The 119,137-nt window shown below is 38.6% G+C and overlaps 2 protein-coding genes and 1 pseudogene across 16 annotated transcripts in view; all 3 read right to left on the bottom strand.

The window, feature by feature from the left end:
- Positions 1-4,138, bottom strand: part of Sdhaf4 (succinate dehydrogenase complex assembly factor 4) — an 8,138-nt gene extending 4,000 nt beyond the window's left edge. The window contains exons 1-2 of the mRNA XM_057751665.1: positions 4,030-4,138; positions 1,986-2,135 (exon numbers count right to left, since the gene is read on the bottom strand). Coding sequence (XP_057607648.1) covers positions 1,986-2,135; positions 4,030-4,084 — 205 coding nt within the window. The 5' untranslated portion in view covers positions 4,085-4,138. The remainder of the gene's footprint in view (positions 1-1,985; positions 2,136-4,029) is intronic.
- Positions 4,139-11,017: 6,879 nt separating this feature from the next.
- Fam135a (family with sequence similarity 135 member A) lies at positions 11,018-86,697 on the bottom strand. Of its 15 annotated transcripts, none has more exons than XM_057794316.1 (23): positions 86,426-86,697; positions 84,930-85,018; positions 72,019-72,110; positions 70,775-70,890; positions 57,306-57,385; positions 49,869-50,008; positions 49,707-49,777; positions 48,077-48,250; positions 46,854-46,980; positions 46,018-46,171; positions 42,964-43,041; positions 39,845-39,894; positions 35,791-35,946; positions 30,542-30,615; positions 28,816-28,970; positions 26,237-28,010; positions 24,730-24,890; positions 22,386-22,477; positions 21,799-21,896; positions 20,317-20,468; positions 16,998-17,108; positions 14,477-14,590; positions 11,018-12,401 (listed from the first exon to the last, which is right to left on the bottom strand). In XM_057794316.1, the coding sequence occupies exons 4-23, from the start codon at positions 70,849-70,851 to the stop codon at positions 12,196-12,198; spliced, it is 4,044 nt and encodes a 1,347-aa protein (XP_057650299.1). In that variant the 5' UTR covers positions 70,852-70,890; positions 72,019-72,110; positions 84,930-85,018; positions 86,426-86,697; the 3' UTR covers positions 11,018-12,195. The 15 variants fall into 15 exon arrangements, with proteins under 15 accessions (XP_057650299.1, XP_057650293.1, XP_057650291.1 ...); XM_057794310.1 differs by having other exon boundaries at positions 26,237-28,598; XM_057794308.1 differs by having other exon boundaries at positions 26,237-28,598; positions 28,816-28,982.
- Positions 86,698-117,037: 30,340 nt separating this feature from the next.
- LOC130862060 (V-type proton ATPase subunit F-like) lies at positions 117,038-117,628 on the bottom strand (annotated as a pseudogene).
- Positions 117,629-119,137: the final 1,509 nt, after the last annotated feature.

Genomic DNA, 119,137 nt, shown 5'->3' on the forward strand with positions numbered 1-119,137 from the left:
CTTTAGCTGCTTCTGTCAGGGACTGTATCAATGCAATAAGAAAAAGCAACCCATACATCCCTTTCCCATGCTCCTGCCGGGAGTCCCAACAATCTCGCTGACTCAGCGATTTGACAGAACCATTCCTTTGGCCTACTGGTACCCTATCTGGGATGAACTGACCTTTTAAATGTCTCCCCATGAAAAGTCACCCAACACAATCAAAATAAGAACCGGCCTGGAGAACCAGAATTTGGTTCCTGGCGTTAATGCAGGAGACTCCCAGATGTTCTAACTCCAACTCCAGGGAATGCAGTAGTTCTGACTACATGCACAGACCCACACACAAAGAGACATACACATACATATATTCATAATTAAAGTCATACAATTAAAGAAGGAAGAAAAACAATGATAAATTATGTTTAATCTATTACACTCTGAAAGACAGGAAAAGTATTGGCTCAGGAGCCCAAGACCAAATTCTCAACACAAAGGAGATTTATTTGCCCCAGAGGGACAAAGGCTAGGGAATAAGAGACAAAGACAGGAGAGAGAGGACCAAGGAAAGGGCAAAGGGAAACAGGGAAAGAGGACAGGGGTATCTGTCCTGGCGGGAAAAGGTCTGCCTCTGGACAGAGAGGAGACAGACATGACACATAGGAAAACAGTCGTTTATAAAGGCACAAGGAAAACCCCGGTTTGGATGAGATGTGTAATTTTAACTGGCATGTTAATTAGGTGAGTCAAAGGGGTTTTGATCGCTGGAGTTCATACTTTGATATCTGGATCCTGGTAGTCAGCCTCAGGAGGAGGAAGTGGCCAAATAAGTGAATTTGGCCCTTGGGGGTTTGCTTCAGGAAGGTAATCCAATGGTTTTTAGCAAGACGGAGGGAATGGGGGAGAAGGGGAAGGCCTGCCAGAGCCGCATGTTGGAGTGGGCTAGCGTCCCTTCAGATGCCACTTTGTGCCCAGTGGACAGATGACAGGGAACAATGAAGGAAGGTTATTAGAGGTAAGAGAATGAGCGATGTCTTCTCTCTGGTATGGAGTCCTGTGTTCCACCATTTTCTAAGCCTGGCATCTCACTGCACCTTGATGCCTCGGCATTATCTGTACATCAATGATGAGCTACGGCAGTGGACTTTCTTAGCAGCAGAACGTTATCAACAAATGTAGGTTTGTTATTCGGATCACAGAAGATACTAGCTTCTTATATGTTTTACCTTTTGAATAATGAAGGTTTAGTAAAATCAAATCAATAAGATAAGACAATCAAACACCCCCCCCCATAACTAAATAAGTACTGAAACTTAGAAACCCTTTCTTTGAGACCATCTGTGTTGCTCAGGCTAGCCTCACATTCCTGATTCTCTGGTGTCAGTTTACAAAGTGCTGGTATTCCAGACACGTGCCAAGATTTCTAGTGTTAGAAACACCTTTTTGGTGAGGGTTGCACGTGTGTGTATACTCATGTGTATGCTTGTATGTGTGGTCTTGTGTGGGCGCATCCGTGCACTTTTGTGTGTGTGTGTGCATCCATGTACTTCTGTGTATGTGCATGCAGAGGTCAGAGACTGACTTCAGGTGTCTCCCTTGATTGCTCTCCACCTTATATATTGAAGTAAGGCCTCTCATTTGAGCCCAGAGACCGTCAATTCAGATAGTCTAGGGAGCTGACTCGCCCCAAGGACTCCTTGCGTCTTCTTGGTGCTGGAAATACACTGGGCTGTTATGGCTGTCAGCCCAAGAGTGCTGGAATCTAAGCTCTGGCTGACCCTCACACATGTCCGGCAAGTACTTATGCACTTGGCATCTCACCAACCTGAAACCTTTCAAGAAGTAAGCACCGCAACCACAGACAGTCCATACAGGATTTTAACTCACTGACATAGCCTTTAGAAGTGTTAACAGCAAGCAAGAGCCCATCTCGGTTCTTGCACTCATGTTCTAGGAGCTAGCATTTCTCTGCTGTGCTAAGCACAGCCAGCGGTGACTCCACTCACTCTTCAGCGGCTCCCTCTCCAGGTGCGAGTCCTCCGGAGCATCGAAACGACCCACTGGCAACTTTGACTTCTTAAGAGGCTGCTTCACAGGTTCAGGTTTTCCCTCTTGATAACTCACTGTCCTCAAAGAGTGATTCAGAAGGGAAGATCCTAACAGAGGAAAAAAAATTTTACTTAAAAAAAAAAAAAACTAATTTTGCCTACTTGTTTTTTGACCATTTATCATAGTTCAAAAAGGACAAATGGCACACAGTGAAAATTCTTTCCTCTATACCTCAGTTCTGCACAGCTATTTTCCTTCCATAGAGATAGGTAACCAGTGTTACAAGCTTGAAAGAGCTAGAAAGGAGACGGGGAAGTGTACGGAATAGCTTAGTAACGTGGGACTCATCTGGTTTGGAATATGCACAAATATGCACACTGTCTTCTAATAGTGCACTTGGCAGCCTAATTTCCTTACCATACATACTATGTACACACACACTCCTCTCCAAGAGATGCACCTAGCAACATAAGCCCCGCCCCAGCACCAGGATGCATGCAAAACCCTCTCTGAAGCATGGGATATTTCTCCTTCATCAACGAGTAAGGTAATCTGAGCCCTAAAGGTGATTTTTTTTTTTAAAAAAAAGAAAAAAAGGAAAATCTTCTATTTACCATCTTATGTCTATTTTGGCAAGCGTATGATTGAAGCCAGAAGCACAATAAGAAGGAACAACACAGAAAATGATTATACTACGTTGAAGTATGAGCAGTTGGAAAAAAAAAAAAACAATGGATACAAAATGCATCTAAATGCCGGGCGATGGTGGCGCACGCCTTTAATCCCAGCACTTGGGAGGCAGAGGCAGGCGGATCTCTGTGAGTTCGAGACCAGCCTGGTCTACAGAGCTAGTTCCAGGACAGGCTCCAAAGCCACAGAGAAACCCTGTCTCGAAATAAAAACCAAACCAAACCAAACCAAACAAAACAAAATGCATCTAAACATTTCAATGGGAAAATGGGTTCATTAATGTTCCCTTTGCTTTATACTTTACATTTGTACATGTCATGTGTGTATATATATATAATTTCTGGTATCAAACATGACATAATTATTTTAAAACAGTGGAATGCTGGATAAAACTAAAGAATTAAAGTTATCACCTAAGCGTTTGGAGCTAACCTTTCATTATAATATTCATTGTATAAATCAAGATTTTAACAACCACGCCGGGCGGTGGTGGCGCACGCCTTTAATCCCAGCACTCGGGAGGCAGAGGCAGGTGGATCTCTGGGAGTTCAAGGCCAGCCTGGTCTACAAGAGCTAGTTCCGGGACGGGCACCAAAGCTACAGAGAAACCCTGTCTCGAAAAAAACCAAAAAAAAAAAAAAAAAAAAAAAGATTTTAACAACCAACAGTATAAAGTATTTGAAGGGAAAAACTGGAAAGTTTAGTAATAAAAAAAATTCGGGCTACTTGTTAAGACAGCAGTGATTCTGTCTTCATTTTCCGTAATTTCTCAATGATGTCATCAATTAAACTTACATTCTGCATCTTCGGGATGCTAATTGAGGAAAATACCGAGAAATAAAGCAGCAGTTTTGAAAACGTTAGTTTCTACAGAGAGCACGCTGGTATCTCTTCTAACAGGTCTTGGATTCGTGTGCTTTTCGTTATATGTACTCATCTATCTGACTAGTTTGCGGAACATTTGGACCAGGCCGACCTTTAACTCAGGGATACTTCTGCCTTAATGCTGGACTAAAGGTATGCACCACCTGTCCGGCACAAATTATTCTTGATGTAAGCAAACAATAAATTAATGACACTCATCCCCGAAGTGACCTTCTTTTCCATATTATCCCAGCTGTATCCCAGTGCAAGGCGCTCCTCGCAAACCACCCGCAAAGCCTGGGTCCCTCCGCTAAGCACACCGGAAAGGCTCGAACCCTGAGGTCACAAGGCTTTGCGGCCGGGTCTCCGCGCCGGCGCATTTTCATGTCAGAAACCGGCTTCCCCCGAGGGTCTCCGAGTCTCGGGACCCCGGGCGGATCGCCTTACTTGTTGCTCTCCAGACGGAGGCCACCAGAGACCCCGAAAGGCCTGTCGAGACCATACTGCCTTCTCCCGCAGCGCCTGCGCACTCACAGCCAGGTGGGCGGGGCCACCGCGGAGCTCCACCGGGGACCCGCGCGGTCTGCGCAGGCGTCAGCGACAGCAGAATTGGGCGGAGCTTCGCTTTGTCCGCCCGACTGACCCGGCCGGTTCAGGCCTCCCGGTAATCCTGCATAGCCACGCCCCCAACCTCTATCGGACTCTGTCCCTGGCTGTTGCTCTTAGCCATTCCAAGGGACTCAAAAGACAAAACCGAAAGCCTGCACGGAAGTTACAGGTTCTAGAGTTCACACCACCCTAGTGTCTAGTGTGCTTGCCTATCTAGAGGAGGAAGTTCAAAGTACAACAAGGAGACGGAAACATGAATCAACTTAATCTGATTACGTATTTTAGACATGCATTAATAACATATATATAGACTCACTAGATACGAGTAATTTTTTAAGTTTCATCACATACCACATAGGTGTGCCAAAGTATTGCTCCAGAAATCTGTAGTTAAAATACATAAAGATTTAATTATATTGAACCTTCCCATATTTTGAAAACAAAATTTTAGTAAGTTCAGCATATTCAGTCATGTGATTATTGAGACTGTGCCGTGTCAGAGATCTTTTAAAAAATATTTAAAAATTTTGAGGGGTTGGAGAGATGGCTTCTGTTTCAGAGGACCTGCATTTAGTCCCAGCACCCACATGGCAACTCACAGGTTTGTAACTCCAGTTCCAGAGTGTCTGACACCCTCTTCTGTACTTTGTTGACTGTAGGCATGCACACGACATACATACATACATACATGCATACATAATACATACACACCAGCAAAACACTCATAAAAAAAACTTAAAAATTTTGACGTAAAAACCTATATAAATGACAAATAATGAAAAGCCCCCCCCCATTACTAGAAAACAAAACAAATCCATAGCTGTTTAGACGAATTACTTCACTAAATCCCTGTCTTGGAGTCAAAAGAGTTGACCATCAAGAAGACCCACCATATCAACTTTTCTTACCACAGCTGTGTTTGCTCTGTGGCTCCAATAATGCACCCGCAAAGGCATTAAGAACAAAGGCATATGTGTACCTTTAACTGTCTTTCCCCTCCCAGGCCTCATTGGCTAGCACCACTACTTAGCAATTCCAATGACTGACTTGACCTGTACTAGAGTATTAAACAGTCCGAAAGATGAAGGGAATCAATCCAGCTATCATGAAGAAGGTAGCAATTTGCTTTTAAATAATCATGATGTTTGGACCGTTTTCCCTGAATTGTGTTTCCTTTCATACATATCACTTCATTTGTGAAAGCTTTGTATGAGGACTTTAAACAGTGTCCCATACAACATTGCTTATCAAAAGAACTTTCTACCTGTGAATGTAAATCCAATATCTGAAGGACCCACCAATCCTATCAAGTATTCTGTCTTCCAGACTTTGGTCTTGTAGGATGATGGACAGTTCTACAGGTTTGGTTTTGGAGCCAGGTGATGAAATATTTTGGTATGCTGTCCCTAAAAGATATCATATACAGTTAACAGTCTTGAGTTCACTTGTGTTGACCGGAGTCCAGAGAGTAGAAGAGGGAGACCCCATTTACGTCTATATGCTGCCTATGTTTGGCTTCCCACTTGAGAAGACATTCTACTGTAAACTGTCACTGCCTATTATTTCCTAGCATACCAGTGTTGCGGAGTGTTGTCCACTAAGAGAGCAGGTGATTTCCTCAAGCATGAGAGAGTTACTCTACACAGCTGGGGCTGTTAGCTTTCCCTAGTTAGACTACCCTGAGATCCTAGCCACTCTCCCCCATGCCTCTTCCAGAAACCTGTAATTCTGCCCCAGCTACACAAGGTCTTGGAAAATGTTAAGAGAATACAAAAATAGAATGAGAACCAGACAGAAGTCCATTAATGTAGTTATGGGAACATTGTCATCCATGCTAGTGTGGGGCTTTTCGGGTATGTAGCTGTTTGGGGGTTACCCATGCTCCTGGCTCACCAGTCTTGACAGGAGAGACATCATTCCTTTGGTCTCTCATTGATGTGTATGTGATGCCTGACCAGAATTTGTATTTTTAAGTTTCTTATCAGGGAAGATGGCAAGAACACTGTACTATATTTCCTTTTCCACTGGCTCATACATGTTCACATGTCATTTTCTGTCTTTTCACCATAGTATTTGTGGTGTTTGAATGAGAATGCCCCTATAGGCTCCTATATGCAAATGTCTGGGGACAAGTTGGTTGATTGTTTTGGGAAGGATTAGGAGATTGTTGGAGGTTGTCATTGGGAGTGGTTTCAAAATTTGAGGTTTCAAAAGCCCAAGCCAGGCTCAGTGCCACTCTCTGCCTGTGGATCAGGCTGTAAAGAGAAATGCAAAATGTATAGACAGTTTGAGAAGCAAAAGGGTACTGGGGAATGTCCTGTTGGAGCCAAGCCCTGTGCTCAAGGGGACACAAGTTTAAAGGACTGAGTCAAAATGGAATGAAGGGCACACCTTTTTGTCTCAGGGCAAGATTCCACCCAGCTAAGTCTCCAACTGGTAAATAGTGTAAGCAAAGTTTAAGGAACAAAGAAAATCAACAATGTAAAGTTTATGCAAATATAATTCAAGGAGGTGCCAGGTTCCAGCACCAGAAAACAGATTTTGGCATCTAGGGCCACATGGTTCTGGCGTTAGTGTTCAGAAAGACACAGAAAAGAAGGATAAGGACTCTTCTTCCAGTTAATGAGGCCATGCTTGTGGCAGGGGAGTCCCGAATGGAGGCCTGGAGAGACCAGTCATTTCATGAAGCTGTGAAGGTGAAGCCTGGATTGTCCTGGAGACCCCAAGATGTTAGGAGATGCCAGAGCTGTGGGATACCTGTCAGGCAAAACTGTAGCATCAATCGGATAGAGTAGATATCGCAGTCAGCAAAGATGGAAGGAAGAGTCATCTAAGTCCTTTGCCATAGGACACAAAGATACAGGATCTGGAGTTTGTTCTGATGATGCTTCCTTATGTCTGTCCCCTTGCCTCCCTTGAAGGATATCAATGCATATTCTGTGCCACTGTGTGCTGGAGTATGGGATTTGCTTTTTGATTTTACATGGGGTTACAGTTGAGTCTCAAGAGACATGGACTTTGGAAAGAGTATTGCGACTCAAAGACCATGGGGACTTTTGAAGCTGGACTACAAACTATTGATGGCCAGGGGCCGGGATGTGGTGGTGTAGATATGAATGGCTCCCATAGGCTCATATATCTGAACATCTGGTCCCCAGCTGGTAGACTGTTTTGGAGAGGATTAAGAGGTGTCTTGTTGGACAGGTGTGTCAATGGGATGAGCTTTGAGGCTGCTAAAGCCCATGCTAGATTCAGTGCAACCCTGAGGCCTGTGGGTCAGGACGTAAAGATCCCAGCTACTCCTCCACCATGACTTTCTGCTTTCTGCCATCATGATCACGGACGAACTCTCTAAAACCGTAAAGTCCCCAGATAAACGCTTTCTTTCCTAAGTGTCATAGTATCTCTTCAAAGCAAAAGAACAGTAACCAAGACTATTATATATAAAGTGATGGTTAGGGTCCTAATTTTATGAGATCTGATTTGTTGTTTTAGACTGATCATCAAACAAAGAAGTAGATGAGAGATCCCAGGAGGAAGCACTTTAAATGCAAAATGGAGAAGAGGACAAAAGAAGGGCCACAAATCGGACATTAATTTTAGTGATATTGGGGTTGAACCCAGGGCTTCACACAAGCTTTTGAGATAGGAATTTGAGTACTTCAGGAAGGCCTGTCTGTCCTATCTCAGTCTCCCTGGCCAATAGGATTATAGGCATGTACAGTGTTTGGCTAATGTTTTTTAATTGATGCTATTATGAAACTTTTTATATGGTTGGTGAATCCTTGGTATTAATAGCCCCTTTTCAACTTTCTTAAATTATAAAAAACAATTCAATGTTATTTCAATGTAACCAACATGAAATTATTAAATACAGTTTTGTTACTAAGCCTTGCGGAACCATTAGCACCTAAACCTGTGTACAAGTCTTCATGCATTTCTTTGGAACAGTGGTTCTCAACCTGTAGGTTGTGACCCCCACAGGCAACATATCAGATAATTTACATTCTGATTCATAACAGTAGCAACACTACAGTTATGAAGTAACAAAATAATTTTCTGATTGCCGGTCCTACAACATGAAGAACTGTATTAAACAGTCACAGCATTAAGAAGGTTGAGAACCACTGCTCTAGAATTAAAAAATAATCTAACAGGATTTAGCATTAATATAAGGAAAATGGAAACTGGTATATAATATGCAGAATTCTTATCAAGCTAATTTCAAATAAGCAAGTCTTGGCATTCTCATTCTATCTATATGCACTGAATTATTTATTGATTTGCTGTCAAATACATTATTTGTGCTTGAACTTTTCAGTTTGAGCCCAGATTGGGCTAAGCCCTGATGGACAACTCTTCTTTTGGGGGCTGCTTCTTGGGCAAGCTCCCTGTCTACCGGGCACTGTGGTTCTCTTCTCATGACACCTAATCTTGCAGGTTAACATGAGATGGTGGGAGCGCTACAGATAGTCAAGATCTTTTAAGACTAGGCCCATAGGGAGAGATGGCTCAGCAATTAAGGGCACTACTGGCTGCTCTCCTAGAGAACCCACGTTTGATTCTCGGTCCACCCAAAAGTGATTTACAGCCATCTGTAACTCCAATTCCTGGGACTCACTCTCTTCTGGCTTGTGCAGGCAACCAAGTAGTATGCATGCAGGCAAAACACCAATACACATAAAATAATTTAAAAAAAAAAAACAGAAAGCTAGGCCAATAATTGGTACATTGTCATACTCACAGAATGTTGTTTGAAAAGTCAAGGTCTCACATATCCCAGGCTGGCTTCCACCTACTACTAGGGATGATCATCACCTTCTGATCCTGCTCTAGCTTTTAAAGACTGAGATCAAACTGGCACGTGCCACCACGCCCATGCTAGGCAAGCACATTACCCACTGAGCTACACCCCCAGTACCCTACTCACTTTTCCTATTCAGACTAGAACCTAAGACAACCTAGTTGTCCTGGGACAAGGTAGCCCCAAGACTTAGGAAACGGATTCTGGCTCTCCCTGAGAGCAGTTGGCAAGGCTCATTGGCAAGGTCACATTTACAAGGGAAAGATCAAAATTTGGGTTTTAGCCTGGTCATGGCGGTGCATGCCTTTAATCCCAGCACTTGGGAGCCCGACGCAGGTGGATCTCTATGAGTTTGAGGTCAGCCGGGTCACAAAGTAAGTTTTAGAACAGTCAGAATGTTACACAGAGAAACCCTGTCTCAAGATCTACCCCCGCACCACCGAAATAAAATTGTTTTGTGTTCAATCAGTATCATTCTGTCTTTTCTCAGAGATGAGGTTTAAATAACTGTTTTAAATCAAAGAATTTGTCCAAGGTACTCCAGCTAGAGAGACGACAGTTTATGCTAGGGCTCTGGACCAAGTTATGTTTTGAAAATTAAACATCTTCACTGGACCACACTACTCAGGAAGTCCCTATAAGTCTTCACAAAGCTAAAGTGATACTTTGCAAGAAAAGCAGGATTATTGTTAGAATTGCCCTTTCCTATTTTGAAAACTCAGAGGGTCAGGTACATCTGCTGTCCTTCATGACCTTAACATTGGCACAAAACCTGGCTGTGGTCACCTGGTACTCCCACCAGACTGAATCTAGAGGGCGGAGTTGAAAGCCAGTTCTAAAAGTCCCCCCCCCCCACACACACACAGCAAGTATACATATCTTCCTTCACTCTTCTCAGGGTCAGGGTTCAGATGGGAGTGTGGATCTCACTTCCCTTTGGCTTGTCATCCAATCCTGTTCTCTAGTCTTTTCTTCAATTCTTCGAGGGACCTGCTACTTTTTCAATGAATTTTTTTATTCTGTGTTAAGTTACTCATAACCATTCACTGTTTGCAACCAAGAACTATTCTGGCACACACTGATAAGATTCATTCTGCGAGTCAACTGTACCATGTCAGATAATCATGGTCCCGCTCTTTGGGAATATCACCTTATGGAGGTAAATGATACATGATAATTTTCCTGATAAATCAGAAATTAAACATTAGATTTTAAATCACCGAAATAATTACATTAAGATAGTTTTGAAATGATCAAAATCTAGTGAACTATGATCCTGAGAGTAAGTTTCCTTTAAATATGATTAATATGATTATAAATGAGGCCTTTGTCAAGGCAGAAGGCATTTAAACTTAAGAAGATCCATATTTCAAACTGAAAACCAACCTATACAAACATGAAAAATATATAGCAAAAATATGTGGCTGATAACGGATATATTTATATTTCCAGTTATAATAACTTTGGTATATGTAATGCTTAGTTCAACTCATAAAAACTTGAATAACTTTTAAAAAGTAAATAGTTATCAAATATGATCAATGAAATTCTTTTCAGTACTTGATGAATATGAAAGATTAGTATATCTACTTATTTTTATTATTTTTTTTTTTTATGTTTATTGGTGTGAGGGTCAGATGCCCTGGAACTGGAGTTACAGACAGTTGTGAGCTGCCATGTGGGTGCTGGGAATTGAACTCAGGTCCTCTGGAAGAACAGCCAGTGCTCTTAACTGCTGAGCCATCTCTCCAGCCCTAGTATATCTACTTATGAATGAAAGCATAGGCAGCCACTTATCACTTAATGGTGAGGACACATTCTAAGAAGGTATCAGGGTGTTGTGCAATATCAGGGCATGCTATGTAAACTGAGATGGTATTAGCCTATGACACATAGATGATGGATGGATATGCCACTGTATAACTCATCCTCTGTTCACAGAGTATTACACAGGCCACTGCTGCATCTCCAAGAATTCTAAGAGTAAGAAAAACATCACAAATGTTACTGCTATTCCTTCAGAAAGGCATTTTCTCATTTATTAACATCAGAGGCAATTTACATACTAAAAATAAACATGCACCAATTATACATAATAGAGACTTAACAAAAACCATTGCCCACTACAAGTGGTGAATGTAAACAGACCTTCCATCCACCTGTAGCACATTATTATTTTCACAAATAAAACAGGAGGGGGTAGTGAATTGAATGCTGTTCAGCACCGTTTGTAAAGTCAAAAGACTCAACATCTCCATATATCAAAAACATCTGCATCGGTATCACCAAACATGTAAAGTTAATCATCTCTCAATTTTAACTCTATTTACATGACTCTTAGCTTGATACATTTTAATAGTATTTAAAAATTATCTAAATTCATAAAAGTATTTCATAAATTTCAACATTTAATTATTACATAGAAGGAACTCTATGAAAAGGGTTAAAGAACTGCTGTGAGAAATTCAAGCAACATTACTAAAATTAACAAAATCCAACAAAATCAAGGCAGAGGGCATTCAGAAATCTTTATAAGCTCCTAATAAACAAGAAAAGTCCAAGAATAAAAGTCAGTATGAGAAATAATGTTGAAATGACCAGTAAGAATATATTTTAATAAGCATGACACGTTTAATAGCAACAATAATGACTTTATAGAAAACCTTTAAAACATTGGCATGTATGAACCACCTGGTTTGAGGAAATGTAAAGTTAATATTTTAGGATTAAAGAGGTTGATTTCAAAAATACATTTTAGCAGCCATTTTATTTCCAGTTAAAACAGAATAAAGTGTTAAAGTAAAATTTATTGTCCACTAAAAGCCCCAAATTAGAAAATTTAAAATCCTATACTATCCTAACAGCCTTTAACGTAATGTAGTCTGAATAACAATTGTGGAAGCCAATAATAAATGATCAGACATACATATGGGCTCAAAGTTTCACTGAAATACTTAATTAAGTAGCAAAACATATGAAAAATAGAAAAGTAAAAAGATAAAATTAAAAAAATATTGCACAGCCACATTACCTAGAAAGTAAAGTTGATGTTTAAAAGGCTCTACACATGGATGATATAAATTATCTTCCATATAAAAAGGTATAAATATGTCTTAGAACTTAACATCTACACACTATAATACATTATTTAAATCGTTGCTGAATGAGGTAATTGGTAAGTCTCTAATGATGCTTCTGTCCTACTGGAAATATTTGAGGGCAGCAACCAGGAAAAACTTCTCTAAAAATATTTCCGAATCGAGAACAGCTATGTGTGCAGCTCTCCCGATGAGCGAATCAGCCGTGTTGGGCAAGGCATTAATGACATTGTATCGAACCAAATTACAGCCTTTGCTTTGCAGAACTGGGCGAAGTAAGTTGTGGATCATTTCTGAATAGATTTGTCCTATAAAGTAGACAAAAAGGAAAATTATTTGCATATCTGAAAGTCTGTCAACTTCCCTCTAATTTATAAAATTTATATTATTTTCACATAAAGCAGAAAAGTATCATTTTCTTTTCTTCAGCTATTATTTTGAGATTATTTTATAGGAAATATTAGTAATCATAATACCTTACCTGGCCAGTTCAAATTTATTATATACTATATTTGTCCATTTTTAACTCAGAACAATGCATATAAAGCAGTTTTCTTTAACTTTAGTCACTAATAATTTGCTAAGCAAAGAAAATAGCTGATGACAAAATATTTTGATAAGGTAAAATAAAATACTTTATACTGTAGCAAGTACTTTAAAAATAATTGTATGGCAGATAACATTTCTACAATATTTTGACAAAGAACAGCAACTTCCTCTTGTCAGAACAATCTGAGTTGGCTTGAAGAGTGTGCTTTTGTGGTTAGCCAGCATTTTCAATGCTCTACCCCATACTTTTAAGTTTAAAGTGAGTCCTCCACTTTTCCTGCTCTCTATCTTATATTTTAATGTGAAGAAAGCATGGTGTTTTCTTTTTGAACCTGGCTTATTTCATTTAACATGGTGATCGCAGATTTATCCATTTCACACGGATGCCATTCATTTTTATAGCTGAATATGCGCCACATTTTCTTAATCTTGTTTTCAGAAAGGAAACTATGAGAGGCGAGAGGAGGTCAGACGGGAAGGGGAGGGAATGAGAATAACGGAATATGTGCTTCATAGAGAGAGAAGAGGGGAGAGGAAGGGTGGGAGAGGGCTCATGGGGCGTAGATAAGAATAAAGGCACAAAAATGACAGAATGAAACCCACTTCTTTGTATGCAAACCAGACAAAACCCCGAACCAGCTTTAATTCAAAGCTGGACTCCTATTCTCCCTTCCTTCTTTAGTTAATTCTTAGAATGGATTTAGCAGGTCATGTTAAGTAAAAAAGACAAAGACGAGATATATCACGTTTGTACATATATAAGTATACAAACTAGTATAAGGTACAAAATATTGCTCATAATGCTTCTATACTCCTTATAAGTAGCTAAAGTTCTCAGGAAAGCAGGCAATTTAAGCACAGTAGATCTCATGTTTCAGAAATAGAATTAGTACTGAGGAATGACAGGAAGGAAACCGTATATAGAAGAATAAAGCAAAGAAACAGGCATTTAAAAGAGGACTAATAACACATAAGTTAACAAAAGAAAAAGCACAAAGCAAAGAAACTACAATCAAATCTTTTCATAACCTTGCTTCCTCTTAGGTTTTACTGGGAGTCACACTGGTTTTCTGAGTCCCTGCTGGTTTTCACAGTATGTTTAAAAAGGAAGACTTTTAGCACAGAACTTCATGGTTAAAAGACTTTTATTTCATTTTGGCTATCCATCTGAATAGCTTTTGTATTTTTCCCTTATATAGGCTCAACTTATTCTGATGGCACAGTAAGGTGACAGGGAGTACCATGCTAGGCTCTGCCAATACACATGCAAATTAAAAGCCCTTACCTTAAGGAGCTGGTGTGCAACAAGAAAAGGTTCAAGTGTCTAAAAAGGAGCTAAGACAATGCTGGGAGGTAGAAGATCCGATGCTTACTTTAAGCCTGTATTTGTCAACAGTGACTTTGCATAACCCATGAAGTATCTTTGAGCTTTAGTAACTAAATGAGCAAACAAGACTGAGGTTGCCTAGCAGCTTCAACTACCTTTGATGCCACAAGCAGCAAAGGAACCAAGAGCACTCAGTGGTATTATACAGCGGCATCCTTGCTGCCATCTTCACCTAAGTGGTGACAGAAAAACATTAAGCACAAGCACTACCATAACAACCAAGCACAACAACAGAGGGGGATCCAAAGTTCACATTACTTTCTAGACAGCAGAGTGCAAAAACTTTAATTACACAAAAGACAGCAGAAGAGGAAAATATGCAAAACACGGGAGAAGACTAGCCTTAGATAAGAGGAGGAGAAGAAAGGGAAAGACATGACTTGGTGATAAATTTTGGGAAAACTTCACTCACACACACACTCACTGAAGTGTCTGTGCACTCATTACCTGACTGCTTGTCTTTTAAAGCTGTTTTACACATTTCAATGCGGGCAGAATGGTAAGGAACATAGCGATCCTGTAGCGATCCTACCAGCACAACGTTCTTGAAATAATGAAGCCCTAAAGGTAGAAAACAAAGAATTAGAATACAAAACTTAACCAGATGTACATTTACTAGTATCATAATAAATAAAATTAAATTTCCTCAGCAGTAGTATATTTATGACCTTTAAAATACATCATGATTCCGTCCTTCAGATTTCCAGCTGCTCTCAGAAAAGTCACTTCAGTGTATGCAACTGCTATGTTAAAGGGGAACCAATGCTCGTCTGCACTTAATGACAATGACTCTGGCACGGTGGCATGGGGAAACTGAGAATCTAAAGTCTATGATGGCCTTACCTTCCAGAAGGCAATATTTATGGATAATCTGAAGAAACAAAATCATATTCTTCCACAAAAAACCCAGACCACTCCATTTAAAATCATTTAAACATTTTTCTTAAGTTTTTCCTTTTAACACCTGTCTATCACCACTCATTATAGTCTGCTTATTTGACTTGGGGAAGAGAACACATGCTTTAGTTTTCTCTCTCTCTCTCTCTCTCTCTCTCTCTCTCTCTCTCTCTCTCTCTCTCTCTCTCTCCCTCCCTCCCTCCCTCCCTCCCTCCCTCCCTCCCTCCCTCCCTCTCTTCCTCCCTTTTTTTCTTTTGATTTTTTTGAGACAGGGTTTCTCTCTGTAGCCTTGGCTGTCCCTGAATTCAAAGAGATCTCTTTGCCTCTGCCTCCCAAGTGCTAGGATTAAAGAAGTGAGCCACTACTGCCAGCCGCTTTGATCTTCTTAGTGACAATAATAATGGGTACTGTGATCCAGTCACAATTTGTCACCCTCCCACACACTTTTTCTTTATAAAGAATGGGTTACTTTTGTGATTGAACTCAAAAAGTATTTAACTTCTTAACATCATCATATTCAACTTGCTATTTGGCTTATTAATAAATAAAAATTTATGTGATTATCAAACAAAATGATGGTAATATTGAGTATGCAGACATGGTGTTTTGTTCTATACTATTTCACAGTAAAATTTTGGTATTTTATGCTGAGTCAGAGTCTTAGGATAAGCTAATTGTGACGATGACTGTTGACTAAATAAATGCAAGACTTTGGAGACATCTCTTTTTCTCTTGGAACTCAAGGACCATGACTCTGAAAAGGTTAGGCCTACATAAAGACCAGCAACACTCTTTATAGATAATCGTGTTTACAAAAGTAAGGCCATTCTTCCCCTTTCCTCATGAAATGTTATCACATGTTTTGAGTGACAGGTTGAAAAAACAGAATAGTCAAGCTGTAATGTAAACAACCAACTATCTATAAGGGAATTAATCAACTGCACACATATATACACATATATTTCATAAAAACATTGAAAAAAAGAATTCCCTTCTTCATTGCCATATTTGATGAATCAAATTTGTTCCGCTTTTGGCATCATCAGATAGGAAAATACCCCGATGCCCAGGTCTGCAGACCAATATAGTCACTCCCTGGATAACCTATCTCCGTAGGTGGATGGGCATGCAGAGGGTGATGAACACTCATGTCCAGATCTCAGCCTTTTCTATTAATAATTTGCTCTTTTCCAACTTAAAAAAAGGGGGGGGATTTATTTGTATTTGCTGTGTGTAACTATTTCACCACATGCATATATGCTATAACACATTCATGCCTGGCTCCCCCAGGGGTCAGAAGAGAGTATCAGATTCCTTGGAGCCAGAGTTACAAATGTTTGTGAGCTGTCATGCTGGTGCTGGGAACTGAACCAGAGCAGCAAGTACCCTTAACCAGAGAAGCACCTCTCTCTCCAGTCCTAGCATGTTCATTTCCTACTCTGTAAGGGCAAGATATTTCATCAGTTTTAGATTTTTTGCTTTTATTTTTTTGTTTATTTTCTGAGATAAGGTTTCGCTATATAGCCCTGGCTGTCCTAGAACTACCTCTGTAGACTAGGCTGGCCTTGAACTCACAGAGATCCACCTGTTTCCTGCTTCTGTCTCTGAAGTGTTGGGATGTGCCACCACTGTCCGGCTCAGTTTTAGATCTGAATACTATGGACAACTCTAGGGTGTAAGTTTCTGGAGATTCCAGCACAACATAAAATTTTTCTTATCAAAATTAAGTTAGATTTGATTCTGACAATAAAAAATGGCTTCGCAAATTGATTTTTTTTTGGGGGGGCACATTTTTCATAAATTGAATGAGTGCTAGACCTGTAACTCCAACAGGTCTAGCACTTCCACTGACTAGTGTTCATGGTACTAGAAAGTACTCTGCACACTGCCGGAGAGAACGGTGATTATCAATATCTCCTGGTAAGAAATTAAAAACTAATCTAAGAACTTAGCATTAGATTCTGCTATTTCTTTCCCAAATTATAGCTGAATGATATATTTTCATCACCAGAAAGACCTGATAATCTGCTAGCTTATAAGTCTGACTTGTAAACTGTTGCTAAATACTTACCTGCTTTATTACTAAGCTTATATAAAAATGTTTGGCGAGGGTCTGAATGATCTCGGCATGTCAGTTGTAAAAGAGAGCCTGATTTCTTCCATTTCTGCATAAACCAGAGACCTAGAAAGTTGAATATGATATGTGAAAATATGAAAGAGTAATATATGCTAAAGTTATTAATGCTCATATCTACTCATTTAAAGATATCACATCATACATTAACATTTTGTTGGCTAATAAAAACTTATTTGCAAAGTACTTCTTCTACTCTCTGATATTTACAAGCACTTCTAAACATATTTGCAAGTACACATTAACCACAGCTTAATGGTGGCTCATTCTGCTAGTAACAAAATACAGAATAATATACAAAGAACAAACTTGGGGACATTATATCATTTGATAAGGAAGCAAAGGGAGGAAAGCCTCAACCACAGCAGATCCAATGCCTATGAACTGAGTTTTTAGTCTATTGGTAGTTACAGTGAAGGTATGGTAGGCTAATTAAAACAGCACTTGAAATGAACAACTTGTCAACATTTTCTAATAACAATTCAATTTTATTTAAATTCTGTAATTAATAGTACTTTATATTACAAATAAGACATAGTTATATATTTTGAAAGATATATCTTTATTTAATGTGTAAGAGTATTTCCCAGCATGAATGTATGTGTATCACATGTGTGCCTGGTACGTAAACCTAAGAAGGCATCAGATCCCTGACACTGGAGTGACAGTGAGTTGTGAACTGCCATGTTGGTGTTGCAAACAGAACTTAGGTCCTCCACAGGAGGAGCAACCCTTTCTCTTTAACTGCTAAGACATTCCTCCTGTCCCAGAACCCCATATTTAAAGGAATCTTCATCACAATACAAATTAAACAAAATCTTAATCACTTCAAGTTTGAGTTATTCACTTCTAAATTCTTTGTTTCCTGTTTTATACAAGGAACAGTGAAAAAAATGAAGGAAAAAAATCTTTGATTAAATTTGATTGACTGAGGAAGCTGGGACAAAGTAGAGAGAAGAAAGAAATCCAACATACCATATCCTGTTCATGTGGAGCTGTCCCTAGTGTTATTTAAGAATTTCTTTATCTCCCTTTCTCCTTCTTCTCCATGATAGTATCTTACTATGAAGGCCAGGCAGGCTATCCTCAAACTCATAATCTTCCTGCTTCAGCTTCTTAAGTGCCAGGATCACAGGCACAAACTACCTTGCTTGGCTTCATATTTATGCATTTATTTCAAAAAGATTTAATTTTTGTGTTTTGTGTATGTCAGGGTGTATGCATGTGTCTTAAAAACATATGCATATTTATATATATGAGTATAAGTGCCCACGAAGTCCAGGAAAGTGCATTAGATTCCCAGGAGCTGAAGTTAGAGGTGGCTGCGAGCTGCCAGATGCAAGAGCAGCTACATAGTATTAAATATTGAGTCACTTGTAGCCTTCCTCATAATTTCTTGTAAAACTATAAATAAAGAATTGGCTGTTCTTTGAAATTATTGGTTGGAAACGGGATACAAAAGAAACTGGAATGATTTATTAATGGAATGAGACACAGATTGGATTTTTAAAAATTTTAAATTTATTTTTGCAGTGGGAATCTGATTAAACTATCACATTAAAAACCAACAACAAAACAAAACAAAACTAAGGGAAGAATACCAACCAGTAGGCAAACTAAGGACCTGTTACATCTCAATAAAATGTTTATATGGGTTGGGCACTGTGGCACATAACCTTTAATCCTACTGCTAAAAATGCAGAGGCAGTCAACGTCTACTCAGTCTACACAGCAAGTTCTAGGCTAGACACAGCTACACAATGGTGTCTTGTTTCAAAGAAAACAAAAAATTTCTTTATCATTTATTTTAACATCTTTAGAAAATTCGGATTAATTTCTTACAAATAGTTTCCTCTTAAACATTATCAAACCAAAACCAACGAGTTAACAGTCTACAGAAAGTTATTTAATAACTATAATATATTAAACATATTTATCTTTTCAAGTAATAGAATGACTAGAACAATTAATTCATACGATAAAGAGGTAATGAAAACAGAGTTTAATGGAGAAAATTTCTGGAGCCTCTGACAAACACTGCCTTGACTAATTTCTGAAATAATTTTTTTGCTTGAGGTTTGAAGACTATTTTATTAGAATTTGAGAGAAAAATAACAGGGTAGGTAAGCTATAAATCTCAGCAGCTTCTTGAAAGAGAAGGGAGAAAGCTGTGTTTTTGGTGAGGATCTGTGACAGTTCTGATTGACAACTTGACACGCTATATAGCTGCCGGGAAAGGAGTATAAAGAAGGGACTGTCTAGAATAGGGTGTTATTTATTTAATTCTTTATTACATTTGTGTATCTGTGCATGCTGTGCTGTGTATGGGGGGATCAAAACACAGTTTGAGGGAGCAGGCTTTCTCTTCCTACCATGTAGCCCTCTGGTCTGCTCTTCTCTTGATTGGATCAACCTAGGTGGAAAAGACCACCCTGAACGTGGTCAGTGTCATTTGAGGAGCCAGGCCTTGGACTGAGTGAAAGGGAGGGAGCGGAGCACAGGCATGCTGCATGAACTGGCCACAAATATCACTGCCCAGCTGATCCCACCAGTGATGGACTACAGCCTGGAACTATGAGCCAATTATACCCTCCTTCCTTAAGCTGCTTCTGTCAGGGTATCTGATTGCAGCAATAGGAAATGGGACTAAGACAGATGCAAGAAAGCTGGCATACTCAGCAATGGAGGTCTGCATGCAGCTTGTACACGGGGAGGTGGACAGTGGCAAGACAGGAGTATCAGTGCAAGCGTACCTGGGGTTCTGACTGCAATCCAAAGATCGGGAATGGGAAAGAGGTGAAGTTACGCTTTTAAAATTTTTTTAAAAATGTACTTAATTTTATGAGTACAAACGCTTGCCTGCATGTAGTCATGTGTACCATATGCAGGCCTGTTGGAGTCTCGGGACCTGGGTGAGAAACCACGTGGTACTGAGAACCAACCCCGGGTCCTCTGCAAGAGCAAAGAGTGCCCTTAACTTGCTGAGCCATTTCTCCAGTCCCCAAGTTAAGCTTGAATTAGAACTCAGAAAAATGGCCAGGCTAGCACACAGGAAAGAGCTGTGAGCAAACATTGAAAACTTTTTTATTAACTTATTTAATATACACAACAAAGTAGACTAGGTTTATCTTCCATTTTATGAGACTTCAAGTGTGGGAAAATTGGCTCTAAAAATAAACAGCAAAAAATTCTAAAACTATATTTAAAATATCTGCCCATATCATATTTTTTTTATAGAGAACAAAAAGCTTTTTACCTGTATTAACGAGAGCACTGCTATTGTAGAGTGTGCCAAGGTGAGGCCCAGAAAGAGAGAGAAAAGTATGAAGTTTGCTGAGGTAATATTTAAACCTTGGCCTTGTAAGTACTGAACGGATTATTAAGTTGCCCAATGAATGTCCAATAAAGCTGTAAGAAAGAAACAGAAACAATGATTTCTCTCAATTTGTTTTAAAAGAGAGAAACAAACCAGTAACAACAACAACAAAACCCAGAAGAAACCTTCCAAACCTGATACACCAGAGATTATTTTGAAATACTAAGAATTTGGAATGTTCTGTAAAGACAGGTGGATTTCTAGGTGCTTGCCAGATAACCAGCCAGTCTGGTCTACTTGGTGATGACAAGAGAGCCCGTCTCAAAAACAAGGCAGACAGTGCCTGAGGACTGATACCTGCACCTGTCCTCTGGTTTCCTTGTGTGTGAATACACATGCATGCGTATCTGCATGTACATATACACCCCCAAAACACTTATGAAAAACTAATTTAAAAATGTTAACTAACACGTGCTATTTATATGTATCTGTGGGTTGAAATGTGGCAGTCCAAAACACACACACACACACACACACACACACACACACACACACACACATCATATCATCAGCAAATCAAGGTAACTAGCATTTGCATCTCTTCAAATATTTCAATCTGTTGGAAACTTGTGACTCTTGTAGCTACTGTATATGATTATATGATACTGGACTATTTAAGAAAGGCACAGATATAGTATCTGCTACCATAATCTATTTTCTGTTTATAAAGCTTATTCAGAACACTTTATATAATAAGACAATACAATCTGTCCTTAGTGGTGAATGCATGTATACATGCTTGTATGCATGTACATACAGGTACATATATATGTGTGCATACATATATAAAGACCAGAGACTGGCATCAACTATCTTCTTTAATTTTTCTCTACTTTATTTCTTGAGACAGGATCTCTCAGTGAACCCAGAACTCACAAACTGGCTAGGCCGACTGACAAGCAAGTTCCAGAGTTCACTTACTTGTCTCTGGTTCCCCAGTACCAGATTGACAGAAGTGCAACACCACACCTGGCTTTTACCTGGTGTCGGTAATTTCAACTTAGAACCTCATTCTTGCATAGCAAGCACTTTACCTTGAGCCAATCTGCCTGGCTCTAATATATTCCCCCTTCCCTTCCTTTAGTGTTATAGTCCCCCATATTTTATTAAAATAAATTATTTTGTGAGGATATATATGTATGCATGTGTGCCAGGTGTCCATGTGGATGTCAGTTCTCTCTTGGAACCATTGGGTCCTACAGCTTGAATACATGCTGCCCTACTTGGTTGCAGGCACTGCTACCAGCTGAGTCATCTCTCCAGCCCCAGTTTCTATACTTCAGATTAGGTGAACAGTACTACAGACTGTTTAGTTCTGTAAGTCACAGAAGTAGAAGAACAGACTGTGTAATAACATGTTACCTTATTTTTGAGACTGTTAAACTATATATCTGAATATACTGTATGATCTCATCCAAAAGGCGATCAGTCATGCAGTCAAAATCAGCAAAAGTATCATTCTAAATAAAAGGAAAACATTATATATTAAAACGTGGACCAAAACATAAAAAACAGAATATAATCATATTATATTTTATTTAGGTGTTATCAATATAGTTAAATTCATTTTTAGGGAAGTTAGTGACTGTAGCATTCACTTTATTAAAAAGAGCAGAGTTTCTAGGGAAAGGCACCTCAGTATCCTATAACAGAACTTGTTTCATTTAGTTATGCCTTAGGCCAGCAGTATTAAATTATTAAAGTAGGGCCTCTAAGAATAGCTTAATTAATAAAATTTTTGTATAGAAATGTGAACTCTGAATGTTTCTTACACAAAAGAGAACTTGTAAGTCAAAGGTATATCATTTGTACGTCCTCAACATATAAGTTGGTAGCAAACTTCACAAAAGTCAGAAAAGTATTTTCAAGACTACAGGCATTTTACAGCAAGCAAAATGTAGGAACTGGCACAAGAATATTTGCTGCCACTAAAAATACTGCCTATTTACCTGGTTTCTCTCAGACATAAGAAAATCAACTCTTCCCCCAGGCAGTCCAAGTTCAATGTATGTTTTTACTAGTCGGAGATCGGCACTGTTTCCTAGAAGATGGAAAATGATGTTTAAAGGATGAGGTAAGTAAAAGATGCCATGCACACTATCATGCATTTTTAGTTTTTGGAAACTGGAGTTCATGTCTTAATCCACTTGCTGATAAACAATACATTGTGTAAAAGAGTTCCCAGCCAATGTCTTTTCAAGTTTATTGAAGTTTACTTATCAAGTTTATTTCTTAAGATGTTTTGGCTCATTTATCTACCTAAGAACACACCACTTTAAGGACTAAGAGGATACAGCATCTGTAAATGACTGACCTACTCTTTGCCATTGCCCTAGCTGACCATGGAACAAATCTTGATGTAGTTTAGATTTAGTCTGTTGAATTTTCTCTAGTGGCTAGGATAATTTAGCAATTGTTAACTAAAAATACATTGTAAACATATTTTTAAGTCAGATATAAGACAACAAATAGGGGCTGGAGAGATGGCTCAGCGGTTAAGAGCACTGACTGCTCCTCCTGAGGACCCGGGTTCAAATCCCAGCGCCCACATGGCAGCTCACAACTGTCTGAAAATCCAGTTCCAGGGGATCTGACACCTTCACACCAATGCACATAAAATAAAGCTAAATAAACCATAAAAAAATTAAAAAAAAAATAAGACAACAAATAGGTATAAAATATAGAACATCTTTAAAAAACTAGTGGATTGTTCTGATTTCTTTGGTTTATCAGCAATATAGACATACTATTATCAAATGTTCAATTTTACTTTACTTTTTAAATATTTATCATTTAGATATTTCCTAATTAAAATATTGTACCTTTTTATTCCAAATTTTAAGGTTAATACCTCTTACTTTCATTATTAAGTATAAGTTTTATATGGCTTAAAAATATAATCAATTAATCATTTATGGGTTACAGAGTAGTTCTACTTAATAACTCATAATCATTGGTACATACTCATTCTCTAGAAATGGCTATTGCATCTCATCAATTATTCTTACTAATTTACTTTTGTAGTACATTTTAAAGAAATTTCTTTTTATTTATTTTTATATTCTGGAAATTTAAATTTTGTTATAATAATTCAACATATTGATGCTGCTAGAGTTTTATTTATTATGTTTAGGGGAGTGTTGGTATGTCACCAGATTTAGTACCACAGTTGAGGTAACCAAAGAATGGGCTGCATTCCATCTCTTTCCTATTGTTCTGAACCAACTGATGTGATGTACAGACAATCCGTATTTAAAGGAAATCTTCCAGGAGTTCAACTGTGAAAAAGGCTTCTTTAGGAGATAATCTTCCCCATCTCAATATTTGAGGATAGGGTGAAAAAGTTGGTATTGAATGTATTTTATTTCTTGAAAGGTCTTTTAAAAAAAGATCTCTGCTTAATATTTTTGTATCTCATAAAATAATTTGTTGTACAATTACAGTAATATACTGTGGGACAATGGTTTTACCCTGTAAAGATTTGTTTCTTGTATTTATTTAATAAAATACTGATTGGCCAGTAGCCAGGCAGGAGGTATATGTGGGGCAATGAGAAGAGGAGAATTCTGGGACGAGGAAAGGTCCCTTTGCAGTCATCACCCAGATGCAGAGGACACAAGATGTGACTGCCTTGCAGAAAAAGGTACCAAGCCACGTGGCTAACACAGACAAGAATTATGAGCTAATATAAGTTATAAGAGTTAATAAGACATCTGAACTAATAGGCCTGATTGTTTGTAATTAATGTAGACCTCTGTATGATTCTTTGGAACTTAATGGCTGCCAGAATGGGCGGGACAGAAACCTCTGTTATGCTGATCTAGAAACTGTTGGTTTTTTTCTAACAGTTTATCAACCCCAAAAGACAAAGCTCCTAAGTAGCCATGGCAGCCGTCACTGTCACAAAACTAAAGAATGAAGTTAGTGAGGTCTTAAATTAGTAAGGGTAACTATTTTTTTTTTCAGTCTGAAAGGTTAAGAAGGTAAAAAGAGGATAGAAAAACTATTAAAGGGACAGTGCTGAGGGTGTAGTTGATAAAATCATCCAGAATACAGAAAAATTAAAACATTTACGTGAGTGTCAGATTCATGGCAAATTTACTTAAAACCAACAACAAAAAGAAAATCTAATATTACATTTAGTAAAGTTAAGCATATTTTTGTTTCATAATGTAATATACATTAATCTTAGCAACTCACCATTTTTCAAGTTCAAAAGGTTACAGGTAACTAAATGTCCTATTAGGAAAAGTTATTGAGTTGCCATGGGGTGCATCAATGGCTGACACGTACCATCTAAACCATGGACACAGACTATGAGATGCACACCGTCTTCAGAACCATCCTCTTCTTCCACACTAAAGTAAGGCGCTGAGGGTGCCAGCAGAGGAACGTCACTGTACATGAACCCAGGCAGCTTAAGTTGCTTCAATTCTTCTTTTGCCTGAAGGAAGCTGAAGTGAAATATTACAGAAAATATTCACCACTAAAGATCAATCACTCTGTTTTAAGAAACACAAAGAGAACATAGTGAATTTAGAGAAGTGCAGAAAAAGTAAGTTCAGCAATATTTGTAAAAATTATGAAACCACATGGGGTCATCTAAATGACTTTATCAAAGGGCAACATTTTGCTACTCTTAATATATATTCTAATTAGAAAAAATGAACAATTTAAGCCTGAAGTCACTTTAAAATAGTCTGTTAACCTTGGACTGGCTATGAAAATGTCAGAAGTGGTTTACGCTTTATGTATAACTTAATACTGCATGCACAGAATAGCTAAAAGAAGTCCTGGAAAATGGCAATCTGCTATTTATCATGTAATCACATTTTTTCTTCTTTGCTCTCTTACAATTTAAAAGAAGTCATTCTGGAAAGCACAACAGTGAGTATGGTACTCAAGCAGGGTGGATTACTTCCTAAAAATACCAGTAAGGAGCAGCACCAAGAGAGGCACAAGGCTGTAACGGGCAGCATACAGTATCTGGCATGATAACAAACTGAGCTTGAAGACTAAACATCAGCACTGCTATTTAGCGTGACCCCCATCTGGCTGAGGAAAGTGGAAATGAAGGCGATGATGAAGAGTAGTCTGTGTAGTACACACTGGGTGAAGACACAGAGACTTTGCTTTCTCGTGCCTCAGAAAAAGGGAGAAGAACCCAAAAGATGGCAGCAACTTTAGTTTGTTCTTGAGACAGGGTCTCAACACCCTGTTACCACATTCTAGCTTTAAGTTTTATAGATCTCAAGTTTATACACGAACCAGAGTGATCTGTGAATTTTAAAAATCTACTGTACACAATGTTCCGACTTCTCAACTCACAGATCATGATTTGGTCTAGGCTGAAGTAGATTTTAGGGACCAGTGCAGACAGATCAATCTGCTACTGGAAACTACTGACTTAAGCAAGGCAACTAGGATTGGGTAGGTTTAAGAGTTTCTACAAATATGTCATTCATTTACTCAATATTACCCTATTTCTCACATGTACTCATAAAGCCTCTTTCCTGAGGTTACAGGGGAGAAATGATGCACTAACAAATACAGGGTTTTAAGCTTAGTGATTGCTTAAAATCACTTAGTGATTGCTTCTGACAGAAAGCTGCTCAAAGTGTCTAACCACACAACAGGCGATATGGAAGTGGTCTGCCCATACTGTACCCATTTCATCATCTTAACAATTAATAAAAAGGAGCATATTTTGTCAGAGGGAACAAAAAGATTCCATCTTTTGGCACTATATCTGATGTTCTAGATACACACTTAGCACACAATATTGAGTTTCATTACTTACGCATGTATTTGAGGTTTTGGTGAATTTTCATACCAGGAAGATGAAGAAGTGAAGTTGCAAGAAATGCTGCTTGGCTGCTTTGTAATGGCATCAAATTTACTTCTAGGAGGATATTTACCACCACAAGGAGACTCTCGTGGAGCAGATGGGAAAGACAAACAACCAGAAGTACGAACAGCAGGAACAGGTACAGCGGCCCTCAGATAGTCACTGCTTACTCTCTCGCACTGTGTGTGTCTCTCTTCTCGTAGCACATCTCCACTTGCATAGTGAACACTTACTGTTCCTGCAGCTGAGAAATCTGCTTCTTCATGATACCCATTTTGAATCATTTGTTGATCCTGCTCCTCTTCCTCCTCTTCTTCTTTGCCTTGTTCCTGCTGAAGATCATCTATTCCTTTTTCACAGGTTTCCTTCTGAGAGCTAACTGAGCTGTGGTAGCTAACAGCACACATGTCAGAAATATCAGGATTGCTCTGAGATCCAAAATAATTTTCCACAAGCCCTTGTTTTACCACATCAGTACTACTGGAAATAGAGTCATCTGGACTCAGATGAGGGTCATTTTCAGTAACAGGGGTTTCTGAGTGTATTTGCTTGTGATTTAACGGCTCACTACGCTTTTTTCCCACAGTCCTATCTTCACTAAGCTCCGCGTTAGTAGAAACAGAACCTGAAACAACACAAGGAGTACCTAAGCAAATCAGCTTTGAGCTTAGTGTTGTTGCTGTTTCTGCAGAGTTGTTATTAGATGTATCATGGCTCGGGGAGCCTTTAAGCATAGCATCCAAATTAAGCTTGGAGTCACAACTACCTTTCACATCACTGGCAGTATCTTCATCAGAGAAAACAAGTTCTAAAGGGTCTTTACTACTTGGATTTAAGGAATGCATTGCTAAAGTTTCACTGTCCAAATGCTCTGAAAATACAACACATTGCTGCTGCAAAAGAATACTTGACTTTTTATAATCATCACACTTTGGCAGATCCATCGTTTCTAGATTTAAAACTGTTTTACTATCACTTAGATGACACTCAGGCACAGCAGATTTCTTACAGTTATCATCAGGTGACAATTCATCATCAGAAGGTAGGGAGTTGATGGATGTCAAAGATGACTGTATTTCACTTAAAGCACTTGTGCTCTCAGTGCAGTGACTTCCTAGTGAAATTTTTACATTGTGATCAGGTTTCATCAAAAGCTGAGGAAATAATCTTTCATTATTATAAGGACCTGGCCCTTGGAGAGTTTCAAAGGGTATTTCTGGATTTGGATGTGTTGCAAAAGAACTTGGTTCACTTTCCACACCTGAGTCTGAAAATCTAGAGGAAGCATATGTGGCATTAGTGTCTGGTAACTTAATTGTGTCACCACTTACTACAACATGATATTCTTTTGTAGAAGGAGCAGGTAGATGACTTCTCAGTTTGGTTAATGATTCTTCAGTAGAGTGAGACTTCGTTTCCTGTAAAGCATCCTTTCCAAGGGTTATTTTTATAGACTTGGATTTACCATTAGATTCTGAGGACTCACAATTGTGTAGTAAATTATCCACAAATAGTTCATCTTCTCGAACCTCTGCCCAAGCTCCTATTTTAACAGTTATTTTCTCTCCACTGAAAGGCTCTTTACTGCTGGGCTTGACTTCAAGTGTTCTAACTCCTGAAGATGGAGTTGTTCGATAGTCACGGCAATCACCTGATGAACTTCTAAATGCCAGATTGTGCTCCACATGTGAGATATCACTATCGTCTTGGGAGATACCAAGATTACCTGAAATGGACAAATTTGCACAAAGATTTAGGCTGCCAGAGTTCAGAAGATCGAACTGGTCTGGTTGCATACTTTCAGTATCTGGAGACTTGTGTTCAGTTCTCTCTGTATTAGCTGGCAAAGAGCTAGCTTCCTTTTGACTTGTCTGTCTGATGTAGGTATTTGGGTCAAAATTATATCCACATATTGTGGGATCCAGACCTTCTTCCTGACTATGTGAAGGATTGCCTTCAAAGCATTTAGTGAGATCACTTGATGTTGTATTTTTCAAACATTTGTAGCTTACTAAAACCACAGAATCTTTAGAGTTCTGTTTTATTAACTTTTTTGTGTTTTCTGGTTTCATTGTTTTCATGAGCTTAGTGACCTTAACCTTGGATTTATTTGCTTCTTCATTCTTTCCTTTTAGAGATTTTGTTAGCTGCTTTTCACCTTCTGTATAGCAAATACTGGAGGCAACAGCAGGTCTGACCTTCAACTCTGGGCTAGAAAGTCCTGCTACAGAGCTCTCTTCAGTCTCATGTTTATCCATTCTACTGGCCTCTGTTATCTGAAGACTCTGCATTCCCATCCAGGGCGCATCTAAGTCTTTCATCCAAAGAAAAAAAGATTCCAGTTTACAACAAGTGTGAGAGTTCAAGGGATCGAGACTACTTTTTCTAACTACAAATTTCTAATTTCCTCAAAAGTAAATGAAACTAGAGGGGGAAATGATTTAATATTAGGGGATGGTTTTATGTATATCTGGAAAAATATGCTGAAATTGACATACATAGCTTATGTATTTTAGTTAGATTATACTTACCTTCAATAACTGAATCTAAATACCTATCTTCAAAGATTATAGGTAATGAATTGAGATCTCCATCTAATTCACTACATTCAATAGGTAGGGGTGGAAGAGAACTGCAGAAGGAAGTATTTTTGATAGCGGTGCACATCTGTAGATGACTCTGAGCACTGAAAAATATTCTTAAGTCAGATTGTAGTGAAAAAATAATTATACCCACCTCCACTTTAAAATCTACCCTGTTCTCTTCCCCCACCAGTCTTAACCCCTTTCCTCAAGATACAGTGTCCTTGGGAAAAGTTTCTTGGTCAGAGATTAAAAACTGGCAAAATGAAAATTATGCTTTACTACTAATAAATTATTGTCATAAAATTATAGTTTGCTGACAAGCTAATTCCTATCCTATTTTATGAACGTAGTATCAAAAGTTCAATGCTAATTACTAACTAATTACTTAATGAGAACACAGGGGAAAAGTGTGTTTCACAAGGCTGCTTTACCAATACATATTGATAAATACATTGAACATCTATTTAAAACAAGATACACAAAGCCTAATATAAAATAGTGATCAGGAAGATTTTCTAGGGCTTGGACATAAGGCTCGGCGGTTAAGAGCATTTAGTGCTCTGGTAAAAGGCCCTCTTTGATTCCCAGCACCCACACGGGGGCTTGCAAGTATGTAACTGTAACTAATGTGCTACAGTTCCAGGAGGTGTGACTCCTTTCTCTGATCTACAATAGGACCAGGCCTACACATGGTGAGCATACATACATTCAGACAAAACATTCAGACACACTAAAAAAAAAAAAAAAAAAAAAAAAAAAAAAAAAAAATCCAAAAGTTTTTAAAAGAAAAAATTTCCTAATAAAAATTTCAAAAGAATCAAAATAGTTAACTGCATTTACTTATCACTATCACCCAGTGTGAACAGCTAACACCAGCCCCATTTTTATACTTCAACTCTGACTACCTCTTATGCCCACAGTTATTGTTTATAAGTGTTTTTAGTAGGTAAAATATGTATGAACTGAAATATATCCTATATGATTTGACACAGAAATCCACAACAGAATAAATATTTCCATCTACTCACATATTTTAATTTCCCAGCTCTATCAACCCCAGGAGAACCACTGTTTGGACTTTCTTCACCCGAGTTTTGCTTCTTCAAAATTTCGTATATAAAAACTGATACAGTATTCACTTCTTTGTGTCTGTTTTATTTTCCTCAGGGAAATGACTTCAAGCAACCCTTTAAAGCCCGAAAACAAGACCTAACCACATCCAGTAGGAATGATGAAAGGCAAACAAAGTTTCGGAGGTTTTGTGCTGTTTTTAAGAGTTGCTCTGGAACTTGTTCTGTAGACCAGGCTGGCCTCAAACAGAAAGATCCATCTGCCTTTGGCTCTTGGGTGCTAGGATTAAAGGCGTGTGCCGCTACTGCCCAGCTATTTGGACATTTGAACTGTGTATCATTATGTGACGGAAGGCAGTGCCAATTACACAACATGAAGATGATGGCGTGTGAAGAGCAGAGCTACACAGTGCTATTTATCAAAGGGACAGTCAAGTCCATTATACCTTTCTTCAACAGAAAGGGACTTTCAAAAAAAATTTCTAAATTAAACCTTTTCTTCTGCCTTAAATACTATGAAGTTTGTCATTAATAATTCTGTGATAAGACATCTTATGTAAAAGAAAAAACAATTATCTGCATTTTGGATTTGTGCTACTTACTGAAGTTCTTGGTATGCAATGGCAGCTTCTCTTGGATGTTCAAAACAAAAGAATGCCTCCGAAAATCTGCGAACCTAAATAATTTCAAAAAGAAACATTGATAACAAGGTATGTTCCATTAGTCAATTTGGTATAGACGAGCAAGCAGGGATGCTGATTTCACTAGGCATTCAAAAACCATTCCCATGAGAATTACACTTCTTTCCTTCAGTGTTCCTAAATCACTATATTTCTATATGATATGGAATAAAGAAAAAACAGAACCGAGAAACTTAGATTTACATTCTGATCTCATTTTTCCTCCTTAAAGGTAGGGATAGTACTTGTACCATTTGCTTTGTCTACAGCATCCAGAATAGTGCCCAACACATGGGAAATGATGGAGGGAAATCCCGGGTGGCTAACTTCATCTACATTATTTGTCAGACATTCAAGTATATGACCATGAACTGAGTGATGTATTAGCATTGTGACTTTGGGCATTTGACTCTGAGTTTCAGGTGATGCACTTTCAAATTGCACTCAATACTTATGCAACGACATTGTGAAGAACATAGCACACATGCAACAGTAGCTTCTAGTATGGATAGATATAAACACATGCTTTTGTAACTGCTGTTCTAATAGTTACTGCATTCTGCCTTAGGAGGACTATACACAAATAATACCCCTTCCTAGGAACTGTTTTATTTTCCTTTTTAAGACAGGCTCTCACTGTTTAGCTCTGGTTGGCCTGGAACTTGCTATGTATACCGGGCTGACCTTTAACTCACCAAGATTCACCTGCCTCTGCCTCCCAAGTGCTAGGATTAAAGGTATGCACTATGATGCCAGAGGAAGTATGTTTTGAAGATACCCTTTAATATATTTTGTCATGCAATAGAAGTATGTACTTGATAAATATATATTGAATTTGCTGACTATTTTGCCAATATTTTTAATCATGAAAAGAAAGGCTTTGTTAGATAATGGATCATCATTAAGCCAAATAAGAGAGGGAAAAGAAATATGTTACACGTTCAAATCATATTATGTTGAGAGAGAGAAAGAGTGTGTGTGTGTGTGTGTGTGTACACTTATTTGTGCCACAGCACATGTGAGGAAGTCAGAGAACCATGCTGTGGTGTCTAACACAGACATGGAGAGAGACAGTGGGGAGGTCCTGCTGAGAAGAGTGTGCTGTGCCCTTTACTTTCAAATGTGCTCTAATCACCTATTTACCTCCTGTTTCTCTCAGCACTAAAGGAAGGATGAAGGAAAATATCTGCCTGTTTGTCTAGAGTTTGTTTTCCCTGGTGACTATAAAGTATAAGCATGTATTTTATTATATTGAGTACACAAAGAAAGAGGTTTTATTATAACATCCATACTGTATTTTCACAATATTCAGCCTTTTCCTTCCCCTCTCTTCCTTCTTTGCCTGCTCTTCAGAATACTCCTCTTTCATCTCTTGCAATCTTCCTTCTCTTTAGCTCCCACAGGATTTCCAGAGTCGGCGAGTGGCTCCCCTTCTCTCCTTCACCGTCCTGATTCCTATAGTAAGTAGTATTTCTTGCTAGTATCTTACTTAGGAGGCTCTGTGCTAAGGCCCTGATTTAAACCTTAAAAGGGCTATGGAGGAGATATCTTCATTTAGTCAGTGAGGAGGCTATGGGAAGAGGAACCAAGGAGACACAGGCAGTAAGTGATAAACCCATTTCAAGTACAGATTTGGGAAACTAAATCTTACACTCTAGTTCTTATCTTTTTGTCTTTCCACATCAAGATTCTGCAATTAGAAATCTTTCTATGCCTCTGTGTACTCATATGAGGTTCCTTTTTTCATTCTCTTACAATTACACACTGGGATGCTATGCCATGAATGAGTCCATTCATTGTACTGTGTCACCATAACTAATGCATGACTGCCACCTGATGGCAACACATAATATTAAAATTTGTTAGGTTTCCAAATTTAGGTGATACAAGAAATATATGTTACTACTTTGTTACAGTTGCTTACAAAAGTGAGTTTGTAAAAGTTCGTAATATACTCTAATTTAAAATTCATTTACTTGGCACTATCACAACAACTACTGAAATTTTAGCAAATAGAAAAAAGATGAACTTTCAATGGCTATCTAATATTAATGCTTTAAAGAGGTAAATATTCTTTCCTGGGCTTACTTGAATATGTGGTTCAAACTGTTAAGAGAATTTGTTCTAGTATTTTTACATGTGTTCATGTACAGCAGAGTCTGATGCTGAGTACAGGCTTTCTATCTGATAGATTATGGTTATATTACCCTGAAAAATGTATCACTTTACAAATGTTTATTTGAAAATATATTCTTTGCTCTTTGTGTTATAGGAGGATACAATAAAGCTTTATTACACAAAAACTGATTCACATTTAATATCAGATACAATTCTAGCTCATTTCTTGATATGATATGCATCTCTTCTAAAAGTAAATTAACAAAGAGAAAAACTTTTTCGGACATGTGACAGACATTTTATTTTATTATCTTACTTTATTAAGGCTTAGTAAGCCCTCCTGTTCTTCCTGGTACTTGGAACTGAACACATGTGAGGCCCCGCTACATCCCTCACTCACCATTTTTCTAGTTCTCTGGAGGTATATGAGTTATGGTATCACACATTTAAAGTACAATTTCATGAATTCTGACATGAAAGCATCACCATGCTAACAACATGAAAACACCCATCAAAAAGAACATGAAGATTTGCAGAAACAATTGCACATAAGAGCTGGCTTGCTTTGTTTATAATTTGGAGTCAGGGTGTTACTCTGTAGCCTTGGTACTCACAACGTGGTTCACAGCCAGCCTGACTCTGTCATCCCAGTGCTGGGATTATAAGCATAAACTATCAGGCCTAGCTATAACTACTTGATATAAAAAACCTACTGCAGGCATGGTGACACACGCCTTTAATCCCAGCACTTGAAAGGCAGAGGCAGGCGGATCTCTTTGAGTTTCAGGACAGAGAGAGCTACAAAGTAAGACACTGCCACAAAAAAACAAAATAAAAAAGAAAAGTACACCGTAAAAAAACAACACCTCTTCAAAAATCTCTGTAAGTAAGGTATAAAAAAGAAATAAAAAAATACAACTTGGGACCTTTCAATATCAGATCTAATATTCTAAGAATTTTAGTAGAATAGGGTGCCTACATATTCAGGTTGAGTATATTATCTAAACTTTGCAATAATGAACTATTTGAAAAGAAAGTTTTCAAAAGAAATATATGCAGTCAATAAACACTTGAAACAAGTGTTCAACACCCTTGTCACTAGGAGAATAAAAATGTCAACTGCTTTTCTATTCCATCACATTCCAGTCGGAACGGCTATATAAACAATGCCAACAGATACACTGACCTCTCTAGGAGGCACCCTCACGGAAGTCCTAATTTCCAAAGGGCACTGAGTAAAAGGCAGTTCAACAGTGTGAGCACCACACAAACTGGTTATATTTCTACTAAAATTCATCCCTGTTCAAAATCTTGGTGGTAAAAAATGTTAATGAAAATTGTCTGAAAGATACAGATTGCAATTATTGAGCTCTTCATTTTAAATTACTATACAAAGCTAAAGAAAATCATTAGTAAGGTGGATACTGTAATTATGCTATTTTATCCACTGCAAAATCTCATATTAGGGTTCTTCCTTAGAAATCCTTTAATAAAGATTAGTCGCTTCTCTAAATTAGTTTTCAATACGATAACCCTACTTATTGGAATATAATAATAAAACAGAAAACACATCAAAGAGAAGTAAAAATATGAAAAAATAGTCCATTAAAAATGCTAATAAAATGAAAGACTTTCTTAAAGACCATTCCCTAAAAAGATAAGGGCATAAAAATATTAGTAATAAATGGTGGAAAACACTACGGATCTGTCAGATATTTTTTAAAAATGAAGTATTCTGTTATGTGATAATAATATATTTAAAAGTGCAGGCAAAATAGAAAAACTCCTTAGAAAAATGTCATCAAACTGTTGAAAAAAAGAAATGATTTACAACATCCCTACTTACAGTGTGCCATTTTACTCTATTTACTAGGAAGGACAGAGCAAACTGAGAGTACTCTATGCAACCACTGGACAAAGAGACATAAGACAAATAGCACATAACAACTGGTAAAATTTAAACACGGGCCACATTGTGCTTTGACTGTAGCCCATGTGTTTGAACACATGGTCACTAGACGGCTGACACTCTTGGAAGGTTTATGGACCTTTTAGGATGTGAAGTCTTGCTGGAGGAACTATGTCACTCAGGGCAAGTCTTGAGGGTTTATAGTCTGCCCCCACCTCTCAGCTTTCAGACGGCTGATGCCACATGACTGACAGGCTGCACGTTCCCGACGCCATGCTTTCCAAGCCACGTGGGCTGTGGCCTCTCTGGAACCTTAAGACAAAGTAAACCCCTTCTTTCTTATGTGGCCTCTATCAGGGTAACTGATCACACCAACAAAAGATTTAATTAAGACAGGCCGGATACTACACATCATTATTATATCAGTATGAAAATTTCTAAGGTTGACTACTATAATGGATAAGTGTTCCTGATCTTGAGAAATGCATACTGAAGTATTAGGGATAAATGGTCCTCTTCAGAGAAATTGTTCTTTGCAATAGTTACAAACTCAGGAAGACTCTAGATGTCTATGAACAAAACAAATTGTATATATACTCAAATGGTACATAACACATGAGAAAATCAACAATTGGCAGATACTTAAAAAAGTAGCATATAAGAGGACACACACAGTACATGATCTAACTTACACAGAATTCAGTAACTAGTACACGCTATATGATGAAATAGTTTAACTTTCTGTATAAGGGCCACTGTAGGTCTATATTCAACTTGCAAAAATCCTAATATATATTCTGATGAGAGAGGTTAGGGAAATGAAAAACGAAAACAAAGATAAAAGAAGGAGAGACTATCAGAGATGCCTATTTGGTTAATTATTTCTAATTCCTGCTTTTGGGTTCTAGGCACTATCTCCTATCATATATATTCATATTTTATTTACCTTCAGATAGTTTTCTATTAGCAGAGTTGGCACTGAGATGTAATGCTGTCTTACTTTACTATCAGCTTTAGAATCAAACAACAACATAAGGATGTCTCTCTTCTACATTTATCTACATTATTAAGTAAGAATATTTTTACTTGTAAGAAAGTCCTACAGATATATAATATTCAATAAAAGGGCATTTCTTTAACTTACCCTCAAGGTATGGTGTTCCTGTGCTAATAGTACTCTTAATTCTTCATGCAGTGTTATGACTTCCAGAAACTGTCCCCATAAAGCCATGAGAAGTGAGCAAAGTTGTGCAAGGTTCATGTTGATCAGTTCTGCCAGTTCATCAGGGTTTTCTACTTTCTAGAACAACAAGGTCAACAGCTTTACTGCTCCCTGATGCCAGCATCAGACCTCTTGACAGCACTACTAAGAACATCAGCATGAAGGCCAGTGTGAACATGTGTGCTGAGGGAGAGACACCAGCTGAATAAAGCTTTTATATTTAACTGATGGGTACGGAGGCAATTTCAGCAAGCTAGCTAGGATATCATACATATAAAGTAAAACAATAAATTCTTTTTTTTTTTTTTTTTTTTTTTTGGTTTTTCGAGATAGGGTTTCTCTGTGGTTTTGGAGCCTGTCCTGAAACTAGCTCTTGTGGACCAGGCTGGTCTCGAACTCACAGAGATCCGCCTGCCTCTGCCTCCCAAGTGCTGGGAAAACAATAAAATCTTAAAGAGAAAACTAAGAATGTTCGTCATGAAAATGGAGGCTGATGAGCTGGAACAGATGGGGAGTAAAGGAGGTCCACCAGCAGCTAACTCTGACATAAATCACAAACAATGCACGCTGGGCCATGAAATCAAGACTCATCATCTGGACTCAGCAAAAGAGTGTCAACTCTACTGACGGGAAAAGAGAAAGCTGTGACAACACAATTAAAACCTCACATGTCCGATTCACAAAGAAGTGGATTTAAAAAGAGGGTTGGCAACATGTCTTGTTAATGCCTGATGCTGAGAGATGGTGGTGGAGTGGGGTGGGGTGGTGAAGGCAAATGGAGGTTCTCTTTAGTAAAAGGATCATGACACCTTTCATATGGAAGAAAAATATAAGAACAGATATATGAATAAAAGTCAGCCAAAAGAAAGAAATGGGAATAAAGAGATTTAAGCACTAAAAGACCAAAACCAAACCAAAAAAAACCAACCAAAAAAAAAAAAAAAACCCAAATCGAAAACAATATTCCCCTTTAGTTTCTGAAAGACTAAATTTTGTTCATATTGACTGCACATTCTTATAATTATTTTTAAATGGATACGGCCCTTTGGGTAACTATTTATAAAAACTATATATAAACCCCTTATTTATTTATTTATTTTATATCAACTAGTGTTTTGCCTACATGTTTATGTGTTCAGGGCTCATGGAGGTCAGAAGAGGCTGTTGGATCAATGTAAACTGCCATGAATGGTGCTGGGAACAGAACTTCCACTGCTCTGGAAAGGCAGCTAAAGTTATTAACTGTCCAGCCATCTCTTCAAATCTATGTTGGTGACTTTTTTTCTTTTTTTTTTCTCTTTCTTTCTCTCTCTCTCTCTCTCTCTCTCTCTCTCTCTCTCTCTCTCTCTCTTTCTTTCTTTCTTTCTTTCGAGTCAGGTTTCTTTGTAGCTTTGGAGCCTGTCCTGGAACTAGCTCTTGTAGACCAGGCTGGTGTTGAACTCACAGAGATCTGCCTGCCTCGCCTCCCGAGTGTTGGGATTAAAGGTGTGTGTCACCATCATCCATCTTATACTGGTGACTTTTAAAGAAAATGGTCATTTGAATTATAAAGAAAGCCTGTGAAAGCATAGAAAATTGCATCTTTGCATATCCTGCATACTTACAATTATTAAAGAGATCTTTCACAAAAAGAATCTAGTTTTCATTGAAACTTACATCGAGAAATACACTTCAAACCAAATGTGTACTTCCATTTGATTCATGCCTCTGATTTCTCTCATTAACACAGCTGGTGAACAGTGAATATACAATGAGGGTAAAATAATCAAGACAGTTTCCAGATCAAAAAAGAAAAATGTATCCAATTTAACTGTAAGAATGAACTAGAAAAGCGGCTTAAAACACAAGCTGACCTGCTGTAGTAAAAGAGTATCATTTTAAAGGACTGCCATGCAGGAGAGCCAACAAGAGTACAGAAATGAAGGGCAACAAGTATGATGATACTTGTAAAAGACTGGCACAAGGAAACCTTTGCATACTAACCAAAAATGTTAACAGATAAAAAAGTATTGTCACAAAACTATACGTTTTAAAAACCTGTCCAGAAATTCATTAAATAAAAATCACAGAAGAAAGTGTATATATTTGCAGCTAATTGTTCTTTACGTGCAAAACAATAAATTTTTCAAAGGATATGTTAGCTTTATATTGAGGTTAGATGCCTTTGCCCATCAAATCTGTGGTTCTACTGTGATCGCCCAATTTGCCTTTGCAGTTTTAAAAAAAAATAAGCAATTGAATTTTCTTAGACAAAATATTTAGAATACAAAATAGAATTAACATAGTAAAAATGACAATCTTACCAAAAGCAATCTATAGATTCAACGCGTGCCTATCAAAATCCCAGCAAAATTCTTCAAAGACCTCGAAAGAATGGTATTCAACTTCATATGGAAAAGCAAAAAACCCAGGATAGCCAAAACAATCCTGTATAGTAAAAGAACTTCTGGAGGCATCACAACCCCTGACTTCAAATTCTACTACAAAACTACAGTACTGAATGTTGCCTGGCATTGGCATAAGAACAGACAGGAGGACCAATGGAACCGAATAGAAGACCCGGATATCAATCCACATACCTATAAACACTTGATCTTTGATAAAGAAGCAAAAAAATATCAAATGGAAAAAAGAAAGCATATTTAACAAGTGGTGCAGGCATAACTGGGTATCAACATGTAGAAGAATGAAAATAGATCCATATCTATCACCATGCACAAAACTCAAGTCCAAATGGATCAAAGATCTCAACATAAAGCCAGCTACACTGAACCTTACAGAAGAGAAAGTTGGAAGTTCACTTGAACGCATTGGCACAGGGAACTACTTCCTAAATATAACCCCAACAGCACAGACACTGAGAGAAACAATTAATAAATGGGACCTCCTGAAACTGAAAAGCTTCTGTAAAGCAAAGGACACGGTCAACAAGACAAAACGACAGCCTACAGAATAAGAAAAGATCTTCACTAACTCCACATCAGACAGAGGGCTGATCTTCAAGATATACAAAGAACTCAAAAAACTGGTCATCAAAAGATCACATAATCCAATAAAAATGGAGTACAGACCTAAACAGAGAACTCTCAACAGAGGAATCTAAAATGGCTGAAAGACACTTAAGGAAATGTTCAACATCCTTAGTCATCAGAGAAATGCAAATCAAAACAACTCTGAGATTCCATCTTACACCTGTAAGAATGGCCAAGATCAAAAACACTGATGACAACCTATGCGGGAGAGGGTGTGGGGAAAAGGCTGAGAATGTAAGCTGGTGCAGCCCCTTTGGATGTCAGTGTGGCGATTTCTCAGAAAATTAGGAAACAACTTTCCTCAAGACCCAGTAATACCACTTTTGGGTATACAGCCAAAGGATGCTCAATTGTGCCACAAGGACATGTGCTCAACTATGTTCATAGCAACTGTGTTTAGTCATAGCCAGAACCTGGAAACAACTTAAATGCCCCTTGATAGAAGAATGGACAAGGAAAATGTGGTACATTTACACAATGGAGTACTACACAGCAGAAAAAATAACGACAGCTTGAATTTTGCAGGAAAATGGATGGAGCTAGAAAACATTATTTTGAGTGAGGTAATCCAGACCCAGAAAGATAATTATCACATGTACTCATTCATTGGCGGTTTTTAAACACAAAGCAAAGAAAACCAGCCTACAAATCACAATCCCAGAGAACTTAGTCAACAATGAGGACACTAAGAGAGACTTACACCGATCTAATCTACATGGGAAGTAGAAAGTAGAAAAGACAAGATCTCTTGAGTAAATTGGGAGCACGGGGACCTTGGGGGAGGGAAGAGGCAGGGAGGGAAACAGAAAAATGTAGAGTTCAATAAATATCAATAAAAAAGAAAAGAAAGCCAATAAAGTTCAGATTTATCCATCAAAAAAAAAAATAAGGAAAGAAAATAGAAATCACTCAAATAATGAGAATTAAAAAGAAATTTCAAGTACCTTAACTTCTTCACACAGTTCAGTAAGACGAGCTTCTACATCCATTTCCTCTGAAAGGGGTAAAAACTAATTAGAGGAAAGATTTCAGTGTTAGATCTGAAACTACCTTAATATTACATGAAGGACAAAATCTTCTGTAATAAAAAGTTAATCCCTGATTTAACAAGGTATTATGTATTGTTAAAAGTAATTTTTTGTTATATAATTCTGATTTACTTAGGTATGCTCTAAGCATCTAGTAAGAAATTTATAATTAAAATGGCAAGATCAACAGAAAAACACTGAAACAAATAACATAAAGATTAGTTATTTTTAAAGGAAGAGAATTACATCAAGGTCTTAAATATAAATTTTAAACTAGGAAAATGAGTATAACTAAAATGAGCTCATTAAAAAAGTCATTCTCACACAAATGCAAGGATGCATCCTATGACATGTTGCAACTGATTTCACAAAAAATTCACTGTCAGAAACATCAATATCTTCTAATGTTAAGTTAAAATAAAAATCCGACAGCAAATGCTGCATAAATTCCATATACTAAGTCTAATTTCACATTGTTCATCATCTTTTCCTATGATGTAAGAAAATCATTAAAACTGGATTTAGGATATACATCCCATTTCAGAAAATAAACTTTAAAATTGTGATACATTTTTCTAAGGTTTGTATCTAAGAGTCCAAATGCCTATTACAGCTAGTGAGCTACTTCATGAAGACATTCTTTGTGTGTAAGACAAAGGTCAGAGCTGGATGTTTTCCTGATTTGCCTGCCACATTATTCTGTGAGACAGATTCTCCCACTGAACCAGAACTCACTGTTTTAGCTAGTCTGGCCAGCCAGCAAACCCCAGAAATTCTTCAGTCCCTGCAGCCGCTGCTGGGGCTGCAGGTACAAGCAACTGCACCTGGATTTGACTTCAGTGCTGGGGATTCTAACTCAGGTTCTCACGCTTGTGCAACAGGCACTTACCCACTGGCTGATGGCCTCAGCCAAAAAATCTTAAAGAAGGAGTAAAAGCTAAATTTAACTGCTGAACCAATGGATAATGATTCCAAAACCACTTACAGATTTTTGTCTCACTTTACAAATAATAATTTTTCTTTTCAAATAATATATTATGATATAACAATAGAAATATAAAATTAATCCCACTATTTTATTCAAATTATCTTGAGGACATTTGTTTCACCTATTGTTCAAGGTTACAATCTAGAATATATCCTTCTATGATATACATATGAGTTTTCAACAGTATAATTCTACTTTAAGTTTTCTGATATTTGCATTGTTTTCTCAGCACTTTTCTGGGGAAATCTACTTGCTAGATTAAGCACTTTCAATAAATGCTAAATTGTCATTCTTTTATGTAGGTACCCCCCAAATTTTCCCTATTCTAGTCTTTGCCAAAATATTGGTCTTTTTTTTTTTTTTTTTTAGTGTTTTGCTGAGAGAAATAATGCAATAAACTTACTTGTAGTACATGTCTACATTACATTATTTTTGAAAGCAGTATTCAGAGCTTAGGTTACAAGGTGAAGAGGTATACTCAGGTAAGAGTTATGTTATTTACAACTAACTTTTGCAGATTTTATGGTTTTGTTGTTGTTGTTTTGAGACAGGGTTTCTCTGTTTAGCTCTAGCAGTCCTGGAACCTGTTTTGTAGATCATGCTAGCTCAAACTCAGAGATCTGCCTGCTTGCCTCTCCTCCTCAGTGCTGGGCGGCATATGCCACCACCATACAGTTTATGTTTTAGTTTTAAACCAAGCTTTTTCTCTAACAAATCAAAATCTACTCCCCTTTTAAGACAAGTCTTAATTATATTAAGCAGCATTTTATGAATGCAGAATGTTTACAAGCTAAGCAGACAGCTGGCAGTACACTAAAACTAGAAGCAGATTTTTAAAAAATATTTATTTATTATGTATACAATATTCTGTCTGTGTGTATGCCTGCAGGCCAGAAGAGGGCACCAGACCTCATTACAGATGGTAGTGAGCCACCATGTGGTTGCTGGGAATTGAACTCAGGACCTTTGGAAGAGCAGACGATGCTCTTAACCTCTGAGCCATCTCTCTAGCCCCTAGAAGCAGATTTTAATCACTCTAATGAAGGTTAAAGTATGCCACAAATGGTCACAATTTCATACTATGAATTTTTTTTAAATTTTACAATCACTTCATATGAGAATGAAACACTATGCATAACATTTCAACCTCAATTTTTTCTAGTGATAAATGAATTTTAAGAATAGTTTTAGTAAAAATTAAGCAGCTCAAATCTTTCTCAGCCAGTATTCATCTGAAATACTATGAAATACTAACTTCTTTGTTTCAGTTTGTTCGTTCATCTAACAACTGAGAACACAATTTTATTTCATTTGAAAATTTCAACAACTATCCACAATTTAAAAAAAAGTAACCATTATTCAAGGCCAAGTAAAAACTTACAGAAAGTTAGCAAACTAGTTACTACTGCTATGCAAGTACAAAAGTCTAAAATATAATATGGAGGCTGGTTGTGAGGGCGCATGCCTTTAATCCCAGCACTTGGGAAGTAGAGGCAGGCAGATCTGTGATTCGACCAAAAACTGTATATAAATAACATGAAAGTGTGCAAAGTCAGATAAATGGACCTCTTCATTTAAGTAACATTTAGATAATAGATATTTAGTATTATTTTTAAAAGTCTAGAATGATGAAAACATATGCAAATTAACTAAAACCATGAAACCAATCTGGGGTGTCCCTCTTCTTTATCCTTCCAAAGCATAAAACCAGCTTCAGCTTTTTAAGCACATTTCATTAAGGATTAGGCCTATCCAAAGTTGAAATTACTTAAAGAACACTAATAGTAATTATTGTTCAATCAGCAATTTTGTTGACATAGATGGTTTTTAAAAAGTGGTCATTATAAAAACTAGAATATGTGAAAGGTCAGAGAGATCGTCACACTATCACTTTTACTTCTAAATAAAAACTTCAACATTACAAATCAATTAAATTAACCCAATTTATGTGCAAACCTAACTGATTATGTATATGAACTCTTAAATAAAAATGCTGGGAATATACTACATTGTTTACAAAGTTTAATTAACCTATTTGTAAACATACCTACATGCGTGTCGTTCTGGGCTCTTGGCTGTGCTCTTCTGAGGAGGCGCTCATAGAGGACCTGCATGCTGGCCTTGGCTAGTTATAAGGGTTGCACACAGCACTAGTTACTACACTCCTTTTACAACAAAACTTATTTAAATTTTCCAACTTGTTAATAAGTGTTGATAGGGCAATTGGTTAATTAGCTTATTAGAATTACAAATGATGTACATTCAAGTGTAAATTATTTTTAGTATTTGAATTATGCTGCTCAATATTTCTTATTCCATTATTATTTTGATGTTTTAGTTTCATAAATTGAGAATTTTAGTGTTGGCAAGAGTCTCAGAGACCAGCTAGCTCAGTTTCCCACTTTCCCAAGTGCAGGTGTAAGGCTCAGACTCCAGAACTGACTCTTGTTTTTGAGCTTCCTTACAGTGGAGCTCTTTGAATCCAACCAATGTTTAATGATACATCCTCAAAACACAATGTACATCATTTATCTAGGAAAAAAGAAGAGGGCAAAAGAGCAGAAAAGAAGTCAAAGTATTATTTTAAAAGAGGGAAGAGTTTAGCTTTTTCATAGCATAGTGCTTAAAGATTTTAACTTTATGCTTATTTGAAACGTTAGGAAAATACTAAATGATAGAAAAAATACATATTCTCTAATCAGGAGCTACTTTATGTTCCCTTATTAAAACTAGTGATCACAATGATGTCTAATAAGTAGTACATTATATAACATGGAAATATATGAGTGTCCACAATTCAATTTTACTAGAACAAAAATATTGTTGATAATCTCAGAATGTGAAACATTTTAAAGAATTAATAGTATTTTTAGATATTCCTCTACAATAAAAAGAAAATATACATAGTAAGGTTTAAGGACACATAGTATTACTAATAAATATTTATTGAAGATGATTCCAGATTTTAAAAAAGTCCCTGGGAAACTATCATAAGCTGCTCTGATGGGCTATACATTTCAAGTAACACAATTAAAAAAATACAGTGCTATTTTACCAATTAATTCATTCAATAAATATATTCTCAGTAATTATATATAGTATACTAGTAATTTTTTCTTTCTTTTTTAAATTTTTCAAGACAACGCTTCTCTGTGTAGCCCTGGATATCCTGGAATTTGCTGTGCTGACCAGGCTGGCTTCAAACTCTTAGAGATTCACCTGCCTCTGCCTTCCAAATGCTGGGATTAAGGATGTGCACCACCATAGCTCAGTAATATACTAAGAATCTTATTCTCTAAGTTTTTTATTTCTAAATTTGAAGTGTGGGCTTACTTTAGAATTTTGTTTTCTAATATTTTAAAGTAAGTAATTGGGAATAATGGTCATACTCATTTAATAACTAACTCCTAAATTTAAATCAGGTTTTTTTTTTAAATGTGCAATTTTATAAACTATACCTATACAAAGTTATACAACTTAAGAAATTTGAGATTATAACACAATGAATTATTAAGCTAAAGTTTAATAAAATAAAAATAGTGCTAGCACTGTCTAATCTATTTGACAAGAAAAATGTTTTCGTTTCGTTACGTCAGACATTTTGCCAACAAACATGATTCCTGGTTTTTGAGAAATACTTTTTCCTCCCTTAAAATGTGACTCGTGTATTTTCTCTTGTGAAGACTATATGTTAAATCTACGTGAACACAGTATACTGTCAAACATCCTCACACTGATTCTTTAAGGGCCCAGGCCATCTATCAAAACCAAAAGACGCTGAGCATTGCTGTGTGAATTTCTCCTGTCCACCCTAGCAACAAGTTGGTTTGTTATCACTGTTGCTGGGAGGAGAGGGAGAGAATAGGGGACAGGGGGGTTATTTACGATGGAGTTCTGTCCTTTCATCTGTACCTAACACTGTGCCTGGCACAGCAGCTATGTCGAAGTCCAATGAAATTACCATTGCTAATGCAACTGTACACCTCTGGCTTTCGAGAGATCTTACCCTTAGTTTCTGACCTGCCATACACAACACTTATGTCCTTCCATCTCCTTACCTGGAGAATCCACATGGTGGGTGCTGGGAAGTGAACCTGGATTCTTAGGAGGAAAAGTCAGTGCTCTTAATCACTGAGCTGTCTCTCCAGCCCACCTTGCAATGTTTTATAACCTCAAACACACAACTTAAAAAAAAACAAAACAAAATCCGTCACCTAGTCTCAAATCCAAAACTATTTAAGGTAAGAGTTATCATTTTAGAGAATGTATTGGTATTGTTAAATACTTAAACCCTTAAGGTACAAAGAATTATAACAGGAATAGTGGCTAAATAAAATTTCAAAAATTCCTAACTTATTAAAATAATGATAAAACATCTCACTCTGCCAAGATAATTAAATGAGATTTTTTTATAAGCTAATATTTGAAAACTGAGATTTATAAGTTGACCATGAAGCCAGGCAGTGCTGGAGCACACCTTTAATCCCAGCATTTGGGAGGCAGAGGCAGGAGATTTCTGTGGACTTATGGTCAGCCTGGTCTACAGAGTGAGTTCTGGACAACCAGGGATACACAGAGAAGCCCTGGCTTGAAAAAGTAATAAACAAACAAGTGATAAATACTTCCCATGAAACTTCTGAGAAAAACTGAAGCTTGATTTAAGTAGTTTTAAAATGTTAAAATATTCAACAATGTTGTTTCTTAGAAAGAGAGCCCTGGAATAACTTACAGCCTCATGGACATGCACAAAAACAGTCTAAGCGCTGTACCTGCTTAGGCTCTTGAAGTATGGACTGCACTTGCCTTCCCAAGACTCTGCTTTCTAGCATACTCTTAAATTCAACTTTAAGAGGAACAGAATACTGACATGACATGTTATTTTAAAAATCTACTTAAAAGATTCACTTCAATCTTAGCACAAAAAGTTATTTCTTCACATTCTAAGAAAGTGTTCAACTTCACAAAGTGATTATCAAGGGTAGAAAAGATAGACTTGAGAGAGAAAAGTGAAGCACACAGGTCAGGAAAGCTGTGCAAAGCTGCTCCCTAGCGAGAGTAGTGGAGAGAGTGACTAGGAGAGGTCTGGCTACTTTTAACATACCCAGTTCTAGTTTCTGACAAGAGGGAATCTCTTCTGTTACCGTAATGAAGTAGCTGTGCAATCCCTTGAAGGCTAGCAGCAAAGTGGCACAGAGTGTATAATGAAAGTGATAGGCATGATGTAGGAAGGGTTCTGCAATGAGGAAGCTACAACCCTGGAAAGAACACATTTGGAAGACAAAATGTTAGTAAACAAAAATCTAATGTATCACACTTGATATACCCTGAAAAAAATTAAACCAACCAACCCATTGCCAGGTAGTTATTCTAAAACATGTAAGAAATTCATCAGTATTTTGATGCTAATCTAAGTGATTTAAATATAAAGCGTAACCATAGCAATTTCGTCATGGATTTGTATAACACACTGATGAAACTGACTTTTTGTTATGATGAGGTTCCTATGACAACTGTTCTGGAGACACGGCTTTCACACATTACATGTATCTCTCTTTCCTAAGAATGGCCATGACCATGCTGCTCTGAGCCTACTCTCAAGTCTGCCATTCTTCTTAAAAGGCTTCTTTGGATATTCCTAGCAGTTTTGCTAAAGGAACAATGGGTGACGATAACAGGTTTACAACAATCGGTCACTGTCAACGGCTGTCAAAGATCTCTTCACTAAACCTGGTAACGTTTTAAAATAAGAGGCTGATGTTCATAACACATAATTAAACTAACCAATTGGTTCTGATTCTACTTATCTTTAAGTTATTGAACTAAAATAATTCATCAAAGAAACTACATTCACTTACAGATAAAATACTAAAAAACATTTCTTTTAAAATAGGGGAAAAATAAAATATGAAACAGGTTATACACATATTCAATGCTTACATCTGGCGACAACTGTTTTGTGTAGTTAACACCAAAGACTACACTTTCCAGAGTAGGAATCGCTGAGTCTTTGTTTTGTGCTGGTGCATTTCTATTCAACCAAGTAGTCTTCACAGGGCGAGGAAAGCTGGAGGAACAGGAGGCATGCTATCACTGTCTGAACAATTATTTTCATGTAGGATATTCACAGAAGAAAAATTGCAAAAAGGGTTTCTGCAGCATTCTAAGTTCTACAGTATTCTTAAATTATCTTTTAATAATTAAAATCTATAAAAAAGTACAATGAATTTTAAGGACTCTAAGGCTAGATACTTGAGGTTATTTCTCTCTCTTTTTGAGAAACTAGGAACTGAAGCAAGGACCTTACAAATGCCAGGCAAGTGTTTAGTATGCCAGGCCCCACCAAATTCTGAGGGCAATTCTATAACTCACCTTCTTAGTTGATAAGTCAGATTATGTGTATGTTATCTGTCACACACACACACGCACTCACTGCTTAAGTGTCACCCATAACAGCTGTTACAATCAGATTTGTGTTAGAAATTGTAGCCAGTTCAGAAATCAAATCTATAGGGGTATTTTTAGATTTGAGAGTTCTGCCTACATCACTAAAAATTTTTATTTAATGAACTACAGAACATGATTATATGATGAAACATAATTTTTTTCTTCCCATGGAAGTAGTTAGAAAAAATATTACTCAATAAATGTGTTACCTAAAATATTACATATTATCTGAAGACTTATTTTCATTTTTTTAATTATGTGAAGCAGGTATGTGCACATGGGTGCAGCTACTCCCAGAGGTGACAGATTCCCCCCTGGAGCTGAAGTTACAGATTATATGACAGTTAATAAGTAGAAATAGAGGATCTAGGAAAGAGATAAAGAACACTAAGAATACATTCACATTCGCTTACACAGAACAAGTTAACAGTACAGCACACCACAAACTAAAATAAATTAAAAATTAAACCAGGTAGAGACTAAGCAAGGTTGCATGGTTATTTCTGTATTGTATTCTCTTACTTTGTCAATTAACTAAATTATAAAAATCACTCCATTTATTCCATACTTATGTAATAATGTTATTGATACTAATGGTCCCATGCTCTTGAGTTATAGTTACCGACATAAAATGAAAATGTATCAATAGTTACGTACTTAATATTCTTTATCAGTTCAGTTTGTCATTTGTTGGAGCATGTTTTCAATAGATTTACCTTATTAGTGGCTGGTGTAGTGCAACCAAAGATGCATGTACTGTAACGGACACAACGGAGAGGTGGAAATAATCAAACATGACATTCACATGATGATGCAGTCCTCTAGAGAGGCTATAGTGCAGCTTCAACGTTCGACTACTTATTAGTTGTAAGGCGTTTAGATCATCTGCCCTACAAAAAAAGCAGTACATTTTCAAGGAATTAGGGAGTATTTAGTAAATTTTTTTTGTTTTTTTTTTAAATATTTTTTTAAATTATTTATTTATTAAGTATACAGTATTCTGTCTGCGTGTATGCCTGCAGGCCAGAAGAGGGCACCAGACCTCATCACAGATGGTTGTGAGCCACCATGTGGTTGCTGGGAATTGAACTCAGGACCTTTGGAAGAGCAGACAGTGCTCTTAACCTCTGAGCCATCTCTCCAGCCCTTTAGTAAATTTTTTAAAGGCTTAATTATTTCAGTTTACAATGAGAGTGATTTACAAGCACCAGACTGATGAGGCGACCATATAAAAACAGCCAGAGTCTACTCACAGCTTTCTAACGGTGCATGACTGGGCTATGTTTTCACTAACATACCTATAAAAACAAGTTCTTTTTGATAGCTCAATAATTAATATCCATCTTAAATTTTACTTCAGGGAGAATTCTATTTCTTACAAGGTCAAATCTTACTACAATAAACCCCCCAAAGTATGTCAAATTATTTTTACTGCATGAAATTTCAAGTGTTGCTTAGAGACCCTGAACATTTATTAAATGCATAGTGAGATCTGGTCTCATAAACAAACCACTTTCTAGTCATTAAAAGCACATTTATTATAGTCTGTCACATTTACACACACAAAAAAACACTGAAAAAAAGTCATAAAAATTATATTCAGATCACCATTTAAAAATCCATGCACAGCATATAACTACCTATAGCTACTGAATTACCTACTAACTTCAGCTTCTACTCAAGGAATTTTTATGACTTGGTTTTAAAAAGTACAAAAAGGAGCAGCAGTAACTATATAAAAGTATTATCATGCCATGATAATAAAGAGGACACAGACTTTTGGCTGCTGTATATTATATAGTCAAGAAGTATTTGTTAGACTTGCTTAAAATGAAGGAAAAGCTCTCAGAAATACCATCCTTGTTTTAAATGAATAAAAGCACAATGTATGATTGTATGTCTAGGTGTGTAGGGAAGTTCAGGGTAACTGGTATCTCAGGAACTCTGAGGTTTAGAATTGAGGAATTAGAAGCACCCATCATGAGCGTCACCAGTCTTGACCATTTTGGGTATCAATGCAGACCCACCCAGAGAAGCTACAACTAATGCCAAGAAAAATTCATCCAAGACCAATAGAAGAGAAGTCAGCTAAGTGCCTATTACTATAGCAACTGTACTTTTAGAGTCTAGGGAAGAAATTCATAATTTTTCTTCTTGTTTGATTTCACTTTCTGGTGTATAGGCATGAAAGTGTGGTCCCAACCTTCTCAATAGACTTTATCAGAACAAATACAACCACTTTAAAACAGGCAAGAATGGAGAAAAGATTCCAAAAATGAAAATGGTGTCAAATAAAGCCACAAGTATCTAAAGATGTTTAGTTCTCTGAACAGCCAGCCTACTTACGAATAATCTCCATCTGTAAAATGTAGATCCAAGGATAACAGAAAATTTATTTCTTCAAGAGTTTCTTCAATCTAAAGAGAAATTTATAAGATGCCTAATATTTATAAATGTTACAAATATGAACTGAAGTCTGATAGTAAGTAGAAATGAAGAGATATTTACCTTTCTTTCATCCAACAACATTTTAACTTTGAAGATCATGACATCATTTAGAACAACTTCTTCGTTTTTATATAGGATCTGAAATGTTTTACTGCAAACCATAGCGTCATGAACTGAAGCTGGAAAGGCTAATGTCACACCTAAAACAGATGAGATATACAACTGAGAGGTAAAAGACAAACAGTCCAAGTAATCAAATGCCATGTTAAAGTACTATAATTTGCTATCACTCCACTGTCATTACCCACTTTATACAGAAGTGTTAAAACATTTCTGAAAACTTAAGTAATTTCTGATAAAAAAAAAACTGAGTAAAAAGTACACCATAATCATTATGAAATTCCTGTATAGACTTTTCGACTTTTCTCTACTTGAAAGGCAAGTGAGGAAATCATAGTTTACTGAACACTGTTAAACACAGAAAGGGGGCAACTTAGATTTCCACAGCTGACGTAAAAAGAAACAAGGCTGGCTTTTTGTCTTTGTCACTGGGGCAGAAGCCTCCAAATCTCTGCAATCTCAGATTTCTTTGCTAAGGTGACTCAGGATGGGGCTGCCACACAACAATGAAGACAAACATGGGATTAGAGAACTAGCTTTCGGTCACATGAAGTAAGGTTACTATCTAGGCAGGGAAAAAAACTGGAGATTCGAAATTATGTTGGGGGATAATTCAATCAATTCTGTATACCTAATAACATATCAATAAAAACTCTTGATATAGAACTTTGGGTGTGCTTCCCTGACTTGTAATACTGCAAATTCTCATCTACACAGGTTGGGCATGTAAGTGGTGGTAATATATCTTGATTTTATGGAAAGAAAACAATGAAGGCTTACATATAGAACTTTATATATTCAGTCCTACATATTTATCAAAAAATTTAAAGTTATTTATTGATTGATTTGCTTATTTACTTAGCATGTCTGTATTTTTACCCTTGTGTGTGTGCACGTGCCACAGTGTATGTGTGGCTGTCAGAGGACAACTTAAGGGAGCTGTTTCTCTCTTCCCATGATGTAGGTTCCAGGGTTACTAGATTTGATAGCAAGATCCTTTAACCACTGAGTCATCTTGCTGGCATACATTTCTTCTTTTGACTGGCTATGATAGGACACTTTTGTTAGAATAATAAAGCTATACTAAAAATGTACTTTAATTAAGTGGATTCTTCTAGTGAATTATCAGAATTAGCAAACAGTTGAGCTTAGCTTGTTAGAAGAAAAGGCTGTTGCTGGCCATTCAACTTATGACTGGTATTTGAAGGAGGGCTGTCTTCTTAACCTACGAAACCTCGCTTACTTCCAGAAATATTAATACATGAGAGAAACAGTGTGGAGTCCAGATGACTCACGATAGATTTCCATATGGGCAATGTGATAGCGAGAAAGAGTCGGCGGCAGCTTAGCACTCTACTTTGGTCAAAGGAGGGTGGGGACATTCTGAAATGACCTGTTGGCATAGAGTCTCTAGCAAGGTGAGAGGGACTGAGATGTTCATATTAGGAGAATACCTTGACATAAAGGGAAACCCAGCAGGACAAAGAATGCATTCAGGGACAAGAAGGCAGAGTAACAGTTTGGGACATGAGAAGGGGTGACCACAAGAGAAAATAAGCAATGGATTACTGGAACAAGATTCCTGCAAGAGAACTTATATGCACACCCTGACAAGTTCCTCACATTCATAGGTTGACAAAAGCAGTAATACTACATAAGAAATGATCACAGGCTGGCAAGATGGCTCAATGGGTCAAAGCTCTTGCCACACAAGTCTGACAACTTGAGTTCCATCCCTGGAGCCCAAGGTGGAAGGAGAGAATCAACTCCTGCAAGTTGTCCCTCTGGCCACCAAACACTTGCAAATAAAATACTTTTAAAAGTGGGTTTTAAACTGTATTTATAATTTTCTGTAAGTCTGAGATATTTCAGAATATACAATTAAAGAAAAACAAAGCTCAAAATTCCATTCTGAATGTTTTAGAGAAGAACCGAGATGGAGAAGAAATTTTCAATATAATCTAGATTCTATGCAAAGCCCTCAGATAATTCTGATTTTCTAGTGGGCTACTTCCTCTCCTATATGTTCCTCTGTACATGTGTATTTGTTGTGAATGTGTATGGGAGGAAGGATTGGGAGTGTATATGGATGCTACAGCTTGTTCTTAAGTGTCTTTCTCCCTCACTTCACACTTTAGTTTTTGGAGACAAGGTCTCTCACTGAACTCAGGGCTCACAAATTCAGTTACACTGGCTTGCCAGCGAGCTCCAGGAATTCTCTGGTCTTTCTCCCTTGTGCTAGGATTACAGGCTGCCATGCCCACCCTTATATATGAATGCTGGGATCCAAATGTTAGCCTTAATGCTCTCATGGTATGTACTTTACAAACTGAACCATCTCTCCAGCCCCTTCCTACACTTTGCACCATGACTGGGGCGTCCTTCTTCCTTACTGATGCTGTTAGGTACTGTCTTCCGTTAAAAACACCTTGTCTTTAGACCACTGTACGCCAGTGACCACCCCACTCACTCTTGTGTCACCAAAAACTTAATTTTTTTTTTTTGTTTTTGTTTTTCGAGACAGGGTTTCTCTGTAGCTTTGGAGCCTGTCCTGGAACTAGCTCTTGTAGACCAGGTTGGTCTCGAACTCACAGAGATCCGCCTGCCTCTGCCTCCCGAGTGCTGGGATTAAAGGCGTACGCCACTACCACCCGGCCAAGAACTTAATTTCTTAAAGATTTTGCTTCTTAATTCAAAATTATTCCCTCCAAAACTACCTTATATATTATTCCTCATGAATAATCAAACAGGTAAACCTTTGCACCCCCAACTTTCTAGGTGCTTTTCCTCTTTATGTGTTCCTGCCCACAGCCTTCCTTAGCTCCTCTTTCCTATGGTCATTTCCTAGAATTTTACATTACCTTTGACTGCAATTCTTCTGCAATATAGGTTTGAATCAACTTCCTGTTATAACTACACCTAGCTTCCCAGCTTACTTCCTCAAATAACAAGGTCTAACAATCCTTCGGGACATTTGAGTTATTGTATGACTCCTAGGCTTCTTCTGGTCTCAGCAATTACCTCCAATTTACCACATTTTAAGTTCTGTTTCATCATTATCACAGCCTTTTACATACACACACCCTATTAAGAGAATCCAGGAATGGTAACATGTGCCAAGAAACCCAGGGACTCTCAAAGCTGAAGAAAAAGGACGGACAATTCCAGTGTAGCTTGGTAACTGAATGAGACTGTCTCAAACCACAAAATCAACCAACCATCAAACATTCTATTTTAATACATACACATACATACATATGAATGTATGTGTATGTGTAGCTATATTATTCTTGCTTTAATATACTGGTTTGAATATCTCAATTTTGTTAAATCCGGCTCTTTGCTTAATCCATACTTATACCCACAAGCCATATGTGCCTGGGGAACAGTACACAACTATTTGGACTTGCTATGCTTTATATTCATGACCACTTATCTCAAGTCATGTTGACTTCTGAACCTGCTTGTTGCTCACATTTCTAGGTGACTACCTTACAGTTTATTTTTTCTCCTAGCCCTAGCCTTTAGTTTCTAATAATTTTAGTTCTTATTTCATGACATAATAACAACAATAATAACCTATCAGAGAATTTCTATATGCTCCACTACCATATCTACCTGCAGATGATCCTAGACAAACTTACTATTTCTCTACTTCCTTTTTTAGCAAACAGCTCAAGTTCTTGGCATTTAGTATATTTATTTAATTCATATCCTCCCCTTATTTTCTATTCAGTCTATTTTGTTATAGCCAGAATTTTAGATGGCCCACTGATTCTTACATCCTGATGTCCATATCCTTGTATAAATTCTTCCTACAAAGTTACCAGGATTAATGTTTGTGAATACAGCAAAAGTAATGGTATAATTTGTGTAAAGCAGAAGTAATGGACTTCAATTCATGAGAGTCTGAACCAAAGGCATGGAGCTAACTCCTGATACAAAGAAACTGTGAGAATGGGGTGTTTAAAACTAAGCTGGGAGCCGGGCGGTGGTGGCGCACACCTTTAATCCCAGCACTCGGGAGGCAGAGGCAGGCAGATCTCTGTGAGTTCGAGACCAGCCTGGTCTACAAGAGCTAGTTCCAGGACAGGCTCCAAAACCACAGAGAAACCCTGTCTCGAAAAACCAGAAAAAAAAAAAAAAAACCTAAGCTGCGTGGTAAATTTTTACACAGCAAAAATTAAATCACATTCTAGCTAGTCTCTGATCCATGAAACTGTGCATCAAGACTAATGAATTTTGCACTATTAAATTCAATGAAAAAATTCTCAAATCCCACTTACTTGTCAGCATCTGTCATAGTAACAATTTGTCTCAGTTTTGAACATTTTTAATTTGCCTTTCTGGACAACACACTCTTGTGTTCTCCTGAGAAATTATTCTACTCATAAGGGGGCTAACTATCTAATCTGCTATAGTTTTGCAGATTCTAGAAGACACAAGTGAAAAGATTTTATAATTCCCCACAGACAGTAGCTGTATATCACTTATCTCACTTTCTCAAGTTCCATGGAAGTGATGGGAAGACTAGCCAAATGAATATCACACATGCCATAAGTTTTTGGTTGCTTCGATCTTTATCAGCAGTTATATGTAAATCTGTCTAACCTCTGCATCAGCAGGAGACATTCTCATTAGACTAGACAGTAAAAAAGTTTATTCCATGCTTCAAACTAAGACTTAATAGCCTCCAAAGTTGCCAATGTGTATTTGTTTAAGTCTGTAATAGGTCTTCTAACTGTTTCTGCTCACAAGATGGACAGAAACACAAGGAAGTACACAAAAAAGAATTTTTAACAATGCAGAAGGTCATATATTAAGATTCTTCACAATTCTTGACATTAGAACTCTGACTAAACCAATAAGCTAGATCTCCAGGAAATTGGGAAGCCAGCTCATGGGCAAAGTGCTTGCTATGCCAGCATGAGGACTTGATTTGGATTCCCTTCCATGCACATAAAAACCAGGCATAGTGGTAGTCACCTATAAGACAGCTCTGGTGGGGGACAGGGTTAGGACAAGACCCAGAAGTTGCTGGTTAGTGAGCTTTTGGTTCAATGAGAGATGATACTTCAAAAAGAGAAAATGGTGGGGGAGAGAATGAGGAAGACCCAATGTCAATCCTTCTCCCACAGCAAGCACATAATAGCAACAAATACTATCAAGAATTCCTTAGCAGTCTAAAATGGATCTCAAAGGAGGATGTCCCACGTTCTTACCCTATCTAATTACTCTGTTCCCCTTCCTTCATCCAGCCATAATTAGAGAACTGAGACCTAGCAGAAATCTTTTAAGCACGTGAGCTAGAAATCAAACACTCTATTTGCATTGTTCTTAGAAAAAAAACGGGAAATACCAACCCTTTCCCAGTAGAGAGAACATCAGTTAAAGCTCTTCATAACTATCTTTTACTAGGTCTCAAAGCACCTCACAATGTGGGGTGGAAAGACATTTATCGCAAATGCAGAGTTGCTATATATTTTTTCTAAAAATTGGTTTTAAATTAGCATTTTAATCCTGTACACTTGTGGGTATGGTGTCGTAGCATGTAACTAGTGTTCAGTGGTAAAATCAAGGTGGTCAGCTTTGGTGGCCAGCACTTTATTCTCATGTTATTCTTTTTACACTATGACATCTGCAAAAGGTCTTAGAAATGGTTCAAAGCATGTATATAGTCAATGTATTGTTCTGAATCAGAAACAGCTTTTCAACATGCTAAATGCAAAGTCCTCCATGAGGTTAAGAATCACACAGTCCTTTAGTTTTGGATTGAGCACTGCTATCTTAAACATAATAAAAATTTCATGAATATATTTGAATAAATTACCATCTAACTTCTTAATTTAGTGACCTATTTTCTTGCTCAAGTGTCTATGGTGATCTTGCCTCCAGGAAATCTCAGAATGAGACTGACTGAGAGCTGTCTCCTCCCATCTTATATTCTTCTCTAGTGTTGGGATTAAGAGCATGTACCACTACACTCCTGGTTTCTAGTGTGGCTACTGGGATTAAAGGTGTGTGTTACTACTGCCTGGCCTGTAAGACTGGCCAGTGTGGCTGTTTTACTTCTCAAATTTTCAGGCAAGCTTTATTTACTAAGATGCAAATCAAATGCCACTATACACTGTTGTAATAAGAGTAGCGGGCTAAGTTCCTAGCACCCAGCCGCCCGCATGGCTGGCTTATGTCACGAAATAATTACACGGAAACTGTATTCTTTTCATCACTGCCTGGCCCATTAGTTTTAGCCTCTTATTGGCTAGCTCTTACATATTGATCTAACCCATTTCTAATATTCTGTGTAGTACCACGAGCTGGCTTACCAGGAAAGACCTTAACCTGCGTCTGTCTGGAGTGGGAGAATCATGGCGACTCCTGACTCAGCTTCTTTCTCCCAGCATTCTGTTCTGTTTACTCCACCCACCTAAGGGTTGGCCTATCAAATGGGCCTAGGCAGTTTCTTTATTAATTAACCAATGAAAGCAACAGATTAATACAAGACCCACCTCCATCAATACACAATAATACAATTCACTAAATTTAATACAAACTAGCATGTTAATATCTACAGTATGATAAAAAGATAACTAACAATTCTAATTTCCAGTAAATTTCTCTAAACATCAAAAGGACTGTATTGTGTTCAGCATAACTTGAGGCTTGGTATATTATTTTTATAATGCTTTGAAAACTACAATATCAGGTTTACATGGCAATTCTTTACAATTTTTTACTAATCATTTCACTTCCTAACATCATGGAATAAAAACACATAACACACTGAGTATTTCTTATCCAGAATGCTTGGAATTCAAAATGCTTAAGGTTTCTAACTCTTTCAGGTTGTAGAAAATTTCTGGATATAAATAACGTGCTAGGAATGAGACTCAAGTCTAAAGGCAAAAAATTTATATGTAGTTTATAAGTGAAGGATGGAGATAATTTAATATAGCATTTTTAGTGTATCTCTATAGCTGGGTATGGTGATATACAGTTAAAATACCAGTATTTGAGAAGCTGAGTCACTAGAATGCAAAATTCAAAAGCATATTGTAAAATTCCATTATATACAATAGCCCAGGAGTTTTAAATCAAGTATGTATGTACTTTCATTGTGTATCCTTTTAAACCACAACTTACACAACTAATACCACACATATCTATGTTTATCTTCATAAACATTTTCTTATGTGTTCATTTGTAAGAAACCAAATTAAGCTTGTTTTACTAATTTATTAAGAGGGAAATCAGAACAATCCTATCTGGTAATTCATGCTAACAGATGAAAAAAGTAAAAGTATTTACAAAATACTATCATTGACTAATATGTTACTTCAATTTCTTATTTTCAAATTTGAAATATTTTTTACTTACCTGTTGCATGTAACAAGCTGGCTTCTACTCTGTGGGGAATTCTCAGTGGGATTTTCATTGATGCACGAATTTGGTAAAAACTAAAATCAAAATAAATAAGAATATCATTTTAAAACAAATGTTCCTATCTCTACAGTTTGCATGTATTTAAAAAAAAATGGCCCAAATCTACCATATCTACCAGTTTCTACAGTTCAACAAGTTTCCCTATAACATTTTGCTATTTAATTACAAAATATTAGCATAGATTAAAACCAAGAGAAACTTAGCACATATAAAGATGAACAATAACCAAATCGAAGACCCAGATATCAATCCACACACCTACGAACACCTGATTTTTGACGAAAAAGCAAAAAATATAAAATAGAAAAGAGAAAGCATATTCAACAAATGGTGCTGGCACAACTTGATATTAACATGTAGAAGAATGAAAATATATCCATATCTATCGCCATGCACAAAACTCAAATCCAAATGGATCAAAGACCTCAACATAAAGCCAGACACACTGAACCTCACAGAAGAGAAAGTGGGAAGTACACTTGAACTCATTGGCAGAGGAGATCACTTCCTAAATATAACCCAGTAGCACAGACACTGAGAATAACAATTAATAAATGGGACCTCCTGAAACGGAAAAGCTTCTGTAAAGCAAAAGACACATCAACAAGACAAAATGACAGCCTACAGACTGGGAAAAGATCTTCACCAACCTCACATCAGACAGAGGGCTGATCTCCAAAATAAACAAAGAACTAGAGAAATTGATCATCAAAAGAACAAATATTCCAATAATAATAATAATAAAAATGGAGTACAGACCTAAATAGAGAACTATCAACAGAAGAATCTAAAATGGCTGAAAGACACTAAGGAACTGCTCAACATACTTAGCCAACAGAGAAATGCAAATCAAAACAACTCTGAGATTCCATCTTACACCTATAAGAATGGCCAAGATCAAAAACACTGTTGACAACTTATGCTGGAGAGGATGTGGGGTAAAGGGAACACTCCTCCATTGCTGGTGGGAGTGCAAACTGGTATAGGCTCTTTGGATATAAGTATGGGGATTTCTCAGAGAATTAGGAAGCAACCTTCCTCAAGTCCCAGCAATACAACTTTTGGGTATATATATACCCAAATGATGCTCAATTGTACCACAAGGACATGTGCTCAACTATGTTCATAGCAGCATTGTTTGTCATACTCAGAACCTGAAAACAACATAAATGCCACTCTACCGAAGAATGGACAAGGAAAATGTGGTACATTTACACAATGGAGTATTACACAGCAGAAAAAATGACATCTTGAAATTTGCAGGCAAATGGATGGATCTAGAAAACATCATATTGAGTAAGGTAACCCAGACCCAGAAAGTCAAATATCATATGTATTCACTCATAAGTGGCTTTTAGACATAAAGCAAAGTAAAACCAGTCTACAATACACAATCCTAGAGAACCTAGACAACAAAGAGGACCCTAACAGAGACATATATGGCTCTAAACTACATGGGACATAGAAAAAGACAAGATCTCCTGAGGAAATTGGGAGCATGGGGACCATGAGAGAGGGTAGAAAGGGAGGGGAAAGGAAGTGAAGGGAATGGAGAAAAATATATAGTTCTGTTGTAGGATGCTGCTCGTTCTTTTCCCGGCCTCCCAGACTCCTAAAATAATCATACAGAAACTGTATTAATTAAATCACTGCTTTACCTTCTTATTGGCTAGCTCTTACATCTTAATTTAACCCATTTCTATTAATCTGTGCATTGCCACATGGCTTGGCAAGGTGGGCAAGGTTCCAGTCAGCATCTGTCATGACTTTTCCTGACTCTGCCTTCTTTCTCCCAGCATTCAGTTCAGTTTTCCCTGTCTAGCTCTACTCTACCCTATCACAGGTCAAGGCAGATTCTTTATTCATTAACCAATAAAGGCAACACATATTCAGAAGGACTTCCCACACCATCTCTCCTTTTCTGTCTAAATAAAAAGGAAGGTTTTAACTTTAACATAGTAAAATTACATATAACAAAACAGGTATCATGCAAAAATTACAGTTACAACATTATATCTACTTTATCTTTAATCATAACTAAGGAAAACTATAACTATCCATTCTTCAACTCCATCAAAGACTCCAGAAGAATATAATATTACCTAAGTTAACAAGAAGTACATTGCAATATTATTGTGTTTTCTTTGAATTTTTTGACTGTGAAGGAGCTAAGTACAGAGAAACATTTCATTGTACGGGCTGCTAAGCTAAGCCAGAAAATATATTTTAAAGGTATCTTGATTTCAGAATTTGGCTCTAAGAATATGTTACTTTGGAAAAGAGGTTCTTCTTTTGTTTCCACAGAGGAAGAGATGTGCAATCCTTTCAGACTAATGTGGTTTGATGAACCAAGACCACCTGAAAGATCTCTGTGAAAGCCCCCGAAAATACTTCACCCATCAAACAGCAGGAAGCAGTTTGGAGAGACCTACACCCAAATTCTGTAAGTGATTGTTTATAAATGTTTGTTTACATTTAAAGGGGAATAAGCTATAGAGATTTGCATTGGTATGGATCTTGGCTTATTGATCCAAATTTAAGGTTAATTTTTCTATACTGTGTATATGTATTTCTGCTCTTGATTAGGGTATTGCGGTTGTCCAGATTATTTAAATATGTAATGTATAATTAAGAAATATAGGTTAATAGATAGTTATCTATAATAGTCAAACTTGTAGTCATGTTAGTTAGGTTTTCTAGATGTGCAGATGTATTTCTTTTTTTTTTTTAAATAATTATATTTTATTTTATAAGAAGAAATCTACTGTAGTCATGCATGAACTGAGAAGAAAAAAAAGAATTAAAATTCTGGTTCAACAAGGACTCTGTCAGCAGGACATTTCAGGGATGTGCATTTAGTACTCATTGTTAAAACAAACACTCACTATTAAAGACAACTCGGCACCTCAAGACCTTGAGAAAAGTGTCGATCTTATGAGTATCCCTTTTCAGGCAGCGGACCAGGCTATAAAAGGCAAAAGCTTGAGTGTCTTCATCAGCTGATTTTAAGTCTGACAGTCCGGACGCAGATGTATTTCAGATGGATAGGTATTCTTCAGATCTTTCAAAAACTACAGAATGTTTTAAGAAATTGGCACTTTTCATTACAATGAGACAGACACATCTACTTCAAGAGGAAGATAGGCATTGAACAGGCTCCTTATGGCGTTGTTTAGCCATTTGGGTAAGAAACTGCTCTTGCCTGAACTGCTGGATGCTATGTTGTATGAACTGGACATGCAGGACCCACAGAGAAAGGAGTGCTGAACTTGCCTAAAGGTGAGACGATCCTTCTGGATTTCTGCTTCATGAAAGAGTCTGCAAGACATTCTGTAGGACACAGAAGAAAGTGACTGACAAACTGCCAACATAGGCGGAACTGTCTTTCCTGCTTCATGGAAAAGTCTGCTGGATAATATCTATGGGCCTGTAAGCTGAAGATGGATGCTCCAACAATACAGAAGAACTTTGGGTGACTGTCCAGGCAGCAAGATGTCTCTGTGAATTCTAGAGTTTTGGAAATTGTTTACAATGTACTTCCTGTTTACTTGGGAATATATCCTTCTGGAGTCTTTAATAGAGTTGAAGAAGAGATAGTTATAGTTTTCCTTAGTTATGATAAAAGATAAAGTAGATATAAATGTTGTAACTGTAATTCTTGCTTGATACCTGTTTCGTTATATGTAATTTTACTATGTTAAAGTTAAAACCTTCCTTTTTATTTAGACAGAAAAGGGGAGATGATATGGGAAGTCCTTCTGAATATGTGTTGCTTTTATTGGTTAATGAATAAAGAATGTTTTGGCCAGTGGTTTAGCAGAAATAGAACTAGGTAAGAAAACTAAACTGAATCATGGGGAAAAAAAGGTAGAGTCAGAAAGCTGCCATAGAACCATCAGAGAAGAATGACGCAAGTTGCCAGCCGGAACCTTGCCAGCAGGCCAAGAGACTCATGGTAAAATATAAAATAATAGAAATGGATTACTTTAAAAGATAAGAGTGAGCTAGAAATATGCATAAACTATTGGCCAAACAGTATTGCAAATAATATAGTTTCTGAGGGATTATTTCAGGGCTGAGTAGCCAGGAACAAACAAGAGGGCTCCTATAACATAGCTCAACAAAAACAATAAAAAAAGAGAAAAAAATAGAAACTAAGGATGAACAACAGAAACAGAAACAAATATATACATGGTAGCTTCTACTTTACAGCAGTGAATGTGACAGTAACCTACAGGGTTAGAAATGCACCAAAGATAATAAAACTGGGGTGACAAGAGGGCCAGCAGATAAAGGAACTTGCTCCTACTCCTGATCTGATTGATGACTTAAGTTCAATGCTTACAACCTTCATGGCAGAAGAGAACTGACTCCCAAAGGCTGTCTTCTGACTTTCACATGCAAGTAAGTGTGCATTTGTACATGTGTACACACACACACATACACACACACACACAATAACAAATGTAAAAAAAACAAAGAAAATGTTCTTAATTGTGGCTTTGAGAAAGATATTAGATTAATTTTAAATAGATTTTCTTTCTTTCTTTCTTTCTTTTTTTTTTTTTTTTTTTTTTTTTTGGTTTTTCGAGACAGGGTTTCTCCGTAGCTTTTGGTTCCTGTCCTGGAACTAGCTCTTGTAGACCAGGCTGGCCTCGAACTCACAGAGATCTGCCTGCCTCTGCCTCCCGAGTGCTGGGATTAAAGGCGTGCACCACCATTGCCCGGCTCTTAAATAGATTTTCAAAATGGTCTTGACACACGTCTGAAATTCTAGTATGCAAGAATCAGAAGCTGGGGCAGAAAGATTATAACTTTGAAGCCAGCCTTCACTTTGAAAGGTCTTTTTCTCAGAAAAACAACAACAAAATTCCTCTTATTATAAACTAGAAGGTGCAATGCATACTACTGGGGGAGAAAAGAAATTACTAGCCTGACCAGTTTGAGCCCTCTAAGTTATAATGATGATGACTTGCACAAGATCAGCTAACTGGAATCTCAGCATAAACGGGGAGGCACACATGAAGTCCCACCTACAACTAAACAGTTATTGGTAACTAATGCTTGTTGGGAGAGGGAGAATATCAATTTTCACTGGGATGAAACCTGATAGGTTGTTTGTTTTCTAATGAAACAGAAGCAAACTTCAAATCACACAGCTAAGTTTTCTAGGAGCTTTTCAACCCCCCATGTGAAGAATATGGTTAAATATTAAGTGAAATATTGCAAGTTTTAAACATAAGTATGTAATACAAAAGCTTATTAAGACTAAACAAACACTAGGCGATATTTCATTTTAAACTTCTGAAGCAGTACTATTTATTAAGTGTCCAACTATAATCCTATATTTAACAATTTACACAAAGGTAGGCATTCAATATATGCTGGCTGGGAAAAAACTCATAAAGTCTAAATAAAATTCATAATTATTTATCACAGAATCACAAATATCAAAAGGAACAAGATTGGTAAGGCTATAGAACAAAAGGAACCTCTCTGTAAATGGTTGGTGGGCATACAAATTATCACAGCCATCAAGGAGAGCAATACAGTTCTTAATACTGTCACTAAGACAAAAAGGCAACCCACTGACTGGGAGAAGATCTTCTCCAACCCCGCAACAGACAAAGGTTTGATCTCCAAAATATATAGAGAACTCAAGAAAGTAGACCGTAAAGGGCTAATCAACCCAATTATAAAATGGGGCAATGAGCTGAACAGAGAATTCTCAACAGAAGAAGTTCGAATGGCCAAAAGACATTTAAGGTCATGCTCAACTTCCTTAGTGATCAGGGAAATGCAAATCAAGACAACTTTAAGATACCATCTTACACCTGTCAGAATGGCTAAAATAAAAAACACCAATGATAGCCTTTGCTGGAGAGGTTGTGGAGAAAGGGGTACACTCATCCATTGCTGGTGGGAATGCAAACTTGTGCAACCACTTTGGAAAACAGTGTGGCGGTTTCTCAGGAATTTCGGGATCCACTTACCCCTGGACCCAGCAATACCACTCTTGGGAATATACCCAAGAAATGCCCTATCATACAACAAAACTATATGCTCAACTATGTTCATAGCAGCATTATTTGTAATAGCCAGAACCTGGAAACAACCTAGATGCCCTTCAATGGAAGAATGGATGAAGAAAGTATGGAATATATACATATTAGAGTACTACTCAGCAGTAAAAAACAATGACTTCCTGAATTTTGCAGGCAAATGGACGGAAATAGAAAACACTATCCTGAGTGAGGTGAGCCAGACCCAAAAAGAGGAACATGGGATGTACTCACTCATATTTGGTTTCTAGCCATGAATAGGGGATGTTGAGCCTATTATGCGTGATCCTAGAGAAGCTAATTAAGAAGGTGAACCCAAAGAAAAACATTTAGGCGATGAAAGGAGACAGAGACAAAGACCCACATTGGAGCACCGGACTGAAATCTCAAGGTCCAAATCAAGAGCAGGAGACAGAGCACGAGCAAGGAACTCAGGACCGCGAGGGGTGCACCCACACACTGAGACAATGGGGATGTTCTATCAGGAACTCACCAAGGCCAGCTGGCCTGGGTCTGAAAAAGCATGGGATAAAACCGGACTTGCTGAACATAATGGACAATGAGGACTACTGAGAACTCAAGAACAATGGCAATGGGTTTTTGATCCTACTGCACGTACTGGCTTTGTGGGAGCCTAGGCAGTTTGGATGCTCACCTTACTAGACCTGGATGGAGGTGGGAGGTCCTTGGACTTCCCACAGGGCAGGGAACCCGGATTACTCTTAGGGATGATGAGGGAGGGGGACTTGATGGGGCAGGGGGAGGGAAATGGGAGGTGGTGGCGGGGAGAAGGCAGAAATCTTTAATAAATTAATTAATTAATTTAAAAAAAGGAGAGCAATACAGTAGTTACCCAAAAAAGCTACAAATAGTATGATCATATGATCAGCAATTGAAATTCCTATGTGCACTTACACACTGTAGTATTACTCACAACAATTAAGTAGGCAAGCTGTTTATCCATGGATGATATAAGAAAATGGAGTGCACACCATAAAATGAGCTCTAAAGGAAACTGTCATTTGCAGTAACACGAATGAATCTGAGAGGCAGTTTGCTTTGTTAATAATCCAGGCACAACAACTTCTACGTCAACTTAGTTATCTGTGAAATCTCAAAAAGCTGAACCTGTGAAAGTGGCATGTAGGATGCTAGTAGAAGACAGAGGTAGGAAGGGTGAGTGGTGGGGTGGGAGGCCTGGAGGGTGGAGTGTGTTGATCAAAGGATACAACGTTTCTGTTACAAAGGAAAATTAAGTCTCTGAGAGATTGTACAGTATGGTGACCACATTCAATAATACTGTATTACATATTTCAAAATTTCAAAAGAACTTTAACTATTTTTACCACATACTAAAAGATAAGCAGGTGAGGCAATAGCCAAGCTCACTAACTTAAATAGCTTCAAAATTTTCTATATCAAAACATAACATTATATCCTATAATAAACCATGACTATATATTTTTTCTAAATATGAAAACATCCCAGTTAGAATACATTAGGGAAAACCTATTGGATAATTCTAAAGGATAGGGCACTACCTAAACATTCTGCACCAATGAACGCAAGGGTTCAGTAATACGAATCTCCTTAATGGTGGGCCATGCACCCTGCTGTGACTACTCTTCCCTGTGCTTAGAAAAGGAACTATGGATGCAGTGAACCAACAGATAGGACTGGATCTGGCCCATGCCTACTTTTCCACCCTGTTTATGTATTCCCATAATTAGCACTATCACACACTGTCATAGTATTTTGCCTAGTATTATATAAAATGTTAGCTTAATTAGCAAATATGGATATCACTTTGTTTCATACTTAGATTTTTTTGGTATTAACTATAACTATCACCAGCAAAGCAGAGATCAATGTGAGAGAAAAAACACCAGAAAAAAAGAAAGAAAAGAAAATACTGTTAGAAAAGCCAATTCCAACTGTATACTATGATCACTGGTTCAGAACACAGTGATTAGATACTGTAAAAGAGAAAAATGAGACAATATCATTAAACATGCTAAGAAATCTATGAGTTCATTCTGCCATTGAATAAAAACTATAACTGAAAGAGACTAAGGCACAAAACCCTGAATATAATTAAATAAGAGAAACAAAACCTTATGCCTTTTCTATACAGGCTGCACTTCAGAGTAACCAAAAAGTTAAGGAAGCAATGTTTCTCTTTCTAGAATCCCAGGTAATAATGACAAAAGAAGTAAGAATTAGAATGCACTGTTTGGAAACGCCTAGTAAAATAATCACTCTGGGCAAAGACCTTCAAAGGACACTATCTATTAGGTTATAGAAAACTTTGTAAGAGTCAGCCAGGCTGATAGCACTGGAACGAATCTTGTTACAAAAAGAAGCAGCCAGACACTGTATGTTCTGTAATGTATCCAAAAAGGGCACAGCACCACTTGAGCATTATTCTTAAAAACTCAACTGGAATTTTAGCATTTTAATTAAGTCAATGATTACAGCCTTTAAAAAAAATCTAAGAGATAATCAAATGCAACATGTGAATGTAAATTTTAATAGAATAAGAATGCATTTCTATGATACACTTTTTTGGAACTCTTATAAACTTAACTGTATTAGGCCAAAAGTGTTTAAAACAAGGCAGTAGGTGGTAATGATGGCTCAGTGGGTGCAGGCTGCTTGCTATCAAGTCTGATGGTTTGAGATTGGTATCTGGAAAAGAAAGAACTGATTCCTTCCTGCAGGCTGTCCTCTGATCTCCACACATGTGCTGTGCCACATGAGTGCCCACATGCAGGCAGACAGACATACAGACAGACACACACAAAAGTACATATAGCATTAAAATTTTTAATTTCATTTACTCATCTATTTGTATATATGCATACAGGTATGTACATGCTACAGTGTGCCTCTGGCAAATTCTGTTAAGTGGTCTCTCTGAATGGTTTCTTTCTCTCTTTGGATCCTTGCCTACTCCATGACAAGATGTAGGATGAAAAACTAAAAGAAAGCTGTGTCTGCCATGCTGAGGTCACTCTGCATCAGCTAGTACTCACTCAACCTGTCAGCTGACTGGATGGATCAGTGAACCCAGCAAAGATTAGCCAAGCCAAACCAGCTTAGCAAAACTATTGGGCCACAGCTTTAGGAGTAGAAACACATGTTTGATGCAATGCTACTATAAGTTCTGTGCTTGTTTATAGCTGCAGTACCACAGTAATAAATAAAAAATATAGAAACCAATAACTAGGATTGTTACTTAATGAAAATTTAAAGCACAATAACTTCATGGACAATCTAAATTATAAGAGGCAGAACAATAAAGAAGAAACTACAGAAGATGAGAAAATGGTAACTCATAGTGTGAAATGATAAAATATGCTATCTATAATAACTAAAATGAAATGCCTTCAGAAACTTTTGGACATGAAAAAGCAATTGTGAACAGCTGCTACTAGCTGAGCCCTGTAGGACGGAACAGGAGAGGAAAGGCTGAAGAAAGAATCAGTCATGCTACATCAGGCTTTCAGAACTACAGAGGGATGAGGACTTGGAGTGGGGAAATAAAAAAATGTCTTTGCTTCTGGTCTCCTAAAATAAGATGAATCAAAGATTATATGAAGAATGTTGATAAACGTTTTTCTTAAAAATTAACCAAAAGGATTAAGGTAGGCTGTAAAGTAGGCATCCTTTGATTGACAAAATGCTTTTTAGGAAGTTTATAGACATGAGCTCACAGAACTCTGATCCCCAAGTGGTTTTTGAAACATGTTTCAAAAACAATTACAGGTATGGACTTTTAAAGTATGGACTAGTCAGCCCATGGCCATATCAGGCATACAGAATGCCCATAAAATATGAGTCCAAAAAGCTAGCAGCTAAGTTCTGTAACTTTCTAAACCAACAGACTGCAATGGAAGAAACAATATGCAAATTCAAGGGGCTTATAGCTTCTGTATATATATATATATATATATATATATATATATATATATAGACTTCTGTTGTGAGAACTAAATCAGGCTAACCTACTGATGAATGAAAACAGAGTGGAGCAGAGAAAAGCATAGCAGGTTATTTTCATCTTTTTAATAAGATGGTAAAAACAAGCTAAATCCTCTCAAAAACAAACTCTTTAAAGCTAGGACATCTCTTCCTGTACTTATGTAGTTATTGATCACCTGCCACCATGAGAACCGCCTAGCCCAAGACATGTGCTAAATTCTACAGAAAGATACTTAGTCATGAACCACTTCCCACCACTCCGCCACCCTGCTCCACCCCTCCCTTGTCCCTTGCCCAAGTTGTCATTAGGAAGCAGGTTGAACTTAGCAGGCAGGCTGAGCTTGAAGCAAATCTCCAAAGAAAAGATACAAAAGACTTCCTGCCCTCCATCTGCCAAAAGAAAGGACATAAGGACAAAGAACTCTATGTCCCTGAAAAAGTGGGGATCTTAAACCTACATTCCATAAAACCTAAGAGCTTCTCAAAAAAATGAGGGACCTTTAAGAATATTTAACCACTGTCCCCTAGGGCCTCAATAAAAAATGGACTCCTAACAGAGAATGAAGGAAACAGAAATCTGCAGCCCAGTGTCCTTCTCCTTAGGAAAAGGATCTTTTAGTCAAATTGTCTTACAATTGATCTACGTATCTTCTGAACTCTGTCTCATGTCTTTCTATAAATCGTTAGACTGCCATAGGAATAGTGCAATTAGTTTTTTTTTTTTTCCTCTTCTCTTCTTGTTTGGCTAGACTAGAAATAGATCCAGTTACTTTTACCAGGTTTTACTACCCTGTTTCTTCTGGAATATGGGGAACTGAGTCAGCAGGCTGTGGATGTGAGCTCTGGAGAGCACAGCATGCTGTACAGCCTTCAGAGTTACAGCTGAGAGCTACTGCAGATGCCTCGCTGTGCTAATCCCTTTTTGTCTTTGAAAAGTGTTTCCTGTGCCTGAAGCACTCATATAATTCAGGCTACCTAACAATTTTTCTTTGTGCCCCTTTCCCAAGTGCTAGAACTTATACATATGAACCACCATAGATAGTACACTGCAACCATAAATTTTGCTATGTGTGGTGGTTTGAATGAGGATGGCCTCCATAGGTCTGTATGCTTGAAATCTTAGTCCCCAGTTGGTGGAACTGTTTAGAAAGGGTTAGATGAGGGCTTGGTGGAAGAGGTATATCACTGGAGAGGGCTTTGAGGTTTCAAAAACTGGGACCAATTCCCAGAATGTGAATTCTCACTCTCTTTGCTGCCAACCTGAGGATCAAGATATTAAATGCTCAGCTGTTTCTGCTGCCATGCCTCTATTCCATCACCAGAGACTCTAATTCTCTGAAACTATAAGACCCATATTAAATGGTTTCTTTTATAAGTAGCCTTAGCAATGGTCTTACCACAGCAGTAGAAAAAATAACTAAGATGCCACATTAACACAGTACTTGTAGCAGTAGTAATAATAATTCTATTCTCACTTGAAAATGACTCACCCTAAGTCCATAGTACTAACTCATCTCCAGATACTATAGCTTTGCCTTTCCTTAGGACCTTCTCTCTAGAACTCTAGAAAACATCCAATTTCCTAAATACCCTTAAAGAAATGACATATTTCTTGGTGGTATATTGAAGGCGTAAGTCATAAACAATCCCACACCAGTTTGGAATTATGATTAATAGAATGGTTATTTATTTAAAGGGGAAAAAACTTACAGATCACCGTCCCAGACAACAGCCCTCTGTGCAATCAGGAAGGGAGTCTAGTCGCTGGAAGCAGAGCAAGAAGTAAGAGAGAGCGAGGAGGGAAGTGGCCGCTTTTTTAAAGAGAGAGAGACCACGCCCCAATGGGCTGGTATCTCAGCGGCTATTGGCTGGAGGAGCGGAAGGACCTCCCGCAACAGTATATACTCATAATAATCCCAGCACTTGGAAGACGTAGGAACAAGAATTGTCATGAGTTTAAGGCAGCCAGTGCTATGTAGCAAGATATAATTATAATAATAATAATGTTCATATTTCCAAGACTTAGCTTAAGTTGCTTTCCTATTAAAAGAATCTTTTACTTTATCCTTTGCCTATTTAAGTCTTACCTAAATTTTAGTCCTATCTCTCTGAGGTAAGACAGACAGATGAAAAAAGGGACACAAAGGGAGGAAGACGTCCCTAACCTTATGCTCTAGTTTGCTGCTGAAAAGTTAAGAAACTTCAGTATAAAGTCAAAATTGTCTACAGATAATGACTGTTTTTCTAAAGACTGTTCAAACAAGGATCTGCTAAACACAAATGGGCTGGAGACATGGTTCAGTGGTTAAGAGTGGATAGTACTCTTGCAGAGGACCCAAGTTCAGTTCCCAGCTGTCCTGTCAGGTGACCCACAACCAACTGTATCTTGAGCTCCAGGGGATCTGATGCCCTCTTCTGGCCTCTGTAGGCCATGAATATGCATACACACACGGAGGATTATTTAGGCTTAGGGTCTTTGTAACCTTGACGCTCACTATACTAGTACTTCTTTCTCGCTGCTAAACCTAAACAATGCACCTCAAATTAAGACAACAAAAAGTAAACCAGCTCATATAGTCTTCTTTTAATTTTTAACTTAAATTTTAACATGTGCTTAATCTTTAAAACTTATTGTCAATTACACACTTTACACATACCCCGGAGACAGAGAATCATACAGACAAGATCGTACTGGCACTGAATTGAGACTTTTCTTGAGAAGCTCACATCCATGTTTTGGGTATGAACTGTGATTTTCCTAAACAATTCTCTCTCTTTGTTCCTCTTAAATGCTGACTCTTGAGATCAGATCATCCTTTATCTTGGTAAGCTAACTGCTTTACCCTGGCTCACTGTGAAGTACTTTTCCTTAGAGCATCAAAGATATGGCTTTCTCTGAATGAAGATCGCTAAGTGGGGAAAGAAACGCCTCGGGCTGCACAACAGTGTTGGGCTGTGTTTTCCTATTGCTGCTAATATCATTGTAATGACTTTACTAATAGACAAATCCAGAAAAATGTCCTGATTTCTACACTTTCTTATACCTTCCAAAGCTTCATATGCATGCTTTGCATATCTGTTTAGCTGTTTCTTTGTAAATAAACTTTCCTCCATATATGCTTTTAAACAGTAAAAATGAGACAGGACATTTTCATTAAAGCACCCCCTCAATGATCAATATAAATTCATAAATACATATTGAATACATTCAGCATTATCACTAAATTCATGAGCATAATCCCCAAATATCTACTTAAATGAAATTACTTAAAGACTATAATAACCCGAATAGAGTTCATTTCTAAAACATATACTTAAATAAAATCTGTAATTAAATTCTTACTATAAAATGCATACCCTCTTTGGAATAAATCCACGTTGTAGAACTTGTTTAGCTCCACGGAGAATTCTACCATTGCTTGAACTTCAGTCATGTTTAATTTATACCCAGAGGACAAATCTGGCAACAGCACCTTAGTGAAAAGGGGGAGGGGTCATGAGAAGCACAACAGAAATGCCAATTTATAAGCCTAACTAAGCTTAATCCAACTAACCAGTACCAGAGTCCAAAGACTGCCAAAGAGCAGTACTATTTTTACCACTTAAGACTGGTTGATTACGAAGCTTTTCCAACATTTGTTTCCCTGATGACATCCATGTGATAATCTATGAATGGATTTTTTTGTTAAGAAAATACTGATTAAAGAGCAAAGTAATTTTTAATTTAAAAAAGAAATTTCCCCTTCATTATAAAAGCCTAAAAGCATTCATTTTCACATAAGTTAAAACAAAAGGTACACATGCGAGTGAAAATGAAAACACTCACAAAGCCACTGAGATATATACTCATGAGTGCATTACTACGACTTTTATAAAATTGGTGTCAGCGGCACGTATATTTTCTAATCTGCTCATTTCCTATAATTTTCTGATGAACATTTAAGCCAATAAGTGCATGAGTAACATTAATGTGACTATGACACCGTGAGTGTGTCCCAGTCTAAACAGCCATCTCGTGCTGGTGCTCCAGCGGCTTCCATGTTAACTATCAGAGAATGACAGACACCCTTACCAAGAGCACAGGCCTTCAAAAGCAATTTAGAGAAAAGAAGTGCTGGGGACAACTCTCCACTGATTCCTGGTGTCGCTGCACCTGCTCCCAGCAGAGACACTTCAGTCTTCCTCCAGGCTCTCTATTCTGGGACATTTGCATACAGTTCTAGACAGGGTCTCACTTTAGAAAACAGCCGATGTGAGACTATTCTACACAGTAAAGTCTTCCAAAGCAGAAAACAGGTAGGCCCACTGTCCACTATCAGCGTTTCCAGACCGTCTAGCTCAGGGTTCCTCTTATAATTTATTCCTGTGTAGCTGTCACCTGGCACACTAGCTCGAACGCTCTGACTACAAACCATTTTTCTCTCCGACTGGTGAGTCTAGTGTCTTCTCTCAACCTTACGGCACCATGGCAAGCAACTCATTAGCATGCAAGCATAGTAAAATCTCCAAGTTTCACAGCTCTTGAAAACGTACTTCCTTGAAATTCTGCAAATATTCTAACTTATAATGAATTACAAACAAAAGAAATACCATATGCTTACCTCTGCTGATCAAATCTTCATTTTACATTATTAAATAACCAATCTTGTATTTCCAGTTACTGATTCTTATTGTTAAAAATATATTGTTCCCCCTAGGAGGAAGAAGCAATAAAATCTCAAATAAAATTAGAGATACAAAATCTATTTTAAAGATACCTATATATCTTTATGTATTACTTAACATTCACAATTTACACACAGGACCTACATCCTCCTCAAGGCTTGGGAATATATTATAACTTCATCATTATTATGTGTTTCTATTAAGGATTCACATATATAGACTGCACAGTGAAATATGGAGTACTTTCTTAGTTCAGTGGTTCAGAAACACTTCTCAATGAATACCTAAAACACTGGAAGCTTATCAATAATTTTTAAGATGTAGCATTTCTCATTTATAGTAATAAAGTAGTGATTTTTGAAATTTCATGCATATGCATGCATGTATCTCATACTGACACGTATGCATAAACATAGTATCTAAAATAACGACAAAAGGTTGTTTGACTATGCTGTAGTTTTCCTTACATTTCAAATATTTAGATGAAAAGTCTGCCTTTAACATAATTGTATTCCAAAAACATTAAAATGATCATGTTCATTCTTCACTTTTTCTTTTGTCATGAGGGTGTAGCATGTGCCAAGTACTAAGGCTGCTACTTTAGTAATCTCATCAACAATAATAAAGATTAATATAGATCAAATCAATATATGTTTAGATAAGAGGCTCCCCATTTCAGAGAAATAAGTATAGGTCAGTTCTGAATCCCGATGGGATCAGTAATCACAAGAAAAGGTGTAAGCACATACAGTATAGTAGAAAGGTAACGATAAGGTTTTGAGATTTCAGGCCTGAGATGTTGCCTCCCTCAGATTTTCATCGGCTTTAAGGTACACAGCATCCATCTCACATAAACCAGTAGTAGCCCATTACATGGGCAAGAGATAAACTTAGATCTCTTCTAAGTTCCTTTCATTTTGGGATCTCTGCTACAATAATTGGGCTTTTCTTATATACAGAATTTAATATGAGAAGTAGGGTACAGCTATAATAGATCCCTAAAATATATGAATCAATAATTACCAGAGGTAGAGTACAGTTGCAACAAAATCCTAAGATACCTGGTTTTAGTTCAGTAATTACAGGCAACAAGGAAACATACTACTAAAATACTGATGAGCTCCCTTACATATAGCAAAAACAACTTGCAAAAATATCTACAATAACCTCCAAGACCAGGTGTCCAGAGCCCCAGAAAAGTAGCTGAACTACACTGGTTGTGTGTGGGTGGTTCTTTGCTGTTTACTTTGGCTGATTTGTGAGTCAAGATGGAAGGATATAAAGGGGCAGAAACTGGGGCCTTGCAGCCAAATATTCCAATATCCTAAAACAGGATGAGTACCTTTTTCAAAGGAATTCTAAAAATTGTTGATATAAAAAGTTAAGATTGGGTTAAAGGTGTTGCCGACAAGTGCCTGTTATTACTAATAGTTTAAAGACAATGGCCACTAAAATGAGAGACAAAGATGAAGGTAAAGATAAAAGTAAGGCTATTAAAATGAAGTAGGTATACAAAGAGAGAAAGGGCAAGCATATGAACCACATCCACAAAGGAAGTTTAGTGAATTGCTATCACAGAAAATAGAAGAGGAAAATATTACGAAAGTCCTTTTATGGTGTAGGAGGTCCTTCTGTCTTTGTGTTGCTTTCACTCCTTAATATAGAAACTGCATTGGGCCTGTCCATAGGGCAGAACTTAGGCAGGTGGGGAAAACTAAATGGCATTCTGGGAGAAAGGAGGCAGAGTCAGAGAGAGACACCATGGATCCACCAGAGACAGACACTGGAAATTTTACCTGGTAAGCCACTGCCACATGGCAATACACAGATTAATAGAAATGGGTTACATTAAGATGTAAGAATTAGTCAATAAGAAACTAGAGCTAATGGGCCAAGCAGTATTTTAATTAATATGGTTTCTGTGTGGTTATTTTGGGGCTAAGCTAGCCGGGTAGCTGGGACAAACAAGTGGACCCTCTCCTTGCAACACTTTTATTTTTTTTACAGAACGGTATTTGTCAAAGAAATAACGTACAAAAGCCTGTAACTAGGTATAGAATTTGCAATAGCAGGAAGCTATAAAAGGAAGGCTATGAAAACTGGGCATGAACTTTAATGTAGCTGTATGGAGGCTAACACAAGGAAGAACACAGACGGCAGCAATCAGAGGCCCCCTGACGCAGTGAGCGCAGGTGTTCTTCCACTGCAGGACAGAGCATCTTCATCATTCCAGTCCAGCACTGCTCTCGGTTACAAAGTCTTTCCTACTGTTTGTTCTCCCAAATGGGAGACTTTTTACTATTCTGTTTCTGATTTTATCATAAAATACTGGCACATGTAGGAGGGATGGGGTGGAGCAGCCTGGTGTTTTATTTCTAGGTAACCAGACTTGCAGATCTCTCAGTGACCTAGGATTAATGTAACACACACTGGGTTCATTTAGTTTTTTAGTTTTGTTTTGATTTAGGAAGGGATGTCACGTGTTTCTGACAGGTTACACATGGAACATCTGATGGCTAGAGTAGCAGACTGGTGCACTGCGTGCCACTTCTTTCCTCTTTTCCAAGCCAAATGGTTAGCCAGTCTGAGACTGAGAACAATCTCTTTTGATGCCAAATTATTCTGCCCATGGAATGTGGCCAACCTGACCCTACTCATGGGAAAAAAACTGAAGTGACGCATGTCACATCTGCCTTACTTGTTTAAAAGAAAAATCTTTGCTCTGAACTTCACTTTCTTCATTGTGTCTAGGATGGAACACATTTTTGATCACACAAATTAGGACTGGCAAAGAAGGAAAGGACTACGGCCTCCAGTGTCTGAGCTGCTCAGACCGCTCAGTTTTACAGTCACGAGTCCTCTGACAGTGAATGCACGTATCCATAGCTGGTCTATGCAGTCCTTTCCTAACTTCTCTGACCTCAACTCCTAGCAGGCTGCCCTCTCCAGCCATATGCAACTCCTTTCTACTCCTTAAGCATGCTAGATGGCCCCAAAGTCTTTGCATCCACTTTTCTCTGGAGCTCTCGTCCCTCCAGGTATGTACATAAGCCCCTTCTCTGGGGCTAGACTCAAAAACCAGCTTCTCAATTAGGCCTGCCCTGGCCACATCATCCTGCCACACCCTATTGGTTTCCTAAGCTCTTAAGTCTCTTTAAAATATTAAAGATTTTACTATAGTAAGCTTTTTCATTGGCTATCTGCTTGCAAACTAACAGAGACTTATTATTAATTATGAAAGTTTGGCATTTAGCTTAGACTTGTTTCACTAGCTCTTATAACTCAACCCATTGATATTGATCATTGTTTTTACTTCATAGTTGTTTTTTTTTAAACCTTCCTTTCATTCTGTATGCCCAATTCCCTCCATGTCTCTGGAGTAATTTGCACACCTAGATTCCTCCTCCTTTTCCTCTCTCCCTGGAAATCCCGCCTATCTCTCCTGCCTAGCTATTGGCCATTCAGCTCTTTATTAAACTAATCACAACAATAAATCTTCACACAGTTTACAAATAACCTACAACACTTTGCCTACTATCTTTTAAAAATAGGGTGTCGCTACATAGCCCAGGCAGGTCCTGAATTTCCAATCTGTCTACTTCTTCTAAATAACTTAATTGTAAGTAAATGGTACCAAATCCAGTCTTATTACTCTTATATCTAAAATATAAACTTCTATAAAAATGGGAAATTCTGGTTACTGTTTATTGAGCCATACCTATGGCCAGACACATGGAAGGTTCTCAAATTTAATTTAGGAAATATTTAAGATACTATTATTAAAGATTCCATGAACAGAAATGATCATTTTTCTCCTATCTAAAATAAACCAATTTGGAGAAAGGACTTATGATATGGATATATTGAAAACAGTCACTGATAAACAAGCGCCTTTATTGGTGCATATTCCCTCTACTCCAGTTCCTATATCCTGCTGTGCTCTTTGTTATGTTGCTGCTATCGCCTTTCCTTACATCCTTCCCTTTTTACTAAGCAACTTTAAAAAGAAACATATAAATGTACAAATATGCAGATGAGGCTTATAAATCACTGTGACTGTCACTGTTACCCTCTAAAGCACAGGCGGTTGTATTTTAATGAATTGCGAAGAGAAATAAAATTTTAAAAAGGTAAAGGGATAACAGGAAAAAGAAAAATTTAGGGCTCTCAGGGTCATTAAACATGTCTGTGATTCTCTTGTCACAAACTAGTCTTCTTCCACCTATGAAACGCTAAGCAAATGCTGCGTGGCTCCTTCAGTTCTTGCTGGCTCTCTGCAAGAGGAACCAAACATTTTCTGTGATCCTCAGTCCATCCTTGGTGGCAATTATTGGTGATATAAAATTTTCAAGAGGAGCCGGGCGGTGGTGGCGCACGCCTTTAATCCCAGCACTCGGGAGGCAGAGGCAGGCGGATCTCTGTGAGTTCGAGGCCAGCCTGGTCTACAAGAGCTAGTTCCAGGACAGGAACCAAAAGCTACGGAGAAACCCTGTCTCGAAAAATAAAAAAAAAAAAAAAAAAAATTTCAAGAGGAAGTGGGAAGCCGTTTTTTCCCCTCAAGGTAAAAATCTTACTTTTAAAAGTTGTCAAATTTAAAAATTTAAAAATAAGGACAAAAACTGTGCACTACAAGCCAAATTCAAAAAGTGCAAATTCATTCTATGGATCAACAAATCGATCTCTAATTTATACAGATTTTTATGACACTCACACACACACAAAAAAAAGTCCTGGTCTGTCCTGTCTCAAGAACTAAAGCAAGTGCTAGAAAAGCCTTCTTTCTTTTGCTACAGTTATGCTTAGGGCATTCTCCAATGCAAGGACCTTTCTGCAGCCTCCACAAGCCATGAGCATCACAGCCTCTTGAACAGTCCAGGGCTGACTCAAAGCCCATCAATTTAACCCTGGCCTCTGAAGCTATTAAAATCAGCTGACTTATCTGAGACTAAATGGTTTACTCTTCTAGCCCTGGCAAAACAGAATGCAGAACTCAATAATCTGGAGGCCAATCAAACGATCCGTTCTGCACAATTTCCTAAGTCACCAACAGATAATTCAGTTGAGCAAGCCACAAACCCTAATCCAGACAAGGAGATGACTCTAGTACTCAGTGAGAAATTTATGCCAAAAAGCCCTTATGGAGAAAAGAAAGAATTTTGCCACTCCTGCCTAGCAAATCTGATAAGCAGGGAGAAAAAAAATTACCTTGTAATACCTCAGAAAAATTAGTTCAAGAAAAAAAAAATTCAGTGATAATCTCAAAGTCATTTTTGTTCTTTCTAAAACACTCTGTCCAAAATGGAGAACACAACAAAGAGGTGTCTAGTATGACTGAAGAACTGATTTCTTAATTTAATTTTAATCTAACGTGAAGCCAAGTTAGATTTCCCTGCTGTGGTGGTTTGAATACAAATGGCCCCCATGGACTCATCTTTGAATGCTTGGCATATAGAGAGTGTCACTATTAGGAGGTGTGGCCTTGTTGGAGGAGGTATGTATTGTGGGGGCAGGCTTTAAGGTCTCACATGCTCAAGCTACACCCAGTGTGGGTCACAGTTCACTTCCTGTTGCCTTCAGATTAAGATGTAGAACTCTCAGCTCCTTCTTCAGCCCCATGTCTACCTGCTTGCTGCCATGCTTTTCACTGTGATGATAATGGACTAAACCTCTGAAACTGTAAGTCAGCCCCAGTTATATATTTTCCTTTATAATATTTGCCATAGTCATGGTCTCTCTTCACAGCAATAGAAACCTGAAGTAAGATACCTACTAAACATAGCTTTATTGTGCTGGTACTACTTTGAGCATTATATGTAGCGAATTAAAAATATCAGGGCCAGACATGACATTACACACTTTTAATCCTAGCACTCAGGAGGCAAAGGCAGGTGACCTCTGTCAGTTTGGGGCCAGCCTGGAATACATGGCAAGTTCCAGGCCAGTCAGGTTATTCAGTGAGTGCTATCTCTAAAAACAAAACAGAAAAGGCGGGGTAGATTAAAATACGCCGATATATATAATGAAACATGATTTTGTACTAAATCTTCAAAATTCATATACAAAATCATGTTTCATTTTTTATATTGACATGTATCTTAGTTAAGGTTTCTATGACCAAAAAAAGCAAGATTGGGAGGAAAAGATTTATTTTGTTTTGGTTTATACTTCCACATTACTGTTCATCATTGAAAGAAACTAGGACAGAAACTCAGAGACAGGGAAGACCTGGAACTGATGCAGATCCATGGAGGGTGCTGCTTACGAGCTTGCTCTCCATGGCTTACTCAGCCTGCTTTCTATAGAGCCCTGGACTACCAGCCCAGGGAGAGCCCATGTAGGCCCTTCCCTATCAATCACTAATTAAGAAATATCCTAGAGCCAGATCTTATGGAGGTATTTTCTCAGCTGAGGTTGCACCTTTCAGATAACTCTAGCTTGTGTCAAGTTGACATAGGACTATCCTCTAGAACATGTCTTTCAAAAATATTTAAAAACCTTTTATGTGTATGTATGGGTACATGTGTATAAGTGCCCTGCCAGATTCCCTAGTGGCTATGAGTTGCCTGACATGGGTCCTGGCAACCAAACTCGAGTCCTGTGCAAGAGTAGCAAGTATTGTTAACCACCAAGCCATGTCTTCAGAACTTCATTTACTGACATATCTCAAGGTAGTATTTTAGATACAATATCCTTCAGTTGGTAGCTGAAGAATATTATATTTTTAGATATAATATTCTGTATACAGTATCTGAAGGATAGTGTATCTAAAATGCATATTTTATATACAATATATAATATATAAATGCATATATATGTATTTTAGATACACTATCCTTCAGATACTTCAGAAACTGACACATCTCAAGGCAGTATTTTAGATAGAATACCCAAAATTATTTGCACCTGTTTCCCCATTTTTCAGCATTTTTATGCATTTAACATGCAGGGGCACACAATGTCCGCATGCATGAGGAAGTCAAAAGTACATCTTGCAGGAATAGATTCTTTCCTTCTACTGTGTGGGGTCCATATCATCAGACTGGGAACAAGTACCTTGATCTACTGAGACAGTTCACCAGCCCCTCAAAACTAATTTCATCAGTGTTTAAAATGTGTGGTCACTAGAAAATTGTAAATCTCATGCACTCACAAACTTCTACTGTAAACCAGTCTATTCATACTAAGCTGTTTTGTTAACTGGCTAGTGTGTATACACTAATAGACCCAGAAGTAGTTCTAAATACATAGTACTGCCATGCACAGCTTTTAAGAGCTACCAAGACACCAACTTCCCATCAGGGCAGATGAGACAGCTATTAGTACCAAATAACTGCCAAGGGATAGACTTTAAGAAACTGCAAGAAATGCTCCTACATCACCCACACTAATCCTAAAACACTTCCTCAACTTAGAAGTCATTAGTGTTTTAGAACACTATGGATGGGGAAGCACCTGAAATTGAGAGGCAAAGCTCAGAAGTTCCTTAAGATGAACTGGACACCACAGAAATTAATTGCTCTCACAGAAATCAAGAAGCAGCCTTAACTCTTCAGCTATGGGATCACAGACACCTGTGGGATATTCTGTTTACTAAGGCAGATGGAAAAGGAGCTGAACAAATTAGAAATGCCATACTTGTCAGTCCAAGGAATATAAGGGCCACCCTTCCAGCAATGGTGGAGGCAACAGCTAGTTTCTGAATTCTGCCTGTAATTTAGGGTCTATAAGATAAATGGAATCAGAACCTATAATAATGACAGTCCAGACAATACCCAAATGATACCAACTACAGAAAATAAAATGTTCCCTGAAAGGCTCCTTGTTAGCATTTAATATATCATTTTCTCATAAGACATGAAATACTTTTTCCTTTAGTACTGTGAACAAGTTCATTTTTTCCAGATAAATACTATCTAACATAGTTTAGCTTGCACTTAAGGAGCCATACAGCTCACATTATGACAGACATGGAAACTGATCTCAAATGAAGGAACAGCAGATTCCCTCACAACAGGAAGACTATCTAAGATGCAAAGTTAAATTTAAGTACGCTAATTAGAAATATGATAGAGAAATGTTCTAATGAGGTTAAAATGGGGTTACCTCAATGCATCTAATAGCAATGAATATAAAGTCCGTGTCAGTTTCCTTGGGTTTCTCTAAAGAAATAATTAGGAGGCCTTAAATAGAAGGAACCTAGAAGTCTTGAGAAAGCTGTTTTCTTGTGAGTAACATAAGTTCTTCTAACAATCCTGATTGTAGCCCACAACTAGCAGGAAGCTGGGGCTCCCGATGAAAGGAATGCTTAGCTTTCCCAAGTTTCAGTCTAAATTTAGAACTCTAAATTTACATAGCTACTTTGAGTTAATCGTGACCAAGTCATAAACCACAGTTTTTGAATCAGGTCTGCTATCGTCTGTAAATTCTGGTCCTGTGATTAAGTGTTCACTGACTGGCTGATTCTAAAAATCTGAGCAAATCTTATTCTTAGGTTTATATTCTTTTCTGGTTGGCTGAGGCCATGACACCCTATCCATCTTTGCAAGCTTCTTGCAGAAGCCTACCACGCTTAGTACTGGATCATACCCTGCCTTATATGGCCCAGCCAACCTGGCATGCAGCACCCTCTAAAGATCACTACCACTCAGATAACTTGTAACCTTTTGTTTTACTCAGAATCACTTGTACATGTACATATATACTCAGCAGTAAAGCCAGCCACTCATTTAAAAGGGTGACTTGCAGCAAAACTGAACTCATGAGTGTTGTTACAGTAAAGAGGACACATTAAGTAAGGAAAATCATATATCTAGACATTTTTGCTGGCATTCCTCACTTATCAAAAGTGAACTCTGAACTTAGTATTTTACCAGCCATTTGCACACTGCGTGAATACAGAAAATTTAAAACTACAGAACTAGATTCTCTTCTTTGGGGAGGGGAGAGGACAGACCTTCCAGAGGAAAGGAAAGAATAGCTTGAGAGACATGTTTCTGAACAGCTTTATTCTCCACTGATGATATCAAATATAGACCAAACAGCAAAGTAAAATAAAAGCAAATACAGGCACTTACAACTTGGCACAGCAACTCCTGCACTGGTAGCTTTAATTATGCTATTTGATTTATTTCTCCTAGAAGTCTAGAAATTAAGGTTCAGAATGTTTGCTTCAAAGTCACATAGAAAAGAAACTATTTCAAAGTCACTTAGAAAGGAAATAACGAAAAAAGACAAAGAATTAAAACGTGTTCAACCCACTGCCTATATTTGTACTTACAATACTCTAAAGTCCATACTAGCACTGCTGTAAAAAATAGTTAATGATCATGAAGCCATAGATGAATGTGTCCACTAGAGGAAAAATTAGAACACAACACTAATGGGAAAAAATTACCTTACTGAATTAACTATATTCAGTTTCCCATGCAATCAAAAGTATTTCCAATGAGATTCTAAAGTTCTCACACCCACAGCCACACAAACTAAAGTATACTTTGAAGAGATCATCTATTCTCGTTTCTTTAAAGTTTGTCTCTAAACAGCTGACTACTAGAAAGGAAATGCATTATTACCAATATTAGAACTGACATTAATTAGGAACTCTTTAAGATAAACAACAATGGGCTGGAGAGATGGCTCAGAGGTTAAGAGCACTGACTGCTGTTCCAGAGGTCCTGAGTTCAATTCCCAGCAACCACACGGTGGCTCACAACCATCTGTAGTGAGATCTGGTGCCCTCTTCTGGCCTGCAGGCATACATGCAAAACAGCATATTGTATACATAATAAATAAATATTTAAAAAAAATAACAAAAAGAACACTGGTGATATTAGAAAACTATGTCAACGACATAAAAAGGGCAGCAAATTTTAAGAAGGACAATAGGAAGCATTAGTTATTCTGAGAGTTTTTCTATGTTTCCTTCTGTAATGAAACGGGTGAACAAAGAACTTTTCCTGTGGCAATGGACAAACCCTACCTCCATTATTATTTAGACAAAAGGGATATTCAATTTATTAAAAGCAGTTCATATAAACTTTTAAAGGATGCATTAGTGTAAACACAATTCTCCCAGCACCATAGGCTAGAATGCCTTTGAATATGCCACGCTATTATAAACCTTTAAGACTTCAGACGAGTCAACAAAACAAAAGCCTAGTGAAGCACCATGATCATGTGATGTCTAGTTCAAGGGTATGTTCAACAGTGCTTGAAATATTTCTTTGGTTACTTCAAGAGAAAACAAGACTCAGAGTAAAAAGAATCAAAACTTTCTAAAAAAATATTGTAGGAAACAAAGTTTTCTTGACACCTTACGCTTCCTCAGAGTTGTTATTCTACTAGCAACTTTGATACCAGACCTGAATTCCAATTCAGATTTAAATCTGTTTTATCAAATGGAAAAATTGTATAATCTCTAGCTGGAAAATTAATGTTTAAAAGATAATATACACAAAGCACTAAACATGGTATTTGGCGCATGATGATCAATAAAAGCTGATCTTGTGACTTTTATCATAATTTTTAAATATTCTATTCAGGGAAGTATCTATTCAAAATAATACAGATCAAGTAAAACTAGTTATAATTATATTTTTCAAGAAAATATCTTCATATATAGGACTGGGGATTTTAAATGGAGAATGATTAGCTCCAACTAAAATTCAATGAATCTATTTGCAAAGGCTGGGAGAAAAGTCTATCAAAGATTTTAATTAGATTCTCAATTTACTGATTTCACTCCTAACATTTCCCTGGCTCACCTATATGAGGACTATTTCAAAACTCCTCTACAAGCATTACATTACTATGTGATGGGAAAGTCGTTATGAATTTTACATAAAGGAGCTGGAGAAAACCCGTATTCTAGCCTTGTTTACCTGAATAGGGGCCTACTTTTAAGTCTTAAAACTGAGTAAGGATAGAGCAGTCTGAAAATCCGGAGCTCTCAATTGCAAAAGACAGAAGTGACGGTTGGTACAGGCTTCCATGGAAGTGATAGCTGGGGGTACACAGGCTTCCGTTGTCCCACACTGAGATGATAATCCCTGATGGTGTTACTTAATGCCTGAGGGGGGAGCAGCATTTCCAAGTCTAACTTACTGGCAACTTGAACACCAAGTGACAGTCACCACTGTTCTAAAAACAATTATGAATGCTGCATTTGCATTTTATGGGGCAACCTCAAGGGATTCAATAAAGGAATACCAATTCTAGGTCAGACTAAATTAATTGTAGCTAAATGCAGCAACAGAAATGTTCTAGATGCCTACTGAGAACCCACTACGTTTGGTCAGACCCAGATTTCTATATTCACAAGATACTTTAGAAATAATTTCTGTATTACGACTGTTCTAACAAAACTCCTTAAAAGGAAATATACACTCTAATTTTCTCAGAATGGTTTCTTGGTTGAGAGATAATTCACAAAGTTGGCTTCATAATAACAAGAACTATGTAAAAAGTATTCTAAGTAGGAGATATCCTTTAATAGCACAGTATACCTGGCACCTTTATATATCTATTAAAGAGGCCAATTTTTATGTTTAGCATATATAACTTGATAACTAAACATGTAGGTACTTGTTTAAAACTTCCAATCTTTAAAATATGCAACCACTGTGGCGGTGCCTCGCTAAATTCCTGAAAACATGCGTGCCTATGACATGTGCATGCTACTTTTCTGAAAGCCTCTGGATCCAGTAAGAATGCTCTCGATATCACAACTCTGCATCTGGTTCCTATTCATTCCTCAGCCTTCTTCCTGACACTCAGGACAAGCTAACCCCACTCATTTTAAATATCCATGCTTTATCTCCACTCACTCTCTGAAATAAACACATGCATGAATCACACAGTTCTCTAAGTAGTGTTTTCCTCAATATCTCAATTCAAAGCAAAGGAAATCCTTGCCTTTTATATCTCCTAAACAATCTCTAGCAACCCAGAAGTCTCCAGGGACTATAGTTTACAGAAATTAAAGTGAACATAAAAGACAATAGCAAAAAACTAGAGAGTTACTAAAGATAGAATTCTTGTAGTTCCTTTGAGTACCAACTCCTAGCAAATAAAGCATTTATCTGCTTTAGATACTGAGTGATTCAATGTCTGCTCATTGTGTCTGAACATTAACTAATCTAAGCCGGTCCATAGTTCACTAGTATTCTACTAGATATTACATAGAAATCTGAAAAAAATTTAAACTATTTAGCTTGATCTTCAGAGATCTAAGTAGATCTAAGTTACTAATAGAAAATTAAACAAACATAAATGACGTATTTACACGGAAATTTCTGTTTGTGATGGCCCCAAGCATGTTTAAATGACGAGGGCTGACTACAGATAGATTACTGGGTTGCCAGCAGTATCACTGCACTCTACAGGTGGAGACACTGAGGTTAGAAGTTAAGTGGTTTCTACAAACTACTACTGAGTTATACTATGGGTTCAAATCTCTTGACATTTAGACCTGTGCCAGCTGTATAACAGAAACCCCTTATTTAATTGCAAAGAAAATAAAAGTACTTCACTACAATGAGAATGTGCAGATGGTGACTTTCTAATGGATAATTCCCTACAGATAAAAAGATCTGCTTTTCGAGGAAAACAAGCTTCTTTGAGAAACAGCAATGATTTTATTTGCATTGGAAAAGCATTTAAAATGTTAAATGTAGGACAAATTCGTCATCATACACGTGGAATGCTAGCTTTTCTAAGAGAAATGTGGCTTAATACCACCAGATCCTTCTGCTTTCTATGAGTAAGCCACTTTGAACAAGGAGCAAAACTATTTTTTTGCCTTGGTATTTCCCTTCTTAAAATAGAAATAGAAAAATTTAATTCCTACCTGGCACAGGTAGCATAAGAAAGAATTTATTGTTTGTGGGCTGCTTTGAGATTCCAGATTGAAATACATAATCCGGTTGGTCTTCAACCCTAGAATAAAGGCAAACTTTACTGAAAATAATTGCCTCGGCAGATGCCTCCAGAATACGACACTACACCACTATCAAAAGAAACAGAAGTTTTACTTCAATTAGATATGGCTCGAAATGAAGAGAAGAAAGACTCCCAATTTTTTTTTATTAAATTCTTTTGCCCAATTCAAAAGATTAATACTTCTATTCTCCTTTGTTCCTCCTCAGTGAGAAGATACCCTATCCCTGTTAGCAGAGACCGCAGACATATATTAAAGAGAACAGACTCAAAATGATGCAACCAAGCGTGATAGTGAGTGAAAACACCAAGTCAATAAATTTGATATAGTAAGTTTTGGTTAAATTTCTTTTCAGATTTGTTCCTGGACAACTAGAGTTACTGGAGCATGAACCTTTGCCAAATCTTAACTCTTTATAAATGGCCAGACTGTTTCTCATAAAATAAACTGGTATACATCTCTTAAAGATTCAATAACATGTACTGCCATTCTTCAGACGATATTTTCAGGAGAAGAAAGATGAAATCGACTTCTCAGGAAGTAGCACTAGGGATACTGAGTGTATCTCCAGATTAGGTCGAAAGCAGAAGAGACAAGGGCGTGTTACAACTCTTTAGGGATGTAATAAAAAGTAAAATGGACTGAATAAAGAGGCTCCATCCATACAAACAAGAAAAAGTTTTATGATGAGAAACCAAAAACCACCCAAGACGAGAGAATAAAAATCGGTTCAGCATGGAGGTTTTGGGGGCCACTGGACAGAAAGCAATGAAGCAGGGTAGCCAAAGAGGTAAGAGTGAGGGAGGGCCTCTGAAGGCAAGGTGGAACACAGAGAGAACACTAGCGCAAAAAAGATGCTTAGGCACAACAACAAAACAAGCAAAAAGCCCCCCACAACCCCACCCTCCCACAAGCTAATAACTAATAAAAGAGCTAGGATGAAGTACCAAAGAAGGAAAACAGTGTCAACACTCAGAAAACTGGTCAGCGATGGCTGAGAGGTATCGACTGGGGATGCACAGTCCAGGGGAGCAAATCGCGCAAAGCAGGACCGACAACAAGGGACCACTGGGGCCAAAGGGCACGCAGGGGCGGCGGGGGGCGGGGAGCGGACGAGGGTCGCAGGGCCAGGCGGCGAAGACTGAGCGGGACGAAGGCGCGCTGGACAGCGGGCGCGAGGTGCGGGAAGGGCCGACTGGGAGCACCCGGCTGCGTGCCGCGCCCCTCGCGTCCCCGCCGACCTTCAGCGGGCCCAGGACCGGGCTCCGACAGCCGGCCACCGCCGGCTGAGGCCAGGGCAGCGAAGTCGGACCAGACGACGAGGCCGCTTCCTGTCCGGCCCCGGGGCAGAGGGACCCGAACCGGGTCGCGGGGTCGGAAGTCGCGCGGGGCAGTGCGGGGCTCACCTCTCAAGCCGCGCGGCCTCGGCTCGCGCCTGTGCGGTGGAGGAGTTCTGCGTCCGGCTGGAAGGCGTCCTTCCCCAGGTCAGCACCATCCCGCCCGGGGCCCACTCACATCGCCATCGCAGCCACCGCAACCACCGCAAGCCTGGAAGTCGGTTCGTCACGGGCGCTCGGCTCCCGGCCCAGCGCCGCCGGCGAGCATGCGCAGTCGCCTCAGTCCCGAGGGAGCGCGGCCAGCGAACGATACCTGCGTTCAACAGGTCCCGGCCCGCGGCCCCGCCCCTGGCGCTCTCCCCTCCCCCTCGCGCTACGCCCCGCCCTCTCAGGATCTAGGCCCCGCCCCCTTTGGGCTCCACGTCCCTCCCCTTTGGAGCCGCAGCCGCTGTGGCCGCGCCGGCGCCAACCGAGATTTCAAGATTTGGTCTCCTTTCCTGGCTCGCGCTCCCGAGTTCCCGCGAGAACGGGAGGCTTGCGTCAATAAAAAGCGCGAGCCCGGTTGAAGTGGGAGTTTGAGGGACAGTGTGGAGAGCTGGTCAAGACTTACAGGAGACCAAAGAGGCCAGAAAGATCAATTAAGACTTTGGAGATTGCTCTTGGAGTCATTCTTAACCCTTCCCTTCTTCTCTCCTTGCAGCCTAGGCTGAGCCGGCCCCTGCGCCTCTGTTAGGGCAATAGGCAAGGAAGCTACTGAGGTCCGTGCTGCCCCTTCGGGGCTCCTATGTGGTTGTGGGGATGCTGATCCATTAGCTTCTTGATTGATGGCATCCAAATAGAAGCTTTCAGATCTTAAACTCCATTAACAGAAGCTCATGTGAAATAGTCCCTCATGGATTAACCTCATCCTCCCTTTCCCACTGTCCCAGCAGAACACTGTGCAGCGCGCTACAGCTTCTGTGTGTGACGAAAGCAGGGTTGCAGCAAAAGTCCTCAACAGCTTTTGATAAAAATGAATGGGGATAGTGGCAATGGTTATGTATAATGGGAGTGGGAGTGATGCCACTGATCTAAAAATGGTTAAAAATGGCAAGTTTTGTGTATATTTTGCTACAACAATAATGAAACCTTTCTGTTCACTTGGCGATAGTGATGTTGCCTTGTACTTTAGGCCCTTTGAAATCAGCTGTTAAATATGATTTACCCCTTGGCTTTCCTTAATTTTTGAACAGATTTTAAACAGGATTGAAATGCCTCAGTTGCCCTATGATACCCAGTCTGTTAACATTTGCATAAATGACTTCTATAGACAGAGTCGTAGATACTAAGGTGGGTGCCCACAGCACGCAAAGGTAAGTGAGTGTATTTCTGTAACAACTATGAGACTGAAACCGAGGAAAGCGAAGTTTAAGACTTCCGTTATCGGTACAACAGCTACAAGTCCAAAGAGTAAATCTATCACTTCATCATGTTGTGGTGTTATTTCATGACTTGATGGCCATGGTCTTGTGAAAAAAGCATGACATAAAAGTAAGCATGCCAATTCTCCAGTTAAAAAGAAAGCGACTGACAATGTCTTGTAGCTCTCACGTGTAATCATTCTGTTTGACAGGCTGAGGCCAACCTGGGCTGCAAAGTGCTACCCTGTTTCAATAAGTGAATAAATGAATTTCCTCCTCCTCCTCCTCCTCCTCCTCCTCCTCCTCCTCCTCCTCCTCCTCCTCCTCCTCCTCCTCCTCCTCCTCCTCCTCCTTCTTCTTCTTTTGAAGCTGATAATGTTACTTGCATTTGATTGTTGAATGGAGATAGGTGAGGTAATAGAAGGCTTTACTACTTGATCTAAGTGAATGTATTAAAGGAGAAGATTGGAATCTATGAAAAAGAAATGCAGGTTTATAATGCATGTGCCATAGTCTTCAATATATTACGAAGGAAACCCTGATTCTGCATAACTGATTAAACTGTAAAGTAGTTTTTACTATACAGTGCGAAAAGGTGCAAACAGTTACTTCTGGGTCGCAAGTCAGGTTATTTGGGTTTTCAAATGACGAAGCATTTGCTTGGCTCAGAACCTGTCAGACAGCAGGTATTGCTCCCAGCACCACACCTCTGAATCACCCCTGAAAAGTGTAATTATCTAGCATCAAGTGACAGCAATGCGGGGCTTCATGAATTGTGCTCGGCTTTCTATGCCTAATGCTTACCTTGTTTTTTAATAATGTGATATTTATGCTAATTATCCCTAGCTTTATGATAGCAAACACATCAGGGCAGCTATCTCATTCTCCTAATAACTCATGCCTCGCCTCAAGATCTTTTAGCCAGTTCCAGCTGCACATCTCTGGGTCCCGTCAGACTGCTTTTCTCAGCTAGCCTGATTCATCTTCTCGTTCACTGTAGCTCAGACCGAGCTCTAACCACTTCCCTTTTCCCTTTGTGTAGAGATCTGCCGCTCACAACCTTGTAGTTTCTGGCAGTATGGCAGATTCGCTTACCAAGCCTGGAACCTCCCAGTCATATTGGATACCTTTCTGTGTCTCCCGTCTATTGCATTTCTATATCCTATTTCAGTTTCCAAAACTTCTGTATTTCAAAATGGTTTTCAACTCCAAGGGAAAGTCTGACTTGGAAAAAAAGGAAAATCACTTCTAGTGAGACCAGAGAAAGTGCTTTAAAGCATAGTATTAATGGAAATGAAGGAGATTTATCAGCTTTAAGTTATTTATTGCATGACAAGATTTTTTGATAAGACTGTCTAAAATAATCAGTCATGCAATCAATATTTAAAGTTATTCTTTAAACATTAATTTACTATGAATTAAAGTCTGCATAAAAGAAAAACTTACTGCATCAAATAAAACGTTTTTATGTATATCGCTTCTATTTGCTTAACATTGAAATCAGTGTTCTTGCCTTTTTCAGTTATAGAAAATTTTAAAGCTGTGTACTTATTTTGAGTTCATGAATTCATGACCTAATTTAAAATTTTAAATGTCTTCTGAAGAGTTGTACTTTATACAATTTGTACAACTTTCTGGTCTGTAAGCTGAGTGTCACCACAGGCTACTTCATGGGTGTGTTGGAAAACCTATTTTTTTTTTTTTTTGGTTTTTCGAGACAGGGTTTCTCTGTGGCTTTGGAGCCTGTCCTGGAACTAGCTCTTGTAGACCAGGCTGGTCTCGAACTCACAGAGATTCACCTGCCTCTGCCTCCCAAGTGCTGGGATTAAAGGCGTGCGCCACCACCGCCCGGCTGGAAAACCTATTCTTACAAAGATCTTTTTACAAAAGAAAAGGTCCATGCTTTTGAATAGTTCTGTCCCTAAATAGATCATTGAATTTCTAGGCAATATCTGTAATTAATACTGGACAGCCTTTAAAAATGCCTACAACTCTAAACTCCAATGTCCACACAGAATGCAAAAGTAAACATTTAAAAATTCTTTTCAGCCGGGCGGTGGTGGCGCACGCCTTTAATCCCAGCACTCGGGAGGCAGAGGCAGGTGGATCTCTGTGAGTTCGAGGCCAGCCTGGTCTACAAAGGGAGTTCCAGGACAGGCTCCAAAGCCACAGAGAAACCCTGTCTCGAAAAAACAAACAAACAAATAAACAAACAAACAAACAAACAAATAAATAAATAAATAAATAAAATAAAAATTCTTTTCAATAGGAAGGTTCTTCTTTACAGTTCTAGGTTTGCATCGGAACCATCACTATAAACACAGTAGTCAGAAAAGCTACAACAATAAAATGACATTTTTCTACTCCAACTATCATTAGGCTTAATTTCCTTTATGGTCAACTACAAATTTGTTTATCCTTTTGTTTCCTATTTTTGAAATTATTATTAGTTGCTGTATTTATCTAGGGTGCAGAGAAAGAAAAATATACAGTATCCTGAAAAATGAGACTCTAGTTCTTGAATTTTTTTCAGCCAGATACTAAGCAGGCCCCACTCTGCTTAGCTTCCAGAACAAATGAGGTTGGTCAAGTTCAGTATGGCATGACTGTTGACTAAAAGTTCTTGAAAAGTTACTTAAATAACTTATGTAATTAAAAAAAATTCAATTTAAACTTACCTAGGTTAGTAGCAAATTGTCATAGGTGACTCTGTTTATAAGAACACCTTGAACAAACTCGCTGTATGCTTGCTTCTTCAGGTTAAGGGAAAATAGTCTTGGTGACGGATCTTCTTTTTGGTACCATCATCAGAGAATATAAGACTACTTAGCAATGTGTGTGTGTGTGTGTGTGCTATAACATTCCCCTTTAATCCCAGAGTCAGATGCAGGCAGACCTTTGTGAGTTTAGGGCCAGTCTGGTCTATATAGAGGATTCCAGATCAACCAGGAGTACATAGAGACTTTACTTTACATAGAAAATTTGCAGGTGCCTTATAACCAATGTTTGTTCATTTTCCTTTTACTAAGTAAACCCTGGAGTTCTAACGTACCATAGTGACTACAAGTAATAATAATTTATATGCTTGAACTTTGGTGACATTGCATCTTCAGTATTTTCATCACATACAGATGATTTGTGAAATGTTGGTTAACTTAGCTGTAATCATTTCACTATATGTTAGAATATCACTTTGTATACCTTTAATATGTATGTGACATTTATATGTCAATTATACCCAAATAAAATAAATTGCTTTTTTTCTTGCTTTTATCCTCCTTCCTCACTGTGCCCTTTCCTTTCTTTTCCTTGTATTTACCATCTACTGGTATCAGGTTTATACCAACATTGTTAAATAAATTTGGAAGTACTTTTTAGTTATATCACATATTATTTAAGATAATTATTTTTTTTACCAATATAACCTTAATCTTTTTTTATTTTCTCATGCTACCCACCTCTTAGTTTTTCTTCTTATATCTGAATATATCTGTTAGTTAAGACATAAAGCATATGTTCATAAAGAACATAGTCAAAGAGCATAGAGATTATGGCAAAATGTTCTACATAAGTAATAATCTGTATTTTAATGAATATATTTCTACATAAAAATCTCACATTTATATATGTATATATGCATAACCCATCCAATATAGCTGGAGGTTTCTCTCCCACCTGCCAGTTCCCAAATAAACATTCAGAGGCTTATATTAATTATAAAAGTTGGGCTGATGGCTCAGGCTTATTACTAGCTAGATATTACAACTTAAACCATTTCTATTATTTTATATTTTACCACGAGGCTTGTGTGCTTGTTACCTCATCTTACTTCCCTAGGGCTGCTGGCATCTCAGACTCCACCTTCTTTTTCCCTGTATCTTTGCTTGAATTTCCCACCTGGCTCTATTCTGCCTGACTATTGGCCAAATCAACTTATTTATTAACCAATGTTAATAAGACATATTCACAGCACACAGAAGGGCATCCCACATCAATCCAACCCATCTTGGTCCAATCTGAAAACATTAGTTGTGCTTTTTATGGCTTTGAGCAACATCACTCACTGCTTTGCCACTGAATCTTAATACTGCTTAGATTATAAATTTTAGGTATGTTTTGGTGGAATTCTCTATTTCTCACTATTTTGAAACTTTTGTATTGTTTTGTTTCAAGAATGGTAAACAACTATGCCAAAACAAGCTTTGACATCTGTATATGTTTTTTATATGTACAGCCACATCAGTCATAGCTTGCTGTGTGAGGTACATGCTAGTAGTATTAAATTTATTTTTAAAACAATACTACAGGAGGCGGGAGAGATGGCTCAGGGGTTAAGAGCATTTGTTGCTCTTGGAGAGGAGGGGCTTCAGTTCCCAGCACCTACATGGGTTCCCAGCACCACAACCATCCATCGTCCCATCTGCAGGGGATCTACCTCTTCTGGCCTCTAAGGGCACCAAGCATGTGCTTGACCACATACATGCATGCAGGCAAATACCCATACCAACAAAGTTAATAAGTCTTAAGAGCATTACTGTATATGCAATATACGTATCCGCAGTTTCTTCCGGGAAAATGTACTGTAATTTAATAGTTCTTCAGAGCAAATGACTCCATCTGAGTTTGATTCACCTGTGCAGCTCTGGGAAAATCATAATCTTTTAAAGCTCGACTGTAAAATGATGGAATATTGGAAATGTTGTGAGCATCATCATGCACAAAAGCACACAAATTGTCTTTGGCTTAGCACTTATCACATGGAAAGAATTCAATAGGAAAGTAACTATCATTTGGTTTTAGGCGGATTTTTTTTTCTAAAATAAATTTCCTATGTCTTAACCTTTGGAAATTTATCTGTGTTTGTGTTTTTACAAATTAGCAGGGTTATTTTACCTCGTAAGTACATGGGACTCTGTTATGTTTACTCCTGTTTAAAAAGAAAAAAATCGGGGGTGGGAGGTGAGGGAAGGCTACCCAACATGCTGTCTCTCCCCAGCCTTCGATTCTTCTCTCTATGCATGTTTGGTAGGAGAAGAGTGATGGAAATTCTGTCACTTGGCATCCTTGCAACACCAGCTGCCAGAAAGAAAACAAGCCAGTGAGTCAAGCCGTTTTGACAGAGAGGCACATGGTCACGACTTCGACACCAGCAGAGGCAGAGCAGCTCATTTTTCAATCCTGTTTCATTACAAACTGTCACTTTGGCTTTCTCACTCTATACTCTCGAAGTCAGAAGGCAGCTTTGTGCTTGATAGCAAGCCTTCACAGCTTCATTTTGATCAAGGCAGGCAAACATGACCTTTTATAACAAACGGCAATGCCAGACAAAAGAGAAACACAAAACACAATTGTGTGTAAAGCAAACAATGCACCTTTCTGGGTATTGGACACTTGGCCTTTGAAGTATTGGAAACCTGAAGAAACTCTGGGTGTTGGGCATTCAGCCTTTGAAGTATTGGAAACCTAAAAACAGATTTTTCAGGACATTCCGCCTTTAGCTGCAGCACCCAGGGCAGATTACTGGTTGCTAAAATATGAATATAAAAACACCTGACTCACCAAATTATTTCCTAGAATAGTTAGCTGGGTGGAGGCTCAGCAAGTTAATAACTAAACCCAACCCTCAAGTCTGTTGGCAAAGGGCATATTTAAGCTTAATGATGCTGTATCCACCCAGCAAGATAAATGAGCCTTTGAGATCCTACTCTGTCGAGTGGGGAGAGGAAAATGACTCACGAGCCACCTGGGACATAGAATGAGTGGCCTGCACTGGAGACACTTTGAAAGGTGAGTCGGTGTGCTAAACCTGTCTTCCAGAGAGGGCTCTGAGGAAAGCCTGAGGCGAATGATGATTCAAGAGATGAGACTGTCAAAAATTGTGCAAGAGAATCACGGAATTGAGCAAGTTAACCTTTCTTTTCTTCGTCTTTTTTTTTTTTCTTGTTTTTTTGGGACAGGGTTTCTCTGTGTTGCTTTGGAGCCTGTCCTGGAACTAGCTCTTGTAGACCAGAGATCTGCCTGCCTCTGCCTCCTGGGTGCTGGGACTAAAGGTGTGCACGACCACCACCCAGCCTCCAAGTTAACCTTTCTATTATGAATATGCAAACCAAGTGTTATGCTGGCTTAGAAAAAGAAAAACTAGTCAAACAGGTCCACAGCCCTTAAAGGTTTCTGTCTGAATGTTATTATGTTAAGTCACCTAACGCATGTGAAGTGTCAGCCTCAACGTCTGGCCGGCGCACAGCTCACACATTTCTCCCTGTCTCTTATCTGTGCCTATTGTCTTGCCCATTCTTCAGCACTCTAAGATGGTATTTTGATAGAATTTCACACAAGTTTATAGTTCTGAGAGATCCTTGTGTCACATCTAACTCCCTGTGTTGGTTTTTACTATCAATAATTAACAAGCATGACAGCAAGTTTAGCCATCTGTATCAAATTTCTGCCATATGGTTCAGAGTTATTTGAGGCATAGAGCACTTTAGAGTAAATAGTCTTAATTCATTTTGACATAGTCACTATAATTTTGCTAGAGCAACAACCTATCTGTATATAGCCGGAATACAAGTTTTTAAGATATTACTGGTAATTCTAATATTAAAGTACGAGTGAGTCAAGTATCAAAAATATCAAAAGTGGTATTTTAAACTTGGAGCAAAAGTTGGGCATGGTGGCATATGCCTGTAATCTCACCTAGTACTTGTAGCAGAAGCATCAGGAATTCAAAGTCATCTTTGGTTACATGGTAAGTTTGAGTCTAGTGTGGGATACATGACATTCTATCTCAAAAGAAAAAAAAAATAGGCAGACTCTCCCTGGTCCTATTACTGAGAAAAAAAAAAGATATATTGATATTAGTAAACTGAAATGTTTTTTGTAATAAATGGTTCCCCAGTACAGAAGAAATAAGACCATAAATATTATCAAAAATAATTCTTTCTGAATCAGGGTAGCGTGTACTCTAATGCATGACATATGTATAACAAACGATCTATCTAGCATATTTGGGTGTCACTTTTCCAGCTCCATGTTTACTCAAGCTAATCATGAAATCATCCAGAACTTCACTAGACTCAGTTGTGCGAGATAACCAAACATCCCATCAGCTGCATTTGCTCCCGAACCCCTCACTTCGTTTTTACCGAAGTAAAGATTTTCATTTCTAGAATAAGCTAGAATCTTGTAGGTCAAAATAAGGTTAAAACCTCTGAGGTTTTATAAGACTGAGTGTGCATACCATTCTGATAGGCTACATTCTTAAACTTCTGAGCATCAAGTTTCCTATTTCACACACCACTGTGCTGTCCCTCTCCCCTGACAAACGCCCCTTTGGGCAAGTTTAATTACAACAGATAGAACCCAGTAGTCGGGCCAGTCCAGTTACAGACAGGCTGTAACTCGTAAGGAGAAGTTCTGTTGTGTTAGACAGATTGTTCGCCAGCTGGGGTGCACGTCTGCCTCTTTGGTTGGTTTCCCTATGCATGCCCGCAGTAGGTCACTGTCACGAAGGACCTCCAGAAGTTGTGACTGACCCAGGATCTTTATAAGAAAGAGATGCAGCGCACCCAGCAACATATAGGGTATAGGATAATGTAAGGTGAAGGGATGCTTCCAATAGAGAGGAAAAGGATAGTTCAAGAATTCAAAGGCTTAGGAACTGTATTCTGCAGGCCCTGTGTGTGGGTGCGTGTGTGAATGTCTACACAGGAAGGAACTGCATTGTGAAATAACCCCAGAAGCTGCCGTCATTCTGTGAAAGACAACAGCTCAAAAAAAAAAAAAAAAAACTACGTTAAATAATTTCATAACAGGAAGCAACACAATGGAAACTAGAGAATTATGATGTGGAAAAATTCTAAGAACTTAGAACAAAAGAGGCTAAAAATTTATTAAAAGCATATGTAACTGAAATTAAGAATAAATAAAAAGAGAGTTTTAGGCATTATGGTAATAAAAGAATCAACCATTTGCCAGATTTTCAAGAGGCTATAGATTTATAGAATTCTCATCTGTGTATTTTTTGAGAAGATTTTCTTTTTTATTGATTTTTATTGAGTTCTACATTTTTCTCTGTTCCTCTCCCTGCCTCTCCCCTCCCCTTCAACCCGCTCCCAAGGTCCCCATGCTCCCAATTTACTCAGGAGATCTTGTCTTTTTCTACTACCCATGTAGATTAGATCTATGTATGTCTCTCTTAGGAATGCCCCTGGACCGAGGAATGGATAAGGAAAATATGATACATTTACACAAAATGTGATACATTTATACAATGGAGTACTACACAGCAGAAAAAAAATGACATCTTGAATTTTGCAGGAAAATGGATGGAGCTAGAAATCATCATTTTGAGTGAGATACCCAGACCCAGAAAGACAATTATCACATGTACTCACTCCTAAGTTTTTAAACAGAAAGCAAAGAAAACCAATCCGCAAATCTCATCTACATATTTTTATATTGCAACTTTTTTCTTTTTTGTTTTTTTGCTTGTTTGTTTTGTTTTGAGACATGATCTCTCTATGAAACCTTGGCTGTCTTGGAATTCACTATTTAGACCAGGCTGGCCTCAGATTCTTAGAAATCCATCGGCCTCTGCCTCCTGAGTGCTAGGATTAAAGGCATGCACCACCCCACGCCAAGCTGTATTGAAACTTTCTGAAAGTCAAATAATAGCAGGAAAGAGCTGGAAATTTTGACGGAACAGGTTTAAAACACTGAAGGAGTGCAGTGGAATTTACTACAGGATAAAGGATGTGTGTGCCGTGCTTTACCTTGGTCACATTAGAAAAAGGCTTTACTACTATCTAGAAGTAGAAATGCCATGTCCATGATGAGATGGCAGAGAGCTATTGATTTATTGTGGTGTAATATCCAGTAAGAACACTTCTGAAAATCATCTGAACTCATGTCCAAACAGGTGAATACAGGAAGAGGCTACTGAATTCAGAACTTATCACACCATCTGAGCCATCATGGACAGTGTAAAGGAATAAGATTCTTTGCCATGGTGTCTAATTTATTATAACAATTTCCCATGACCTGTGTGGACTGCATTTCCCCTTTTACCTTTAGGCACAAAATACCTCTGTTGTCTTATAAGCTCTTCCCTCCCTCCCTCCGTTCCTCCCTCCCTCCCTCCCTTCCTCCCTCCTTCCCTCCCTTCCTCCCTCCCTCTCTCCCTTCCTCTCTTCCTCCCTCTCTTCCTCCCTCCCTTCCTCCCTCCCTCCCTCCCTTCCATCCTTTATCCCTCCCTCTCTCCCTCTCTCCCTCCCTTCCATCCTTTATCCCTCCGTCTCTCCCTCCCTCCCTTCCTTCCATCCTTTATCTCTCCCTCTCTTCCTTCCATCCTTTATCCCTCCCTCTCTCCCTCCCTCCCTCTCTTTCTTCTTTCCTCTCCTCCTTTCTTTCTTCCTTCTTCTTTTCTCCCTCTCTCTTTTTCTCTCTTTCTTCCTTTCCCCTCCCTTCCTTCATTTTTCCTTTCTCTTTTCTCTTTCTTTTGTCTGTTTTTCTTTTCAGCAGTTGAAAGAAAGGTATTTACTGAGGCTAGGAAACACTCATATGCAGCAGCTGCACAGAGAAAAAGACCCTCTGCAAAGCAGAGCTGGGGATCTGGAAGACAAGGACTCCAGTTTTCTCATGAGGACTGGGGTTTTTCAGTCTCTGAGTTTTCCTCCCCTGCTTTAGAGTTAGTCTGTTAGAAGACAGATAAGATGGTTGATTAGCCCAGAACTGTTGAGTAACATGCTCAGATCAGGTCTTTGATTAGCAGGGGCCCAGTTGGTGGGAGACAAGTCCATAAGGCCTTCCTTTCAAGCTGCCAGTTTTTTTTTCTCAAGTCAGGAGGTTGAGGAAGACGCCAACCATCTTGGAAATTAGCCCCCCTTTTGACCTACGCATGGGCATGGCCTCTCTCCCTATCTTTCTGCCTACCAGGGAGTGTTAGATTATTAGAGAGGCAACTGAAGAGAGATAGAAAGAGAGGCTCAGTCTGACCTTAGGTGGGACCATGTCTGTTTGTGATGATGGGCATCTTGTCACCCATTCGTGTTGATGGCCAAAATGCCTACAAAGGAAGATGGGATACTGCCTCTTATAGGGATGGAAATAGGTGGTAAATGATGTCCTTAGTTCCTTAGTTATAGGGAAGCTGGGTCTGTCTAACCTGGTCTCTCACTTCTCCCCTTTCTGGGCTCACCGTAACAGCTGTTAGGGTACTTGGGAATGACAACTGCTCTTATCTGCTTCAGGCTGACAATGGTCGGTGACGAAGGTGCAGCAGTCAGAGTTCCTCAAATGAGGGTCTCCCTAAGTGGCCATACTTAGTCGATGGTAATGATCCGGATCTTAAGACAACCATTTGGTGATGGTGTGTATCTTTAGAGTTTGTCATATGAGTGGGGTGGCATCACATAAAACTTGAGATGTTTAGTAATCCTATAATCCCTGCTGTAGATATAGCTAGAAAAAAATAGTTGGGGAAAGTTGTTGTCCTTATTAGAGGAAGAGAATGAGCAAGAAAATCAAAAACCTTGTGCATGTTTTGTCATAGGTATCAATGAGATTGATGATTTTTACCGTTGCCTACCATAAGATGTACACCACAGAGGATATACCATTTGTCTGGTGCAAGAGTTCAAGGATCCTTTTATCCATCAGTTTAAGTTGAGAAGTCGGCCATTGAAAAATTTTTTTTTCCTGTAACCTCACGGGAACATTACAAGACAAGGTTGATGAGGAACGTTCCTCAACATCATGGTTATCGTTTGTTTTGATATTTGTTGAAGTCACAACTACACATCAGCATCTGTAAGTCTGTCAACACAGTTTCTGGCATCCTTGTTGAACCAGGAAAGCATGATGGTTAGGACACATAATAGAGAATCAGTAGTGGGAAAGAGTGTCCAAATAGCATCTCATATAGTTAAGTATAACATCTGAGGACTTTAAAGAGACGCACATATTGGTCATTTTAGTCCTGGTTATACATTCCTTCTCAGTATTTAACTTGGTCAAGGCTAGCTGACTATCTGTTCCTGAGGGCTTACGTGTGCTTGGGAAGGACCTCTGGCTCATCTAGTTCCTTTAGCCAGTTAATCCACCTGTGTGTGGATAAGTCAAAGGCCATGCTTGACCACTGCTTTGTTTGGAAGTGTGAATGTGTTCTTCCTCTGTGCTGGCCCTCCTCTTTGTGGACTGGAAACTAGTTAGAGTCAAACCAGTGTCATCTCCACGGCCTCCCTGAGCAAGAGAACAGGTGACTTTTCACAGCTGCAGGACTTTTAGAGACATTGTCCCACCACTTCCTGGGACTAGATGACCTTGGATGATAAGGGGGGGAAGGCATTTTCCCTATTCACTCCTCTGTCCACAGCAGTTTAGGCCTCCAAATACAGTGACTGAACACTCAGAGGGTCAGTATCAGCACTTTATTATTTTTAATTAACCTGTTTAGGTGACGCTTAAGCAGAAATTAAGCACTTTTAAAAGAAACCTTGATTAGACACATGAAGCCTACTAGAAACTGTTAGCTAGACTCTGTGGGTCCACCCTGAGGTATGCTAGACAAGGGGATTTTAGGGGACTGTCTCTCTCATTACAGAGCACCCCTAAGTGTAGAATGGCATTATAATTAAAGGGTTCTCCTGAGGGCCACTTTTTATTATATCCTAGGGGATATAATAAATATTTAGACCATGTATAGATTGTGAAAAAGACTGACTGCTATCATTTATGATGGGGGAACCTGAGACCCATCCCACAAGGGGGGTGGTGACCTGAGGCCATGCAGGTCCCCTGGCTGGTGGAAGACAAATACAGCATGCAGAGAGAAATTGGGTATAGAGTTTATTTGGTGGGTATTTAGAACAGGGTAAAGAGTAAGGAGTTATGGAGGTGGGGAGAAGGGGAGAGAGAAGAGTGGGATTAGAAGAGAAGAAAGAGGAAGAGAAGGATGGGAGTGAGGCAGAATCTGCCTCTTCAGAAGTGGGAGAGAGAGAGAGAGAGAGAGAGAGAGAGAGAGAGAGAGAGAGAGAGAGAGAGACAGAATGCACAGACTAGAGAGGAGGCAGGAGATCCACTTGCTGGGGGAGGGGAGATTAAGAGTGGGCAGAGCTTGTCTCTTAAAGGAACAAGGTACCCAAGTGACAGGCCAGGCCAGCAGATTTACACTGACTCCCTTCCTAAGCACCTAAGGGTCTAACCTGCTCCCATTATCTAGGTGGCAAATTGGTAGAGAACTTGAAGGATTGGTGGAGGGTTCTGTCCCCATCTGTCAAGTGAAAACAAGGATAGGAGAGACCAGTAGAGGTTCTATTAATCCCAAAGATGGGAGGAGAAAGACCACCGACCCAGATCATCATGGTCAAATTAATTAAAGCAACCAGTTAATTAAAACAAGCTTTTTTTTATTCATGTACATGGGCTGCCTCCCACTAAGGTGGGGTTTGAGAGGTCAGCATTGGATGTGAAGACAAAGCTTTTAGGGTTGGGGGTTTCCAAATGAGGGACTTGGCAGGCAAAATTGGCAGGGTTATAGGAGCGGAACATAAGCATAACAAGTTAATCCTACATGTGCTCCTGAAACATAGACGACATGGTGGCAAGGTAGTCATAGGTGGTCGTATGAAACAAAGGTAGGGTTCAAGTTGGCTATCAACAACTTTTTGAAACAAAAATAAGCGTACCATTCCTGGAACAGGCAGTACAGAATCATTTGTATTTAAGGTTACAGGTAGGTGACATTGCCCATGTTTGGTTGAAAGTGTCACCCCAGCCCCTGGCACCCTAATATCCAAGGAGTCTGGAATGTTTGGGTGGAACTTTCCATCCCAGGCCCCTCCCCTGGGAGTTGCCTCAGTCCAGACTCCATCTCTGAGAAAGCTTGCCAAAGGATGGCCCCTCCCCAGGGTGCCTTGAGACCACTCCCACAGGCTATTTAAACTGTTTCCCAGAGACCGAGGTGGCCTTTGCCTCTCATGATTTCCTTCCTGTCTCCATCCCTGGGGGGCCTGGAAACTGGAAGGCCACCCAGGAGTGCTGGCATCCATTAAACCTGGCTTTTTCTAATTTGGCTTGATTTGGATCATTGTGTTGGGGGAGAGATTGTTGGGCCATAAAAAAAAAAAACCAAAACTTTTCAGCCCAATCTTTGAGAAACAAAAATTGATTCATAAACAGGGATGAGCCTAATTTGTCTTTACTATAAGATGGCTTTTATTCCTAAGATGCAGGCAGGCTGGTTCTTCAGTTCTTCTAAGCCTTCTTGAGTCTCTCCCTCCAGCATCAGGAGAGGGTGACTCCTAGCCAGTTAAAAGGTGGTTAGAGTGACTAGCCTGTTTCCCAGTGTGTCGTTTGGCCGGCTCAGAAGTGAGGAAAGAACCACAGAGCTAAACAACCCCACGTGGAAGTTTATTAGGAAGTTAGGGGTTAGAGGGGGCTAGAGAAGGAAATGAAGGGCTGAACAGGTGGGCGGAGCTTACTTAAAGGGAACCATTGCTGCATACTTACAGAGCCATACACAGCCACACAATGATCTTGCAATAGGTGATGGGGCCCCTGGGCTGTTAGGTATCTGCTGAATGCCCCTGGGCTGCAGGCTAAGTGTGTGTGTGTGTGTGTGTGTGTGTGTGTGTTGGGGGGGGTGATGGAGGGGTGGTGGGAGGTGCGGGATGGGGGAGTGGAGGGGTGGGGTCAGTAGAATGCTGGAATCCTAACACAGTTTGGGCCTGGTTCTAGCTTACCACACCTGCAGCTTCCGTCCTTATCAGTTTTCACTTCTACCCTAGGTGTCATTGTTAGGAGGAAGACACCAGCTCCCTTCAAACTTCCCCTGCAGGAGGCACTGAGGTAAGAGCGTGTTACTTGAACCTTCCCTGTTAGGACTGATCAAGGTTAGGGATGACGTGGACTCACAGATAGAGCCTTTTGTTCCATTTCTGGTATCTACATAGTGGCCTGGATATTTTGTAGTACAGATGTAAGCAACCTCTAGGATAAAAGAGGAAGTAGTTTCTATGACTCCAGTAGGTAGGCCCCAATTAGCAAAATAAAGAAACGGGAATGAATTTCATAGTGTCAGTTTAAATTAGCTGTAATCAGTTTGCCTCTCTCAGATAGCTTCTAGTGAGGGAGAGAGAAGAATCTTTTTTTTTTTTTTTTTTGGTTTTTCGAGACAGGGTTTCTCTGTAGCTTTGGAGCCTGTCCTGGAACTCCCTTTGTAGACCAGGCTGGCCTCGAACTCACAGAGATCCGCCTGCCTCTGCCTCCCGAGTGCTGGGATTAAAGGCGTGCGCCACCACCGCCCGGCGAGAGAGAAGAATCTTAAGCATCTAATTTTAATTTAAAACAGTTGTTGGCCTAAGTCTTACTGAAGAGACAGACAAGGAGATATAGGAGCTCTGAAAAGTTCAAATATACCAGCAACATTTGCCTCCAGGTAGAGGGTAATGTTCTAAATTTCCCTAAAGATATTGCCCCTTTAGGTCCCTTCATCAGAGTTCACCCTAACCACTGAGGTAACATAACCAGGCCGTAGGTTAACAGTGCAGTTTTAGTGCTTATTTACAGATCTCTAGTTACCAAACATTTCCACTGGCCTTTTAGGGTGCACAACCATGAGAATTAGGAGGTCTGAGTGGATCCTTGTTTGAGAGAAGAGAATAAAATATTCAGTCCCATTCCAGGATGAGGGAAAGGTGCCTGCCGTTTATGGGACACACTTTCCTGTCCTGATTTCTTACCTTGAAGAGTTGGTGATCCTCAAAAGAAATTCCAAGTTGAGGTCCTCAAAAATTACTATGTTTGGAAGAAATCTGGAGATAATACAATCTAGGTGTCTGGGATGGGTTCATTTTCTCTGCCAGTTATAGAATTAAAAGGCAGGAGAAATCTGAAGCCAACAGGGAGTGGTGCAGAAATCTGAATCACAACAGATAGAATCCACAGTTGAAGAGGGCACTTACTGGGGGCGAGGAAACACACACACATGAAACAGACTCAGAAAAAAACGACTCAGGCAGTGGAAAAAAATCCCCATGAACTCTTTACTAAGTGACATTTAACTTTTTTTTTTTTAAAGTTTTTACAGTCTTTTTTTTTTTTTTTTTGAAGAAGAAGATTATCAAAGGAAGAAGCAGGTAGAAAAGATTTTAAGATGAGCTGCCCAAAACGAACTTTCTCTATTCACTAGCTCTGTCTGGCAGGAGGCCTGCTGGTAGCCACTAGTTCCTACCACTCTCCCATGGGCTGTGAGAAAGCCCCATGGCAGGCAGCGTTTTGAAGGTTTCTGATTTAGTGATAGGTAATTTTGAATCCCTGATAGTGGGTTTCTCTGCCGACACAATAAGCCAGAATAAACAGAATTAGAAGTCCAGGTTTAATGAGCCAAGCACTCTCCGTGACTCTCCAGTTAGTCAGAAGTGAGGCAGGGTAGGGAAGAAGAGAAATCACATCCCAGGAGCTCAAATACTCTGTAGGCCTGGTCTTGCGCTTTGGCAGAAGGGCCTGGACTTTTGGGGATTTTTGGGGGGGCGGCGCAGGGTTTGGAGAGGGGAGAGTGGGGCTGAGGCAGAGCTTCTAACCGAATTTAAGATTTGTTTATTTTTAAGAGTTTATCACCCCAAATTTTATTTATAGATTTTACCTTACTAATTTAATGCTCATTCTTACTTTCTTTTTCATCCCCACTTACTTTGCTGCTCCAATTTCATTGTCTTTGCCCCCATCCACATTTATTAACTAATTATTGAAACTTTTTTTTTTTTTTAAATGTGTTGCGCTGGACATTGGATCAGGGGCCTTATGATGCCAGGCAAGCACTCAACAACTGAGACAAACCCTTCCATTTTCAAGGGAGTGTTACTCTTAAGCCTCCGATGTTTTATGAATAGCTGTCCAAATATCTAAAAGACTGTGTTTTTTAAAATGATCCCTGTAGAGATTAGTTATTTATACTCTTCAGCGAAGTGTGTATTGTCAAGGTTGAAGAGAACCATATTTCCTTGTATAAAGTGCTCCCAGGAAGACGTCGACTGCCCTTTATGTTAGGAGTGACACATGTAAGCGCTTTAGGCCACAGTCCTGTACAAGAGAAAGCCTTGCAGGCTTCTGTACTATGTGTAGAAAGCTCAGGTGTTTGACTGGTGTTTCTTGGATTCAGCCTGATACTTTAGATAGCTTGTTATGTAACTGGTTATCTAATCTTTCAGAGTAGCCGAAAGAAAGGTTGTTAAAACAATGACCTTTCGACCTTGCTTTCTTTTTCCAATAACAAACTTACAGGTTAATCAGCATATCCAAGGCTTCCTTCTCATTAATTGTTTTTAAATTCTAGGAAATGTCACTCAGTGGGTGCTGGGTGAGATTTTATTTTAGGATTGAACTCTTTCTTTTCCTCCTACTGATACTTGTCTTATTAAAGATATTTTTTGAGCGTGTCTTACCTGCAAGCTGTATTTACATTTTCCCACATTTTGCTCTCCTCCCTCCCTAATTCTCTCTTAAAATTATGGTCTTGTCTTTGGCCATTGTCACATGTGTGTGTGTGTGTGTGTGTTGTGTGTATGTGTGTATTCATCCTGATATATATATATATATATATATATATATATATATATATATATATATCCTGCTGTGTTCATTTGGTTGCCATTATGTGTGTATTTAGAGCTGGTTGGGACTGGGTAATTTGTAGGACATTTATCCCTAGAGGAGACTGATTGTTCTTCTCTCAGCAACTATTAATTGGATAGCTCTAGGGTAGAACCTTGGAAGATTTCTGTCATCTACAGCGGCCTGTCTACTGGTGCTGTGATTGTGTGGGTCTTACGTAAGCATCATATTTTTGAGATTTCATAGGTGCAGATTGCCTGTCATAGAAGACGCTATTTTTTTTGGCGATGTCCTGGTCTTTTGGCTCCATCAGTATTTCTGCTCCCTCTTAATCAATGGTCTCTGAGCTGTAGAGGTAGAAGTTGTGTTGAAGAGGTATTGGAGTTGTGCAGACCATAGTCGGTGGTTCTCTGCAGTTGGACCAGCTGTGGTCTCTACTACAAAAGGGAGCTGCAGGGATTGAAAGCTACACTTATCTGTGGATATAGGGATAATTATTTAGAATGCAGCTAGAAATTATACTGTTTTAGGAAAATGGGGATAATAGGTATTCATGTAGATCTGTGATATTAGCCAGGTTAGTAGTTAGCTAATTAGTAGTTAGTTAGGCTTATAACATTGGGAATGAATTCCGTCCCACGGAGTGGCCCTTCATCCAATTGGACAGCTATTGGTGACCCCTAAGATATGAATGCCACTATTGCATCCTTAGGGATACACCATGCTATTCATTGTTGTGATTTACAGCTGAGTGGTACCATCCCTGGACTGGTGGTCCTCAGTTCTGTAACAAAGCAGGCTGAGCAAGCCATGGGAAGCAAGTCAGTAAGCATCACCCCCACATGGCCTCTGCAACAGCTCTTGCATCCAGGATTCTGCTCTGTTTGAGTTCCTGTCCTGACTTCCTTCAGTGATGAAGTGAACCGTGGAAGGATAAGCTGAACAAACCCGTTCCTCTCCAACTTGCTTTTTGGTTATGACCTGTCATCACAGCAATAGAAACTCTAACCAAGTCCTCATTCTGTTTCATGGTTCTACAAATCTGTTTTTGTAGCAGTTTTATGCTGTTTTTATGAATGTGATTCTGTAAAATACCTTGAAATCGGGTATGGTGGTACCTCCAGTATTGCTTATTTTGCTTAGGATTCTTATGGCTATACCATCAGTTAGGTTCCTTTGCTGCTTTCCCATTTATTGATTTGTTGATTGATTGATTGATTGATTGATGAGACAGGATCTTTCTCTGAACCTAGAGCTCAGCAATTGTAAAGAGGTTGGATGACCAGCAAACTCCAGAGATTGCCCCTCCTCACCTCCTCTCTCTTCCAGTGCTACATGACTGGCAAATGCCACCAAAAAAGGCTATACAGACTTTTCTCTGCTTCCACATGAACTTTAAGACTATGTTTTTGTGAAGAATGGTGTTAGAATTTTGATGAGAATTGTTGAATCTGCATATTGCTTTCGGTGGCTGCATTAGTCAGGGTTCTGTAGAGGTACAGAATCAGTTGAATATATGTATTCACAGACATGCACACAAGACATAAAGGAAAGGATTTGTGAAATTAACTTATGCAATATAGTTGAAATAGTTTAACAACACCTGTCTCATGTCTGTGAAGAAAAGAAAAATCTATGAGTTGCTCAGTCCAGAAGGCTGGAGAGAAGGATCAGCAGTTAGGAGTAGTATTCTTTCAGAGGACTTGGGTTCAATTCCTAGCACCCATGTGAAGTTCACAATTGCCTATAACTCCATCTCCAGGGGATCAGACACCGTCATACAAACATACATAAAGGCAAAACACCATCAGTGCTCATGAATGAAATAAATTATACTAAAAAAATAAAAGATTGACGGTGGTGACAAGCGCCTTTATTCCCAGCACTTGGGAGGCAAAGGCAGGTGGATCTCTGTGAGTACAAGGCCAGCCTGGTCTACAAAGTGAGTTCCAGCACAGTAAGGACCATTAAACCCTGTCTCAAAATACCAAAATTAAAAAACAAACCCTTTAGGTTTATGATTGTTCTGTAACTTTAGTGTTGTTACACATACATACCCATCATTCAAGACAGCTTCTCTTGGTGTCCATGTAACACTAATCAGTTCCAATAATGAATGATAAACCATAATTGTTTCCATGTTTAGTATCTTGGTTAACATTTCAATTTGGTTTCTAGGTTAAACACAAATAATCAAAGATTGAGACATATTCTCCCCATGACAAAAAAGGCAATCTGTACCTCGGTGAAAATCAGAAGCTCACTTCTCTTTCCCTTTAGGAAGTGTGTTATTTCTCTATTTGTGGCTAGGAAACTATAGAAACTGTATCTGAAAACATTGCTGGAACAAGAAAACTTAACTCTTTTCAGACTGATGATTTGACACGACCAGTGCTGAACCTGTCAACCTTCTGGAACTAGGTTGATGGTATATTTAGTGTTGAATGGATCTTGGCAACGTCTGATCAAATGTTTCCCAATTAGACTTCACCACAGCCTTGGGGTGTGAGTCCTCTGAGCCAGGACATGGGTAAATATTTACAAAGACCTGATGCACAGCTGCACTCTTGTTAGTTTACTAGGCCTTGTGGGGAGACCACGCTCATGTCTAAAATAGGGATGCCTGATAATAATATCTTTGGATTTAATATACTATATTTACCTTTTAAAACATTTTAAGGATTTATTTTTTTAAATTATGTGTTTGTGTATGCATTTGTGTGTGGATTTGTGCACATTATTCCTGTGCCCACAGAGGCCCAAAATGTCAGATTCTCTGGAGATGGAACTATAGACAGTTGTGAGCTCCCTGGTGTGCGTGTTTGATCCAGTTCAGATCTGTGGAGGAGCAGTATGTGTGGTTAACCACTGAGCGATCTCTAGAGCTCTTAATACATGTAAAATCTTCCAAACATAACCTTCGCGCAGCCCCAGAGGCACAATGTGACCAACACCCTAGTGGGAGCTGCATTCCCAAGAAAAGCAGTTTATTAATTCCTCCCCTCCCCCACCTCAGTTCTCTTCTTGCTATCTCCTCCTCCTCTGACTTCCTCCATCTTTTCTTCTTCTTAATCCAGTGTTGGGGATTGTACCTAAGACTTTGCCAATGCTGGACAGATGTACAGCCACTGAACTGATCCTCAGCCCTTACTTATTTATTTTAATCCATCAGGGTCAAGAGTGTAAACACAGAACAGAGAGAATGCACCAGTTCTACCCAACTGTCAGCATTTAGCTGTGTGGATTGGGCAAGCCATTCATTTATCCTCTCCGAGACTAAGTTCTATGGCGTGTACATAAGGTACTAATTGGTAATTTTCAACCTGAAGTTCAAAGACCATCCTAACTTCTTATTTTAAGTGTAGATCCCTGAGCCTTGTTGAACCCACCAAACCTTGGGACTTGCATGTTTATTAAACTCTCATGCATGAAAACCATGAGGCAGGTGATGGCTTAAGTCCTCTTTGAGTGAAAAATGATGAGATAGAATTGGAATCTTGAGAACTTAAAATATATTTTCTTTCACAGCTTTGTATCTTATTTTAGAGTTCTATGGTTATATGAATAAAAGTAAATGTATGGACATTCCAATACAAGATACTAAATATACATCAGTTACCCTTGTTAGGAGTAAGCTGTAACATAGATCTAAGGTGCCAGTTATCAACATAGCTTGAGATTATTCAGTGTGCAGGCACAGAATTAAAAATATTGTCCCAGTGAAACTGTACCTACATCATTAAACCTTTTAATACAGGAAAATAGTAAAAAAAAAAAAAAAAACCAGGCAAGCTTTTCCCCGGGACCCAGCATCGTTAGTGTGCTAACAGCTGGCAGATAGTATGGGGAGTGCTACACAGTCTTATTAGGAAAACTAAGTAGTTGTTGTTCATGCTCTCAAAACAACTTTATCACACAGCTCATTTAATTATAAAGTACGCTAAATATAACACCCAACAGATTGGAGACGGCCTGCTGCCTGGTTGTTTTTACTTTGATTCCGCATTCCTTCTATGTCTTCTGAACTCTTTTGTGACTAGTAAGAGGGTGAACGTAACTCCCTATAATGTTAAGCACCTTCTTAGGAAAATTACTCTTCTCTCTTTTTTTTAATTTTTTTTTTCTCTTTTAAGTCATTATAGAAAGTCATGAGTAACATGGTGTTTTCGGACGTATGTGACACAACACTTGGTTTTCATTCTCCCCCTGCTGCAGTTCTTACCTTTCTTTCTTCAAATAGCCCCCTCTGCTGTCTTCATGCCACCTGTATCCCATTCTTTCTGGCTTCGGGATGTAATACAAGCATCTCACCATTGCAATCAGAGAATGAACTAACTTCAGCAGAACCCCCCATCCCAAACATCTCTCACAACCATGCTCAAGTGATTGATTGGTTTCTCCTCTGTTCACGTGAGATGATCATGTGGATCTCTGACTTCGATCATGTGTTTCTGCGGTGGTTTGAATGAGAACAGCTCTCACAGGCTCATACGTGTGGATACTTGGCTCTCAGTTGGTAGAACTGCGTGGGAAGGATTAGGAAGTGTGGCCTTGTTGGAGGAGGTGTGTCTGTCATTGGGGGTGGGCTTTGAGTTTTCAAAAGACACCTGTCATCTCCAGTGTGCCTCTTACTTGTGAATCAACATGTGAGCTCCCAGCTGCTCCCATCATCAAGGCTTTGCTCTGCCATCTTGGACACTAACCCTCTGAAACTGTAAAGTTTCTTTTATAAGTTGCCTAAATGCCAGGTGCAATAGTGCACACCTTTAATCCTAGCACTCAGGAGGCAGAAACAGACAAATCTCTGAGTGTGAGGCCAGCCTGGTCTACGGATTGAGTTCCAGGACAGCCAAGGCTACACATAGAAACCCTGACTCAAAAAACAAATAAACAAGCAAAAGTTGCTTTGACCATCATGTTTTGTTACAGAAATAGAGACGTAACTAAGACAATGGTTCATAGTGATATTTCTTTGTGTTTTAATAAATAAATTTTGCCTGAAGATCAGAGAGTAAAAGAGCTGCCTGCACTGGTCGGCCTTACAGACCAGGTAGTGGTGACACACACCTAAAAATCCCAGTAGCCACACTAGTTGTCACAGAAACCAGGCAGTGCTTGCTTTTTATCCCAGTGGTGCAAGCCTTTAATCCCAGCTCTAGAAAGGAATATAAAATGTGAGGAGACAGCTTTCAGTCAGTCTCATTTTGAGATTCCTGGAGGCAGGATCACCATTTCAGACTGAGGTAGAGGTAAGAGCCAGTGGCTGGTTGCTTTGCTTCTCTGACCTTAAGGTTGAACCCCAACATTTATCTCTGCATTTTTCTTAATCGTGCTACAATGATTCATTTCTTCTGCCTTTCCTCTGAATTCTTTAGCTAATGAACTACCTTTTCCCCCTCTTAAGACAAAGCCATTTTATGAGAATTCTGGTTAACGAGGATTGATTCGCATCAATTAGACTTAGCATCACTGTAAATGTAATTGACCCAGTGTGTTAATACACAGTGAAAGCTTTAGCCATTGAGCAGATTTAAAGTTTGTGATTGTCAGCGTGGTGACTAATTCTTAACAGCAAAATTTCCAGGGGAAGATAATCATATGCAAATTATTGGTTGAACAAAGAGATTAAGTTAGTTGCTCTCAATGGTGGTTGCCACCAACATAAAAGCCTGATGTATACTTCGGCACTGTTGAGTAAATGAATCTACTTTTCCTTTACCTTTTTCATGAGGACAGATATATTTAAAAGTAACATCAGAACATATATTTCTATTTTTATTAGGAGGAAATCTACTTTGTAGACATTAGTGTATGTGTTCCAGATAAAAAGAATTAATAGGGCATAAATTGGTTCCTGTATGTTTGTACTTGTCAACTGCCACAATCACACGAGCTGTTCAAAAGACTTTTAAATACTCCTACAGATTTTTTTTTATTTAAAAGAACTTTCAAATGCATCCCACCAACAACTATTGGAAATTTAAAACAACAATTACAATTAATTTGAATGTGATTCAAGAGTCAGAATTTATTGTCTATTCTATTATTTTCAGTCTAAGTTTCTAATAATTTACATTTCCTTTTCAAATCATTGTTTTTCTTCAATAGCACTTTTATTTGAGCAAGTATCCATTGAGTCTTAAACTCTGCTGTTGCAGCTTAGCAGAGGCCAAGGTCATGTGTTCAGTTCACATACAGTTCAATTAGCTCCACTTGCCTAGGGCCTGCAGCACCACTTCAAACTGTCTCCGGCCATTGTGCAAATGGATGTTATTGGACCCCTGAGGCATAGTCTGAAAGAATGGATGGATGTGTGCACATCTGTAGTTATTAATGGAAAATCAATCAGAAGTCCATTCACTCTATGTGCAGTCACTCAGGAATGTATACAAAGCGCACTGGAAACAGAGTGCTCGTGTTTTAAATTCACGTCTTTAATTATTTATTTGTGTTTTATCTTTAAAGACAGAAGAAATGAGAATTATGTGGGAAACTTCCCTTTTCATCTTTCCTTATAGGTAATCTGGAGATTTTTCTAGTAATTCATGTGTTTCTCAGAAGGATTGACCTTTTGTTTTATCACCACAAGGGTGCCACAAATCTTGCCTCTGATTCTCTGCTTGTTCTACTTGACAGATAACCACATCCTCTCATTTGGTGCTGGCTGTGTCTCAGACATGATGACAAAGGCCAGATTTGACTGTATTGGGCATCTTGTCACCAAGGGTGCTTTTAGCTCTGGCAAAGTTGACTTGTCAAAATCAATGACACTTTTTTTTTTTAATTTCAGCTACGTTGTCTATGTGTTCCAGTGTGATTCAATTCAAGGACATTTCGATGACACTGTGAAGGCTGGGAATGGGAATTTTGTTGTGAAAGGAAAGTCCGATTCCATCTTCCAGGAGCAAGGTCCCACCGGGATCAAGTAGGGTAATGCTGGAGCTGTCCACACTGAGGGGTCCATGGGGAAATCAAGGGATCACTTGAAGCCACAAGAGTCATCTTTGCTCCTTCTGCCTCCACATTTTTGAAGTGTGAAAGAAATGTAATAACTCCTTCCAGATCATCTGTAATGTCTTTAGTAACCCTAACCACATAGCTCTTCTAGCCAAGGTCGCTCACGGTGACAAAGTAGGCACTGTAGAGGGATTCATGACCTCAATATATGATATCATTGTCACCCTGAAGACTGTGGATAGGCTGCTCTTGGAAAATGTAGCACAGTAGCTAATATGTTACTAAAAAATTATCTGTGTCTCTATTGTTGTTACTAAGGCTGGTGGGCCAGACCATTCTTGAGCTGCATGGGAAACTCAGTGACTTGGCTTTTTGTGTATCCATCTTTAGTGCATCAGTGTTTGCTGTCTTGCTACGTGGGAGAAAGGTGCTAAACATCATGACCTCAAGAGGTAGTGAGGCAGGCTTTGGAGGGGTACTAAAGAACGTCTTGGATGTCACTGATGACCGGGCAGCCGGTCCTGTGACTTTGAGAATAGAATCCCCACTTTCACGTTTAGTGCCAGAACTTGAATCGTCCCCAATGACCACTTTACAAACTTTTATTTCCTGATATGACAGTGAGTTCGGGTCCTTCATAGCCCACATGGCCTCCCGAGAATAAGACCACCTTGGACTGGTGCCCCCCACAAGAACACAAGAAGAGAGGCTCTCATGCTGGAGGGTTTCTTGTTCCAGGCCAATCTCCCAACATACCGAGATTCTCCGCTTCGGTTTCTGTCTCAGACTCTGTAGAGAGGAGGAAGGGTTTGAGTTCTGGCATGACCAGTACCATCAGAAAATTCTGTTGCCCTCAGCATGTACCCTATCCCCCCTCCCCACTAGACGACATTTCACTGGGTTTCTGTAGGGCGCATGGAAACAAATGTAATCTTATCTCGTACTTTTAGAACATTTTAGATTAGGTCATGATTTGGAAAGTTTTTTGAGAGACTTGGCACATAAACAAATGACTTTCTCATTATTCTGTTTTTTCACCCTTATCTTACCTTTAAAAATATTCAAAAGTGTGATTAGTGTTCAGAAAGATGGTTGGGAAAGTTTTTGGCCTGGCGATGGGAATTTCAGTTAGTGAGGTATATATAGTTCAGGGTTAGGGTTAGACAGAACTGGAGGTAAGGTTAGGGATAGGGCTGGAGTGGAGTAATTAAGAAATGACAAGATGGAAAATATTTGAAAGATTTATTTCTTAAAATTGTGTGTATGTCTTTGTGTGTGAACACATATATGACTCTCTCTCTCTCTCTCTCTCTCTCTCTCTCTCTCTCTCTCTCTCTCTCTGTGTGTGTCCATCCGTCCGTGTCCATGAGTGCAATGTCTGTGGAGGTCAGAAGAAGACACATCCTGGGAGCTAGAATTGCAGGTGGTTGTGAGCCATCTGATGAGGGTCCTGGGACCCAGGTAATAGGAAATGAACTTGAGTCTTCTGGAAGAGCAGCATTTGCTTTTAGCCATGGATCCATCTCTTTAACCTAAAACAGCCTTTTGTTTTAGGCCACCTGTCATTTTGTTGTTCCATGCTTGTTCACAGGTAGTTTGTTTCATTTGAGGCACCCCAGAACTTAAGTCCTTACACAAGAATCCGTATCAATATATTTGTCAGTTTCCTCCCTCTGTAGCTTTCAGACAGAGACATCCTTTCAGGATTTATTAAATTGGAGGGAAAGTTTAGAGTTCTTTTTTTTTTTCTGAGAAATTGAGCTTCAAAGAAATCTACAACTGTCTACTGCAGTGTTCCTACGTGACATCACTTAGGCAACTCTTATGAACTGCTGATATCAGGAGCTTGCAAAAGCATTATGTCGGAACTTGGTAGTATGAATTTGCAAGCCTTAAGCCATTCCATCCATACTTCGTAAGCTGGCTAACTGTATCCTTGTTTTTTATACATTGTTGTACTTTCCAGTTTTTATTAATAGTTTTCTAAATAATTAAGAAGTATATTTAATTAAGTCTTTCTCTACTTCTGTGTTTATTACTGTATATGATAGACTGGGTAATTTATCCCATAGTTCTAGAGGCTGGGAAGTCCCAGAGTATGGCATTGGGTGAGGGTCTCTTTTTCTTGCATCATAACGTGGTATTACATGATGGTACAGGGCAGGGAAGAGAGAAAAAACTGGATCTTATAACAAAGCCACTCCCAGGATAGCTCATTAAGCCATGAATACCTTAGCCCCTTCCTGAGGGATTTGCCTTGATGATGTAATCACTTCCCAAAGGTCTGAGCTCTCAAATATCATTGACTTTGATAATTAAGTTTTTAATGCATGACTTGAGGAATACTTTCAAACAATAGCAGTCGTGTAACTTATTCATGAATATACTCTTGCCATTAAAAAAAAATCAGCCATTTTAAATAAAGCCCGAGTTTTCTCTGATCACCTGCATCCTCTAGCAGGTTTTCTGGAAGCAAACAGTTTCTGGTAACATGTACTTTTACAGCCCTTTATTTGTGTGTACATATGGTTGTACGTATGTGTCATACGCACATAACTATAGAATGTGGGAATAGGCTGTTTAACATGTATAGTAGTCCTTTTATTTATATTTTAGCAATTTTCTCACTCAGAATATCTATTAGTTGAATTCTGCCCCATTTGGTTAAATTTATCTGTGGACTTGGTCACACTCCAGATTTCTTTTCTTTAGCAGGGCCTGACTCAGTTCTGGTCATAGCCCCTCTCGTCTCCTTTTTGTTTTGAACCCACAGTATGACACGATGCGTTAACACACTTAGAACTCCCGTTTTCTTTAGTTGATGAACATATTCTAATCTCAATTAAGAAACTGGTGGCAAGTCAAATAAAATTGGCCACGGAGATTGTCTTTTCTTATGATTTTCATCCTCACTTTGATGAATATCTTAGAGTTCCAAGTGTCTAAGCTTATTTTTTAAGTATAAGTTGTAATATTTTTACCTTCTTTCCTTTTATTGTTTTTTTTTTATTTTAAAAAGATGTATTTGCTATTTCTACTTATGTATATTCCTAGCCCTTTTAGCTACTGAGACATCTACCCAGGACCTTTCTTAAAGTTACAGAGGACTGAAAAAAAAATAGAGAAAAATGGAAGATTTTGGATTCAGTGCTAGTTTCTTTTATATGACACTCAAAGAAAAAGTGACAAAACAAAGAATGGCAAACTAGAATTTCAAAGATTTATTTTAATTTTACACACCCCCCCCCCACACATACACTTGAGTCTCACTATATAGCCTCAGCTTGTTTAGAGCTTGCTATGTAGACCTCACTGGCCTTGACCTCAGATTTACCTGCTTTTGCCTCTGAGTGCTGGAATGAGGACACATACCACTATACCTGGCTAATTAATATATTTGTGTGTGTGTGTGTGTACTTGTGTTAATGTGTCTGCATGTGTGTGCCTGGGTATATGCACCTGTGCACCTGTGGAGGCCAGAAAAGGGTGTCAGATCCATCGGAGCTGGAGTCACAGGCTTTAGCACCACACCCGGCTTGTTATGTGGATGCCGGGAGCGGAACTCTTGTCCTCATGATTGCACAGCAAGCGCTCTTAGCTTCCCACCCAGTCACCTTTCCTGTCCCCAGAAACAAAACAAAATACTCTTTCGGTGTCTGTCGACAGAGTATGCCACTATGAAGTGAAAAGATAGCCGGGCATCTTTATAGTCAGGCACATGGCTTTATTCCCAGCACTTGGGAGGCCGAGGCAGGTGGAACTGAGTTCCTGGCCAGCTTGGTCTGAAAGCGAGTTCCAAGACAACCAGGGCTACATAGAGAAATCCTGTCTTGAAAAACAAAGACAACCAACAAACCAGAGGAAGTGAAAAAGATATGCTATGGAACAAGAAAGACATTTGCAAATTATGTACTGGTTAGAGACATATAAAACTATATAGAGGACTTCGTACTAAAAAGACAATGCAACAGTAAGTTAGCAAAGACTTCAAATAGGCATTTGTTCATAGAAAACAGACAGTCCATATGAAAAGATGATTAGCATCATCAGGTGTTGTTAGGGATATGCAGATTAAAGGCGTAGTGTCACATTGTCATGCACCAGTCATCAACAGGTATGGATGAGGAGAAACTTGTTATTAGCTGGTTTTGTTGTGCAAACATCACAGTGTGTTTATATAAACATAGATAGTAGGGCCAGCTGCCCCACATGGCTTCTTGATGCAATCGAGAGACTCAGGAAATGAGACTGGCATGGGCTGCTGCTATTATTATACAGCACATTGTTTGTTTTTCAGTGACTTAAATAGAAGGCATACACTCTGCACTAATACAGAAAGCAGAGCATACTGAACACATAAACCAGTGATGTTTATGTTTTCATTTCAGTGGTGCTTGTTTTTATTATCAGGTATCATGAACTGTGCGTGATCATATATGCCACAGTTTTACAGGACGGGCCAGTGCAGTGGGTTCCTGCAGGCATCTGTGTAATGCATTGCCCCAAGCTGTTACAATGGCTAAAGCACTACTGGAGGACAAAGGATTTTCAGTTTCATTATGATTTTATGGCGCCACCAACACATGGGGTGAATACTGTTAGCCTAAATGCCGCTCTGCAGTGTATGGCTCCGTTTCACACCTTGTAGGTTGATCCTAAGAAACAGACACATGTTGAATGCAGCAGAACACTTAATCCTAGCACTCAGGAGGTAGATGCTGGTTGACCTGTGTGTCCGAGGCCATCTTGGTCTACAGAGTGAGTTCCAGGACAACTAGCACTACTCAGTGAGATCCTTTCTCAAAACAAACAAATGAACAACCATGCAATCGTAACTCTCCCTCCGAAATACCAGAAACAGACAAATCATACTCCACCCCAGAAAACTACTGTTGGCAAGCAGAAAGTAAAAGGTTTGTACACCTCTGGTGGGACCGTGGCATGGTGGCAGGCCTATGAAGACCTGTTTGGTAGTTCCTTAAAACTTCAGTATAGAATGATGAAGAATCCATGGATTCTACTCATAGGCATATGTTCTAAAACTGGGAACAGAGATAACTGAATGCTAATGCTCATGACAGCATTATTCACGATAGCAAAAAAGGTGGAAACAAGCTAAATGCCCACCAACTGATGAATGCATAGAGAAGTCACTATAGAATGTTCTCAGCTGTGAAGAGTAGTGAGGTCATCACATGCAACAGAGACAAACCTTGAAGACATGCTAAGCGAATGAAGCCAGTCACAAAAGACCACACATTGTATGATTTCACTTATGTGAGAGTTCTATAAGAGAAAAACCCACAGATGTACAGTTGGTAAATGGTTGACACAAGGCTGTGCGTGCGGGGATAGGCATGAAAGCAATTTTAAGGAGATTAAAATGTGGTCACGGTCTTACAACCTGCTCTATGTATGAAAGCTTTGAATTGTGCAGTTTCAGTGGTTGAATAATAGATGTTTTTTCTTTCAATAAAACTGATACTATGATGGCAGTGAAAATTAGCATGGTGATTTATAATTAGCTAACTCAATTGAAAGGCATTTTAATTGTTTAATTGTCCACATGTTTTCTTTTTTCTGGAGAGAAGAATATTCCTTTAATATCAAATAAGGACACTGTGCAACAGCCTAGGGAAGAGGTGACTGCAGAGGGCAGATGGCTGAGCATTCTTTCCCTAGCCTGCCTGGACCCGAACAGCAGATCCCCAGCAATTTAGGAGTCTCTCAGTGAAAAGGAGGGGGAGGGGCTGGAAACCAAGGCTTGAAACTTAAAGAGAGGATGGCAAACAAGGAGAGGCCTGGTAGAGAGAGGGGTGTTAAGGGCTGAGGCACCATAGTGGAGTTCTTCATCAGTGGACATGCCCTTGGTAGTGCGCAGGATGGAGTCTTTTCCGAGTCATTGGGATGCTCCTTGGATGAGATCTACAGATCAGCTGGAATGGAGTACTGCGCGGGTACCAAAGGCAAGCAGGACCCTCTCTGCGATGTACTATGCAATGTTGATGAGAATGATGCCAAAGTCATCCCGGTTTGGAAAATGCCTAAAATGTTTTCAATTTCATTGAACTGGAAATGACGGTGGTGTTTCTTGAGTTCTTGTTAATCTCCCCTATGCCGCCCAGCAGGAAACCAGTCCTGTGTCCCTGTCATTGTCTCCAATCATTGAGATTAATTTACTCCTGCCTGTCACTCCATAGGCCTTCCAGAGTGTACTCCAAGTGCCTCGTTTACGTGTCTTCACTTTATATCTAACTAACTTGCAGATGTGTGCTCCTGATGGTTTATGTGTATGTAATTTATACATACCTATGTAGAATTCAAAAGGGGACCTGTGAGTTTTAGTTTCTATAGTTCTCCCTATTACTATTCTGTTGTGATATTTATTATAGTAAAAATAGATAAATTTAATGGAAAAGATTTTATTTTTACCACTAACTTTCTTCCTTATTCCCACATATGCTAATTTATAAAATTCTACTATCCTAAATTTTCATCTGAGAAAGCTAACTCTGGTATGAGGAAAAAAAAATCCTTACTAATTCTTCTATTTTTTTCTTTAACTCGAGGTATTATAATTTTTTTGATGTACACTATACCCATAGGATTTTGTGTCTTATTTAACATTACTTCAAAAAAATTTTTCTTCTCTGTTTAATTATAATAAAATTGCACAATTCCCCCTTCCCTTGCCTCCCTTCAAACCCTCCTATGTACCTTTTCAAATTTGTGGTCTCTTAGTTCATTAATTGTTGTTACATACATACATGAATGGTTATATGCACATATATCCCTACATACATAAATATAACTTGCTCGATCTATATAATGTTCCTTACGCATGTATTTCAGGGTTGACTGTTTGATATTGGGTAACCAATCAGTGTGCCCTTTCCCAAGGGGTGTTTATTTTTCTCACTCTCAGTATTTACTTAGTTGCCTTCAGCTCTTGGTGTAGGATGGAGGCCTCTTGGGCTTTAACATACTTTTAGGGGATGAGTCTCCAAGCCCATGCCATCTAGTGGTAACACTGGAGAATTCCTGGTCCTCTAGGAGAGCAAATGCACAGATGTCTAAGAAATTTTAAGAATCATCAATAAATTAACAATTAAACTTTATCTTTATTCTTTAATTCACAGCACAGAACTATGTGCTTAAATAAAAGTTTTATGAATTTCTCTGTCATTTTTTATGTTGACTGCTTGAAATACAAATGGGGGAATTCAAGACACATTGATTTATTACTAGTTCCAAAAAGTTTATAATTGAGACAGTTTGATTTTTAAAAAATATTCATGTTTCTAATATAGACATATGACAATTCAATAATCTTTTATTTTTTCAGCAATAATACCAACAGTCAATTTTAAGTTGGTACATACACATATAAAATGATGGTCACTGGTTTTTTTGTTGTTGCTTTTGTTTTTTGTTTGAGTATAGCTTTGGAGCCTGTCTTGGAACTCACTCTGTCAACCAGTCTGGCCTTGAACTCACAGAGATCTAACTGACTCTGCCTCCCAAGTGATGGGATTAAAGGCATGCGCCACCACCACCTGGTCACTGCTTTAAATTAAACATTAATGAATTTGTCATAAGTCACATTTTGGGGTGACTTCCATTGTGGTCTAGCCATGATGGGTTTGTACATTCCAGAGTAGGAGTGTGTGAATTAGCAATGTTAGGTAGGAGGAACAAAAATATGAAAGAAATACAGAGACACAGGATACTACCAATGTATACTAAATATTGAATTTGCCCACGTTTAATTTACATATGCTTTTATACCCCCAAACAAAAAGGGACAAAGAAGGCA

This window comes from Chionomys nivalis, chromosome 19 (genome assembly GCF_950005125.1).
Source record: "Chionomys nivalis chromosome 19, mChiNiv1.1, whole genome shotgun sequence".
In the NCBI taxonomy this organism is placed as follows: domain Eukaryota; kingdom Metazoa; phylum Chordata; class Mammalia; order Rodentia; family Cricetidae; genus Chionomys; species Chionomys nivalis.

Excerpts from the sequence above, each read along its gene's own strand:
- Fam135a (XM_057794306.1), bottom strand. The coding sequence starts at position 86,514 with ATGGTGCTGACCTGGGGAAGGACGCCTTCCAGCCGGACGCAGAACTCC. Across the intron at positions 46,981-48,076 it reads CTACACCAGCCACTAATAAG|CTTTCCTCGCCCTGTGAAGA; the intron begins GTAAATCTATTG and ends CTGTTCCTCCAG. Across the intron at positions 12,402-14,476 it reads TTTAAAAGACAAGCAGTCAG|GACAAATCTATTCAGAAATG; the intron begins GTAATGAGTGCA and ends TCTACTTTATAG.